Here is a 104,340-nt window from a genome sequence, read left to right as displayed (position 1 = left end):
ACCGTTTGGAAAAAGCTTAATTAGTTTAGAGTTTGACTATCAGTATTCAGATATTTAAGGAGTGTTCAGACCTGAATACAAATGCTAAGGTCTGGACTTTAAACAGTAGTTTTAATCACACTTTTTTTTACTGAGAAAATATATTACACTTATACTGCAGGCTAGGTCGACCCCTTGACTAAAAATGCACTCAGACAAAAGTCCACAAATCCAACAGCCCAACAATGCATGTGTTCCTTAGTGCCAGATGCATGATTCAATTTTGCTTCTACTAATTACCCGCAACTAACAAAAAGAAATACAAGTAACAGTTAAACATTTTACACGTTTTATCATAAAGAGTTAGCAAGTGTCAGTATTCTAATCTTTAAATTGAACCTTAACTGATACGCAAAAATATGTATATAGGGCAAGATAATCGGTTGTTGAGCCAAATTTTAACATTATTTGTATATAGCCATCTTCTGGTCTTACATTGTAAAATATCTTGTAAAAAGTTTGTACATATTTTGTTAAAATCATTCATTATTTAGCATAAGGTTAAAGGTGTTCATGTTTATTGTTAAAAAGAGTTAAGACTGATGTATGTGATGCATTAGTTAGTCTGAAGTGAAAATATTATCACCTTTTATTAAGAATACTTCAACATTAAAATATTGTTTAATTTTTGCAATAAATTATTTTCTGCATTGCCGCACCTGATGCATAAGTGACTTGCTTCTTGTAATTAAAGGTAAAACCCTAATTTTTGCGTTAACTAAACTCATTAAATCTCTAAAGTTACTACATTTCAAGTACAAATTGTGTGTTCATAAAGAAAACATTTAATATATATAACACATCAGTCATGACATAATTACAATAGACATGAACAGTCTTACGTAAGAGGACGTAACCTAGCTTCTAGAGGTCCCTATGTTAATCTTCCAGCCTTACCTATAGAGCTTCTAGAGGTCCCTTTGTTAGTCTTAAAGCCTTATCTATAGATGATCCCTTGCACTGACGGAACGTCGGGAGCCACACGACGCTGCATTCCTGACTATAGCACCAGACGTGAATAATGAGTGTCACTGGCGGATCTAACTTTAAGGACCCAGTTCCTATAGAAAATTTTATTTTGTGATGTGACTCAATTGTCATTTGCATACTATTATTCACATAGTGATGCGTACATCTACATAATGATGCATACGATTATTTACATGATGCATACAATTATTTACATGATGCATACAATTATTTACATAATGATGCATACCATATCTCACATATGAAGTTGTAAATAAAAGATGAATACAGCGTCGTCTGACTCTCCCATGTGGTCGCTTTGTGTCACGTGCAAGGAGTCAACATTGCCTGGCCACATGTTATGTGCAGAAAGTATTAAAACTCTTTTGATATTAATGTGAACAACATATGGAAGTAGTTTATGAATTATGGCGCAGCTTACAAGAGGTACAACATTGTTGTGTGTCTATGTGTGTATTAACACGATGTACTGAACGGGGTGAAAATAGCTTGAGCTACCTCATCCCTTTGTGTGTATTTGACCTTAATAAACTTATTTCAATTTCAATTACAACATTGTGGCCAGCTGGAAGGCTGGGGAAGATGCACTAGGGGTAATTGGAAGATTAGGCCCTCCCAGCCTTGCTGTAGCCAAGACTATATTTACAAATTATTTGTTAACATAATTAAAAAACAAAGACTTGTAATGGCCTTTAGATAACAACAGCAAGTGTTTTATGGCGAGGTGCAACCTACAGCATGGCTGAGAGGGCACAATGGCGGCCATGGCAGAGATGTGTGCGCGTTCGTCGTCCTGTGGAAATTTGTTACTGCTAAAATTGCGTTCTTTGCTCTTATTTGAAAATTTAAAGATTACATTTTTGTTTTTGTTCACTGCAAAATGCCTTGTTTTCTTTTGTAATCGTAAGAGGCAGTATGTTTCCGTATTGAGTTAAGAGAGGTTGGCCGCACGCGCACACATCCTGACGCGGAGGGAGGTTATGTGCGCGAGTAGTGTTGACGGGTAGTGGTGTTGCAGCGCCACTGGGCAGCATGTTTCACCACATGAGACACTCGCTCAGCACGGGGCTCTACACCTTGGGTGCCACACTGGACCGACACGTCGTGCCTGGAGTACGGTACGCCGCCGAGCGCATCACAGAGGACGTCGCCCCCAGCATCGGCAAGGCCATCATGAAAGCTAGCAACCGGGTGGTTTTAAAGACCGCGGAGAGCCTGCAAGCCACGGCACAGGTGGTGAACACCCGCATAGTGCCGGCTATCGAGGACCGGTTGGTGGAGATGGGTAACGCAGCTGTTCCTTACATCAACCGTGGCATCGATGCCCTGGAGGCCGGCATCCAGCGTGGCGCTCAAGTGGTCTCCAGGTCGACGGCTAAAGGCATCGACAAGCTAGGGTCGAGGGTGCTGGGGGAGCAACGTCACAAGCGCGTCAAGAACATTGCTCACAACATCCAGGGCGGCATCAGTAGTAGTCTTAACACACTAGCTAGTGCTATTAGCAGCTTCAACTCACCCCAACACGCTGACACAGACCAACACACTAACAACGACGACTACCATGACTATGTAGTGTCCCAATACGACTATAACCAGGACCAGTACGGCGACCCTGTATACTCCCCGGACTCCTACGTATCCTACTCCCAGAACACCCAGGTGCCATACTCCTCCCCAGTGCGCACGGTGGGGGAGGCGCTCACTCGGATGGTCGTTAACACCACCTACGCACTCTCGACACGCTTCCTTGGACATAACCTGACGAGGGCAGTTGCACCGCTGGCTCAGTCTGTCTCTAACACAGTGGGACAAACTTTACCTGCAGTCTCCTTCGGCGATGGTCGTATTGTAATCGACCTTCCGGGGTCTGACACGGAGGAGAAAGTGGACACGGCGAGGGGGTGCACCACGCCAGCGGGTGAAGAGGGGTACTGCAAGGACCTCAGCGACTGTCCTGACCTCATCCTTGACCTTACCAACCTCCGCAAGTCTGTCTGCTTCAAGAGCCTCTTCGTTCCCGGCGTCTGCTGTCCTGCTTCTGTTTTAGAGTAAGTCAATACCTCGAATTTTTCTGTTAACTTCACACCTGTTATCTGATTCATAACTTAATTGGCTCATTTGTAGTAATAATTTAATCATTTCAGTCTAAATTTATATATACTGATATTGTGATATTTTTGTCACTTTTTGACAATAAGTGTTATTGTGTCCACAAAGTCATTCTTTCTTATATTATAGATATGCGTGTGGGGTGGAGGGAGGATCCATACTGGGATTAGGTTATTAAAACTTGTTTACTTGAATAAGAAAATATATCAGTAGGTTTAAAAATCACACTGGATTGACGGTTCATGGATTCTAGAACGGTGTCGAGAACAATGGCCCATGAAAATCAGACATAACTGTCTCTCGACCACTGATTTTGTTTAATAATATACATGTTTTTTCCTTTGTTATTGTTATCAGTGATGTAGCGAGCAGCCAGCGACCGGAGAGCTCGTCGTCTAAGCCAACCATACCTCCTATAGCACACACCACCCATCGCCCACCGCCCGTAAGTACCTTGCTACACTCTTGGGGTTACCTTGGTTAAATGGACCACTATTACGGTGTTTTTGGTTGTCATCCAAAAATTATAGTGTCTATAGTTACTGTAGAGCTGTATACAAAATATGGAGTGTTGTAACCAAAAGAAGTGCATGTTTTGTACTATTAATTTTGTAGCGGGGCCCGAGAAAGAAGGCAGCAACAAACCGTATTTTTTCTAAGTCTGATATAATAAACGTAGGTACAAGTATAAAAAAAAGTACTAAAATATATCAATATTGCCTTTGTTAAGCCTAGCATTGCTGATTTAGGCGTACGCCACATTAAGTTTATGTAACTCTTTCGATTTTTGTAATGCATTTTAGAATTTCAATAGTACCTGTCCATTTATGAAAGACGGGATAGTTTACGGTTCTAAACGGAACTAACTCCCTTCCCCCCTAAACAAGGTGTTACTTTGGCCACATAATGATATTTGAGGGAGAAAGGTGTCTATTGCTTGATATAATAGTATATCACACGCCATTGTAAGAAAATATATGCATAAATTATATTATTATAAATTTAACCAAATCTTACTTGGGATTCAAGTTGTGTGAATCTACATGAGAAAATATTATGGCAGTAAGTGGGATTGAACTCTAACCTCCGGACACACACAAACCCATTGTACCATGATTGACTTAAATGTTTCTCACCCAGCAGTTCCACTAGACTTATACACACACACATCACGCGATTGTAATTTTCTTGTGCGTAAATTGCGGTGGTTTAGGAAAATTATAACCCCTTTATACAATCACGCTTTTATGTAGTAACGAGTGATCAACCCGTTCTCTCGGAAAGTACATCGCATTTTGACATATAAATCCCCTAAGACCAAAAACTGATGTACTAAAAATCGTAGTGGCTAGCAAAAATTGACGTGGTCCAGTTTTCTATTCATAGATCCTCGGGTAGGTTAGGTTCGGGCAGTTAAGTACGTCAGTTTAATGACTGTAAACGCTCGAAAAGATAGGCTGGAGTATTAGCTCTGGTAGGTTAGATAGGTAGCCTAGGATTTGACGTTTCTAGTTAGGCTAATCCACAGCATTTTTTTTTTACGGAGTGGAAGTCGAGAAAACTGGGTACATCAACATCCTATAATATACTTAGTATTGACTACGCCTATCAGTAACATCCTAGCCACTTAGCGACAGTTAATTGTGCACCCCATACTCATTCTGTGAGTGTATTGTGAACCCCATACTTATCCTGTGAACGGTAGTTTATTGTGCACCCCATACAAATCCTGTGAGCCGTAGTTTATTGTGCACCCAATACAAATCCTGTGAGCCGTAGTTTAAAACAAATACAAATCCTGTGAGCCGTAGTTTATTGTGCACCCAATACAAATCCTGTGAGCCGTAGTTTAAACAAAATACAAATTCTGTGAGCCGTAGTTTATTCTGCACCCAATGCAAAACCTGTGAGCCGTAGTTTATTGTGCACCCAATACAAATCCTGTGAGCCGTAGTTTATTCTGCACCCAATACAAATCCTGTGAGCCGTAGTTTATTGTGCGCCCAATACAAATCCTGTGAACGGTAGTTTATTGTGCACCCAATACAAATCCTATGAGCCGTAGTTTATTGTGCACCCAATACAAATCCTGTGAACGGTAGTTTATTGTGCACCCAATACAAATCCTGTGAGCCGTAGTTTATTGTGCACCCAATACAAATCCTGTGAACGGTAGTTTATTGTGCACCCAATACAAATCCTGTGAGCCGTAGTTTATTGTGCACCCAATACAAATCCTGTGAGCCGTATAGTTTATTGTGCACCCAATACAAATCCTGTGAACGGTAGTTTATTGTGCACCCAATACAAATCCTGTGAGCCGTAGTTTATTGTGCACCCAATACAAATCCTGTGAGCCGTATAGTTTATTGTGCACCCAATACAAATCCTGTGAACGGTAGTTTATTGTGCACCCAATACAAATCCTGTGAACGGTAGTTTATTGTGCACCCAATACAAATCCTGTGAACGGTAGTTTATTGTGCGCCCAATACAAATCCTGTGAACGGTAGTTTATTGTGCACCCAATACAAATCCTGTGAACGGTAGTTTATTGTGCACCCAATACAAATCCTGTGAGCCGTATAGTTTATTGTGCACCCAATACAAATCCTGTGAACGGTAGTTTATTGTGCACCCAATACAAATCCTGTGAACGGTAGTTTATTGTGCACCCAATACAAATCCTGTGAACGGTAGTTTATTGTGCACCCAATACAAATCCTGTGAACGGTAGTTTATTGTGCACCCAATACAAATCCTGTGAACGGTAGTTTATTGTGCACCCAATACAAATCCTGTGAACGGTAGTTTATTGTGCACCCAATACAAATCGTGAGCCGTAATTTATTGTGCACCCAATACAAATCCTGTGAGCCGTATAGTTTATTCTGCACCCCCATGCTCATCCTGTGAGCGGCATAGGCGCCCCATATTCAACACGAGTGTAATTTATTGTGCACCCCATACTCATCCAGGGGGGCGGTATCGTGAAAGGTTTACAGAGGACGCAGACTGTTTTATTCCGACCCGAATTGTTAACATTTCCATGCACACTGCATCAAGTTTTTGCAAGTATTTACCTACTTAAAAATTTTCTTAGAATAAGGACCTGCCCGAAACGTTGCGCGTACTAGTGGCTTTACAAAAATGTAATTACTAAGCTATGTATCCTCACAATCCCAATGTACCTTCTTGTATATATATAAATAAATAAATAAATAAATATTAGTGATGTTTTGTTGATGTTTAACAGATCGCGGCGACTACCACGAGGCCCCGACCCGTGGAGCCAGGAACCCAGGCCCCCACACCAGACCCGACAACCTTCCGTAAGTACTGTGCTGCTGCTCCTGGCCCCGGCTCTCTTATTTACAACTGTACACATCCTCATTCTGGACTTTATATGAAGTCAATACTGGTTATTTGCAGTCAAATTGTAACTAAGCATTAAATTCTAATCATCTCGAGACATTTATGCAAGCGTCAGAGGCAAATATAAAGACTGTGTGTTTTGAATATTTTAAATGGCGGCGCTCTTCCAGGAGGTTATAGAGGTATGGAAATAACAAGACTCACCTTGAGTCTGCAGTCATCCGAGGTAGAGGTAGAACCAATCCTATACTTCAGAGGTAGATGAGGGATGGAACGGAAAACTGCGAGGGCCCAATGTACCGTAATTAGGTTGATCGTAAAGGCCGAAGTCTAGAGGATAGAGATCTTTGTGTCTGCTCAGCGAGGTGTGGTTGTCTTCTGTGCTGGAGGCGCGCTGCCCCGGGTGGTGCAGCCAATCACCGCCGGGTATAACCTGGAGGCGCGCTGCCCCGGGTGGTGCAGCCAATCACCGCCGGGTATAACCTGGAGGCGCGCTGCCCCGGGTGGTGCAGCCAATCACCGCCGGGTATAACCTGGAGGCGGGAAATACTCCCGCCGGTGGCAAATTTAAATGTGACTCCCGCCACAATATGTATACATAGTTGTATGGTTACATGATCATTAAAATACGTTACATTTACAAGATAAATATTTCATTGCTAATCGTTAATGTGATTTATTATGAAACTCTAATTTGTTTACCAAGTGGAATCATACTTAGTCCAGAGGTTGATGTGCATTATGCCCAACGCCACTCTAAACTATATCGTATTATTCTTTTCAAATATTTTAATTGGTGTTGTTGCTACTCAATATCTTTTTATTATTTCTATCTATACATAAAATATATTCCGCAATATATAAGAAAGTAGCATAATATATTGCTTACCTGAAATTCACTCTTAAAGTTTTTACCAAATAGTACCTACATAATTTCCCATTGACTATTCCCAATTTCCTCTATATCACTCAGATCATATATAAAAAGGATTCGAGGATTCGAACCTAGGGAGTCAACCACAACAACAGTCCTATACCCACTGCTAGCAATAACGGTCACTCTTTTAGCGATAACGGTCACTGTCAGCGACAACGGTCACTGTCAGCGACAACGTTCACTGTCAACGACAACGGTCACTGTCAGTGAACACGTTACAAGCGTCGGAAGGGGCTGGTGAACCACATACATCCTATACCCCGCTACACGTTGTTTATCAGTTATTTCATCAATTTCGTGAACATGTTAGGACCGCGCCGAGTATCGCACATCTCTGTGTTCAATTTGAATGCTTCCCAACCATCGGTTTTTAACGCTTTCGGTATAGGGTCAAATCCTTGAGTGATCATTAGAATACTATTGAAGAACTGGAATCATTACATGATGTTCAGTTCACTGAACTGAGCGTTATTAAAAACTATTGATAAAAATAGTCAAATAAAGTCCTTAGCGACTTTCAAACGTATGAACACATCCTGCCTCATGGGGCTCATGCCTACAAGATTTCATGGAAGCATCCTTCTGAAACATCTTCTCTCATGGTACAGAGTGCGGCTCGCCCAAGATCCCGACCTTCAGGGTAGTTGGTGGGGAGGAGTCGAGACGGGGCCAGTGGCCCTGGATGGCCGCCATCTGGCTCCACGGGCCCAAGAAGACGGAGTTCTGGTGCGGTGGTTCCCTCGTCTCCCGTCAGTACGTCCTCACTGCTGCCCATTGTACCAAGGACTCCAGGGGCAAGACGTGAGTATCTGATGGGTATGGTGAGAATACCTGGGGCATGATGTGAGTACCAGAGCCATGGTGTGAGTACCAAAGGCATGGTGTGAGTATCATAGTTACTGTGTGAGTACCAGGGGCATGGGGGCCCTGACAGCTGGGTGGACAGCGCTTCGGATTCGTAGTCCTGAGGTTCTGGGTTTAATCCCCGGTGGAGGCGGAAACAAATGGGCAGAGTTTCTTTCACCCTGATGCCCCTGTTAAATAGCAATAAATAGGTACCTGGGAGTTAGACAGCTGCTACGGACTGCTTCCTGCGGATTTGTGTAACAAAAAGGAGGCCTGGTCGAGGACCGGCACGCTATAAGCCCCGAAATCATCTCAAGATAACCTCAAGAAGATGGTGTGAGTAGGATGGCTACTGTGTGAGTAGGATGGCTACTGTGTGAGTATGATGGCTACTGTGTGAGTATGATGGCTACTGTGTGAGTAGGATGGCTACTGTGTGAGTATGATGGCTACTGTGTGAGTATGATGGCTACTGTGTGAGTAGGATGGCTACTGTGTGAGTAGGATGGCTACTGTGTGAGTATGATGGCTACTGTGTGAGTAGGATGGCTACTGTGTGAGTATGATGGCTACTGTGTGAGTATGATGGCTACTGTGTGAGTAGGATGGCTACTGTGTGAGTATGATGGCTACTGTGTGAGTAGGATGGCTACTGTGTGAGTATGATGGCTACTGTGTGAGTATGATGGCTACTGTGTGAGTAGGATGGCTACTGTGTGAGTATGATGGCTACTGTGTGAGTAGGATGGCTACTGTGCGAGTATCATGGCTACTGTGTGAGTATCATGGCTATTGTGTGAGTATGATGGCTACTGTGTGAGTAGGATGGCTACTGTGTGAGTATGATGGCTACTGTGTGAGTAGGATGGCTACTGTGTGAGTATGATGGCTACTGTGTGAGTAATATGGCTACTGTGCGAGTATCATGGCTACTGTGTGAGTATCATGGCTACTGTGTGAGTATCATGGCTACTGTGTGAGTATCATGGCTACTGTGTGAGTATCATGGCTACTGTGTGAGTATCATGGCTACTGTGTGAGTATCATGGCTACTGTGTGAGTATGATTGCTACTATGTGAGTATGATGGCTACTGTGTGAGTATCCTGGCTACTGTGTGAGTATGATGGCTACTGTGTGAGTATCATGGCTACTGTGTGAGTATCATGGCTACTGTGTGAGTATCATGGCTACTGTGAGTATGATGGCTACTGTGTGAGTATCATGGCTACTGTGTGAGTATCATGGCTACTGTGTGAGTATCATGGCTACTGTGTGAGTATCATGGCTACTGTGAGAGTATGATTGCTACTGTATGAGTATCATGGCTACTGTGTGAGTATGATGGCTACTGTGTGAGCATCATGGCTACTGTGTGAGTACCAGCTGGGGTATTGTGCGAGTAGAGAGGAGTTGAGTAGCGTAGTGACGCGAGAAACTTACTCGAGGAGCAGAATTTTCAGAATCAGAAGCCTAATTCGTAATACCTGGTACAAAATAATCTATTAATTCGCTGTTGTTCCCCACATTGGGGAACAGAAAGCCTGTACTTCGGCTGAATGAGGTGACCCTTAGGCCAATCAACTACTGACCTTCCCCATGGAGCAACCCACAACAGTTAATAACAATAATAATAATAATAATAATAATAATAATAATAATAATAATAATAATAATAATTTATTTAGGAAAAGTACATACATAGTTGCAGAGTTACAGTACAAACATTCTGTTTGATTTAAAGATAGAGGTAGTACATACAAAATCCCGGGTACCCTATTGCACTTCTAGGTAAACAGAGTCATCAGGTGAAAGAAAACTTGCCTAGCCGTTTTTGTCCTGCCCGAGAATTGAACATGGGTCCCTCTGGGTTGTGAACCAAGGACGTAGACCACAGGAAGGAACACGGGCACAGCAGTATAAACCAAACTTAATATTTGTAAACCAATTATAATTCATTTAGTTTACAATTTAAGTTGTGACGCACATTAGCAAAACGTTGTGTAGCAGTCATGACAGGAGTAGTGGTGATAGAAGTAACATAATTCACATGATAAAGAGGGTTGAGGTGGCCTTTACTCGCAGGTTCAACGCTCAGCAGTTTACAGTCCGTCTTGGTGACCACAACATCTTCAGCCAGAGTGACGACTTCATCTCAAACCCTCAGACATACAGGTCAGTCTCGGCATGTATATTATATATGTACATAATGTGCGATTGTATGTATAAGATATACATCCTTCCAAGTTCAAGTTCAAGTATGTTTATTGAGACAATAAAAAAATACATCTCAAAGGGATAGAGTAGCTTAGGCTATTTCTACCCCCCCTCCCCCCCTATATCGTCCTTCTACGTCCTTCCTAAATCATAACAAAGAGAATTCACATTTGTTTACGACAACAGAGTGGCAGAGATCCGGCCCCATCCGGATTTCAAGTCCCACGGATTCTACAACGACGTGGCGCTGATCCGTCTTGAGCGACCCGTAGACTTCACCGAGTACATAATACCTGTGTGTCTCCCGTCAGAGGAGTTCTCCCGGCAGCCCCTCGATCACATGGTGGGGCAGACTCCTTCAGTCATCGGCTGGGGATCCACCCATTACGGTAGGTCCCCCACTCTCTGAATTTACCTGGGGCCAGATTCACGAAGTAGTTCCTCAAGTACTTACGAACGTGTACATCTTTCCTCATTCCTTGATGGCTTTGGTTACATTTATTAAACAGTTTACAAACATGAAAACTTCCCAATCAACTGTTGTTATTGTTATAAACAGCCTCCTGGTGCTTCGGAACTCATTAACTGTTTAATAATTGGAAACAAAGCCGCCAAAGATTGAGAAAAGATGGACAGGTTCGTAAAAGTGCTTGCGTAACTCCTTCGTGAATCTGGCCCTTGAGCTCCGCCATCTCTGGTGACCTTGATGGAGATAAAGGTTCTTTCATTATTGCTGAGGATTTTTTTCCAGCGGATTTTTCACATGTTCCTCTTGTCAGCGTTATTAATTTTATATCGTAAGAGCAACTTATAAATTAATTATTTATTGTAATTGTTCTGCTCAAGTATACATTGATGTATATATATATGTATATATATATGTATATATATATGTATATATATATGTATATATATATATATATATATATAATATATATATATATATATATATATATATATATATTATTAAATATGACCGAAAAAGTAAGATTAATAATTCTAACACGAATTTTCTCAATCTTTCGTACATTACGCTTCACTGTTGGAGGTAAATCAAAAATCACTTCTCCAAAATTCATTTTTATTTCTAGTCTGACGCGACACGGGCGCGTTTCGTAAAACTTATTACATTTTCAAAGACTTCACAAATACACAACTGATTAGAACTTGCGTTTCCCTGATTTTATATCTACATTTGAGTGAGGTGGGAAGGGTGATGTGGCATTACATTTGAGTGAGGTGGGAAGGGTGATGTGGCATTAACATAAGACAGAACACTAGGGGATATTAATAGGGTATTAAAAGTATCAACACAAGACAGAACAGAAACAATGGGTATTTGAATAGAAGTGTTTGTAGAAAGCCTATTGGTCCATATTTCTTGATGCTTCTATATTGGAGCGGAGTCTTGAGGTGGGTAGAATATAGTTGTGCAATAATTGGCTGTTGATTGCTGGTGTTGACTTCTTGATGTGTAGTGCCTCGCAAACGTCAAGCCGCCTGCTATCGCTGTATCTATCGATGATTTCTGTGTTGTTTACTAGGATTTCTCTGGCGATGGTTTGGTTATGGGAAGAGATTATATGTTCCTTAATGGAGCCCTGTTGTTTATGCATCGTTAAACGCCTAGAAAGAGATGTTGTTGTCTTGCCTATATACTATAGGCAAGCCTATAGTATATAGGCCTATATACTATAGACAACAACATCTCTTTCTAGGCGTTTAACGATGCATAAACAACAGGGCTCCATTAAGGAACATATAATCTCTTCCCATAACCAAACCATCGCCAGAGAAATCCTAGTAAACAACACAGAAATCATCGATAGATACAGCGATAGCAGGCGGCTTGACGTTTGCGAGGCACTACACATCAAGAAGTCAACACCAGCAATCAACAGCCAATTATTGCACAACTATATTCTACCCACCTCAAGACTCCGCTCCAATATAGAAGCATCAAGAAATATGGACCAATAGGCTTTCTACAAACACTTCTATTCAAATACCCATTGTTTCTGTTCTGTCTTGTGTTGATACTTTTAATACCCTATTAATATCCCCTAGTGTTCTGTCTTGTGTTAATGCCACATCACCCTTCCCACCTCACTCAAATGTAATGCCACATCACCCTTCCCACCTCACTCAAATGTAGATATAAAATCAGGGAAACGCAAGTTCTAATCAGTTGTGTATTTGTGAAGTCTTTGAAAATGTAATAAGTTTTACGAAACGCGCCCGTGTCGCGTCAGACTAGAAATAAAAATGAATTTTGGAGAAGTGATTTTTGATTTACCTCCAACAGTGAAGCGTAATGTACGAAAGATTGAGAAAATTCGTGTTAGAATTATTAATCTTACTTTTTCGGTCATATTTAATAATATATGTCTACAGGAAAGACTGCTACCAAAATATACTAATATATATATATGTATATAGTATATATATATACATATATATATATATATATATATATATATATATATATATATATATATATATATATATATATATATATATATATATATATCACTTTACACGGGGGCCGTATGACGCACAAGGACATAATATTTACAAGGTGTCATGTGTGACAGGTCATCAATTAATATTGTACTCATTTGTTTTGTTCTTTCTCTATTTTGTTAGCTTCTCTTTTAGTATTAAGTGCTTACCCCTTCACTCCTTTAAATAATTTTTGTATCTAAATTTTGGTTCAATTTTGCCTGTTACGCCTTGCGTAATAGTGTCTTCATTACTATGCGTAACTCCTGTCCATACAATAGTATTTTACTCTTATGTTCTTTGTTCACACATTCTTCTGAATAAACATTATGATTATTTACTATATATGTGTGTGATACTCAGGAGGCCACGAGACAGCGACGCTGAGAGAGGCCAAGCTGCCAATATGGCGGAACAGTGACTGTGACGACGCCTACTTCCAGCCCATCACTGAGATCTTCCTGTGTGCCGGCTTCGTCGAGGGCGGCCGCGATGCTTGCCAGGTATATACCGTCCTTCTTGCCTCACTAACGCCCGCAGTTTGCCTTCTTCCTCCTCCTAACATCTGTGCTAGGTATTATGTAAATATTTAACACCTGTTCTGAGATCTTCCTGTGTGCCGACTTCGTAGGAGGCGGCCGCGATGCTTGGCGGGTTAGAATGTGAATGCCCCCAAAGTGTGTGAGGGTCGTGGTGACTTAGTGGAGGTGTCCTGGAGCCTGATTGTTCAGGTATGGCAACCCTACTCTGTCCACCATGAGAGTGAGAGCAAAACCAGGACGGGTAGAGGCCATGATGACGTCAAAGGCCCACTACGGTCATCTGAGTTCTAATCACCTGGCTTATCTTTGTATGTTTAGTTTATTGACTTATTACCTTACTTTACCTTTACTCCTTGTTGACCAGACCACACACTAGAAAGTGAAGGGACGACGGCGTTTCGGTCCGTCCTGGACCATTCTCAAGTCTTTATTCCTTATTTTCGCCTTTCTCCTCACTTAATTCTGTATGTACCTGGCCTCCCAGTGGTATAAATCATCTTTACGGGCTCACCATAGCTCTTCACGGGAGACATCTCCCATCACGCAGGGTGCAGTCGCACCTCCACAGATCTCCAGTATCATCTATTGATACTGGAAATGGCTCAAAAGGGCCACCACTTATGGGCTATTCATGCCCAAACCACCTTTTGGGTGGCTTAATCTTCTCTCTCTCTCACCATAGCCCGTGCTACATGGACACTTCGTCCTGAGTAGCTAAATCTTTAACAACACAACAACAACATGGTATAAATCCGATGTTCCCTACTATTCCTCCCCCCCCCCCCCCCCCCCCCACAGTTACAGCCCCGCTCCTGTGCCAGGTAAGTCCACTACGGGCTCAACATAGTCCGTACTACTTTTAACTTTTTGTTCCGAGTAGCTGAATCTAAAACAACAAGTATCTCCACATTGGGGTTATTCATGCCCGTGCCACCTCTTGGTTGGCTTAGTCTTCATCAACCTATCTCAACCAATCAAGGCTGCGCTGCGCGTACTAGTGGCTTTACAAGATTGTAAATACCATGCTATGTATTCTCACAAACCCAATGTACCTTCTTGTATGTAAATAAATAAATAAATAAATAAATAAATAAATAATAAATCTCCTCACTTGAGAATGAACTTAGTAAGTTCGAAACGTTGTGTAAATTATAATAAATATAATACATTCTACATTATTCTACAGTTTATTGTTATTCTTTTAGTCAACCTTGAACAAATATGACATTTACAGAAAACCTCTTCCAGTTAAACTAAGATGCAAGAGCACTAGCCAGAGGGACAGAAGCTCTAAACAAGAAAATAACAAATATGCAATCATATTCAATGAAAAATACACATATATAGATATAAAATTTCAAGAGTTCTTTTCATTATATTTGGTATTTCCCCGCAGGGCGACAGTGGAGGGCCTCTGCAGCTGTATACTGAAGGACGCTGGATTCAAATCGGACTCGTATCTTTCGGCAACAGATGCGCGGAACCTGGCTATCCTGGAGTGTACACAAGAATCTCCCACTTCATGCCCTGGATCAGAAACAACATAATCTGAGCTCGGTTATCCTGGAGTGTACATGAAGTTTATCACACTTCATGCCCTCGATCAGTGACAATACATCCTAAGGCTTGCAACCTCAGTAAAGTCATTTCCAAGTTTGGTAAACCACTCTGAATTTGGGGATAAAAGTTCTGAACGCGTGTGGAACCCTGAGATGGATATAAACACTGGTTCTATTGGTGTGGAGCTCTTTAATTCCTGTGAATGGTGTTTCAATTGACTTGAATCCTTTGTTTCTACATGGAACCCCTACATCTTTCATAGATGATGGTTTTTAGGACAAAGAGCCTCACACATATTATGTATATACACTCTTGTGTCGACTAATCACCTAATTATTATGCTAATTATTATACATTTATTGAACTGATTTACCCTCAAACAAAGATCAATTTCAATACATTTTAGTGTCAAGATTTTGTTGTAAGTGAGTATGAATGTTTGTATGTAAGAACATAATATTTCAGTTAATGCTCTGAAGCATTTTTATTTTCATAACTTTTGGGCCTTAAAGTATATTTTGTAAGAAACTTGTGCTGATCCTCCGAGCCCTCTTACATATATTTTCACGCCTTCAAGAGCATACTGTGTATCAACATGTAATAGACGATCAAAGATTTTCCTTATGGACCAGTTTGTGCTCCCAATTTCAGAATATTTTCATGTCATAAGACACAAGCAGTTGCCATTAATTGTGTTTAGATTATTGATTTTACGTCCGCTGCTAGGATTGTAGGAATGTGTTGGGAATTCTTTGGACTAGGTTGAGACATGTCAGGAATTTTGGACTGAGAAATTTACTGCAATGTACAGATGCAGATTTGATATGCAGGTTGATTTGCAGATTTGATAATGTACAGATACTGCAATGTGATCTCAATTAACGGGATTACAGTAATGTGTTTATAATTATTTAACTAAACTTGGTTTATATTTAAGGTAACTATATTTCAAAATATAGTTCAAGCCTAGCAAGAACAGTCTGATAACTATGGATTACATTGCGACAGCATAATTACGTATTCATAATTGTTTACTAATTGTGTCTGGTTTGAGAAGGATCGTTTAGCTTTATAGTATAAGGGTTCCTGTTGTTGGAGACATGAAGTCTATTATGCTTATCGAGGTCCTCCTTGGCCAGGAACTGACTTTCCCAGGACACCTTCCACAACAGTTGCGTGTAACTATTTACTGCTAGGTGAACAGCGACATCAGATGCAAGGAAATGTAACCAACTGCCTCGTCCTCGCCGGAAATCGATCCCGGAAGCCTCGGTTGTGAACAGAATGCTATTCTCTGTGTGCATAATTCTAAGGAATATCAGTGATGTTAATTACCCTCAACTCCATTCTGGACTGAATTTTAAGGAGATTTAATTCTTGTATGGACCGAACTTTAAGAAACCTCAACTCTTATATGACCTGAATTTTAAGGAACTTTAACTCTTACCTTGAATCAATTCTCGGAACTTTCAGAAACATCAATTCTTGTTGTACGAAAACTTAAGGAATATCAGCGTCATCCTGTATGTAATTATTAGGAACTTTTAAAGCTTGTACGAAACTTAACGGAATCTGAGCGTTATTCTGTCTGGAACTTAAGGCAACTTACACACTGTGGGATCACTCCAAACTGAGCTGGGAGCCGCGAACTGACTTCCTAGTTGTAGGCTGTTGTATAGTTCCGACAATGTAAACAAATCAGAGTTGTTGGATAAACTGACGATGTTGGAGGCCTTCTGAGTGTTTAGCTAGTGGAGCCTTTTGATAGCAGTGTAGACCTATTATTCTGCCCGGGTTTTGATGTCACTTTTGCTTTGTAAGTGGGAAACAATTTAATAATGACCGGTAAACTACAACTCCGATAAACTTCGTTTATCGGAGTTGTCCGATACCAGTGTAGACCTACTGAACATCACAACGTTAGTCCTTGAATGTGTAATGTAGGTGTGATTTGCATAATATGAGCAAATGTAAAGGCAATTATTAATGTACAAATGTTAGCTACGAAGCCTACCAAGATGTTTTACGGTAAATCTAAACTGCTTCTACGTGAAGCAAATTACAATACGATGCTTGATCCAGTCTTCTAATGTCAGTGAATTTAATTTATGAAGCTAGTTAATTTGTACAGTGGTTCTCCAATGTAACTATTATTATTGTAATAATAGTAGAACTACTTCTAAGAGTAATTGGTCATGTTGCTGTTCTTGTATGTTTAATCTATAACTTAAAAACAATATAAGCATTGCTATCACATCATCATTGACAATCTTATTTATTTTCACTTGCTGCATAATATATTTGTATTCTTTCAAAGTCTTTTTTTTGTGGATGATTATAAGTGAACGTTTGCAGTAATGCGAGGCTCCGTCAGTCTTGCTCTAGCGAGAGGCCAGCTTTTGTAAATTGATGTAAATATTTCATTATATAACTTTGTCAATTTTAGTTTTATTTATCCTTTGGTTTATCGTGAATATTTTTCAGCCCGTTCCCCGCGAGCGTTCCCAACGTCAAAAATCTATCGTACTAAAGTGCGTTATCCTAACCTACCAAAGGATCCACGAACAGAAAACGAACATTATGTCAATTTCGCGAGCCGCTGCTGTTTTCAAATACGACAGTTTTTGACCTTGGGTAAAGTATACGTCAAAATGCGACGTGCTACTAAGAGGTGCGTCATACAGCATCCTAGCTCTTGTTCACATAGTTTACAATTGGAATGTTTACCACTGGGGTGAGGGGGGGGGGGGATTCAGTGCCTGCGGCCACCTGCCATAGATATCGATACCACCAGCCCAATTCTAGCAAATACAATATCACACTGTCTTACCGCTCCAGTATACTGGGGCCCCTCACGAGCATATAAACAAAGAATGGAATAATTAATCAGAAATCAATTCAACCTCGAAATACCGGCAGTTAAAATGTGTGGGTACATATAAAATTTGTAACTCACTAACAGCGGCGTCTCTAGTGGGGGAATAACGGGGCTTACTGATAAGTAAGGGCTTACTCCTGGCCCAAGGGCTGGTGAGAGCGCCCTGGTGCTCCGGCCCCACATGTGGTGCAGGAAGACCTCCCTGCAAGACGCCACTTCAGCTCACTATCTGAAGATAATTAAAGATAATTATCTTTAATTATAACTCACTATCTTAAAGATAATTTTGACAGTTTGCCAAAAGATGAAGCTGGACGTCATTTCAGGGCAACTCGGTACAATAAACAAGTTAAAAGTGGATGTGAAGTGGAGAGGCACTGTTGGTTGGTACGTGTTGTTGGTTGATGGTGAGGACGATCGAGGGATGGGATGCGTCCCCGGCTGTCCGATCCCTAGAAATATCAAAGGGATGGGATCCCTACACACGGGAGACATCTCCCGACACGCAGGGTGCAGTCGCACCTCCACAGATCTCCAGTATCATCTATTGATACTGGTAATGGCTCAAAAGGGCCACCACTTACGGGCTATTCATGCCCGTGCCACCTTTTGGGTGGCTTATTCTTCATCAGTCGATCCCTACAGTCTGTTCAGGGCCACAGACATTCATTTATTATTGAGTGATGCCAATGCAACAGATCTCAGCCCCGCCATTGAAAGTGACCCGATGCAGTCCTTATCAGCCCAAGTTTCCTCAGAAATAACAAAGGGACTCAAGGGGACTAATTACTTTGCAATAATTGTTGACTACTATTGACATCAGGAGAACTTGTAAACTGTCTTTATCCTTGCGGCATTTACCTGAATTTACTTAAGGACCACCAACACTAATGGCCTCGATGAGGACAAGACGCCGGCGGCTTGTCAAAGGTCCCCCCCATTTGCCCTGAAGATTTTTTTCTAGATGGATTTTAAAAATTCAACAGTTTTGGTATTTACGGCTTCGGCGGGTAGGCGGTTCCATAGGTTTATAACCCTGTGGGTGTAAAAAAAAAAACTCCTTTTTCAGCCCAACATTGTGGCTTGTTGAGCTTGACGCCATTGCTCCTTGTTTGTGTTACATCTGATCTTTTGAAGAAATTGTCCGGATCAACATCCTCCAAACTGTTCAGTATTTTAAAGGTTTCGACGAGATCCGCCCTGTCATGCCTGGCTGGCAATCACGGCCTCAACCATTCCTGGTGCGAGAGTTGTCGGAATGATATTTGTGGTCCGGTGATGATTGATTGATGAAGATTAAGCCATCCAAAAGGTGGCACGGGCATGAATAGCCCGTAAGTGGTGGCCCTTTTGAGCCATCACCAGTATCAATAGATGATACTGGAGATCTGTGGAGGTGCGACTGCACCCTGCTTGACGGGAGATGTCTCCCGTTGTGGTCCGGTGTTGTACTGTCTCTAAAGTAGCTCTGTCCTTCTGAAGATGACCTGCGCGTGCTGCTGGCTTTGTGAGACTGTACTTCTTACCCGCCACCATGTGCCCTCTTAGCAACCAGTTATATCTTCTTCAATATTAATAAATAAAACTGCAATAAATACATAAAATAAATTACAATGCCAGTAAACTCTGCTTGCGTCGAGGAGATGTACTTCTCAATCCGCGCACTTTCTTATTTTTCTTTTTGTCAGGCATTATTTCTCACTACAGTCTCTGCTGCACCAGCCCTGCCAATAATAGGATTAGCAGGTTCACCAGTTTATTAGCTAATTCATTTCCTTCTTCTCTATTAATTTCCTAGAGATATATATATGTCTCATTTCTTGAGATAACATGTTGGACTTCTTCGTTGGTATCTCATATATACGAATCCTATATGGGACTTTTGAAGTGAAATTCCTACAGGCATCATCATGCTTGCTCCAGCAGGAGGAGTTTTCGAGAAAGCATACTAATCGACCTGAACACTTTCATATGTTTCTCTTTCCTTCTATAATTAGTGCAGAACACAGGGTCTCTTGACAATGTTATTGTAGTGGGGGTCTCTTGACAATTTTAATAACTATTCAGTACGTATTCCTATTTTTAATACTAGAGAGACTTAGTTCATGACGTAGATTCTAAATTTTTATTTTTTTGATACTCTAAGAATTATTCTCATGGCTTCATTGTGTATGCTTTCGACGTTTTTTTTGTCATTTGGAGGGTAGATGCATGTCACTGGCGCGGCAGAGTTTATGACATCGAACATATGGTGTGTACATCATTTTAAGTATAGCAATAGAACCTCCATGACCATTCTAGAATATAGATTTAAGGACGTTGAGGCGATGTTTACATGTTCCAATGAGTTGATCACGCTCTTTTCTCTCGTGCCAATACTAGAGCAGACAATAACTGCAAGGTATCAATAGAGATCAACCCATTTACAAACGTTACCATTAATTTGCAGTTCTTCGTTTTCCTTCTCTTGTGATGGAAGGACGTTTTTGTCTTATTTGTGGAGACAATGAAGCCAAGTTTTGTACATTTTCTTCCGAGTAGTTTAATAGTGCTTCATCTTTACAAGGGTGGAGGCTTGTATCAGGATATCTTCGTACCCTACTTGTTGTACTTCTTCTGGCAACTCTATATTAAAATGACATTGATTAATATGTTGAATAATGAAGGGGATTAAGACCCCTCCTTGAGGGGTTCCAAGCTCAATTTATTTGTGTTTGAAACTGCTACGTCGAAGGTAACTGGCTTTCCTTCCTATAAGGTAATGTTCAGTCCATTTCAGGAGTCTACCCTTGACACCCATGCAATATACTACGAGCTCGTCCGGGACTACAATCCCTTGTGCCTTATTAAAAGCTTCTTTGATGTCTACAAGCACAGAAAACTTGGCTGTGTTATTGGCTAAATAATTTGCTAAGCAATTAGTTGTGCCCCACCCTTCAATATGAGTGTATAAAGTATTTACCAGAATTTACCTGAGGGGGCCACTATCTCGCTAGTGACCTCGACGGGGACAGGAGGCCGGCGGCTTGTCAAAATTACCTACGATGGCGGCTTGTCAATAATTACCTAATTACTTTTTTACCTAAAAAATTTGCCGAGACGCTAAGTATGATTAATTATAACAAATATAACCACATAAAATCAAGGTAATCCATATCATATGTAATAAAAAAATTTAAATCAATTATTATTATTATTATAAATAGTAGTTGTAGTAGTATTATATTTATAATCTCTGCGGCCAGAGCCGCCAGACTGGGGTCCCTATAAGAACCGCTCGTCAGTGTCAACAAACAATGGAGGACGACAAGAGTACGAAGCAGGAGTCCGATCACGACGACACCCACCACGACACCCACCACGACACCCACCACGACACCAAAGCTACACCCAGCAAGAAGAGTGTGTAGGATGTATTAGTTGAAATACAACCATGTTAATGTTGTTCCACAGGTCATGCCCGAGAAGCTCTTTCTTTCTCTAGTTTAACTAATTTTGTTCCTTTAACTCCCGGGAGAATTACGCAAAGAAATTCCAGATTCCGGAAGTATTAGGCACCCAAACAAAATGTTTAAAATATTTTAATATATTATATTTCTACTGCATTAAAGAGCAATCAATGGGGATGTATTTTGGGGAGAAATCCGAAATAATATAATAATAATAATAATGTTTATTCAGGTAAAGTACATACATACAAAATAAGTTACAAACAGAATGTTCGATTTCTAGGTAGATCTAGTATATGCTATGCCTAAAGCCACTAATACACACAGTGTTTCGGGCAAAAACGATTGGCACCCGGTCAATCCTCCCCTCCCAGGATATGAACCCAGGCCAAAGGGCTTGCGAGGCGAGTGCTTTTCCACTATGCCACGGGGACTGGGTGTATAACCCTGTGGGTGAAAAAGCATATCCTGTTCTCAGTCCTACATTGTGACTTTAATTAATTAGTTGAGTTTGAGACCATTGTGACTTGATGTGTTACATCTGACCTTTTAAAGAAATTGTCCAGATCAACATCTTTCAAATTGTTCAGTATTTTAAAGCTAAATAAAATAAGTAAAGATCATTCCTAAAAAATAATATCTAAGGGCAGGCTTCAGATGAGCTGAGGCAGGATAAGAGCTCTTGCTTGCAGTTTCACTAGGTACTTCAGTTGACAACAATAATGAACTCTATCTTAGTTAAAAAAAATTGGGTGAAATTTAGTTAATGATTGTAAATTTGTTTTGAGTGAGAGAGGAGTATAATACAGTATAGGATGTAGTATGACATCAAAATTGTATTTAATGTAATATGCTATGTCCACAAAATTCATCATATTAATTTTCTAATAAAAAATTACAGTTGATGTATTGTTAAAAGCAACTGGTGATGCTCCAATCATGAAGAAGAAAAAATGGGCGGTAGAAGGAGAAAAACCAGTAGGATGGGTTGCAGAGTTTATTCGTAAATACCTCAAGATGGAGCCCTCCGACACTTTGGTAAGTTGCTCGTCCAAAATTTTACTCAAAACCTCCTTTAAAGAGTAGAGTACAGTATTTTGTAATGTATCATTACTTCTTGCCATTTAGCTAACAGAATTACTTAGATACTTTTTATGATCTTTTAATTATAGTGTATAGCTTCAAATAAAACATTATTTTCTCTTGTGTTTCTGTCAGTCAATTAACTTATTTCCCAGTTACAAAGGATGGCAAATTGGCATCAAGCATTAATTAATTTTGTCAGGGACAGGCAGCCTGTGAATATATACTTTAAGCTTGTATGGAGGTCTCAAGCTTTAACTACTTACCCTCCCCAGGATGCAATGCCACAACAAGCTAACTAACTCCTAGGGTATTTATTTACTGCTAGGTAAACAGAGGCATTAGGTGATAAGAAACTTGCCAACCATTTCTGTCCCACCTGTGGTTCAAACCCAAGATTCCCAAGTATGAGTTAAGAATGAACAAAACTGTACTACCGAGACCTCATTGTAAGAAAAAAGTGTAATACTGTACTGCATTGCCAACCAATGTCAACCTAATGTAACATCATTCACTCCACATAATAATTATTCATATCTATAAATATCCCATTACCTGTATTTGTATTTATTGTAATTTAATTATTCATTTGAAATTCTTGTTTTTGTTTAAGAAGATCACAAGGAGCTTGGAAGCTGTTCATTCAAATCTTATTCTTTAACTTTTTTGATATACCTTTCCTACATAAGGGGGTTTCCAGTGATATATTTTTGTACCAGGTATTGTGATGAAATAAGAAAGACTGAAGCCAGGATATGGTACTAGAGTAAATGGGATAGAAGTGAATTAGTTTTGTGGTGTTATATGTATTGAAACAAATTAACGGCACTCCTGATTTTCACATATAATAATTGTTTATCTCGATACCTATATTCTAGCACTTCTTTTCAGCCAGGGTTCTCTGAAACCCTGAAATTCCTCAAAATATATTTAGCAAACTGAAAAAAATTTATTACAAAATAAATAAATATATTTGTAATGAAATTTTGTTTTCTATATGCTAAATATTTTTTGGAGAACTCTAGGATTTCTTTGGAGAACTCTAGGACTTCTGAATATCCTAGTTCCTAGGATATTCAGTACTTAGGAACCCTTCCAGGTTAAGGAAGGATTCTAGGTATATAGAAAAATGTTTTGGGGGGGGTTCTGCCAAGGTAATAAGGCTGAGAATCACGACTAACAATAGTAACAAACTATAGATTGCTTTTCCAAGTATAAAAAGGATGAATAAAGTTAAATAACCTGAAGAATATTAAGATTATACAGTGTATAATTATGAATCATTTTCTGCTTCCTGAATAGTTTGTGTACGTAAACCAAAGCTTTGCACCGGCGCCTGACCACATCATCAGGAACTTATACGAGTGCTTCGGGTCTGATGGCAAGCTGGTCCTACACTACTGCAAGACACAAGCTTGGGGATAATACTTGTACTTGTATGCCCATTTTTTCATTAATTGTAAATACTGTACTGTATATTGATCGAGTTAATTTTTTATAAGATATACATTTTTCCTCTAGTATTGTAAATCTAAAGACAAACTATAGATTGCTCCAGTTCCATTCTGAAAAAGTTCATTTGTATGTATGTATAAAGTATGTTTTAATATGCTTCTCCTTTTAATGTCAAGTCTTTATTACCCATTTAATTTTGTCAGATGTACAAAGTATGAATTATGGTTTTGCATTTCTACAACCAATAATATTTTGATAGGCTTTTTAGGAAATTAGTCATATAATTAATGATAATGTTGATATTGCATTATTGTTATTTAGTAGAGGTTTTTCAAGTATAATTCATATGCCAGTTACTGAACAAAAAGAGGATTTTATATCCAATTTAGTAATGCATGTATTTAGCATCTCACTGACTTGGTGAAGAGTAATGTTTTCTTGCATAATTTTATTATTATCCTTATACTGTATGAAGAAACCTTGCTATACTTATTACTGTAACAAATTAATTACCAACAGTTATGTAAAATGAATGATGTGTATAATACGTGGAAGTTATTTTTTTTACTGTGTGATATTTCTGTTACTAAATAAATAGCATAAAGATATTGTATAGTTTTGTGTATATATTTTCCTTTTTAAAATTCTATCTTGGAGAAGAAATAGGTGGCCAGATGCTTGGGCTCATGCCACCCAACTTTCTCTCTTGATACTTGTGGATTATGTGAGTGTCATAGGTTAGTCGGAGTCAGACTCTGCCATGCTTTAACCACTGTACTGCGCAGAGTGCCCTAATGCACTTGGAGACTTGTGCTTTTTTTTTTTGGCTATATTTTAATGTTTTTTAATGTTTTCATCGGTCTTTGTGTTTTGAAATGAAAATGGTTGAGTTTGGAAACATTTTGACATTAACTTTATCTGAACATTTATGAAAACACAAAAATGTCTTTTAACAATTGCACTATGAAGTTTTGCCGAAACCAGGTGTACAGTGTTGTGGTTAAGAAATATTGGCATTTTATAGACCAATAATCACACATTAAAAATCTTTGAAAAGAGTACTGAGGAGTAAGATTATAAAATTCATGGAATCATGGTGTCAATATGTATAACCCTGGACAACATGGGTTCAGAACAGGGGGCCCTCCTGCCTCTCACAATTGCTAGATCATTATTGATGGGCTTAGATTCCATCAAAGACAAAATGCCGATGTAATATACACAAATTTTGTGACAGCTTTCGAAAAATGTGACCATAGTGTTATCGCACACAAAAAGTGCTCTAAAAGAATTACTGGCAAATAAGGAAGATAGATTTATCTATCTATCTATAATAAGAAGATATTAATTAACTAAAAAAAAGTAATAGTAAAGTAAAATCCCTATCGTCCATGAAAAGCTCAGTCCCCCATGGTACTGTGCTTGCTCCAGTACTTTTCTGCAGGCCAGATAACTTTTATTGCACAAGTTAAATCAGTAATAGAGATGACTACAGTATTATGAATATACTTTTGTTCAATCCTAAATCAAAATTTTATATCCCCTAAAACTACTGGCGCTATTTATAGATTTCCGAATTGTACCAGTACAACTGCATTCTCAATGAGGAAATGTAATCATAAGTAACAAACTCAACAAAAATCACATCAATTTAGGTGGTGACTACAACATTGTCCTCTGTCAACAATTTGTAAGATACAAAACAGATACAAAAACAGATACAGGAGATAAAGGATACAGAAAACACAAAATACAGGAATTCTTACATTCTTGTACATTTTATTATGAGAATCCCAGGAACGTATAAAACACCAATAAAACACATATAATGCCTGATGCTATTCTGCTGCACCACTTGTATTTCGAGAGTTAGCGACTTAAAAGGTAAATCCCGGTAAATGACTGGGAGAAGCCAGAACAAGTTCAAATTACACGATTACGAACCATATAACACTCTAACGCAAAGACAAAAATCCCATGACCTCCCGCACCTGTCGCTGTCACTCCAACATTCACACCTGAACCAAATAATTTTAAACACATTGTATAATTGTTGCAGGGGATATATTAATAATTATGAGGTGTTACGGAAGATGGGAAAAATAGTTTTATTTGTCGTAAGGGGTTAGAAAGGGGTCAAAAAGGGGGGTTTTTAGCGTTGTTGTTGGTGTGTTTTGGGGACATGTTTTGTCAAGAGATGGCGCTGGTGGTGGAGGAGGAGGAGCCTGGTGGTCGTGGCCGGCGGTGGGTGAGACAGACGATTTTCACCACCACTACCACCTCCTGGCTGGTCTCTGCCCTCCCTACCACGCCTCTCCCGCCCTCACCCACACCTCCAACATGACCTCCACCACCTGAGGTGAGCCCCAGCGGCGCCGCGGGGTATAACCCCTGCCGCTTACTGCTTCATTACTTGTGCTGTAAACTAACCTCTCTCTCTCTCTCTCTTTCTCAGTTTACATTATAAACTTTTGGGGATCTTTTGTCTTATTCGACGAGTTGCTTGTTGTATAAAGTTGTATAGATAAACCAGCTTGCTTGGACCAGTATTACTTTTGAGTTGTATAAACAAAATTCTGGAATGCAATGTCTTTTGAGTTTACCTTAAGACACTTTAAAGTTTACTTTTACTGATGTATTGTAGTTCAACCTCATTAGGGATCGGTCTGAATTTATCTGGATTTACCAGAGAGCCACTAACACACTAGTGGGTTCGACGAGGACAGGTAGCCAGCGGCTTGTCAAATGCCGCCTCCTCTCACCATTTGCCCTGATGATTGTTTCCCTAGAAGTGACTCTCGGAACTGGCACACACACTAGTGTAAACTAGTTTACTAGGGTAAACTAGTATGCGCGTGAGCCTCGATACGCTCCTTCACCAAGACCTCGCTGGATAAGTTTACTTCGGTCACTGGAGCCAGTGTTACTTTTATAGTTGCAGGCGATGAGTCACAATAACGTGGCTAAAGTATGTTGACCAGACCACACACTAGAAGGTGAAGGGACGACGACATTTCGGTCCGTCCTGGACCATTCTCAAGTCGATTATTTGGTCCAAGACGGACCAAAACGTCGTCGTCCCTTCACCTTCTAGTGTGTGGCCTGGTCAACTTTTATAGTTTTTTTTTATTTAGTTTACCTGTAGATAACTTTTTTTTTTTTACCTTAAAAATGTTAAGAACTCTTGGACCAGGTATTGATTATTTTTGTATGTATATATGTGTGTGTAGATTATTGTAAAGCATTGGGGTTAGGTTATAGACTTCACAAATCTCTCTTGTCACACATTTTTATCCTCTACACTTAACTAATGTCTAAAAGTTCTTGCGTGTTAGGATCATCTTTGTGTGTGTGTGTGTGTGTGTGTGTATGTATAAGTGTGTGTTTAAGTGTAAGTGCACCCTCAAATGTGAACCTGTGTGTGGCGGTACTATACGTTTGCCTACCAGATCTTCCCTACAAAATTTAGATTAGTTGGGAGCAAATACGGATTCTGAAGTGGATTTGGTGGAAGCCGGATGGTTGGTCCATTGGGTAAAAAAAAAAAAATTCCATAAAGTTGTATCTTTTTTGTTTTTGCCATCGTGCTGCTTTGTTTGTGTTGTATGAAATATGGCTTTTATATTTTAGAAAGGTTTTGATAAGCTTGAATTGTTCTATAAAGTGTACAAATGTTTGAGAACAAAATTCAGTAGGATCCATTGCAGTTCCATTGGCGCGGTGGTAAAGCACTCGGCCGGCTCTTTGCGAGTGCTTTGGCCTGGGTTGGTATCCTGGCCGGGGAGGATTGACTGGGCACCAATCCTTAATGGTATCCTCTGTTCACCCAGCAGTGAATGGGTACCTGGTTGTTAATCGATTTGGCGGGTCGTATTCCAGGGAAAATTAGGATTCAGGACCTGACTGAAACGCTATACGTACTAGTGGCTGTACAAGAATGTATGAACTCGTGTATGTATAAAATAAAAATATAGTTGGTGTGAGGGAATACATAGTGACTACATATGTGGTTTTCTTGTGTGAGAACGGGGTTTGACTTGTACTCATTTCTCTTACCATAGATAAGAAGGCAAAGGTATTAGAGAAACATGATCAGGGGTGGGAAGGCAGCCTGCTAGCAGAGGAATGTGTCATTTGTACTAATATTGGTTTTTATGTAACACACAGAAACAAATCATGGTATTTGAGAGTTAAAGGGAGAATAGCTGTTGTAAGAGTAGTGACAAAACCATTATAACTTTTTATTTATTTATTTTATTTATTTATATACAAGAAGGTACATTGGGTTTATTAGGGTATAGAGACTTGAAGTTTTACATTCTTGTACAGCCACTAGCACGCTAGCGTTTCAGGCAGAAACGTAAGTAAGAGATTTTATATGATGGTGACAGTTACTGACATTTTGCTGTCTGTTGGTACTCGCCTAGTTGTACTCACCTAGTTGTTTGCGCTGGTTGAGCTCTGGCTCTTTGGTCCCGCCTCTCAACTGTCAATCAACTGGTTTACAGATTTCTGAGCCTATTGGGCTCCATCATATCTATATTTGAAACTGTGTATGGAGTCAGCCTCCACCACATCACTACTTAATGCATTCCATTTGTTAACTACCTTGACACTGAAAAAATTCTTTCTAATGTCTCTGTGCAGTTGGTGTGTGTGAAAGAATGCCATAAACACTGGAAACTGAGAACTTCATGGCCAGTTCAGAGTGGCTGCAGAAGTTTTAACAGATGACACAACATGCCATTATAACTGCTTATTTCTATCTCGTAAGTTAACAAATCTAGCCTCTGCTACTTAAAAAGCAAGTATAAAATTGTTTTGCATTTGTTTTTATGCATATTAATTATTTATATTCACACAGATCATTGTTGTTTGTGTGTAAATATGCCAAAACATGTCACAACCTATATGAGAAACCAAGATAATTTGATGATAGCCATAAAAGACAGTTATATTATTCAGAATTCAAATTTAGCACCAAGCTGGATGGTGTCTGAAAAGATGAGATTTTTGGAGGGTGCACTGCATATGAAGATTCTTGTCATCTCTATATTAACACTTTCGCGCTATCTGGACGCGCCGGCGCGTCCCGTTTCGTCTAACGCTAACGCATAGTGGACATAAAGTTGAGTCCTCTTTTAAAATATTTGTATAAAATTCAATTTTTATCCGATTTACTTTGGGTTTGTTTCAAACTGCGCGCTATGAGGCTCTCTTTCTCACCACTAGGCTGCATGGTACAATAAGTTCATGAAAGGTGTGGATAACTTCGATCAAATGGTATTTTGTCCCAAACGGGTTGCAGGTGGGTGACTTTAGCCGTTTATACTGGTAATGCTTCCCCCATATCATGTATTATATGCATATGTCTGTTTAGGGAATTTTATTCCGATCAATATACAACCAAAAATAACTGTGTGCAACAAGTATAAACTTGACAAACATAACAAAAGTAAAAACATTTCGTGTGTGTTTGACGCTCACTGATATGTTCCAGCGTTGTTTTATATTTGGCGCTATTCTAACTTACGCTTTGTTGATATTTTTTACCTATGGGCACATAGAACATTCTATTGCGAACACATTGACACAAAAATGAATGACGTACATAGAAAATTAATGTCATGAGAGTGAAATAAGTATAAACTTTCAAAGCGCCGTGCGTCGTCCCGTCACCGATACCGGGTAACAATTTCACCACTTCCCACACTCTTGCGGGCGGGCCGCATCATTATTCTACGCTTATATTCATATCACCGTGTTGGGAATTTCATTGCGAGTCCATTGATACCAAAATTAACGCTGTAGAATAAGTGTGGAGGTGATTACAATCCCAAGAGTAAAAACATTTTGTTGCTGATGGGCGCTCACGGCGAGTCATCTTCGTAGTTATTTATTTGGTGCTGGTATCCCTATACATTTCGTGACTTTTTTTACTGATGTTCTTCTAGAGAATTTTATTGCGAACACGTTGGTACCAAAATGAAATACGTAGCATGAGAACTAAGGTCAGAAGAGTAAAAAGAGTATACACATTTTTGTTTTTACGCTTAAGCGATAAAAACGCAGCGCGCACATTCGGTTGGCTGAGTGACCTTTGCGGAGAGCGCGAAAGTGTTAAACTTGGCCAGGATTAGTCTGCATTTATTAATACTTTTCATCTGGAATGTTTTCTCTTTCCTTGCATTATGTTTACCCAATTTATTTACCAAATTATTTTTGCATTGTGCCCAAAATGCTCTGTACATTAGTGGCTTTATATATTTTACGTTGTTTCATCTATGAATTCTTTTCTATTATTATTTTTTGTTACATATTGCATAAAGAAATCACATTAATTTAATTCATTGTCTGGGTACAGGAAGTCACTGTATTCATACACAGTAGACTTCTACTGAGGGTTAAAGGCCCAACTACTGACCCCGCCCAGGATGCAACCCCACAACTAGCTGACTTAACTCCCAAGTACCTGCTTGCTGCTAGGTGAACAGAGGCATTACTAGATACCAATAAATGTTGTAGCTACCAAAATTATAAAATCATTTGTTGTGGCAAGTCACAGAAGCCCTTACTATAATTTTTTATTTTTTTTTGTAATAGTTACAAGAAATCACGTACCTTATCTGGTTTTTGGATGCGCCTATTAAGTCTGTGAGGTTTATCCACTATTATTAAGACCAAATTTTTATTATATTTGCAGACTATTGAATGAGGAAGAATGCCACGAATACCCACAGGTAGTGGTGGTGTCTCGCGGGGAGCTGTGGGAACGGGAGGAAACTCCCTCAACTGGCGGGAAGTACACCAACGCGTTCGTGAACTCAGGAGAACTTTCCTCCATCTATCTGTCAAGACACCCACTGATGTTACCTTTCGACGCCTTGGACCCTCACAGTTGCGATGTTATTTTCTCCTATCTCCGGGTCAGGGTAGAGAATCTACGCTGTTTTATGCCGACATTAATCTCGACAAGGTGAGCTGAGGATTGGATGGTTATATCTGATATAATGTTCATGTTGGCTCTTTACCTTACTCTGACAATGTTTGGTACAATGAAAATTATTAGTAAATTAAAATTAATTTATTCTCAGTTTAACCCCTACTCTGTGTAAGCATTTCAAGAGGCATTATTTGTGTGCTCGAGAAGAAAAAGTAAAAAAAAAATAGTTAAAATGTAATGTTCCCCCTAATCACTGGAAAATAAAAATAGAATTTGATTCATTTACTTTGGCTGTAAGAAGCAATGAAATCTGAATGGCAGCATCAAATCTATATCACTCAAATCTATAATTGCATGGTTGTAGTTTCAAAGCGTTATATGACAGAGTGCTAGGAAGATGGGACACCACGAGCATAGCTCTCATCCTGTAATTACTCTTAGGTATTTACTCTAGGAGCATTCTCTGGGGTGTGGTTGCTCCTGGAGGTTGGGGCAGGGGGGCAGCCATGTGCCCCCCTGTAGTAGCACTTACAATAGTAATGTAGTGCCCAATACAGTAGCACTTAAATAATTTAAGGGGAGTTAAAAGCAGAGAATTTCAGTGAAAATTGCTTGAAGCCTTGCCAAATGCTATTTTACTGCGAATTTGTTCATAAATAGTTATCTTAAGATCTTGTTTTGTTAATGAGTATTATTTTCTGTATATACTGTATACTGTAGTTGAAAGTTAAATGATTTTGTGTATAATATTGCCAGTATAATATTGCATGGTTGTAAACTGAGAAATGACAATTAGCAGACTCGAGGTGTGTGTGTCAACTTAGCTATGATAACCTGAACAACATAGATGTAAGATATACAACTAGCCAGTTGTATGATAAAGCTGAAACAACCAATCCCAAGCAGCTAATACCTGAAGGTGACAGAACAGCTGTGAGAAGTGTATCCAGCCTGCACTCTTGTATTGAGAAAAGGGGAGGACAACCATGGGCTAAACTAAAATAAAAAATTATTGTAATGTATATAATTTTGAGCCACAACACTCGAAGACTATTGTGGCTTTTTATTTTATATAGACTTGGTTAAAGGAGTTGGATATTGGAAATGAAATGACATGTCATGATAGCCGAGATGAGTGCTTGTGCATAGTCTGGAGCCGAGAACTTAAACGGGGCTGTGGGTAGGGAGCTTGTAGGAGGGCAAGAGCTCTACACTCTTGCCCTCCTTCAAGCAAGCTCTAAGCAAGCGCTCCAATCCTGCCTATGTAGACAGGATTGGTGAGCTCGAATGTCGGGTGAAATGAGTAGCTCAAATGTGGCTGGGATAAGCTGTCTGCTCTGTAGCGAGGCTATAGCATTTTGTGAGATGGAACTAGGCTTGTCAAGTGTTACAACTTTGGTGGTGAATGTTGTTGGTGCTGGATATCCACAGTATATCCGGACATTTTTCACTGAACTACTCTTGTAGTTAGACTATCGATTCTGTGTTCCTGATGGCCTGTATTACAAGCTTCACCTGACTTGGCAAGTTGATCATCATTCTGCATGAAGGGGAAACTTTGGTCACATTTTGCTTTCCCAAGAGATTCTAGGCATGTTGGGAACATGTATTAGTTGTAATTAGAGATGTCATTAATGTAATTACTGATGTCATTAATAGTGAATATGATTGCAAGTGTCATAAGTGGTTAGTAGCTGACACATTACTTAACAAGAAACCTGGAAAAAATGTTTGGCTCGGTTTCACCTGAGCAAGTCTTTGTGGCTGAATCCATGAATGGTGTAGCAATATACTGTATCAACAGTCAATATCAACTTTCCACAAGAGAATAGGCTAGAAGGCAGTGACTATTAGTGAGCTCTTTATACCCTTTATTTAGCTCTATATACCTTTTAATTAACCCTTTATACCCTTTCTAATAGCCATGTTTGTACTAGGTGTTTATTTTAATATGCAATCACATAATGCTTAATAAACTACTTTCCATATTGCCTCACAGACTTGGGGTAGCAGAATTGTATATCAAGAAGTGTTGGATTCAGGCCATTCCTTCCTGTGGCGGCGGATATCGCGTGAAGAGCAGTTACTGAGTGAACGCAGACGCATCTCCACCTGGGGCATCACAAACTATGAACTTCATCCCACATCTGGTACTCTGGTCTTCCCAGCATCCTCCACCATTTTCCAATGTGTACATGCAGAACGGCCGGTAGGTTTTGCGTTGGTAAAAATGCATTTTAAGTGTGCATTTGATATTATTTTCTACATAATGGCTTGTGTGCACAATGAATCCTCTACGCATATTAAATATAACCAATCACGATGCATTTAATGCTGCGACAATTTTTTATACAGTATAGGAAGTACTGTAGTGCCTGGTATAATGCGTAACTGATGTGGTATTAACCCTTAGGCTGCAGTTTTTGTCAGTTGTTGATTCACATGGTAATGCAGTTATCATATGATGGTTTAAACAATTATTGTCTTAAGTTTTAAATGGATATAATAGTTCTGTGTGGATGTAATGGCGTTTACCTTGCCCCATAAAAAGAATCCTGCTACCATTTTTATGGTACGAATGTGGTTGTCGTCGTGAATGTTACTAAGGGAATGTGGTCAACGTCATATGATGATTTTAAACAATTATTGTCTGGGCTTTACATGTTTGATGCAGATATGGATATAATAGCACACTGTGGATGTAAATAAAGAAAACAAGTGATGAAACAATCAGTAAAACATCCGACGATAAAACGGGAAGCATCAGGCAAGTGGAGCACCAGGTGTTAAGTGCCAGACACAGCCTTGCAGAACACCTCCATCCCACTGAGACAATAAATATTCACTTATTTTTTATTCACTTTTTATTTACTTTTAAAGATTCAGTTTTTCTTACATTTTACATACAAATTAATAATTCTATAATTAAGATGTTTATTTTTAATTTGCTACTTTTGGTGCGTAGGCAGGAATGACCATTTCCCCATTGCTTCTGTCTAAGGGTGATATTGTGTCAGGGCTGTGTGATGTTGCCTTGCTTCAGTGTATATATGGAGTGGGCCCACTAAGTCTGGTGCAGAAAGTGTATTGTAGGATAGGAAGAGTACAACATATTAGAGAAATTGATCATTGATTAATAAGGTAGGTTACATGGTAGAAAATTGCTTATGTATACAGTATCTGGTATGTCTATAGTGACAGTATTATAGAGAATGCATGAAAGAAAACTTAGTCTGCATGATATTATGGTCAGTTGATAAAATATTTGATATTGTGGGAAGGCTTCTATGTTGGCTCCTTGGTGCTTGTTGCCTGGCAAGCTCCACCCAATTTAATCCAATTCATCCCCTTGTCATATATAAGCCCAGGTTTTGGTCTCTGATCCTCTCAAAAGATGCAAAAGAATCGGGGAATTATAGATTACCCTGACAAAAAGTTGTATGGAAAATTTTTGAATTTTTTAAAGCGATTGACTATTACACAAGGATACACGGTATTTACTGCTAGGTGAACAGATATCAGGTGAAAGGAAATGTGCCTAACTGTTTCTACCATCCAGGGCTTAGACCAGGGTCTAATGTCACCTTAGATTGTGAGCCGAGGATGTAGAGCTCTGTGGCCTCAGCCTGACCGTAAATCAGTGTAACGACTACGATTACGTGACAGAAGCACCTTGGCAGTGTGGATATATGCTTTTACTCATCATAAATACATTGATACACTTTGATTCAACCCTTTATATGACTATATAGATTATACAGCCAGATTGTGAAGCATTGTACCAAGAGAAGAATATTCTTTGATTTTTTAGTTAGTTCAAATATTGTATGTCAATTTGTCTGCAGTGTGTGGTGTAAAATAATTTTGTAGCAGTTTAGGTACAATTTTATGAGAGAGAGAGAGAGCACTTGGAGGCTGCATTCTACTTGGAGTAACATTAAAAGTACCTGTATTGACTTGGTGAAAAAACTACATCTGCTCCTAGCCAACTACTTGGCATACTAAGCCATACAGTAAAGTTCACCTACATCAGTACTGAGAATCTACCAGCACAGTGGGGGGGCCCCTGCCATCAACCCATGGTTAATTAGTAATGACTGGGCCTGCAGCTAATTACCTCATACTGATCGTAATACTGGCCACGATCAGTAAGGACAGGGAGTCCCCCGGGGACAACCATACAAGACAACATTCAACTCAAAATGATATCATTAGTATTATAATATTATAATAATTTATACTGTAATTATTATTTTAATATATTATATAATTATAATATATTATTATTTTATATACTGTATATTACAATATTATAATATTGCTATTATAATATTATTATAATATTTGAGTTTTGTTGTGTGTGTGTGTGGTAATCCCCGAAAGACTCACAGTCCTCCTCTGGGAGGTTCTGCAGGGCCCTCAGCAAGGCTGCCAGCCTGCTGCGGGAATAATACCAGGGGCCTTCGTATGATACGAAGACCTTCAGGTCCTCCTCCTCCTCCTCGTGCATGAGCTCATGCCCCTGGTGCCTTACAACCAGACTCGACAGTCTGGGAAGGCAGCTCGTCTAGGGAAGGAAATCCCTGATCTCAAACCTCCGCTGCCTCGCGGCCGTACCCACTTTTGGAACGGGCTTCAGGAACCTAGAGGAAAATTCCAGAGCTGGAGCCCCTATGGCAGTTCGTTGTTGACCTCGACCTCGTTCTGGCAGCTTCTGCGATGGTGCTGGAACCAAGCGTGTTGGCATTTGCCTTTCCATTGGACAATTTCAGCAATGTGGAGAGAAAATACCTGCTGCATGAGTAACAGCTTCTCTTCATATCTACCTACCCAGGCTTTGCGTCCTGGAGAGGACACTGCAGCCTCGACAACCAGAGCCCAACTCTTTAGTCTCCCGAGACTGCAGGATGCCTACTACAAGTACTACTACTACTACTACTGGCCATATTTGGAGGCCTACTGGCTAGAAATATGGATCTTCACACTTCAACAAAAGGAAATCACTCCTCTCCTTGGGAGTGCTTCTCATCTTAATTGACACTAGATTCCAGCACTTGCTTCTTGGCCAGCTGTGTACCGAGTCTGGCAATGGGCTTTGTAGTGTCTAGTAGGTCATTTGCACCTAAAACTTAAGTCTTTATTATAAAACCTGTGTTAAATTACCTGTGAATGCTGTATTCTACGAATCTTTAAATAACATAATGTTAACAATTTGCAAACTTCTTTTCAGACTGGGCCCATTAGCCCAAGAGAATTGCCGAGTGTCCAGGTCAGACTAAACCCTCAAATATGCCCCGCAAACCCCAACCTCATAGCCTTTGCAGCTCGATACGACATTTATCTTTATAATACTAAAACAGGTATTTATTTACTTATTTATTTTTTCTTAAAACTTGCTCTTTTTATGTGAAAATTAGTGAAATGGTCACTGGGGATAATTGATAAAACATTATGGTTAATTCTGCATGTATAGCTTTATCACCTATATTCTGTATTTTAACACTACTATATTAATGCAAATTATTAAAATCAAAAGTTTGTGTAAATTTCTCATACCGAAGAATATTTAATACCGGTAATTCCTACTATATTATGTTTTAAATTTAATATTATTTTAAGTTCAGTATTCTTTTGTTCCACTGATGTACAACTGATTTATAGTATTGGGAAAAAATACCACATTTTAACATTTTTGACATAATGTTTAGGATAGCCACTAGCAAGGGTATTTAGGTGTCAACATTGTGGGAGAGGCAGACAAGTTGCCAAGAGACCAGACAAAACAATGTATATCGTGGGATGTAACGGGTGGGGGAGGGTTGGGGGAGAACAGGTGGGGGTGGGGGAGGGTTGGGGCAGGAGAACAGGTGGTGGTGGGGGGGGGAGGGTTGAGGCAGGAGAACAGGTGGTGGTGGGGGGGGGGAGGGTTTGGGCAGGAGAACAGGTGGTGGTGGAGGGGGGAGGGTTCGGGCAGGAGAACAGGTGGTGGTGGAGGGGGGAGGGTTGGGGCAGGAGAACAGGTGGTGGTGGAGGGGGGAGGGTTTGGGCAGGAGAACAGGTGGTGGTGGAGGGGGGAGGGTTGGGGCAGGAGAACAGGTGGTGGTGGAGGGGGGAGGGTTTGGGCAGGAGAACAGGTGGTGGTGGAGGGGGAAGGGTTGGGGCAGGAGAACAGGTGGTGGTGGAGGGGGGAGGGTTGGGGCAGGAGAACAGGTGGTGGTGGAGGGGGGAGGGTTTGGGCAGGAGAACAGGTGGTGGTGGAGGGGGGAGGGTTGGGGCAGGAGAACAGGTGGTGGTGGAGGGGGGAGGGTTGGCTCAGGAGAACAGACTACAGGTGAGGGAACAGGTGGCTCATGAAGGGAAGAGATGGTAGATCTATATCTGGATGGGTGGCGTGCCTGAGAGGCAGCATGAGAAGTGTGGGAGTGTGGCCATCTTGGCCATGTAAGAGAAGTGTTTAGTGTAATTGTACTGTAAACATCACAGCATTATTTTCAATCATAATTTTGTACAGTATAGTACTATAAAATCCTATAAAATGAATGATTTGTTATAAACATTTTCATGTTAATATTTGCAATGCTGTATTTTCTTTCATAAGATTACCATATTACAATGTAATAAGATTACCATATTACAATGTAACAAGATTACCATATCATTACTCTTATTTGCAATGGAAATTCCATTAAATATGTTTATCTTCGTGCAGGAGAGGAAAAAAGAGTGACCCATGTACATAGTGGTAGTGGCCGACTAGAATACGATCCCAAGAGTGCGGGGATGCCCTCATATGTAATGCAGGAAGAATTTTCCCGTTATCAGGGCTACTGGTGGCAACCTGTTTCTCCTGGTATGTCATATTTTCTTTATTTTCCTAAATTTACAGCCTCCGTAACATTTGGTGCTAGCTAACAGATCCTTTTGGTCTTCTACATGTTTATCTTGCTTTTAATTTTTAACCCTTGGGCTACAATTAGTGGTAACACTAGCTTCATGAAAAAGCCATTTATGGTATTATACTAGTTTTATCATAGTTTCTACATCCTGTAATGTTTGTTCAGACAGCTTGCCTGCAGAACTGGAGAGTTAATCTGGTAACTGCTGCAGTCTGGTGGTATAATGAGTGACTGTTACCCCATGTAGTAGATCTAAAACCATCATGAAGAACTTGTTCTGTTCAAGGCGCGGTCACGATTATGCTTGCCTCCAAAATTTTGATTCATAGTGTCATGCCTTGTTGAAGAGTTTAACAGCTACTTTAGATAAGTACTTTGAAGGTGCTTCTACGTCTTTTCAGAGTACCTTTTTGGTCTTGATATGGCTTGGGTCTATGGCTGTAGTTGATGCTTTTGGAGTTGCCATGGAAGAGTCCTTTTGTTCTAGGTTCTTTGACATTGGAAGAGTTTTCTTACCTGACTAGTGGGTATTGGTTTCCAATCCAGTTTTTTCAGTGCTGCCTATGCACATTCTGGTACAGTGGTACCTCGGAATGCGATTGTCCCTGTATGCGAGGTTTTCGGAAGGCGAGGTGTATTTACTCCAAAAATTTGTCTCGGAAGGTGATGGTTACTTCGGGAGGCGAGTTTGGACGCGAGTTTGTTGATACGCGTACAGCCGACCTAGCGTGCGGTGGTTCGGCGATCGTCGGCCCTCTGCCCTGCCACCCCTCAGTTTACCATTGTCTCGCGCTCAGTGACTACCCCCACATCAATTCTTCTCTCGGATTTTCAGTGTTTTGTTGGATTTTTGGTGATTTGTCTATACAATTTGTTATTATATATCTCACCATGGGTCCCAAGAAAGCCAGTGGTAAGGATAAAGGCCAGAAAGCTCATGTGAGGATGACAATAGAGGAGAAACAAGAGATCATTCGGAAGCATGAGAACGGTACACGTGTTGTTGAACTTTGTAGGCAGTACAACAAAGCCACATCAACAATATGCACTATACTTAAGAAGAAAAATAAGATTATGGGTGCTAAAGTGGCAAAAGGAGTAAGAACATTAACGGCACAAAGACCACAAATACTTGAAGAAGTGGAAAAGTTGTTATTAATTTGGATACACGACAAGGAGTTGAGGGGTGATAGTGTTTCGGAGGCCATTATTTGTGAGAAAGCCAGGGTGCTGCACGAAGACCTTCTAAAGAATACCCCTGCAACGAGTGATGCAGATAAGAAAGAGTTTAAGGCAAGCAGGGGCTGGTTTGAAAAATTTAGAAAGAGAAGTGGTATCCATAGTGTTACAAGGCATGGGGTTATGTGATGTGATTATGGAAGGGGACTCCCCTTCCAAACAGTAACTCCTCTCCTCCTCCCCCCTCCTCACCATCTTCCATACGCCTACAGCACTCGACAGCAAGGTAAGTAATAACTGGAACACAGTTTTGTAGGTTTATTTAGATGAATTAGGTAAATTACGTATAAAAATTTAGTTTGATGTGGGGTTTTTGGGGTAGTCAGGAACGGATTAATTCATTTCCCTTTATTTCTTATGGGGAAATTAACTTCGGAATGCGAGTTTTCGGAAGGCGAGGCGTCTCCAGGAACGGATTAAACTCTTATTCTGAGGTATGCCTGTAGTTCGCTGTTCTGTGTTTGCAATGTTTTTTAGGCCACTTCTGCCTTCAGTCTTCTAGGTGCTGGAATTTGCCTTTTTCCTGGCCACTTTTTTTCATCTCGTTTAGGTTTTCTTTGTGTTTTTTTGTTCTCTTAGTGTGTTTGCCTTTGAATGCAGCATTGGCTTTTCAATTAAGGTGGTTTTCCCATCATGTCACTGGTTGGCTGCATCCTTCTTGTATTGCAGTTCTCTGCATATATCGTGCTCTGTTCCATCGTTTGTTCCTCCTTCCCACCTCATCCTCCTGCTGTCTCGTGGTTGGAGGCGGCAGGCATTGGTGCCCCTCATGATATATCTTTCCATTGGTGCAGCAGACTAACAGTTTCCTTTCTGATACTGAAATGTTACTATCACTTGTTTCTAAGAATCACTTAAAAATGTTAAGGTGATGCTCTTCATAAGGATCTGTTTATAGTATGTAAGAAACAATGGTATTACACCTTAGTAATATATTTTGGTAATACTGTATTTGCTGCACACTCTAGCCTCCAGATAGCCTCACAATAGTCCAGGCATGTTATGACAGCTTATCCCAACCTTAACCCTGGTCAGTGTTGCACAACTAATGGGCACTAGTGCCAGTGCTGTTTAATGCTGACCTCATTAGAGGGGAAAACCACTGTAGTCAAGAATGCCTCTTTAATGAATCATACATGCATCGATATGAATTGGTATTTTGCATTGAAATGTTTATTCCTTGACTTTTTTCAATGTTATTTCAAAACTTAGTTTTGTGACTTTTGTGTTCTGAAGACTTGTGGGTGCATCAAAATGAAAATAATGTTTCACACACTGTTGTTTATGTTCTTTATGAGGATGTTGCTGATGCACCCAACACTAGCTATTCATTATTGATATAATATTCTTGTCCTTTTATTTTTAAATATTTTGTTACCAAAATCAATGTTTTAAGCCTATAAAGTTTTCAGTAAAAATGAATGTCAAATTATTTCATACTGACCTGTGAACCATCAATGGTTTTGAATATGAAATAGACTTCCCTATCAAAAGCTATTTAATAAGCTGTATTACTTGATTTTTTAATCATTAATTTAAGCTCATTTTCCTATTAAAAAGGGATTTATGAGCATACACTTTTGTTAACTCAGCAGTACCTTGCACACCCAACATTGTTTATCCAACTTAATTTGTGCTTATACTTTTGAACATTTATTTCTTGACGTTTTGATACCCAAGTTATTGAGCTAACCCTACACATAGGTTCACACACTGAATTAAATGCAATTTAGACATTAAACACGTTGCTGAGCAAGCAGCTGTAAGCAGCTGCAATTCACTTAATTAATACATGAAAATTGGCCCCCCTGCCCCCCCTGGAATGGAAAACTGTTAATAATGATTGCAGCTGAAATTGCTTTAAATTATTCTGCATCGATTGGGAATTATCCTAATTATTTCTGGTATTATCAGATGGTGTTTACCGATTACTGTTCGAGGAAGTTGACGAAAGTGAAGTTCCCATCGTGCAGTTTATCCTTCCTGATGATTCAGCTGGCATGCTTGATGAGTTTAGGTAAGTTGGAGACTGTTTTTAGGATTACTGTTAAATTTTTCTACAATATTATTTGGTAGTAACATTACATTGAAAGCTACTTCTGACAATCGGTGCAGTATATATGAAGAATGGGGACCACATTTGTACCATACTCAGCTCCACAATTGTAATGTCTCTTGATTTTCTGTTCTGAAAATTGCTAATGATGAAATGGATTGTTTAGAGTCTGGGAGCTGGCACTGGCATAGGCCATACACCACTGCATTGACACTGGCCTAGTTTGTATCCATGAATGAATGCACTGACAGGAATGTTAGTTTTAAATACAAAATTGTATTTCTACGTAGAGTACTGTGTGTCCCATTAAAACAAATTTAACACAGATTATTGGGAATGTGAGGAGTATGGTAATAACAAATGGTTATATACGATATACATGATCTGAAATGTTACAGCAAATTTGGAAGTTGCTAAGTGAGTACCTGCATTGACCATTGCACTGCAACTGGTACCTATGAGCACAACAATTGTTATGAGTGCCCTTCCTTTCTGTTCTAGTTGGGTGAGAATTTTTTTGGGGGTGACTTGTGAATGCAGCTGTTGGGTAGCAAGGACCCTGGGGGACCTGATGGCATTCAAGCACTGTGGCTTGGGTGTTCACCATGCAGCAATGATTGTTTGCCTTCTTTTGTCCCAAGTTATGAATTTTTTCAAGCATTTCATTGTTTTAATGCACTTATACTTTCTGGTGGGCTTTTTCTTGGCTTTGAAATCTAAGCTGCACTTACCTCAGAGCCAAATTTTTTTCCTGGCTCCTGGTAGGCTTGGGTGGGTCTTGGATGCTGGGTGCAGTTCTCTGAGACTTGGCATTCTGTACTATGGCTGTTGCTACCGGTTTACCTCGCCAACAATCAGATTTGTATGAGGAAATACGAATTCTGGAAAGGTCATGATGAAATCTAGATTGTTTGAACTGTATACAGTGAAATGATTTTCTGCAATCTTAGTTTTTGCTCAAATTATTCTATTGTGCTTTTCTTATTCAGTGGAAGTTACAGTTTGGCTCAGAGGTGGTGCCAGAAATGTTATTAAAATTGTTAGGAAACCTCCTTAATGATTAATTGGAATGGTGCTCCATAATATATCAAAGAAAATCTTGAGCAATAGAAAGTTTTGGGCATGGGACAGTAGATATCTATAATATGACAGGTTAAAATGACCTATGACTGTGTGGGAAAATGGAGCATATGAATGTTATTTTACTTAATTTGGCTTGGCATTAATTTTGACACAAATTAGTTTCTTTAGGAAAAACATCTGAAAAATTGTCCAAAAATGGCAGTTGCAGTAATGAAGGCTGTAATCAAATATTTGTGATTTCAGATCTGGTCTGGATTTTGGAGGGCATACTTTAATATATGCCCTACAATTTATATATTTAATATTTATTTAATATATCCCATCATGGTAGGCCATAAAGTGGCCTACCAGGATGGGATGTTTCGTTACATTTAGTGCATGAATGTTATTGTTTTCAAGTTCCTGCCATTGCTTCTAGGGTAATGGCCTCTCCATTTAAAGTTAAAAATGCTAATGATGTTAGAAAAATATGTAAAGTATTTGTGAAATGTATTCAGTGGAAGTTAAGAGTTTGGCTCGGAGGAAGTGCCAGAAATGTTATTAATGAGGTGTATTAGGATTGCACCTCTTTCCATTTTTATTTCAGTGGTGATGGGGTTTTCATTGCTTGAATACTGTGAGTAAGATTACCAAGTGGCTGCATGATATAATTTTTTTAGGTTTACAAAAACGTATGTGTAAATAATAGAGAGGGAACCCTGCTGTGTTGTGTACATGAAGAGCCAGTTAATTTAATTTGTACACTTGTTGCCTTCTTGATTTTATGATGAAAATTGACAAGATTGCTGACAAATAGTGTAATTACCCAGGTGTAATTACCCAAGTGTAGTTACGGGATGGAGAGCTACGCTCGTCGTGTCCTATCACCATGATATCGTGGTGATGGCATCAATTTCAATACACGTGTGTATTGAAAGAGAAGCATGTGTTAGGGAGAGTGCTATATAATGGCATTAGTCCAGTCACCAGCGTTCTCCATGACAGCCTCTGCTTAGGAAAAATGTTCTGTACTTTTTGTACTACAGTGAAGAAGCTTTAACTCTGGCCATGAAATTGTATCTTTATTTTTCTCTTCAAATTTCATGATTAAATAAGTTTAGGTTCATAAACTGATTTGTTATTTGGTAATGTTTCAGATTTCCTCGAGCGGGTATGTCTAATGCAGAATCTACATTAAGGTTGCTAGAGGTTGAAGTAGGTCCAGCGGAAGAGTTAAGGGTGACGACTCGACACTTGCGTCATGACCTCAAACAGCTAGCTCCTTGGCATGAGTACTTAGTTCGTGTTGGCTGGGTTCCTGATGGCACACAGTTAGTACTTTTATTATATTTATAGCAAAGATGAGTGTGATATCAATTATAGCTAATAATTTTCAGGCCTGTAAGAACTTGACAAATTATATAAATTTATTTGTTTACATTTAACCCTTTTGCTGCAGCACTTTCAATTTCAAGCTTTTCATAGGATTTTATATGCATTATTATAATGAATCTATATAAAAATATAATTTTTAATAATTTTTTAATGGAGTAAAATTTATATTTTTCCTATACAGTATTAAAAAGGCAACATAATGTAGCATCAGTTTGATAGGTAGTTTACCAGGAGAAAACAATATAAAGAGGGAGCTATCCACCACCTGAAGCATAATTAGGAGCATAAAAGTACCATCCTGACTAATGCTGCACCTCGGGCATATGAAGTTCCCCTAAAAACAATTTATTGTTAACTTCGAATCCATGAGATAGAGCAATTATTGGCGCACATTTCTGGACAAAAATGTTAAATATACAATTGCCTTAGTCGGTCTTTTAACAGTATTGTAAATCTTCACGTTGTCCATACTTGCACCATGTACCTGCCCCTCTGCACCCAACAACTCTTCTCCCGCCGCCTGACCTGTACCCGTTTACTCGCTAGCCTCTGTTTTTTGAAGGCCTAAACTAAAATAGAGAAACCTCGGGTGACGAGCAGCCCCTTCTACGAGCATTTCGGGTAACGAGCGAGTCACTCGCAGAAAACTTCTAGATTGACTAGCTTCTGCTCGGTTAACGAGAAAACCACATGGTGCTTCCTAGTGTTCCCGCTAGTTCTCAGACGCCTCCGAGGACAGGTTGTTGTTATTTAGCAAGATTGGCGTTTCACATGACGAACTCGGTGCCCTAATCGATTAAATTCGTTAACTGAGGCACCATTGAACCATATATCAATTTTGGCCATCTTGTGGATTGCTTTAAATACTGGTATTGTTTTAATACAATACATATCAGAGTTTGGCATATTATAAGTTTGAAAATTGTAACTAATTGTTTCGGTTTGATTATAATTAACAGAGGTGTCACAACGGCCATGTCGGGTGAATAGTTGTAGCTTCAACATGCAAATTCTTGTGACTGAAGAGATTGTTATAATGAGACATTTATTAGATTAGACTATGCAGATTTTACAGAAATTTGTTATAATGAAGTTTGTTCTAGCAAGATCCCACTGTATACTGTAATATATTGCCTTTACACACATCATGGCATATAAGCAATTGTAACATTCGCTTATTGTGTAGACAAATTTGTAGAAAATGAATGTGTGTGGGAGGGAGAAGGCATTTATGGTGTGTTTGGTACTACTGCTGAAGATGAGATTTGATTCCATAGTTGACAGATTGAGTCTTGTGGTTGAACAGTTTTCGATTTGGAAACTTCTGGCATTTGGAAAAGTCGATTAACCCAGGGAATAAACAATTTTCTTTTATTGGCTGTTATCAACAATTGCAGCAAAAGGGTTAAATACTAAACATTGGTTAGATGGACACCCCCCCTCCCCAAAAATGTAATTTGAGAAATTTTATATAAAAAAACATTTAATTGGAATTTACAAGTGTCAATGGCTTACATATTATCTTCATGATGGCAGGATTTGGTGTCAACTCCTTGACAGACGACAGCAGCGGCTTGAACTGATTTTACTGTCTTTGTCATCATTCACTGGCCAGAAGAGTCCAGCCGCACCATCTGCTCCATCACCACCACTTCTCTCCCCTCATGTGATAGTTTCCGAGCACTCGAATACATGGATAGATGTAAGCATGGGTCTTTCAGTAATTTATTAGGCATTATAACAAAAAAAAAAGGCTGCATATTTTATTATTCAAAAGTATAAATTATTTGCTTGTGGTTGTTAATGTAAGCTTTGTATGTTAAAAGTAATTGTACTGCCTTTCCCTCTCTGGTAATTAAATATTTAGGATTTTAGGGTATGGATTTGTCTTCATTACCATCAGGGAGATGTGTCATTTGCAACACCTCAGGATGGAGCAAGAATAAGAGCTGTAAACGATTCTGGTTCAACATTATTTATTTATGTGTATATTTACCCATTAAAATACAAATTATTGCTATTTTTTAAAAGTAAGTTACAAGACTTGGTCATAAGATAATCATTTAGGCTGTACCATTGTGGCATATAGCTGAGAAAGTTCATGTACTTTAAACCTTGTCCATATTTATTCATATGTTTTTGCCAAGTAATCAAAGCAATAATATTTGCTATAATATTTGCTATGATACATTTGTGCAGATTAATTCAGTAATGATACGACACTAGAAATATGATGAATGAGTGTGTGTGCTTTGGCAGGTTCACGATCTGGTGGCAAAAAAAATGTACCACTATCGTATTTGAGAAAATCCATAGGAGCTGCGACGAGGGTTTGAACCTATGCAGTGAGTGTTCCCTCGTTACTCGCCCTAGTCAACTAGGCCATGACATGCTCATTTAGGTTAAAACCTCATCACTGCTCCTATGGATTTTCTCGTTTGACACATCACGTTAGTGTGATTACTCTGTCGTATTTGTTGTACAAGCCTATCATTTTGTCACCTTTATTCAAGTTTTAACCTTTGTACTGTTATACATTCTAACCTTGCATATCCTTGTTGAATGTCCTGACTTCCAGGATTAACGTGAGTCTTGCTTCCCGACCGTCCCTTCCAGTCACTTGTCCCTCGATAGAATTCTTAGTGAATCGGATACCTTCGATATCGTTTGCCTTATGCTTTTGTTCTCGTATTGGCATCCTTGGTGATATTTAGCGCCCTATGATTATTCCACACATTTGATGGTGCTACGTAGCCTTCTTGGCTTGGTGCCTTCTTTTGATAATTACAGTACTTTACATTCTAACCTTTGTACCATGTTACACATTCTAATCTTTGTAGTATGTTGTACATTCTCATGTGTTATATTAATGCCAAGTCATATCTGCATGGGTCATTCTGAAGCATTCTAATACAAAATAGGCCAGTGACAGTAATTAGGATTTGATGTCTGGAGTTCGAATGATACGCTGAAAAAAAAAAAATAATTTCTTCGGTACAAATATAACTAGTAAATAATGTGTTAAAATGCAAAAAGTGATGGTCTGAATGCAGTTGTTCCCAGAGTCACAAATCTATATCTTACTAAGTACACTGGAAAGTTTGTTGGGTTCTTTCAACCTGTGCCTCACAAGGACAAGTTCCTTTCTTTTTAATCATCTTGACCTTCCAGTTAGTCTGAAGACAGGGGAGATTAAGATTAGTTAACGATCAACACAAATGTTTGCTATGAAAAGTGCAGAATTAAAGTCCACCCCACCAAGAGCTAATGGAAAACCACAAGGAATGTCGGTCAAATCTCGGCTACCGTCTCTAAAGTTTACATTCCCCACTACCTGCACCACCACTCCCAGGTCAAGAGAGACGGGAAGAGATTTTTAGCCATTTTTTTTCCCTTGTTATTAGATGAAAATGTCTGCTAGCAGAAGTTGTCAGGCTATGGGGAGCCGGTCGGCTGAGCGGGCAGCACGCTGGACTTGTGATCCTGTGGTCCCGGGTTCGATCCCGGGCGAGAAACAATGGGCAGAGTTTCTTTCACCCTATGCCCCTGTTACCTAGCAGTAAAATAGGTACCTGGGTGTTAGTCAGCTGTCACGGGCTGCTTCCTGGGGGTGGAGGCCTGGTCGAGGACCGGGCCGCGGGGACACTAAAAAAGCCCCGAAATCATCTCAAAATAACCTCAAGATAAACAGGATGAAGAGGTATCTTAGCATGGAGGGGAGGGGAAAAAACAAGTAGATTGAGAAAAGTTAGCAAGCTTGGAAATAATCCAAGCTTACTGATTTTCTGGTGGAACCATTACCACCAGAAAACTGGTGGTAATGGTTCAGTGAAAATTGCTCAAAAGATCAAAGCTTAATCCTTAACATTTAATCGTTAGGTGGCTATTATCGTCTATCGATATATATCGGCCTTGGTAAAGCGATTATCATAAAACACTTTTTAAAAAAGTATTGTTTGTGTTTTTACATGTATGATGCAAATATGGATATAATAGTTTTGTGGATGTAAGGAAGTTTACCTTGGCCCATGAAAAAATTCCTGCAACCATTTCATGGTTATGAATGGGGTTATTATTGTGAATGTTACTAGGGTAATGCGGTCAGTCAAATGACAATTTAAACAATTATTGCCTTTTGGTTTTACATGCATGGTGCAAATATGGATATAATAGCACTTTATTTACATCCACAAAGAAAACGAGGGATAAAACATTCATTGAAACATCAGAGGATAAAACAGGAAGCGTCAGCAAAGTCGAGCACCAGATGTTGACAAGTTCCAGACGCAGCTTTGCAGAGCACCTCCGCCAAGTTAAACAATAAATATTCACTTATTTTTGTGTTTTTTCTTTTTATTTATTTATTTATATATACATACTGTATATACAAGAGTTCTTGCATTCTTGTACAGCCTCTAGCATGCATAGCATTTCAGGCAAGTCCTTAATCCTATGTTCCCAGGAATACGACACCAAATCATTTAACAACTAGGTACCCATTTTACTGTTGAGTAAACAGAGGCTACAGTTAAGGATTGGTGCCTCGATAAATCCTCGCTAGCCAGGATTCGAACCCAGGCCAAAGCGCTCTCGAAACGCCAGGCAAGCGTCTTACCGCTACGCCATGGGGACTTTAAATATTTTACATACAAATTAATAATTCTATAATGAAAAAATATATTTTAAATTTTATATGCATTGGTGGGTATGACCATTTCTCCATGGCCATTGTCCAAGGGTTAAAGTGCAGTTATTGTCATTCGTTGATGCAGGGGGTAATGCAGTGATCGTATATTAATTTAAACTATTGTTTGGGTTTTACATGACTGATGATAATAGGGATATAATAGATCTGTATGGATGTAGTGGAGTTTACCTTGACACTTGGAACAAATCCTGCTTGCTTTTTCACGATTCCTTACTGTGCACGTGAGGTTATTGTCGGATATTGCTATGCCAATGCAGTAATAATCTTTGTATAAAATTCTATTATAATTAAATATGTATACTGATTATGTTCATATACGGTTTTCATAACTACTGTGTATGGTTCTAATGATGTATACCAGGTCGCCTAATCATCACTTCTACATAATACATATATATGTGTATAGATGTATATACATATATACAGTACATGCAACAATGATCACAAAAACACTGATCCAAGTATGGAGAAAAACCACATGTGAAAATTGAGAATGCTATTCTCTATTTTAGAGAATAGCGTTTATTTTAGATTATTATTCTCTATCTTTAGCATTCTGTTTTTCACATGTGGTTTTTCTGCACATATATACATATATATGAGAACAGTATCTCCAAGATAACTAAACAAAGGAAAAAATCACCAGAAAGGCAAACCAAAATTAATTGGCATAGAATAACAAAAAAGTAGAGAAAACAGGCAACCCAGCAGGCCACGCACATCTAGTATCAGCAGATTGCCACCAGGTGGCTTCTTACCCAGCTGTGAGAGGCTTTGGTGCAGAATGTCACCACGACCCAACTGTGAAATGCTTTGGTGCAGAATGTCGCCACGACCCAACTGTGAAATGCTTTGGTGCAGAGTGTCGCCACGACCCAACCGTGAAATGCTTTGGTGCAAAATGTCACCACGACCCAACCGTGAAATGCTCTGGTAGAGTGTGCTGCTAATACCTGACTGCGAGATCCTAGCCACGAGTTGTTGGGATCTTGCCTTATGAAGTAACAGTGTATGACAAAAAAAAGGTCCATATATAAAGTACAGTACAGTGTATAGTACTCAAATGCTCGTGAGAAAATCGGTAGCAGTGACTACGATTCGAACCTATCCTATGGGTACTCCCAAACAAACACCTTAGGCTACTAGGCCATGACATGGTCAAAAGGATTGCGACATGGTTGCAATCAAATCCAAAAGATTGCAACAAATCAATGAGACTGATTTTCTCATTGATTCACCATGTTAATGTAATTTCTCTGGGCACACAAATGCTTATTTTTTTAATTTTTGATAAATATTATTAGTATGCTACAGTATATTTTATTCAAATATAAAAATAATTGCTTTGATAAATTTTTGGTAGGCATTAGAGCATTGTTGTCGTCATCCTGGTAATTCAGTTTTGCCCGATTTCAGGAATCTTTATAATGTACTGGAACATCTCGATAATAAATTGACGGCCAGAAGATTTTGTGCATGTTTATAGTGTACCGCCTCATCCTGTACAGTACTATGAAATATTAGGTAAACTTGTAGGTCAAGGAAGTTTCGTTCTTGACACTTTAGCGTTCTGGTGGTGCTAAAACTCGTCATCAATACCCTGATGAGACTCTTGAAACACACGAGTACAGTGTGGGCAGAGGTTATCGGGGGACCAGCCTTGGATCACTTCAACCAACCAACCCATAACATTATATAATTGCTCAGCTCTCGTGTATTTTCTCTGCTTTAGAAATTACATAATGGAAAAGTATTGGGTATTTAGTTTATTTGTATAGCTATATAAATCAATCATTTGCACACACTTCCATATTTTTTCTTTTAATTTTTCATTTGGTAACATTTCAACTTTTTTTTTTATTAGAATTTGTTTATTCAGTGTAGTCACACAATTTATCAATATACTGTACCTTTCCTATTGCATCTATACTATAGTGCATTCATTTGTGTACTAATGTATAGTTATAATCCAAAAAAATAACATTGTAAACATAAAAAGAATGCTGTGTAAACATTTTAGGCGTCGCCGAGAGGGGCCCCGAGAGGTCCGGAACGTTTACAGTTGGGCGCGCGGCGAGGGACCGGAACGCTAAAGTGTCAAGTGAGATTTCCATGATTTGAAAGTTTCTCACAGTTGAAGATTCTGTGCCTGGAAGTTACTTTGAGAAATATAAACTAAATTATTATTTGCAACTCGTGTATCTTAATTAACTATTTATGTCCTCTTGTTTTAATTTAAAGACTTTGGGCAGTAACCTCTCCATTGTAAATCTCTTGCTTCCTGTAAGCCTCCCCTGTATAACAAAGTTGTGCTTTTGTAATGAAACCTTAAGACACACTTGATATTCCTGCTGAAGCTCCAAAGGTTAAATATAGTGTAGCTATATTTAGGTATAGCATATATGGTATAGCTATACTGTATCTTATAATTTCTAGATTGAGCATTATTTGATCATTTTTTCCTTGTGACAGTTTTGGGGGATAGGTTGGCTTTAAATTGTTAGGAATTCAATATTGTTAAAAATGCCCTGGCTAATTTTGTTTAGTTTGAAGCTTTGTGTTTCTTGGCATCACCATGTTTGTGGAGTGGATTTTATGGAGTAAGGACTGGCCTACAGGTGTATTCTCATCTATGTAGAGTATTCCAGAAGCTCTGGGAGTTACAGAAAATAAAAAATGTAGTTTTGAATTCCTTTGAAAAATTATATTCTGCAATTAAACTTTCTCATGTATGCTTTTTTTAATGTCTTAATTTTAATCAGAAATGACAAATATTGTAGCTAATATAGAAATATATTTAGGTTCATAATCTGCTGTATTGGTGGACAAGTCACGGAGACTCCAGTCAGAGAATGTTGATATGGGCCAGCGAAGAGACAGGTCATCGTCACCTTTATCTTGTGCTGTGTCAATTGTCCCCTCCATCCAGCACTGAAGACCAACCTTCTCACGAGGATCAAGGTATGACCAGAGTAATATTAAGAGTTGTAGTTAATGTAATACCATTCATGCATCATATTGTTACTGGTATTGTAATGGATTGTCTAGATTGTCTTCATTGTTGTAGTACTGGGAGAGGTACCTGGCTGTGCCCCTTTTCTTCTTTCCCTATCCCCCCCCCCCCTTCTCTCCCTAACTGCCCCCCCCTCCCCCCTTCTCCTCTATCCCTGTTTTCCCATGTCCTCTTTCCGTGTAAAGAAACAACTGACACAGGACATAAGGGTTAGTACCTTACATGTGCTGGGATTGAACTCTGAGAGCCGTGTGTCTGGCTACTCCTGTAGTTTGTCAAAATGTTCCTGTAATAGTTTGCATGTTATCATTATCTCTGCAGTGTCTGGAAACATTGACATGTATGAGCTCACTCCACTGGCTAGGTCAATTATATGAATTAGGACCGTATGTTGTCCTAGGACCATTCCTCGGGTGACTCCACTTCTCTCATTCTCCAACTTGACACTTTTCTGAATATGAGCTTTTGCTTTCTGTTCAAGTATTTCCTTAACCTATTTCAGTGTTCTAGTTATTGTAGCATCAGATATTTTCACCAGTCGAGGAAGATGTAGTCTACCAAGCTTTTTCTCTGTAGTGCCTATTCTTTATGTCCTTGTGTGAAGTACTGACTTGCGGCAAGTGTATGCAAAAGTTGTATATGATTATTGTGAAGGTATACTTTTGTCCACTGTTCAGCAGTGATAGATATATATATGTTGTACCTAGTGTGCCAGAACGTCGTACTCGGCCTGCTATGCAAGGCCCGATTTGCCTAATAAGCCAAGTTTTCCTGAATTAATATATTTTCTCTAATTTTTTTCTTATGAAATGATAAAGCTACCCATTTCATTATATATGAGATCAATTTTTTTTATTGGAGTTAAAATTAACATAGATATATGACCAAACCTAACCAACCCTCCCTAACCTAACCTAACCTAACCTATCTTTATAGGTTAGGTTAGGTTAGGTAGCAGAAAAAGTTAGGTTAGGTTAGGTTAGGTAGGTTAGGTAGTCGAAAAACAATTAATTCATGAAAACTTGGCTTATTAGGCAAATCGGGCCATGCATAGTAGGCTGAGAAGTGCGTTCTGGCTACTAGGTATGACATATATATATATATGTATATATATATATATATAATATATATATATATATATGTATATATATATGTATATATATATGTATATATATGTGTATATATGTATATATTTATATATATATATATATATATAATATATATATATATATATATATATATATACATACATACATACATACATACATATATATATATATATATATATATATATATATATATATATATATATATATATATATGTATATATATATGTGTATATATGTATATATATATGTGTATATATGTATATATATATGTGTATATATGTATATATGTGTATATATGTGTATATATGTGTATATATGTGTATATATGTATATATATATGTGTGTATATATGTATATATATATATGTGTGTATATATATTATATATATATATATGTATATATATATATGTGTATATATATGTGTATATATGTATATATATATGTATATATGTATATATATGTGTATATATGTATATGTATATATGTGTATATATGTATATATATATGTGTGTATATATGTATATATATATGTGTGTATATATATATATATGTCGTACCTAGTAGCCAGAACTCACTTCTGAGCCTACTATGCAAGGCCCGATTTGACTAATAAGCCAAGTTTTCATGAATTAATTGCTTTTCGACTACCTAACCTACCTAACCTAACCTAACCTAACTTTTTCGGCTACCTAACCAAACCTAACCTATAAAGATAGGTTAGGTTAGGTTAGGTAGGGTTGGTTAGGTTCGGTCATATATCTACGTTAATTTTAACTCCAATAAAAAAAAATTGACCTCATACATAATGAAATGGGTAGCTTTATCATTTCATAAGAAAAAAATTAGAGAAAATATATTAATTCATGAAAACTTGGCTTATTAGGCAAATCGGGCCTTGCATTGTAGGCTGAAAAGTGAGTTCTGGCTACTAGGTACGACATATATATATATATATATATATATACATACATATATATATATATATATATATATATATATATATATATATATATATATATATATATATATATATATATATATATATATATACATACATACATACATATATATATATATATATATATATATATATATATATATATATATATATACATACATACATACATACATACATACATATATATATATATATATATATATATATATATATATATGTATGTATGTATGTATGTATGTATGTATATATATATATATATATATATATATATATATATATATATATATATGTATGTATGTATGTATGTATGTATGTATGTATGTATATATATATATATATATATATATATATATATATATATATATATATATATATATATATATGTATGTATGTATGTATGTATGTATGTATGTATGTATATATATATATATATATATATATATATATATATATATATATATATATATATATATATATATATATATATATGTATGTATATATATATATATATATGTATGTATATATATATATATATATATATATGTCGTACCTAGTAGCCAGAACTCACTTTTCAGCCTACAATGCAAGGCCCGATTTGCCTAATAAGCCAAGTTTTCATGAATTAATATATTTTCTCTAATTTTTTTCTTATGAAATGATAAAGCTACCCATTTCATTATGTATGAGGTCAATTTTTTTTTATTGGAGTTAAAATTAACGTAGATATATGACCGAACCTAACCAACCCTACCTAACCTAACCTAACCTATCTTTATAGGTTAGGTTAGGTTAGGTAGCCGAAAAAGTTAGGTTAGGTTAGGTTAGGTAGGTTAGGTAGTCGAAAAGCAATTAATTCACGAAAACTTGGCTTATTAGGCAAATCGGGCCTTGCATAGTAGGCTCAGAAGTGAGTTCTGGCTACTAGGTACGACATATATATATATATATATATATATATATATATATATATATATATATATATATATATATATATATATATATATATATATATATATATATATATATATATATATATATATATATAATCTGATTATATCCAAGAGTTGACTGTTAGTACAATTAATTAATTTGATCTTGGACAGGTATGGTGGCTGCACAGCTAGTTCAGAAGATTGCCCTCACCCGAGGTGAATGGTCGGTGACCGGCAATGGTTTATGGGTTGACGAGTCCCGAGGCTTAGTGTACTTCACAGGGCTGCTGGACTCTCCTCTGGAACAGCACCTCTATGTCACTTCAATATCACATCCAGGAACCATTCAAAGACTAACAGAACCGGGGTTCTCGCATCATGTTGCTCTAAATGAGGTGAGAATTGATATTTCAGTATTTTAACTTTGTGTTAGGAAAACTAGTTGGCTCTTAATAAAAATTTATTATTAATCTGTATTATGAGTTATGATTAATTCCTGTTACTTGGGACAGGAGGCCTGGGTATGTATTGTGTGTATATGTACTTATCTAAGTGTAGTTACAGGATGAAAACTATGCCCGTGGTGTCCCAGTACTCTCCATCAAATAAAACTTTGAAACTACTGACAGTTTTGGCCTCCACCACCACCTCACCTCACTTGTTCCAACCGTCTACCACTGCAAAAGAAAACTTTCTAATATTTTTTGGCACTTTTGTTTCCTTAGCTTGAATCTGTGTCCTCTTGTTTGAGAGTTGCTGATTTCAGGAATTCCTCTTTGTCAATTTGGTTGATTCCTGTTGTTATTGTGTAAGTGGTGATCATATCACCATGTGTGTACTCACCTAGTTGTGCTTGTAGGGTTGAGCTCTGGCTCCTTGGGCCCCATCTCTCGACTATCAATCAACTGGTGTACAGATTCCTGAGCCTACTGGGCTCTATCATATCTACATTTGAAACTGTGTATGGAGTCAGCCTCCACCACATCACTGCCTAATGCATTCCATCCATTAACTACTCTGACACTGAAATAGTTCTTCCTACTGTCCCTGTGGCTCATTTGGGTACTCAGTCTCCACCTGTGTCCCTTTGTTTGTATACCACCAGTGTTAAATTCTTTATCTACCCTGTCAATTCCTCTGAGAATTTTGTAGGTAGTGATCATGTCTCCCTGAGCTCTCCTGTCTTCCAGCGACATGAGGTGCATTTCACACAGTCTTTCCTCGTAACTCGTGCCTCTTAGTTCTGGGACTAGCCTAGTGGCATACCTCTGAACTTTTTTCAGCTTCGTCTCGTGCTTGACAAGGTACGGGCTCCATGCTGGGGCCGCATACTCCAGGATTGGTCTTACATATGTGGTATACAAGGTTCTGAAGGATTCCTTACACAGGTTCCTGAAGGCAGTCCTAATGTTAGCCAACCTTGCATACACCGCTGATGTTATTCTTTTGATACGGGCTTCAAGAGACAGGTTTGGCATGATATCGACTCCTAGATCTTTATCTCTGTCCTTTTCATGAAGGACTTCAACTCCCATTCGGTATCTTGTGTCTGGCCTCCTGTTTCCACCGCCTAGTTTCATTACCTTACATTTACTTGGGTTGAACTTTAGTAGCCATATGTTGGACCAATCATTCAGTTTGTCTAGGTCATCTTGTAGCCTCATACTATCTTCCTTTGACTTGGTCCTCCTCAGATTTGTGTGTGTGTGTGTGTGTAAGTGTAATTTATATATTTATATTTTAGGCTTGTATTGAGGTTTCCCCAAGGTCAAACTACTAACCCTCCTCAGGATGCAAGCCCACGGCTGTTGCACAACTCCCAGATGCTGCTACATGAACTGAGACGTTATTAAGTGAAAGGAAACATGCCCAACCATTTTTATGCTGCCCAGCAACTGAACCTGGGATACCCAATCATGAGTTGAGACTGTAGCCACTGAATTTAAGGGGCTTCATGATCATTTTTACACTTGCCAGTTTATTCACTATAGTGAATATGTATGTATGAATGAATGAATGTGTGAATCAGTAAAGATATGTACCAAACTAAGGAAATGACAGAAGGTGTGTTAGCCCATATGAGGCAATTTCTCTTTACATCCATGATATAAATGGAGCTACCTTGTATATGGACCAATAGGCCTTATAAAGTTCCCTGGCTCCTATGTTCTTATTAATGGACTGATACTGTACATACATTTGATACTGATTGATTCATTGATACATACCCAGCAGAAGGAAGAGTAAAAATTATTTATTTTATTATAATAATTAATAATTATTAATTACAACAGTTATTATAATTATTATAATAATAAAAATAATTAATTAATAATTATTACTCTTCCTTCTGATGGGTCAAGCAGGTCTTCAGGAGGCTGGGGTCGTTCTTGCCCTTGCTGGGGTGGTTCTTCTCCAGCCATGACCACGGCGGTCTCCGGGTTTGGAGTCCCTCATGCCTTCTTTTACCAACTTCGAGGTAAACTCCGGAGCTGGAGCCTCTAGGGCAGTTCGTTGTTGCCTTCAACCTCGTTCTGACAGTTCCTGCAACGGTGCTGAAACCAATCGTGTTGGCGTTTGCCTTTCCATTGAAGACTTTCGGCACCTTGGAGAGGGGCAATCTGCTGCATGGGTAACAGCTTCTCCCCTGTATCAATGTACCCTGGCTTTGTGCCCTGGAGAGGCCACTCCAGACCGACAACCAAATCACAACTCCATAGTCTCCTGAGACTGATGGCTGCCTACTACTACTATACTTCATTTCATTCATTCATTGATACATTTGTATGGATTAATGCATGTATCAGTAAGAACACAAGAACTAAGGAAACTGCATAGGGTCTGTTGGCCCATACAAGGCAGCTCGTATTTATATCATGGATGTAAATAGGAACTGCCTTGTATAGGTCAATAGGCCTTGTAATTTCTTAAGTTTGATACATATATTCATTGATGCATTCATTCATTGATGCATTCATTGATATACAGTATTTATTGTTAATATTCACTGTAGGCCTAAATACATTACCTTTATAAATTAGTGAGTGAAGGTATGCTGATGAGAAGGATGGTGAGGAAGAAGGTGAGTTAACGTAGTGTGAACAACACGTGAGATATGACAAGGGACAAGGCTGGGTGGATGCGATGTGTAAGAATGGAATGAATATAGTTTTCGTGACAATTCACAAGAAACACTGCACCTTTGTTTTGTGAAGTTTGGCTTGCTGTTAAGGATGACCACTGCAGTATGGTAGTTTGTTTTTTATTATGCATTATTTTGTTATAATAAATGGTCGAGTGATATTTGTAATGTTATTAAATATGTTACCTACTTTTACTCTATTTGCCTTGTTATTCTCTAGTTGATATCTTCCGGCCACAAGAAAATGGGAAATAATGTTAAAATGTGTAAACACTCTCCACAGTGCAAGGTTTTTATATTTGAAATATTATACTCTGTAGGATTGCAGTGTATTCACGACCGTGTACAGTAGTGTGGAGACCCCTTCACAGAGCCAAGTTCTGAGGATAACCCCGCACGATGCACAAAACAGTAGTGACAACCTAGTCTGGGTGTCTGTGTTGGGTGACCTTGTCAATGAAACACGTAAGTATACTCAATTTCTTAATGGGCCTTTCCTCCTCTTGGTCATCTACATGTGTGCTTATTATTCCTTTCAAGAGTTTAATATTTGTAGGCTCGGCTTACATTTTATACTTTCTCTAATGAGTAAATTTTGCTTTTTGTAGCCTCTGGATTTTGTGTTCGATAATATTTTTTTACTTAAGCGGTGTGAATTCTTGAAAATGTAGAGATATCACTGCGCTTAGATTTGTCACAACTAGGGAATGCAGGGAACACATGCAGCATCACTATTAGGGAAGAGGTGCAGGGTCATAACTGGAGGAATTCAAGGAGCAGAGATTGGTGTCCAAGTAGAGCTGACATGTTGACCAGAAACACTTGACAGAATTGAAGTTAACATAGAAGAGGTAAAAAAACACTTTGAGGAACTGAACCTAGCAAAAGCAGGAGGTCCAGACCAAATGTCACTTTGGTTAATGAAGGAAGTTGCAAGGATCTTGTTACCCATTAACTGTAGTGTTCAACATTATTAAGATGGGAGAGCTACCAGAAATCTAGAAAAAGGCAAATGTATTTTCAGTATTTAAGAAAGGGAACAGACATGAAGTACTAAACTATAGACCAGTGTCATTAACGTGCATTTCATACAAGATTCTGGAAAACTAATCAGAAAAAGGATTGTCGAATATTCAGGGAGTGAATTTTATACGAGTTACAACACGGCTTCAGATAGGAAAATCATGCTTAACAAAACTAATTGGATTCAATGATAGGGTAACCAGTATAAGATAAGGTAGGATTGGAAGACGGCATCTTCCTAGGACTGCCAAAAAGCTTTCGATATAATTCCTCATGAAAGACTAATAAACAAGATGGAGAGACAGGCGGGGGATCGCATGGAAAGGCACTAGACTAGGTACAGTAGTACTTGATGGACAGGAAACAGAGGGTCATAACCAGAGAGGATTTCAGGCTGGAGAGAAGTGGAATGTCATGTTCCACAGGGCTCTGTCCTGAGACCATTGCTGTTTTTAATTTATGTAAATGACCTCGCAGAAGGAATGAGCTTGTACCTATCGATGTTTGCAGATACCTACCTACCTACTTTGTGGCTACCATGTGGTGATTCCAGGGATCAACGTCCCTGCTGCCCGGTCTCTGACCAGGCCTCCTGGTTGGTGGTCTGGTCAACCCAGACTGTTGGACATGACTGCTCCCAGCCTGATGTATGAATAACAACCTGGTTGATCAGGTATCCTTTGAAGGTGCTTATTGAGTTCTCTCTCGAACATAGTGAGAGGCTGACCAGTTATGCCCCTTATGTGTGGGGTGAGCGTTGAAGAATTCCTTGGCCCTTTGATGTTCTTGACCTATTGCACCTTTGCATTTTAATAGGGCTATTTTGCACATCGTGTCAGGCCTACTGGTTTCATGTGATATGTCCGTGTGCAGATTCGGAACCAGTCCCTCTAATACTTCCCAGGTGTTATTATGTATCTCTCGTCTGTACTCTAGAGAATGCAAATTTAGAACGTCTAATCGGTCCCAATAATTTAAATGTCTTAAGAGTGGATTCTAGCAGTAAAGGATCTTTGCATGCCTTCCAGGTTAGCAATTTCTCCGGCTTTGAATGGGGCTGTTAGTGTGCAACAATATTCCACCACAATGCCAAGTTAATGAGGAGAGTAAGAATTGAAAGGGACTGTTGGATGCTGCAAGAAGAACTTGGCAAACTGAGGAGTAGATAGATAAATGACTGCTGGAATTCAATTTAGATAAGTGTTAATGAATGAATATGGGTAAGGAAGATGGGGAACATGTATTTACCTACACAATATTGGGAAGGCAATTATAAGAAACAAGAGAAATTGACCTGGGAGTAGACATAATCCCAAGATTAACACCAGAAGCTCATGTGAACAGGATAACAGCAGCAGCAGCACATGGGGAAAATTAGCAAACAGCCATTTAAAATTCTAAACAAGGATGCATTCAAGTCTCTACTCACTACCTACGTGAAAGCATTACTTGACTATGCAGCACCAGGATAGAACCCACACCTTGTGAAGCATAAACAAATGTAAGAAAGTTCAGAGGTTTCCAACTAAATAGTACCAGAAGTGAGAGGCCTCGGCTGTGAGGACGGGTTGAGAAAACTCGCCTTACAACCTTGGTGGAGAGAAGAGAGGAGATATGGTAACTGTGTCCAAGATTTTGAGTGGGATAAATAATGGACAAAGGAAGTCCATTTAATTTGAAGAGGTAGGACAAAGGGACATAAGCTGGACACACATTTGAGTTGGACACATAAGGAAACTCTCATTCCCTGTACTGGTGATCTTTAAGTGGAATGTATTGGAGGAAGAGGTTGTTGAAACTGATTCCATCCCCAACTTTTAAGAAAAAGTTATGAAAATATTAATGTTGAGAGAGAGGTAATTAGCATGTCAGGTATAAACAAGTAGGAGTTGCATCATAAAGAGCTAACTCTCACTCCCCCTCAGTCACTGGTAGGTAAGCACTAATAGTTAAGGGTTGTAACTGGGGAATGTGGGAACTATACAGCATCACAATGCTCCCCATATTCACTAACCCACAGGTTGGGAACCTTCTTATGTTTGAATGCCACATTGAAATTAACTGCTTTCCAGTAAAGCTGCATTCAAGAAATTTATATTTGATATACTGTACTGCAAAATGCCAATCTTTTTTGAAAAATGTAATTGATGTTTGAACTTAAAAACAAGGAAGGTAATTTTAACAAATTAAGAACTTTACTACCCTTTTAATAAGTTTTTAAGATTGTTTTTTGTAAGAAAGCATTGGGATGTGGTGCCAACATGGAGGTACATAGCTTAAGCTGGTTCTTTAGGTGTATAACAGTCATTTGGGACCTTAAGGGAGTCTTTAATTTGAGAATCCACATTCTCATGTAAATCCACATGAGAATGTGGATTCACAATGATAAGTTGTGGAGAAATAAGATAGGATTCGTTGTGCATGTTACTAGAGGTGAGGATATTCTACTTTATTTCTTCATATTTAAATGGGATCCTTCTTGATATAAACAGTATTCAACGTACTGTTATTATCTTCGGAGGTTATCTTGAGACGATTTCGGGGCTTTTTAGTGTCCCCGCGGCCCGGTCCTCGACCAGGCCTCCACCCCCAGGAAGCAGCCCATGACAGCTGACTAACACCCAGGTACCTATTTTACTGCTAGGTAACAGGGGCATAGGGTGAAAGAAACTCTGCCCATTGTTTCTCGCCAGCGCCCGGGATCGAACCCGGGACCACAGGATCACAAGTCCAGTGTGCTGTCTGCTCGGCCGACCGGCTCCCTTGAGCGCTCAATTAACTCCACCTGCAGCATTTCTGGTGTTTTGGAATCATTAACTAGATGAGGTTGGAAAGCTAATATCAGTGTGAGATAATGTTTCTCAAAATCAATGAACCTATCACTGTATCTTTCGATAAATGAGTCTATAACTGACTTATATATTAATGAGTTTGTATAGGCCTGAGTTTAATGGAGGAATACATTCATTGGTTTTGTATAAATCCTAATAGTGGAAAAAATTTCTGTACCACATGTGCCGTATCTTAATGTGAAAATTAAATAAAAGTAGGTATTTATTATGTGAAGGAATTTTTGCTTTATTTTTACAATTAGTAATACGAGTGAAAATGGGAATATTCAAGAGATATAAAAATGTGTTTTTAAGAAAGTGTTTTTATGCATAATTTGGACTTATTTGAAAAGACTGCACAGGACCTCAAAGGCCCAGAGGCTGCTGGTTCTCCACCCTTGCACTAACCCGTCTCTCATGTCTTGACACAACGCTCCTCTACACTGTTGTTGCACAACTCTTCCTATATACTCATGTCCTGATACAGAGCACACAACCCTGCAAACACACACAAACACACCGGGGCGACGGTGGCTGAGTGGACAGTGCGCTGGCCACGTAATCCTGTCGTCTGGGGATCGATTCCTGGCAATAGCGGAAACAAATGGGCAATTTCTTTTGCCCTGATGCTCCTGTTCACCTAGCAGTAAATAGGTACCTGGGATTTAGACAGCTGTCCTGGGGGTGTGTGTGGGGGGGTGGGGGCTCAACTTTAGTGATTGACAGTTGAGAGGAAGGTCGAAAGAGCCAGAATTCCCCCCCCCTTCCCTGCAAGCACAACTAGGTGAATATAGGCATCAGGTGAAAGGAAACGTACCCAACCATGTCTGTCCCGTCTGGAAATTGTGCCAGTGTCCCTCAGTTGTGAGCCTTGAACACAAGCTACTGTGCTACAGGTAATAGTTATTAATAACAACAATCTAGAAACACGTTGGAACACAACCAGCAGGGTTGAGCTTCTATTCTGAGCTTGACACTCGTCTTCATTAGATTATCCGACCGTCATTTCTTCTTGATCATGATCTTGGACTCCCCCAAAAATGCAGTAAATGTTTTATAACATGTCCTTCATAAGCTTATTTTGTTGACCAGATACTCAAGTTGACTCAAGTTCATGTTGGGTACATTGTGTATAAGAGCCGATTCTACAAGACGGCGTCTGTGTAGAGTAGAGGCAGGAAAGATTATTTTGGAGGAAGACCAATCAATGGGATGATTAGAATCCCTCACGTGGCAGAAGAGAGCATTGTTAGTGTCTGCAGACTTAACACTTCTCTTGTGTTCTTTAAGTCTGTCATTCAGTGTACGGCCAGTTTCGCCAAAGTATTGGAGAGGACAAGATGAACAGGAAATAGAGTAGACACCAGCAGCATTAGAAATAATCTTTCCTGCCTCTACTCTACACAGACGCCGTCTTGTAGAATCGGCTCTTATACACAATGTACCCAACATGAACTTGAGTCCTGGCTTTGTTGCTGTGGACTCTTCCCTTTCACAGTATATACTCAAATGCTCTAATCTTTCTAACAAACGTGACTTAACATAAGCTTACCCCTTCCATTTATCTTTCTTTCTCTTTCCTTTTCTTTCTCTCTCCTCCCTTTTTCTGTTCATTGTCTTCTCCTACGCTCCCTTGCTATCCTCTTCTTATTCCTATTACTATCTCCTTCGGTGGTTATAATAGGAGCTGCCTCGTATGGGCCAATAGGCTTTCTGCAGTTCTCATTATTACTACTATCCCCTACACCTTACTTTCCTCCTCAGCTCTCTCTTGCCTATTTATTGCCTGTCCCTACCTCATCACAATCGACTTAAGAATGGTCCAGGACGGACCGAAACGTCGTCGTCCCTTCAACTTCTAGTGTGTGGTCTGGTCAACATACTTCAGCCACGTTATTGTGACTCATCGCCTTCATAAGCTTAGTTAATATTCAAGCCACAAGTAATGAAGATTATAATGAATGTCATGGTATGTTAAAATTAAAGGCACTATTAACCCAGACGAGGTCAGTTCAAACTTTCCACAATTGTGAATGTGCATTGTTAAAATATTTCACCTCAGGCATAACCAGTTTTGTATATACAGTATATTGCAATCATTAAACCCTTTTAATAACTACTGTACCTTCAACATTTAATGATATTGTGAGCAAAATAAGGCGATTAGAATTCCTTATAATGGTTGCCAGGTGCCAAAGCTTTTGTGCTTCCCATCCAAAAATTTCATATCGTCAAAGACAGACAGGTATACCAAAGAAGAACTTCATTATTACTTTTCTATCAGGAGTTACTGATGTTTACCGATTTATAAACCAGCATAATGTAAGTGTTTCCTACACCCTGGCACCTCCTAACATTTAAATTGGCCAGTTTTCCTGATGAAGTACGAATGACATTTGAAAGATCGGTAAAAGCCTGCATCCCCAGGGCCAGTTACTTCTTCATATGCCAAAGACTCGGGGCACATGGTCTACTAGCAGTGCAGATGCATAGTATAAAGATGCTATGCATCTTAGTGTCATATCTAAGGCTGTAGAATCCTGATAAGCCAAAGTGCTTAAACTGTGGACAGTCCTATGCAGTTTCAGATGGTGACTGTATCAAATACATATTAGATATACCACCTATATTGACATGTATCATAATTCCTGAAAGTAAGAAAGAGCATATGGACTCGATGCTAAGAGAATTAATTGCTCTTTGACCTTGCAGGGTGTAACATAACACCTGGAGTTCAGAGAGAGTAAGAGGCCCCATCAATGACAAGACCCCTTGAGAGAGAAGCTCAATTACAAATGAGAATTTCCTGGCTTGGTACCTTCTTTTGATAATTAAATTAAGTAATTAGAAATGAGAATAAGATCAAGTTATAGAAGAGCTGAACTTTGATGAGTGTAGATGTAATAATTAATCAAAATATAAATGATAATCAAATCAACTTATAAGCTTTATTCATAAATGGTTATACATTTAAAATTGGAAAAGTTTATACAAAATTTGCTGTACATTAATTATACAAGTGTGTCGCATCGGCAGCATAACACGTTGACATTATCGTCCAAAACAATATCGGAAACTTTATTCACAACAACAAACTCGACTCGTTAAATAATAGCTAAACTAAATAGGTGTACTGCAATCTAAGTCAAACTTAGGTTTTTCTGCATAAAGAGAGTGACTTTTAGCTTAAAATTTGATAGGTGATGTATACTGGAAAAACTGCATTTTACAATTTGGGCAATAAGACAGATATTGGCACAAATTTGTATCACAAATTTTTGATGATGAGAAAAATAATTACAAGTAGAACTAATATAAACTAATTATACCAAGAAATTATGGCAGCTAATATCCAAAAGTAAATAAAAGAAGGTTTATTCCAGCCATGCAAGATTAATTTAGGCAAGACTAATTCATCTTGCCAAGGGAATGCACTCTGTTACAACTTACTAGTAATGGCCAAAGAGCCAGTGTGCAGGAGCTCCTGACTGGGTCAGGTTCATTCCCCTCCACCCAGAATTTTGTAAAATTGGAATTCATTTGATGTGAGCCGCACCATATCTAATTACCGTGTTACTATTGCTATACAGTTCAACATTGATTATCGGTATTGATGCACTCTGCCCAATGTTTGGTAATGTACATTTATGATAGAGGGTTCTTGAATAGGCCGACAGGGAGTGTTTGTCATCCGTCCACTCTCTCTGATGGAAATGAAAAGTGGTTTTTTTTTTTTACAAAGCTTTTCAATAATGAACATTAGTGCTCAATTTTTTTTATATAATGGGATAGCTTATCCTATTTATTTGGTGCAGAAAAATGATGAAAAGATTATATATATGGCTTACTGGTATATTGACAGCTCACTGGTTATCGATAGCTAACGGTATTATAAAAACTTTATATTTATGATTTGTGTTTATTATGATAATCACCACTCCACATTTTGTGTAAATACAGTAGTGAAGGAAGGTTAAGTGAGAGCTGAACAGCTTAGGTGGCAATAAGGCAGGCAATCGGTCCCACAAGATAGTCCCTGCAGCGTTATTCTTCTACTTCATACAAGCCATAGACAGGGAGTACAACCTACAGTTTTGTCATCCTTCACTGACAACATCAAAATGAGTACAGAATGAGAATTGGTTTTCAATGGTCAGTTGTCTGAAAAGAAGTGAGCCCAAATGGTCCCTTTCTCTGTGGCAGGGGCAGACTCTACAGATATTCTCATTTCAGGATTTTTGGTGCTTAGGACTTGGCATAGTCCACATTTGGAGTATCTTGAATGTTCTTTGCAAATAACCTTTCCAGTCAGATTTCAATTGAGTGGGAGGTGGATATGGCCTTTTTTTGCTAGATAGGCAAAATGTTTGGCTGTCTACAAGTGGAACTTTTTGCATGAGCATTAAATCGTCTACTATCTGTTGCTTAATTTCCCAATTACAAAGCTTATGCAGCAAAATTGTTTTGTCAGGATTAAAATCAAAGGGATTCCTTTACCTCATCCCTCCAGACCAGCCGCTTCTTCCCCATGTTGTCCAGGTTGGAGATCTTTGTTTGCTGTATCGTTCTTCGTGCTCTCATATGGCTGGTTCATTTCTGGTTCCTGTCCTTTCAATCTTGCTTCTCCCATTGCCCCCTTTGAGGCTCTGCCTCTTGTGTATAGAGGTCTATACACAAGATCCTGGTCTGGATTGCTCATGACTCCATCAAGTTACATTCTAAGATTGCTTATCTGGATTATATGGGAAGGATCCTTCACCGGATAAGCCAGACATCCAGATAAGCAGAATTCTTAGAGACAAGTCCAAAAATTACCATATTTGCAATTTTTTGTACCACAGCCAACATCATTTGAATTTCCACACACTAAATCAAAAGTATAATTTAAAAGTGAAACTTGAGCTTACCTTGTTGCAGTGTCTTCTTATTTGATACTGTACATCTTGAAATGTGGAGTTCTTGAAAATTTTCAGAAACTAATCTCTGGTTATCTGGATTTCTGTCCAGATTAAGTTTGGCAGAATTATCTGGATGCAATTTTGGCCAGAGAATACAAATACTGTATCTTGTTAAGTGGAATTCAGATACTCAAACAGTATGAGTTTTCAAGCCTTTTGTTCTGATGCTTGTTTGGGAGTCTAGTATCTCCTCGAGGGGGCAGTTTGCGATGGCTTGAAGTTTCTGCCATGTTTTCTTTCCCTTTTGTCACTTGTGCTGTTTCAATGGCTGTGGTTGTCTGATGCTCAATACAGTACATGTACTGTCACCTATTGCCTGCTTGCATTTGAGGTAGATGTATCTTCTTCACCCTTAAGCTCTAAAGCAGTTTTCCACACCTGGTTGACTCGTGTTCCTCCTGAACCAATTTGGTTGGTGGATAGAGTTCTGACATTTTTGTCTTTCATTCAGTTTTGTGCATCTCCTGTTGGTGGGTTTCGAGGTTCATCTGAACGTTTAACTCGCGGTGCCTTCCTGGGGTTCTCTGCCGACACTATCAGAGTGTTGCCTTTAGCAGGCTCTCCTCCTGATGGCTGTCTTCTCCTCAGGCAGTGTTGGGTGCCAGGGGATGAGACGGCTGCTGTTCCTCCTCCTGCAGCTCCTTACATCACTCTCCAACCCAGGTGAGCTTTTATCCTTCCCACAGTATGGATAGCTTCTGCCTTGACTTAGGGAGTGATGGAGTTGGATAGCTCAGAAATATAGTTTTGAGTTTTTGAAGCACTTTTTAACAAAACACTCGGTCGCTCCCACTCTGACCCGTCCTTCTCTTCCCTGTACTCGGCACAGTATGTTTTTGTTTCCTTTTGCCTATGGCTGCAGAAGGAAGTCAAAATTGGTTGTGGGAAGACAATATTGGAGTGAGGTGATGTCATTTGGTGGTGGTCAGTGGTAGTGATCTAGTGGTAGTTTGGGACTGTAGTTTGATAGTTTACCAGGGCACAAGTTGTGATCTTTGTGTCAACAAGTTGCACCTGCACTGTACTGTACTTAGTAGTGCTAGAGTGGTTTGACCTTTTGACTTTTTGGTTCTGTCTCTCGAGATTCAATCGATTGGTTTGCAGGTTCCCAAGCCTATGGATTCTGTCATATCTATACTTGAAGCTGGAGTGTTTTTTCTGCCATGTTGTCCTGAGCCACCAATCACGGTTTCAAATTGTCTTCAACTAAGAACTGTGCTATTACTTTTACTCAGAAGCAGGTCATTCTTCGTCCTTCCCCCTTTGTTGCTCTATGGTACTGTAGTTCCCTTCTGTATAAAGATTCTGCTAAGCTTTTTGGGTTAATCTTTGACATTTGTCGAGGTCACCCCATATCTCTTACCTTTGAGTTAAATGCTCTAAGGCCCTTACCTTACTTAGTCTTGTCCTATACTTCCTTGGGAACTGATAGATGCACGCTCCTCTATTTGCACTCTTCTCTCGTGCTGTCTAAATTCGATTATGGCTGTCTTGGCTGCTCCTCTGCCTCTCCTTCGACTTTTTCGTCATCTTGATGCTCTGCACCATACTGGATTATGCTTCAGCTCTGGCACCTTTCGTTCGTCCTCTATCCTGAGTCAGGATGTTGAAACCAACGTCCTGTCTTTACAGGATAGTCATAATCGTTACTGCCTTCACTACCTTGTTAGATCCCTGCAACATCTTCCCTCTTTCTTATGCCGTGCTTTGAATATTACCCCTCGTGTGGGCCTTGTTCCCTTTCACCATCTACCTTTTTCTGTACAATTGTCTCACTTGCAAGATTCCCTCTCAGTTTGTGTAACCAATGTTTCTCTTCATGTTGTTCCATCCTTGCCTCCATGGGAGGGTCCTACTTGCTAAGTTTTGCAAGACTTTGATGCATATGGTAAAGCCTTCTATCCTTCCGATGGCTCTAAAAAGCCTTTTCCTTGACTACTTTTCTTTACACTCCCGTTCCATTGCCCTCTTCACAGGTGGGTCCAAGTCTGCCGATGGTGTAGGCTGCTCCATAGTCTTTCCCAACCAAACTTAAATGTGCCGCCTGCCCTCGGAGACTAGCATCATCACGGTGGAGCTTCATGCAATCTTGTATGCACTTCAACTGCTTCCTCAGTATTAACGTTAATCTGTCAATGTGGTTGACTCTTGCAGTGCACTCTTGGCTCTGGAGTCATTTAATCCTATGCATCCTTTGGTGGTTGAAATTCTACATTGGCTGTTCCTTATCTCTAGCAGATTTAATTAAGCCAGTCGAGTTTTGCTGAGTTCCCAGCCAAATTGGTGTTGCCTTAATAAATGTGCGGACACTGCCGCTGAGATGGTTATCTGTCCTTGTCCTACTGTCTAAGTGCACTTAGCCAAATTGTGGGATGGACCCCCAGCTGGATAAGCCAGACATGTGGATAAACAGAACATATACCAGGGAAGTCCAAAAGTGAATACATTCACAATTTTTTGTACCACAACCAGCATACAGCAATTTGAATTTCCACACACACTATAATTAAAAAATATCCCATTACAGTGTTGCAATATGAAAAAAAAATCATGTTACCTTGTTGTAGTTTGTCTTTTGATTGATGCTGTATACAGTACTGTACAGTATCTTGAAATCAGTAATTCTTGAAAATTTACATAATCTAACTTGACACTAAAATTACTGTACAGTACATAACATTAGTAGCGCCTATACAGTACCAAATTTCTTGGCAACCCTCACAGCCAACTGACCATTTTGACAGAGTTCTATAACACATAATTTATCTTTAATGGTTAGCACAATCTTCTTCTTCACATCTCCAGAATGATTACGGTTGTTACCAGACACAGTTTTGGCAAAAAGTTTTTAAAATGACAATGAAAACAAAAAAATTATTAAAGAAACTTTCACTAATGGAGCGGCACTATGACATAACACGAGGGTCGAGAGCACATGGCCTTTCTAGTTTAACCTGACATGATCGGGTCCACTTGGGGCAGTTGGGCACTCGAACTTCACACCTAATTAAGGTTTTTGGAAGAGTGATTGAGAGTTGAATCTTCAGTTTTATGGAGAACAATGAACGTCACAACCCAGGTCAGCCTATATTTAAAGCAGGAAGATCCTGTATTTCACATATATTGAAACACTTTTGACAGAATCAGAAGCATTAGAAATGCAATAGATATTAAATTTCCTGTCAAACAGTGACAGCAGCACAGTAACTCTGTACCCCAGAGCACAGTAACTCTGTACCCCAGAGCACAGTAACTCTGTACCCCAGAGCACAGTAACTCTGTACCCCAGAGCACAGTAACTCTGTACCCCAGAGCACAGTAACTCTGTACCCCAGAGCACAGTAACTCTGTACCCCAGAGCACAGTAACTCTGTACCCCAGAGCACAGTAACTCTGTACCCCAGAGCACAGTAACTCTGTACCCCAGAGCACAGTAACTCTGTACCCCAGGGCACAGTAACTCTGTACCCCAGGGCACAGTAACTCTGTACCCCAGGGCACAGTAACTCTGTACCCCAGGGCACAGTAACTCTGTACCCCAGGGCACAGTAACTCTGTACCCCAGGGCACAGTAACTCTGTACCCCAGGGCACAGTAACTCTGTACCCCAGGGCACAGTAACTCTGTACCCCAGGGCACAGTAACTCTGTACCCCAGGGCACAGTAACTCTGTACCCCAGGGCACAGTAATGCTGTACCCCAGGGCACAGTCCTTGCACTACTCACAATCAGACCTCATAGACTATCTCAATATTGTAGTGGATATAGCGCCTGTGAGCTGCTCCAAGTAACAGCCTGTTGGACTCTTGTCACAAATCAAGCCTAGCCCCGGGCTGGGCATGGAATAGTGAAAGTCCCAGAACCCACTTCAGATATACTGAACATCCATGGAAAATATTACACAACCCTGGTGTGTGTTATTATACAGTACACGAACATCAACCCAGTGACTCGTTACATCATTCTCACTTTATCTCCAGCAGATTTAACCTGGTTGAGTTCCCAGCCATATTGGTATTTCCTTAGATGAGCATGCGGACACTGTTGCTAAGGAGGCTATCCACACTTGTCCTGTTTCCCAAAAAGGTGTTCCTTATTTCAATTTCTACCCAGTCATTCATTCCTCGATCTGTGACCATTGGCAGGGTCATTGGTCATCTGTTACTGATAATAAACTGCGTGCTCCTAAGAGTAGCCTGTCCCCTTGGCTTTCCTCCTACCACCAAAACCAACGACTGGGAAACGACTCTGGCGAGATTACGCATTGCTCATACGTGTTTAACTCCTGGGCACTTAATGGGGAGCGCTGCCCTGCTCCTTAATGTTTGAACTACATTGTCCCTCTTACGGTTGCCCATATCCATGTTGAATGTCCTGACTTCCAGGACGTGCGTGTCTTGCTTTCCAACTGTCCCTCGCGGTCATTTGTCTCCCGATAAAATCCTTGAATCAGATACCTTTGATATCACTCGCCTTATGCACTTTCTCGTATTGGCATCCTTGGTGATATATAGCACCTTTTGAACATCGTGCAACTTTGAGGGTGCTACATAGTCTCCTTGCCTTGGCATCGTCTTTGGATAATTACTTACCACCATAACCGGCGGTGGGGTAACGGCTATCTTGAGAGATCTTGAGGTTATCTTGAGATGATTTCGGGGCTTTTTAGTGTCCCCGCAGCTCGGTCCTCAACCAGGCCTCCACCCCCAGGAAGCAGCCCGTGACAGCTGACTAACACCCAGGTACCTATTTTACTGCTAGGTAACAGGGGCATAGGGTGAAAGACACTCTGCCCATTGTTTCTCGCCGCCGCCTGGGATCGAACCCAGGACCACAGGATCACAAGTCCAGCGTACTGTCCGCTCGGCGACCGGCTCTGGCAAGATTACGTATTGGCCATACATGTTTAACTCACGGGCACTTAAAGGAGCGTTGCCCTGCTTCTTATTGTCTGGACTACATTTCCCTCTTAGTCGTGCATATCCTTGTTGAATGTTCCGACTTTCAGGACATGCACACGTCTTACTTTATTCTCATGTGCACATATTCGACTTCCAAAAGATAAGTTTCACAATGTTAAGAGTATTCTACTAAATCCACAAATGCTCATTTGTTGGCAGTCACTATTAATTGTCTGTAATCTTTCTCAAACCATCTGTAGATATCTCAATGCAAATACCTGCTCCACAGAATCTACTTTTTACTAATTTTAGTTATTTGTTCTGTATTGAGGGCTTGTACTGCCTATACTATTAATCTTTATACCACAACATAGTACACTAATGCCTCTAATTCTTAATTGTGGCTTATTTCTTTATGCAATCACTCTTTCTATTATCTGGCACAGTACAACTTCCCCATATTGTCTGTCAAATTCTACACTCATTGTCTGTTACTCTTGTGGGCTGTGTTGTTCATGCATGCATGTTACCTCGTCCATTCCTGCAGTTCTCTCACATTTCGGCTTCAGCATTGATGAACTTGACTGTAACATGTACAGCCCATATTTACCTTTCATTATTTTATCACACATTTTTCTTGGCAGCAGAATTAATCATGGTGAAGTTTACACTTACGCCACCAATCCCACCCATTAGACTTTCCTAGTACTTTTGGCTCCTATTTCTAATTTTGTATTTCATTAGTTTGCAGATTTTTGCATATTTGTAATACTGTACCTGTAGTCCCATTGGTATTTATTCTAGTCTTGCTGCACTTCCTTACTTGTCATAAATTATTTCAGTGCCTTAGCATTTGACATTTAGGGCTAGCTAAATTTCATCATCCATCTTTAATTCTTGCTACAAAAGTTTTCTGCTTTAAATGTGTTGTAATTTTTTCTCTCCTGCTTCTGTTATACACATCTGCTTGATCAATATTTTCAGATACCATATTTTTTAATTTTTTTTACATCATAATCTTGTTTGCTTGGCCGTCTTCCCTCCACTTTAAGGGATGAACAATTATTCTCTATCATCAGTTTTTGTCACTTCCTCATCCCCCAACATTAAATACTGTTCTAACACATTTCAGTGTGTTGCACACTTGCTTGGCGTCCTTTGACAAACATTCCTAGTACACAACCCCACGTCAGCAAAATTCATTTGTCATTAACCTGTGAACTGCTATTTAAATCCTATTTTGTCCAAGGAAGAAATAGTATGGGATATCCCATAGGATCAATCACACATGATTAGTGGAGCAGTGTAAAGGCTAATGTGATCAAATCTTGTTACCTAATTTCTTGTGATGCGAGTATATCCAGCTTTGAAATGAGCCTTTTTATTCCAGTGTCGGAAGGGTTGAGAGAAATAAAGTCTCTCGTTGTACCCGAAGTCTTCACAACAAGAATAAACAGCGGGGATTCAATATACTCCATGGTGTTTAAGCCACATAACTTCTCACCGGGAAGAAAATATCCTACTGTTCTATGTATATATGGTGGACCGCAGGTTCAGCTCGTCACAAACACATTTAAGGTTAGTATAGTTAATTGACAAAAAATGTTTACTAGCTTGTATCCCATGTGTTTTGTCTCAAGTGTTCTGCATGCTCCCAATCCAATATATATAAAATGTCAGATCTCGGAAGGGAAATAAGGAAAATGAAGGTACAGTGAATTAGTAAATTAAATAGACAGTACTGTGTAATTCTGCAAAAAAATCATTAGTGTCAAAAGAAAAAATTAAAATTTTTAGAATTTTAAATTTAGAGACATTATTCGTAACAACGTAGACAAATATTACAGTAATGGATGGAGCAAACAAGTGTACAGCATTCTAAATCTTACTTATATTTTGTCATAAATTGAGTAACATTTAACTTACAATTTGCAGGATGATCTATATTTAAAATAATGTGTAGTTAACCATAGAGCTGTAAGAAAATGCTGTATTGGCAAATAAACAAAATTAGGAAGAAAAGCCAATTTGAAGGAGAATTAATACATACATAAGTGAAAGTTTGTTTTTGCATATTCACTATTGTGAAAACTGTAATACTGTACTCGTTTGTGTTGCAGCTAACAGACATAAAGCCGAATTAAAGTAGAGAAGTATATTTCAAGAGCAAAGACGTGACGGTTATCAGAATAAAGCTTTGATGTATGAGCATTGTGCCGTAGTGGAATTTGAACACTGCTGATGTAGCTTCTTGATGACCCTTGCTATTGTAAGTCTTATCGGTAATTGTCTTAGTTACTTCATAAACAACGCGGTCACCTTCCCTCGATAGAATTCTTGGTGACTCGGATACTTTTTATATCGTTCGCCTTATGCGTTTTTGTTCTCGTATTGGCATCCTTGGTGATATTTAGCGCCCTCTGATTATTCCGCACATTTGATGGTGCTACATAGCCTTCCCGGTTTGGTGCCTTCTTTTGAGAATTACTTACTTACTTCATAAACAAGTAGTTCTGCCATGTTATATTACTCTGGGAATGTTGATCACAAGCTCAAAGTTCGATTCTTGGCATAGATATGCACAAGAATCAGGCTGTGAAGCTGGTACGTGGGTAGAGGTTTCAGGGCGTGTTGTCCACTGTATGCTTACAGTGCCAGTTGAGACAGATTAATCCTCTCTCCTCTAAATGGAAGTGTAATTTTCTGCACACAATTATGTGAATACACAATTTAATTATAAATAAATATTTAAAAATGTTTTATGTACTATGAAAAGTAAATTATTTTTTTTATTTACACCATAGCTTCACATTTATTATCTAATCCATTGGATAATTACTTTGTGTATAGTGTTTTAGTTTTATTGTTTTACATGTATTATTTTGTCTACAGGGTTTTAGACACATGCGAACTCACATGCTCGCTGCTCATGGCTTCTGCGTGGTTAGCATTGACTCCCGCGGCTCTGATAACAGAGGCGTTGGTTTTCAAGCACACCTCATGAACAGAATGGTATGTGTCTATCTTGTATACTAATCAGGTAACGTATGAATGTTCGACCACTTGCTTCCTGGTTAATTTTTGTCTCCGTCGTCGTGATGGCGAGCTTTGTGAGGTTGGAGATAGTGAAAAGATTTATCTTTTATCTTTTCACTGTTACCAAGTAAAAAGATAAAAGTGCATAAATTTATTGGTTGCAATCTGGTGCTGCTTTGCATCATGCAGAGCAGATTTTTACATAAATGGTATTATGGTGTATCAAAAACTTTCTGGCAGTCTTGAAAGATTGTTTTCCCAGCCTCCTTTTGGATGGGAAACATTAAAACACTAAAACGTCATTTTAGTGATCCTGTCATAAAAGTCGATCAAATTTAAGCATAATTTTTCCCTTTGGAGCCATGTTGTGCTTCTACACTCCTTTTCCTGCACTTTCAAGTATTTTACATGGAATGCATGTTAATGATACTTGTCTGTAGTTTAGTGCTTCGTGTCCCTCCACTTTCTTGAATATTGGGACTACATTTTTTTTTTTTTGTCTCCAGATTTCTCGAAAAACCTCTCTTGTTTCATGTGTAATGGCGAGCACTATTGTTAATGGGTAACTCTCGATCCCTGCAGCTTCATTTTGTAACAAGGTGATATCTGGTATTTTGTTATATCCAGTTCCTCCAGAGGTCTGTTTACTGGTTCTACATTAACTTCAATTCTGTCTAGTTCTGTCTGTGGTCATGTGTCGTCACCCCCTACTTAAACACCAGTCTGGTTCTAGTTTGTAGACCTGGAACCTCTTGAGTTCTTCACACAATTTATTCTCAAAGTATTCCTGCCTTTCCCTGCAGTCTGATCACATCGTCTTGTACCATTGTTTTCCTCCATATACTGTATAGCAGTGCAAAAGTTTAGGTTCCCTCCTTGCTTTTGCTGCAAAATAATTTTTAAACTGCTGCTCTATTGATTTAAGTACACCTGATTTTGGTGTACTGGTTTCTGGTTGCCTTAAATGCCTCCTTATGCTTTTTTCCAAATTTGTTTGTCTTCTCTTTTTTTTCTCCCTTTTTTTTCTTCTCATAAATCTTTCCCTCCATGTTTCATCTCCTCCATGAGGATCCTCTGTTGACGAGTTAATTTCTTGTGGTTGAAGTTGTCGGCTGTCGATCTGTATCCCTGTGGTTGAAATCCCAATGTATTAGGATCATTGCTTTTGCTCTCCTTGCCACTATGGCCACTTTTTCTTCAGGCAAGTTTCATTGCATTTATCATATTCCTCCCTTGACCTTCCTGCAGTTAATAAAGGGTTGTAAATAACACCTATCATTATCTTCATGCTCCTCACTGTTATCATCCCAAGTATTAAGCCCTGATGCTTGGTTACCCCCACTGCTTCCTCCCCCCATCCTAGTTAAGACATATTATCTGGTATCCTCTTGGAAGTATCACCTCCATTATTACTTTTGTCAGTTTCGTCTTCGTAACTGCGATGAGAGGGTGCAGTTCTGCTACCCGTTCTTGCAGCTCTACTCCATTTGTCGTAATTCCATCTGCATTTGTGTACCAAATTTTTATGCTAAATTCTACTGAACTACTTAGTTTCTTCTCAAGGAGTGTGTTGGAAATGGTTATTGTGGCAGACAAGTGTTTTTGTAGTGAAACAAATTGCATTGTCTCTGGGGTTCTCTCTCCTACAATATTTGAATGCAATTATGTGACAATAGTGTATCTTTAGTTATAGCCTTGTTTACTGGAAAACTGTTGCTCAATTTGCATGGCTCTGTCACCTTGTCTTATGTATTTGCCCATACTGTGTTAATTCTAAACCAAATAATCATTTTACTTGGAATAGATTACACATCGGCTTCATTGTTGAATCCTGTTTATCATTTACTGTATGTATTTTGCTAACACTTTTGTAAAAATTGAAATAATTGTGCTTGAACAAAACTATAGCGTTCCACAAATGCAATGAGCCAATTTGTTACAGGGCACTGTAGAAATAGACGACCAAGTAGAAGTGTTGCAGTTACTGGCTGGTCAGTGTGATTATATGGACCTTTCACGCCTGGCCGTTACTGGCTGGTCTTATGGTGGCTATCTCTCTCTGATGGCTCTGGCGCAGAGACCTGATGTATTTAAGTGAGTTCCTTGTGGATTGCTCTCCAGTTTTGTCCATTTATTAACTCTATAAATTCCATTTTAAAGTGCATTTTTGCAATATCTGTCTATTTTATTTGTGAAAGTTACTTCTGAATCAAATCAGAGATGATAGTTTAATTTAAAGAACACCATTTATTTGCATGCAGAATTACATACACAGTACAGTAGTACATGCATACCTCATTTAACCCCAGTATTGAGCAGCCTTCACATCCCTCTCCTATGAAGCTCAAGAAAAACATTTTTTGAACGTATTGTATTTTCTTAACATTGTAAATGTTTTTACCTTCTTTTTTTTTTTTTTTTGTAAGTATAATTTTTCCCCCAAAATTTTTTTCCTTTCTGATGTAATAAAAATGTGTTTTCTGATCACGAGAAAGTAAACAAACATATTGTATGTGACATACATCAGTCATGATTGAGCAGAGAAGTTGAGGGATTTGTAAGCTTTGAGTGAGTTGTCGCTCTCACACACCAGCCTCACTGGCCCCGTGGGGGTGGCAGTTGTCGCTCTCACACACCAGCCTCACTGGCCCCGTGGGGGTGACAGTTGTCGCTCACACACACACCAGCCTCACTGGTCACGTGGGGGTGACAGTTGTCGCTCACACACACACCAGCCTCACTGGTCACGTGGGGGTGACAGTTGTCGCTCACACACACACTAGCCTCACTGGCCCCGTGGGGGTGACAGTTGTCGCTCACACACACACCAGCCTCACTGGCCCCGTGGGGGTGACAGTTGTCGCTCACACACACACCAGCCTCACTGGCCCCGTGGGGGTGACAGTTGTCGCTCACACACACACCAGCCTCACTGGTCACGTGGGGGTGGCAGTTGTCGCTCACACACACACCAGCCTCACTGGTCACGTGGGGGTGACAGTTGTCGCTCACACACACACCAGCCTCACTGGTCACGTGGGGGTGGCAGTTGTCGCTCACACACACACACCAGCCTCACTGGCCCCGTGGGGGTGACAGTTGTCGCTCACACACACACCAGCCTCACTGGCCCCGTGGGGGTGACAGTTGTCGCTCACACACACACCAGCCTCACTGGCCCCGAGGGGGGTGACAGTTGTCGCTCACACACACACACCAGCCTCACTGGCCCCGTGGGGGTGACAGTTGTCGCTCACACACATCAGCCTCACTGGCCCCGTGGGGGTGACAGTTGTCGCTCTCACACACCAGCCTCACTGGTCACGTGGGGGTGACAGTTGTCGCTCACACACACACCAGCCTCACTGGCCCCGTGGGGGTGACAGTTGTCGCTCACACACACACCAGCCTCACTGGCCCCGTGGGGGTGACAGTTGTCGCTCACACACACACCAGCCTCACTGGCCCCGTGGGGGTGACAGTTGTCGCTCACACACACACCAGCCTCACTGGTCACGTGGGGGTGGCAGTTGTCGCTGACACACACACCAGCCTCACTGGTCACGTGGGGGTGACAGTTGTCGCTGACACACACACCAGCCTCACTGGCCCCGTGGGGGTGACAGTTGTCGCTGACACACACACCAGCCTCACTGGTCACGTGGGGGTGACAGTTGTCGCTGACACACACCAGCCTCACTGGTCACGTGGGGGTGACAGTTGTCGCTCACACACACACCAGCCTCACTGGCCCCGTGGGGGTGACAGTTGTCGCTGACACACACACCAGCCTCACTGGCCCCGTGGGGGTGACAGTGTCGTGTGTGTGTCGCTGACACACACACCAGCCTCACTGACCCTGTGGGGGGAGGGGGGGAAGTTGTCGCAAATATAGTTTTTCATAATTATTCAAATGAATCAATTTTTTTCCAGTTGTTTTCTCTAATTCAAAAGTGTGTAATTTGAGAAATTTATATAATGAAATATGTGGAACATCAATGTGCTGGAAAATATGGTGTGCATATTAGTCACATATATAGCAGTGTGTTAGGTCAATAAAAGTGTGTGTTTGCTGTGATTACAGTATACAGTACACACGTTATATATAACTACATTTTTATACACCTTTATGAATCATTAAGCATTACTGGTGAGTGTATTAACCTTATAACTGGTTATCAGAGTTCAGCAAGTCCTTCATTAGTTATGTGAAATTGTAAGAGCGTATTGAACGTATTGTATTTTCTTAACATTGTAAATGTTTTTACCTTTTTTTTTTTTTTTTTTTTGTAAGTATAATAATGCATTGAGCTGTTGGTAATCTTTCACTTGATTGAGCTATCAGTTTGTCAATTGAGCTATCAATTCAATCAATTGAACTGTTAGTACAAATATCGTTTGTATCACATAATGTGTAAAATATTGGTACTAACAGATGTATAGTATTAGTGTCACGTAGCAATACGAGTACTAGAATTATATTGCTTGAACAATAAAAAAATAAAAATTTTGCTATTTTACAACATACACACATCATATATATCTGTCAACACTTTAATGCCTCGTAAAGGACCAATAAGCAGTTCTGGTGGGTGTGGTGACAATATCAAAACATAACACGGAGCACACGGTACGAGCAGATGACACCTCTGCAAACGTTGCCTGAAGAAAATTCCTCCAATATCACATTCCTGTCACTAAATTCTAAATATGAATCCATTTCCACAAGGATATATTTTAAAGGAGCATGAGGTCGTCTCATGTTGTGTACGTGCATGAAAGAATGGCTTAGAGCTGTGGTTGTCTACCTCACTCTGTGGACATCATAACTAGCATTGTGTTCACTGATCTCTGAATGTTGTACATCTCCCTCACAGTTAAGATCATTCGTGACACTGATATCAAAGCAAAATAATAGCCTTTAGTTATGTTTTTTTATCATTATTACATGGTGCTTTGGCTCCCTAGCTGCACAGCATTGCTGTGAGCTTGTGCTCATGTGCCAGCCTTAGTCAATCTCTCATTACTGAGGCTCTCCCAGCCAATCTCCCAGCCAATCTCCCAGCCACGAAAGATGCAGACGATTTTTTTTTTCCAAGATGTCATCTGTTTGTTGGAGCCCTGAAGAATATGATGTGAGCCCCAACCACCTGTGGGAGTTTTAAATCTTACGCTATACCTAAAAAAAGCCTGGTTGCAGTGCGTAGTTCAAGGGTTAATGCTGGTATTGTACTTGCCTAGTTGTGCTTGCAGGGGTTGAGCTCTGGCTCTTTGGTCCCACCTCTCAATGATCAATCTACTGGTGTAGATTGATCATGAGAAAGTAAACAAAAATAGTTGTTTACTGTTTACAAAAAAGTTTACAAAAAAGCTCTCCTTGGAACATCGAATAATGGACACTTATCGACGGAGAAGAGTGCTCCTTGCAGCATTCTTCGATATCAAGAGTGCATTTGACTCTGCTTCTCATTCTGCTGTCCTTCAGAGTCTGGCTCGACTAGGTCTCTCGGGTCCAGCGTTAATGTGGTTCCAAAACTATCTACAGGGCCGCTCATTCAAAGTGGCAGTTGGTGGAGTCGTCTCTACGTCCCGCCCTGTCTCGCGTGGTGTCCCTCAGGGAGCGATTCTGAGCCCACTACTATTCTCTATTCTTCTGTCTGATCTCCCTGTATTCCGGGGGGTCCAGGTTTTAGCCTATGCCGATGATGTAACCCTCGTGGCGGATGGTGACACTCTCCTAGAGGCACAAGGCTCCCTGCAAAATGCCGTGACTGTGTTCTCAGCAATTGTGCTGGGGAAGGGGCTCTCCATTAACCCTGTGAAAAGTTGCGTCATGAGCTTCACCTGGACCCGCTTACCAGACCAGCCAGTGGTGACCCTCGGGGGCTGTCGTCTCCCGATCGCTACCGAACACAGGTGGCTGGGGGTCGTTCTAGATAGCCCTCGGCTGACGTGGAGGCACCATGTCGACTACCTTCGGGCCTCATGCCTTCGTCGCGTGAACATCATGAAACGGGTCTCTGGTGCGGCTTGGGGGGCTTCACGGGAGTCGCTCCTAGCTCTCTACAAGGCCTTCATTCGTAGCAAGATCATGTATGCGAGTGAAGTCTATGGCTCAGCAGCAGCATCTGTCTTGGCAAGGCTGGATCCCATTCAAAATGGTGCCCTTCGCTCAGCGTTAGGAGCTATGCCCTCCTCGCCAGTTCTTTCTCTTCATGCCGAGTCGGGGCTATGGCCCCTGAGCTTTCAACGTCTTCTCGCCCACTGCCGCCAACTTCAACGGATAGTGCGTCTCCCTGCTACCCATCCACTTACTCGCCTCCAGCTCGAGGCTAACTGGTGGTATGTGCCGGCTGGACACTCCAGACGCCGTCAATTGCCTTTCGTCGTCCGGGCCTTGGATGCATATTCACAGTTTTCCCTTCCTGTCCCTATACTCACCCCCGGCCCGATCATCTCACCGGTGCCTCCGTGGGCAGAAGAGATCATTCGAGTTTCTGTCGACTTTTCCAAGCCTCCTCGTCGGAAGAGAGATTTAGAGGGTTTGGCCCCTTTAATTTTTGCAGACCTGCGAGCCTCCTTATACTCTGGATACTTAGAGGTTTACACGGATGGGTCCCGCAAAGATCAGCCACCATCTACATCTGCGGCAGCATACTTTGCTCCTTTTTCTTTCTGTCAGACGTGGAAACTCTCCCCTGCTCATTCGTGCCTGGCCGGGGAATTGTTTGCAATCTTACTAGCCTTACGACTCCTTCGACAAGTTTCAGGGCCCTCTGCAGTGGTTTTCTACGTGGACTCAATCACAGCCCTACATCTGATATCATCTCGGCGTCCACGAGTCCATCGTCATACTGTGTCACAGATCCGTGGAGAACTGCTGTCATACTCTGTTACTCCAGGTTGGTCCATCTATCTCCAATGGGTTCCGTCACATGTCGGTATTAAAGGCAATGAGGTAGCCGACGCAGCAGCAGGGATGGCGCATGCTCTCCATGACTCTACAAATGTGCCTCTAGACCTTTCCGAAATTCTCCCGCAACTCCGGGCGGCTTGCCTCGTGAGTTGGGAGGCAATGATGGAGCCAGCACTCAGGTCCTCCTCTTTGGCGGGTCTACGGGAGGATTCCTCCCCGCGTCCATGGACTCGTCATCATTCTCGACTCCTCGACACTGCCATCACTCGTCTCCGGATTGGGCACACTTGCCTGGCCGCACATCTCCATCGTCTACGGCTGGTAGATTCCCCATATTGCCAGTGGTGTCCGACCCAGGAGGATACAGTGGAGCACCTTCTACTTCACTGCCCTCGATTTCATAGCGCTCGCGTCAGACTACAGAGTTCCGTTCGTAGGCTGAATATTCCCCGCCTCACAGTTCCCGTTCTCCTTGACGGGGCAGGTGCGAGAGACGAAGACGTCCGTCATGACATCCTTCGCCATACCTTCCGCTTCATCCGTCATGTCCGCGCCCTGAAGAGACTGTAAAATTTGTCGCCTGAGGAGATTGTAGGGTCTATGGCCTGAAGAGACTATAGGGACCCCATCCCTTCGCTATTTCCCGGTATCGGGCAGCCGGGGCGCATCCGATCCCATGATCGTCATCGCCCCTAAATCAACACAACAACAACAACAACAAAAAAGTTTTGCATTAGCTGACTGGCTAATGCCAGTCAGCTATTGCAAAACATTTCACTAACATGCTAGATATCTCATCTTGTTCATTTGTTACAGAAAGAACCTATAAAGACCTGTATTTTTTGTTTCTATATTTAACATTACATCTTGGGTGCAGAACACTTAGAAGTACAGTATTCCGGTCATGATGTGACATTTTGGCACGTAACTGAACCGAGAAGTTTGTGGGTGTTGATATGATGCTCAGATGTTTTTTGCTCTGCAAGTGACATGTGCCTCACACCTAAACAACAGCTCACACAATAAACCTTCTATCAATTTATTTACAGATACTTCCATCACAACATACAGGCATCATGAAATGTGAAGAAACCTAAAAGGGTGGATGTTAATAATTAAACATGAACAAAGATCAAAAGATTTAACTGAAAAAGCAGTGTAAAGGCAGAGGAAGTGGGACAGGCAGTGAGAGGGGGGGGGGGGACCAGTGAGGAGCTGGAGGAATCGGTGAACCTCTTTCTTCAGTTGTATTTTTATTTGAATTAATATTGTGAATGATCTGACAGAGTGGCTATTGCTGGGGCTCCTGTTGTGTCGTGGAGTTTGTACGACACCGGCTACACCGAGCGCTACATGGACCTGCCCAGTGTCAACCCTGAGGGATATCGTAATGGTTCCGTCCTCTCCTATGTCAATAACTTGCCCGATGAGTAAGTAGATGCATTGCTGCCTTCATTAATCTCTCTCTGAAGGAAAACCGTCTAATATTTGCTGTGCTAAGCTTCATATTTTTTTAAGCAATTGTGGGGACAGTTCTGTAGTAAAAGTTTAGTCCACTCATAGCTTATCTGCATTTCATAAATTTTCAAAATGTATACAAATCTAGCAAAACTCTAGAATTAAAGATTATTGATTAAATTATTAGAATTGTGTAAATAGTAAGCATTTAGCTTATAAGCAGTCTTGAAGTGAAGAAAAAAGACATTAAATGAAATCTGCTATTGTGAGAATTGAAGTACAGTACTCTTGGTCGCAGGTAGGGAGCTGCTTTCAAGGCCTAAAATTGAATAATTATTTGCGGCATTAAGCCACTGATAGGTGTGTCGGTAATTTGACATGGAAGGACACCTTAGAATTATAAGATTATAAAGTAAATGTCTACAACACTGCTTATCTACTCTGGTTTTGTTATCATACACCTTAACCGAGGATCACAGTTCACTGTCAAAACCAATCATAAATAATTTGATGTCAAATTAAAACAGACTAGATATATCCTCAACTGAACAGGATGCTGATGATTCCCAGAAGTGCATCTTGAGTAGTGAGACACAAGACTAGTCCAGGTAGTATCTAATGGTCACTAATATTTTGGGTGATGGCAGAGAGAGCAGCAGCAGGTAATGACTTGTCGATGCTCTGTGGGAGATGAATTCTAGTGGTTCTGTCGCACTATCATAAGTCCCCATGGATCAGCAATCTTTTGATGAATGTAATGGGAACCACAGATGATCTTGGTCCAAAAAAGGCTCTGTAAAGGGAAGTACAAATGACCAAAACTCAAAAGCTGGAGTAGGTATCATGAGTACAAGGGATGATTGCTCTCAGAGGGACTCCTTGACTAGCGATGTGCTCACTCGCAGGGTGAGCCACTCACCCTGTAGGTGAGTGGCTCGCGCCATCCATCACAAGAGAGTTGCCACTCCTGCAGTATTTACTATTAAACATTTATGACTAGCATTACTAATTCTACTGTGTCCTTGTTTGTAAATTATAACTTTGTTTATTTATTAACCCTCAAGGTATGGTTGTCATGCGTTGATTCCCGGGGTAATGCGGTTATCAACATACATTGATTTAAGCTGTTATTGTCTGGGTTTTATACTTATGATGCTAATATATATTATATAGCTCTGTATGGATGTAATGGAATTGACCTTTGCACATAAAAAGTACTGCTATCATTTTATGATTGCTTATTATGCATATGCAGTTACTGTATATATATATATATATATATATATATATATATATATATATATATATATATATATATAATACCTGTGCTGTAGCTGAGCTCTTGGTCTCTTATTGGCATTTTTCATCATAGCAGCAGTTTGAGGTTTCCTGAGGCTCTTGTCATCTCAGTGTTTCTCCTGGTCATCTGTTGATTGGCATCTTAAGCCGGACACTGTTGCCTGTTATTGTATGGTATTGGTGGGATAATTTTTGTCGACTCGAGACCAATTTACCCTTGGTGCTGTTTCATAAGTTGTGCTTTTTTTTTCACCCCCCTGGCTTGCTCATTACGCCTCTCGAGTTATCTTGGTCTTTGGATCAGGTGCTGGTTTCTATTTCATCTGCTCAGTTCTCATTTGCCCCTTCGGTCCATGATTCCCCCCCCCCCCCCTTTTTTTTTTTTTACCCTCGCTTCCAATTGTGCAGTTGGGAAGCTTCTTGCTCGCCTCTGGAAACATGGGTTTTGTTTGGCCCTGGTGAGTAGTTTCTTCATCTGTGGCATTCTTCTTGTCTGGGTACTTTTGACTCTTGGTTCTTGGTTTGTTCAGCCAGGATGAATCATTTGTTGTATCTGTTTGTAGCAGTCCATGGTGGTGGTCCATGTAGCCAGCCTGTGGTTTGCCCTCGAACCCATGTTTGAAAATTCTCGGCTTTGGCTGCTGTATTTTCTATTTTTTCTTGGCCTGTTGTCCAGGCTTCAAGGGATTTTGGAGGTGTGGTGGAGTCCTGGGGCCTTGTTAATTGATCAGATTCCTGGTCCACTGTTCAGCTTGAATTGCTCTGGGTAGTGTTCCCTCCTGATCTTGTCCCTTTGAAGATTTGATTTTTGCTCTCCTTCCCTAGTGTGTGTGCCATTTTTTTTCTTCTCTGTCAAGCTACAGGAAACCACCATTCGGCCCTATAAAAAAAAAACGGCGGTGATGTAATAAAATGCCTATTTCTGTGGTGGGTTTTTTTTTTATTTGGTGCCCTCTTGGACCCATACTGATTAGCATTGTAATTGTATGGTCATGTCTGTGATAGAAAATAATAATAATTAATAATTTTTTTTATTGGCAACTACTTTGGTACATTTTTTTGCATTAAATTAATGACTTTATTCATATTTTAGGGAAAACCGGTTACTAATTGTTCAAGGAATGATCGATGAGAATGTACACTTCTCACATACGAATCAATTAATTCAGGCCCTTATTAAGGCAGGAAAGCCATACCAACTTCAGGTAAGTGTGTTGCTCATATAAGAAATTTATGATACTGTATACAAAATTTTGCACAAGTGCTTTTATGTAGTAGTAATGTTTTCTTTGTCCTATATAATTAATGTTCACATCATTTCTTTGTTGATTAGATTTGCTTCATATGACTTACGATAAACCAGCCAACTATTTTTCTTAAGTTCATTCACATTTCTTTCCCCCAAAATGTAATGCGTTATTTGTAATTTCCCTACAGATATACCCCCACGAGCGCCACTGCTTACGTCAGCTGGACTCCAACGAACACTACGAGACTAAGCTACTCTCCTTTTTGTTGAATAATCTATGATGGAAATGGAAGCTAGACTTTGAAATCTTTGTGTTATATCACCAAATTTTTTGACAGCATTCTGGTTTGTTGATTGTTTTGGTGTTTATTAACTATGTAACTAGTGCTTGATGCTTTCTAGAAACAGGTGTGCCAACCAGTGCTAGTGATGGTTTCACCCAAGTGTCGAATGCATGGAATTCTGCATTAAAAAAATCATTTTTACATTAACGAAGCACAAGACTGTGTGGAAATGGCTGTTGTGAATAGCGGTTAAATGTTATTCGTGTGAGTTAACTTGGTAACCAAGAGTACTAGAACAGTGTGGAAGTGTCCTTGTTATGACTGATGCTGAAATAAAAGGCAAACTAAGCCAAAATGTAGGTTTTAAGGGAGGACTAATGAACATTTCTTCATTGCCCTAGAAATTCACCAAGGTATTGTCCTGTTTAATGCCTCTCTTGTTATTTGTTTTCTCACCTTTTTTTTTTTTTATGTATGATGAAGCTTGGACAGATACCAGTGTTTGATGGATCTGATTGTATAATGCTAATATTGTAATGTTAGCTCTACGATGATGGTGTTTCTCATGTTTTAATTTTTTTATCAAAAAATGTTACGGAATGATTAAATTGTCAAGTGCTGTATTTTGATTAGACTTGGAAGAAAGCTGTGGGCTGTAGGTGGTGATTACACTCGGTAAAGATCTACACCACATACGCTAGCGCAGCTTTTTGCAGTTATGTTGGTAGTTGGTCTTGCAGTCACTGAGGATTCTGAGTACCGATAGACAAAATTTGATTTTACTGTCTCACTTTATCCTAACTTTATTTATTTATTTTTTTTTTGTCAAGATATACTGTAATTTGACCAAATCACAATGCCGATAGTTATTTTCGCCTGTAAGTTATGTTAATTATCTGGTAGTGTGTTAGGCAGTGGATAATGGTAGCTTGCAGGTACAGCATGGACTGTTGTGGAGACGTGTCCAAGTGACTTGGAATTTGTAGCCTCATTCAAAATTGAACAGTTAGTCATATGGTGATACAATGAACTACCCAAGTTATTTTGAGACTACATAAATCTTGTGGTTCTGGCAGACCCCAAAACAACAGCTGCTTGCATTGTCTAGGTACGAATCACAGTGATGCATTTAGGAAACACAGGATAGGGCTTAGGAACCACGTGTTCTCAAGATGATGTAGGCTCTCCGTAATATTTCGTACCTGTTACCTGCTGTGTACATGTACAAAACTACTACAAAATCTAACCAGGTCAACACTATAAATTGTCATTTTTGTTCATATAACTTACGCTATAAAATTATAATGTTAGGAGTGATGCTAGCAAGGTATATGTATTGTATGATTTAGATTCAATTGGTTTTACTTAATTGTAAATGGGAATGGATGAAGGAGACAGTTTTGTTTAATATTATGTACATATTTTTGACTAATTGTGTTGGGTAGAGTACCCATTCCTGTAAAGTAATTACAAAATACTCTCAATCAAATGAGTTTTTAATTGGTGCTAAGTAAAATGTTGCTCTCTGGTAGTTGTACCGACACAGGAGGGATAAAAGTTGACTGACATGCATTACGGATTCTAACATTTTCGGGAACTGTAAATATGCATGGTAACTGTTTAAAACTGCAAATAAAGTGGCATTCACATATCGATATACTTTAAAAATTTGAGAGATTCCATAACTGCAAGTTGTGATTTGAACTAGCCATCATTTAGTGTAGTGGTGAGTATGTAACTTTGGATTTCACGTGTTGGTAAATTTGATCCTAGATCCTCTTGTGTTGAAATGACAATCATATAGGTTTTCAAAATCTTGTCGAATTTTGAGAGCAGCGTTCACCGTATATTGCAATTGGATAGGCATTGTCTGGGTACATACTTCAAAAGTTTCATGCAGTCTTGCATCGCTGCCTTTTGCATAGTATTCAAAGTAAAGATTTTTAACTGTAAAAGTTTGTTTTTTTATATGCATTTTTATTTACCTCTATACTAGGGTATAAAGTGTGACAAAAATTTGGGTAAATTAAAAATTTTGGGCGATTTGGTTTTTATCTGTAACCAAGGTTAAAAAACTGCTATGAGAAATAATCGATAAAATTATTTTGCAGCTTTTGCTGCCCAGTAGCTCTTGAGGCAATTAGTTACTACTGCTATAAATTTTTCATGGCTTAAGATACTTGTTTTACCACTGTATAACTTTTCAAAAGTTTTTATTTTGGTAATGCTATACAATTCTATATTAATAATTTTTGTTTTATAGGATAATGTATTCTTACCTATATTCACTGTACATATTGTTCTGCTTTCTCCCTATTTCTTAATTTATTCTTCCTCATTTTTGTTAGTTTTCATAATATGACAGTCATTTCATACCATCCTTTCATCAACTTTAGGGAACCATATATAATTTTTATTGTTGCAATGTTTTTAAGAGTAGTTTTCATGTTGCTCATTCTTCAGTCATTTTTATCTCCATATTTTGCATTCTGTACCACCGTTTTTAACGCAGCATGATGTTAGTGCGAGCCACATTCATGATTCATGATTTCATGAAATCATGATTCTGGTTCATGATTTCATGAACCAGAAGACAGCTGCTGCCGTCTGGTTCTGTCAACCAGAAGACAGCTGCTGCCTTCTGGTTCTGTCAACCAGAAGACAGCTGCTGCCTTCTGGTTCTGTCAACCAGAAGACAGCTGCTGCCTTCTGATTCTGTCAACCAGAAGACAGCTGCTGCCTTCTGGTTCTGTCAACCAGAAGACAGCTGCTGCATATTGTAGTCCAGACCCACAATACTACCAATGGGTTTTATTTTCCCAGCACTGCCAGAGGGTTCTAAATTGTTTTATATCAAATTACAAATGACCGAATAGTGTCTGCACGAGAACTGGTTTCCTTATACAACTTGACACCAGCATTTTGAGGATGTGGACGAGTCACATTGTTCACAAGATGGGTCATCTTATAACCTACCTTGCCCAACCCAGCCCATGTATAAAATTGACTTGTGTGATATTCGACCACACTCCGAGTGTCTAGATAAATATTTGGAAGGCTGTGCTTATGTGCAGCTGCTTATGGCTCATTATCATTAATGTCATTAGACTAATCATCAATGTCATTAGACTAATCATCAGTGTCATTAGAATAATCATCTCGGCATTGTTAACCCAACATTGTTATGTTTGTGTCATTTCATAGTCATAATTTAGCATCATTGTTATATTGCTACACTTTTGTTAAGCCCATAATCATTATTAGTACTGCTTCACTATAATCACATCGTTTTCATACTTAACATCACACTATCATTATTTTTCTATTCCAATTTGCTATCGATGCTTGACTAGCAGCTGCAGCCACAAGAGAAATATTGACTACCTGTTTTAACTTAAATTTCATAAGATAATCATAAAATCTTTTTGTTTTATTGAAATTGGGTATTTTTTAACCTAAATATTCCACAAAACGTATCATTCCTTTCCCATCTTGCCATCCAAGAAAGAAATACAAATGTCATAAGACCTGGTGGTAATCTTTTTGATATTGTCTTTAAAGAAAGCTTGTAAGACTGGCAATTGTCATACATAATAGTTTCAGTAGTTACAACATGGAGAGAAAGAGAATAAAAGTATAAGCCATCCATTTTCAAACGGTATTTATTCGTACCCCCACATAATTTGTGCTCCACTCGGATGAATGGGCATGTTGAACATAGAGGTAAAGTATGTTCAGCATACTTTATCTGTATGTTGAACTGAACTTTACCTTCACTTACTATCTACCGAGGTACAGTATTCTATTATCTGATTACTCGACGTTTCATTTTCGTACGATATAATAAGAATATTTGAGGGAAAACCGCTATATATGGGGCAAGCATTTATTGTAGAGAATTTTGCACTTGAACATTTTCAAGTTCTCATGTTCAATATACAATTTTAATAATTGATACTACAGGGATGCATATTATTGCAGGATAGTTTGTCTTCAATTTTTGTGTGTGTACAGTTGTCAGTGGTATAGCCACATCTTCATTCCAAGAAATCTCTTCCATAATGTTCAGTTTTCCCTAAATAGCAGAAAATTAAAAAAAATAGCACAGTATATGCCAGAGTGTAAGTTGATGCAGGAGTACTGGGTATTGGATTGAATTTAAGAAGATTTATTATATTTGTATTAATGCACTATTTTCCCATTACAGTATTTTGATTATAATACAATTGGTTGGATAGTTTGGCATGCAGGTGTATCTTTAAAAGAGAACAACTGTGTGTAAGGTTGGAAGCCAGATGCTTGGGGCTATCGTCACCCAACTTCTGTAGACAACACACGGGAGAGTTGGGCGTGCCATAGGCTAGTTGGGGTCAGCCTAGTGTCACATTTTAAGAAATCTGAGAATCTGCAGTGAAACTTTGTGTTGATATTGAAGTCTGAAATAAAGGTTGTGTGTTCTGTAGTTATTTAGTAGTTTCAGTGGTTTGCAATAAATTTTCCGATATTTGAGAGGTAGGAAAAAGTCGAAGAGGTACGAGATTAGGAGAGAAGGGTAGGGGGATAAGGGGTCAGAGATGAGAAAGGGAAGAGATTGAGAGGCAGGCATAGCTGGGTATCCCATTTAGTATATATAAAAGATAATCTGTGTCTGTCAGAGGTTGAAGGACAGATGCTTGCCATTAGCTTCATACAAAAAAAAACTTCACTTGGTGATTTGTGATTGTCATGGGGGTTTCATAGTTGACCCCACCATAACCCTCTTAAGTATGATTGGTTCCTTTTTCAACAACCTACTGTATTCCTACAAAGTACAAAATAAGGGTTTTTGTTGTCAACAGATTTTCAGCTGTTTATCACATGTGGTTACATTGTGTGTGTTGGGCATGTATATTTCATGTTCTGAAAGAGAGTGGGAGGAAAAGATGCAGACACAGACCGGGGCACTGCCAGTTACCTCATCTGGTATACAACAAATAAAGCGTACAATACCTTGCACTGCATACAGTACTATGTGCATAGTGTGCTGTATATACATTTGACTACACACACACACACACACATTGTATTAAGTAAACCCATCCTAGTTTTTTTCAGTAAAGAAAGAAATAGAAGAAATGCAAAGGTTATTGCAAGAGAATCTCTAGCTTGCAGCTTGATGCAAAGTTGTGATGTCGGTGCTGGCGCCGCGTCGGTGATTGCTCCATGCCCCAGTCAAAGCAGTCAACCCTCTCACACAAACTCTATTATGCACACACATGAGCTATTTCATTATTAACAAATACAAAGATAAATGGCTAATGTGCAGGACTAGTAACATAGGGGTGGTGTCTGCTGCTCACTAGTATCAAGTCAGTGGTCCCTTCCCTACACACCCAATCTAGGCAGTAGAGACTCCTTGCATACAGTACAGTACTCCCATAGCTATTTAGGTCTATTCTTCAGTAATTTTTACACATTCTCATTTTAACATCTTCTCAAAGGGTTTGGCAACATATGAATAACTAATTACACTATTGGATTTTTTTTCAGTTTTCTACAATAAAACTTCATGCAGCCACCAAAACAAACACTGCTGCCTCTGTGCCCTTCAGTACACTACGTTCTTTGCACCCAAGGATATCTGATAAAGAAAACCTTTTCCCTCTTGATCATGCTGATACTGGATAACTTCCTCACACACTAATTATCCAGATAACTTTTATTATGGCACGGCTTGGTGCCTCCTTTTGATAATCATTTACTTTAATTATGACAGATTGTGCCAAGATGTGATTATTTTTTCAGTTAGCATGAGAAAGTTGGCAGGACATAACTTATGTTCACAGTTAATGTAGTTTAGAGCATTTCAAAGAAATTAAGGTCTGTATAAAGATTTCACCTTTGCTCTTGGATTAGAGATAGAAGTTAAAATTAAAAATGATCTAAATTGTATAATCAGACAAACTTTGCAGAGCACAGCTGCTTTCATAGTTTTAGGCAGGTAGGGCTGGGCGTTATGCAGCTGTATGATCTGGATTGTATGCCCAATTATTATTTGTCATTATACCTTGATTGTTATTTGCCATAACTATCAAGGTTTTTTCTCCTAAAGTCGCCAACACATCACAAGGAGCAGTGTGGTCACAACCCAAACATCTTTTTATGCCATTCATAAAACTATATTGGAAGGGAGTACCACCTGTGGCTGGAAGAAGGGAGACCCATAGCCTCGGGAAAAATTAAAATACAAATTATGTTTGTACTGTATTTAAATTTTTGAATACAGTATATAGTATGTACTTATGTATGTACTTGTATGTACCTATAGTATGTACCTATAGCTATGTACCTATAGTATGTACTACTGTATATTATGTATAGTACTGTATGTATGTACTGCAATACCCTTGTGTGAAGAGAAATTAACATCATAAATGTCTACTCATCATTCAGCTATAGCTTACCTAGTGTGATGAAATAATGAGCTGGGAACTGGTTATCATTACCAGTAATAGGTTTTCACCTGCACGCAATGCTGCTACTTCAAGATTGTTTTTGTAGTTAATTAAGGGCTTGTATTAATTAAGAATTTTAATACTGTATGAGGGTTTTAGTCATTAAATATGTTTTGAATCCATTTGAAACATAGAATACTCAAAAAATGATTTAATGATTGCAGTCACTCTACAACTTGATATGCATGTGAAGAATAACACTGATTTGCACAGAGGCAAGTCATGGTGATACCATCTTGATAGTCACTCATGAGCTGCCTCTTGTCCCATGTATGTTCCATACTATTTACTTGATAAGGAGCCTCTTCTTTGCCCAAGTATGTTGAGTATTACACAAATCACAATAGCGTGATGCATCATATGAACAAATCCACAAAGATTTGTTCATATGATGCATCACGCTATTGTGATTTCTGTGTGTAATGAAGTTAGGGCGAAGAGGTAGAGCAGCTTGTTGGCAGAGCCCGAGTGCATGGGGGAATTGTGTAAAACCCTTTGTGTCTTGGAGAGGCTGCAGGATCCGTGTGAATTCAGTGGAATTCCCTTGTGCAATTCTTTTACCATGTCGTGGCCTAGTCGACTAAGGCAGCGTCTGGGATCATCCTGGGCGTAAGTTCAAACCCCTCATCATGGCCCTTGTGGATTTGTTCATATGTTGAGTACAGTATGTTACAATAACTTGGTTTGAACCATAGCATGTTAGTGTTTCTTGCTTGTTTGATCACAAATTATGAGTGAATATCCACTGACTATATTATGTTATGACCCACTAGGTCATATTTAAGTATGGGTTTTGCCCATTATCCTAGAACATAATTGGCTGGTTGGGGTACTCTTGTGAAGCGTCTCAATGTTGGCATGTACACATTTCGTGACATTACCTGCATCCTACTGTACATGCTTTGTGTGTCCTACATTTATTATTACAAAGATTTGTTAAACAACAATTTATTCATACTGTATGGCGAGTTTGGTTGTATATTTATTTTTGTTTAAATATTCTTAACTTTCAATTGACATTATACATGTATGTCTTTCATTAGTGCATCAGGAAAGTGTAATTATTGTACTATAATGACAGGGTTTTGGAACATTTGCAGAAATGTTAAATTGTTTTCAATGCTAGGTAAACTTGTGATAATTTCATAAATAAAGTCTAAAATAACAATGAATATTCATTATAAGCATAGAGTATTTACTCTGCCTGTATGTATGTATGAATGTATATATGGTATGCAATATAATATATATACATGTTTATGTGCACATGCATTGGGTGAAAATAAGTGGGAGAATGTAGAATGAAGAAGAATTGTTCACATGAGCAGACAGGGCAGTGCCTTCATCTGTGTATGTGGTATCTTATTTGTGGTATGGGCTACACTCACATTGGTCAGTCTTCCAGCACTGTCTGATAATCCCTTGAAACTACTCGTGTTTTTTGACATCCACCGCCTTTCCACTTCAACCAACCATCCATCTAGTACTCGGTTTACATAAGAGATCTAATTTTGGGGGGCATCTCTGTTTTCTTAGCTTAAATCTATAACCACTTGCTCTTGAAGCTGTGGGTTTCAAGAATTCCTCTTTGTCACTTTTGTCAATTCCTGTTACCCATTTTCAATGTAGTGAGGATTTTACCTCTTTGTTTTTTCTTCTGTCTTCTAGCTTTGGCACATTTAATGCCTCTAGCTTCTCCCTGTACCTCTTTGTTTTTCAGTTCTGGAAACCATTTAATAGCATACCTGGTTGATGGGGTTCTGGGAGTTTACTCCCCAAGCCCGGCCCGAGGCCAGGCTTGACTTGTGAGAGTTTGGTCCACCAGGCTGTTGCTTGGAGCGACCCGTAGGCCCACATACCCACCACAGCCCGGTTGGTCCGGCACTCCTTGAAGGAAACAATCTAGTTTCCTCTTGAAGATGTCCACGGTTGTTCCTGTAATATTTCTGATGCTCGCTGGTAGGACGTTAAACAACCGAGGCATGTTGTTGCACCTTTTCCAGTTTATTGATGTACTTTTTGAGATATGCACATATAATTGTGCTGGTGTGGATTAAGCTTTGCTCATTGGTCCCCCCCTCATCCTCCCCCATCCTTTGACAGGCTAGTGTATTGTTCTCAATTATATCTAAATTTGAAGCTGTGTATCGAGTCTGTCTGCATCACTTCTCTCCTTAGTATATTTCAATTCTTCATTACTTTGGTATTTTGGCACTGACAAAATTATTTGATATCTAACTCATTTAGGTATCTCCTTGTTTATTACCCATTCCAAATAATCTGGCCTTATCTGTTCTCTCTTTTTAACTTAAATTTTGTTCTTGATGATCATTTCGCCTCTGATTCTCCTCTCCCCCAGTTGACATGGAATTCAGCATTCCAAATAATTTCTTATTCAGTTTTCTGAAACGCAGTTCTTATGTTGACCAACCTACATATACAGGTACTTACCCATCAGTGACTTTGGGGGGAGTGTGATCTAGTGCTTTATGCCCCACTACATAGGCATTTATACTTGATGAGCTAATTAGCACTCAAAATGTTTTCATCATATTATTTCTTAAAGTTGTGGATGGAATTGGTTTTTATCATCCTCTTCTTTCAATGCATTCCACTTGCTGAGAACTTCCTTACATCTCTCTGACTCAGTGGCATATCCAGCTTCCACTGATGTTCCCTTGTCCTACCTTTTCTTAATTTATAAGGTTCCTTTGTACACTTGTCTTTTCCCCACAAAATCTTGAATGTAGTTATCATTATCGCAACTGTTTATTCTGAGGCATCTCAATTGTGATGCCTCCTTTTTTCCAATTACAGTGAATACAGTATAGTAGTTGGAAACAGAACTTTCTCAAGTTTCTGCTTATGCTTCACAAGGTGGTGTTCCATGCTGGTGCTGCATACTCAAGTAATGGTCTCACATGGCAGTAATGGTCTCACATGGACTTGAAAGCCTCCTTGTTTAGATACTTAAATGATGTTCTTGTGTGTGCTAGCTACCCATATGCTGCTGATGTTATCTTGTTTACATGGACTTCTGATGTTAATGTTGAGATTATATCTACTATCAAGTCTTTATTCTTATTCTTGTCATAACTGCCTTTTATTTAAAGTATAGTTATACAGTATACAGGCCTACTATCTCACTTATCCATTTTCATTACTTTATACTTAGATTGAATTACAACAAACCTTTATCTGCCCACTCCTGTACTTTGTCAAGGTCTTCCTGCATCACCCTACAGTCCTCTTCAGTTCTTACTCTCCTCGTTAACTTTGCAAACAACACGTACAAGCTCACTTCCTCTGCAAGATCATTTGCATAAATTCAAAAGAGCAATAGTCCTAGGTCTCAGTACTATGGAACACCACTTTCTACTCCTCTCCAGCCTTCCCTATGTTTCTTGTTAGTCAAGTACCTTTGTACCCACTCAGTGCCTTTTTTGTTATCTCAGCTTGTCTCATCTTGTGTATTAGTCTTTTGTGAGGAATTGCATCAAAACCATTTTAGCATTCAACGAAGATGCAGTCTACCCATTCTTCTCCTGTCTTAGTTTGATGACTGGCATAGAATTCAATCACATTTATTAAGCATGATTTTCCCTCCCTGAAGCCATAATGTGCCTCTTATAACATTTATTCTGCCCAAATGTTCTACAATCTTTTTTTTTTCTAATTTTTTTTGTTTAATCTTACATGGAATGCATGTTAATGACACTGGTCTATAGTTTAAGGCATCATATATGTCACCTTTCTTCAATATTGGAACTACATTTTCCTTTTTACAGATTACCAGTAGCTCTCCCATCTGTATTGTAATGTTGAACACTATAGTTAATGGGTAACATAAGATCCCCGCAGCTTCCTTCAGTAACCATGGTGATATCCAGTCAGGCCATCCAGTTTTTGTTGCATCTATTTTTTTTTTTTTTTTACCACTTCTACATCTTCTAAGATGTAGAAGAAGACATCTTCTGTCTACCATTTCTAAGACAGAACTCCAGTTCTGGCTTAGTGTTGTTTCTGGTCATTTGCTCTTAAACCTACTTGAACACCAATCTGGTTTCAGTTTGTAGATGACTTTGAACTTCTGAAGTTCTTCATACATCTTTGTCATTTTCAAAGTCTTTCTTCCTGGCCCCGCAGTCTGATCACGTGATCTCATACCATCATTTGCCTTTGTATTTGGCTGTGCAACAACTAGGCCTGGTCGAGAACCGGGGCGTTCTTTTTGACATTTATGCGACACATTTGTGTTATTAGTTTCTTTTTTAAGATCCCTTATTCTGCTGTTTCTAACTTTGACCAACACACTCCTTCCTTCCTTCTCTTTCTAGGTGTGTGTATGTGTATGTGTGTGTGTCGGGGGGGGGGGGGGGGTGCCGATAAGGGTAGGTGGGGGGGGGGGGTCAGCAAACACACAACGTAACGTAATCATAGTTTTTCACTTTTTGCCTTAAAATTGCACTGTATCTATTGCTACCCAATCTCCCAACCTTTATGTTCCTAATTTGAACATCTTTACCATTGTGATCATTGCTGTCTTCTTATATGTGCTGCCAATCTGTTGTATGGTGTTTATAAATCTTGTTTATCTGTATCTTTTGCTACCCAGTCTCCCAATCTTTATGTACCCAATCTGAACATCTTTACCATTGTGATCATTGCTGTCTTATATGTGCTGTCAATCTGCTGTATGGTGTCTATTAATCTTGTTTAAATTACTAATCAAGCTGTCAATGTAATCAATCAGAGCTTTAATATAACAATGTGCTTTAATATACTTACTAAGCTCTCTCATCTCATTTTTCTCTTGCAATGTATCTTTATCATTTATCAATTCTGATAGGAATTACCTACTTTATCTGCTAGATTAAGGACCTGCCCGAAACGCTGCGCGTACTAGTGGCTTTACAAGAATGTAAATACTGTACTATCCAATGTATTCTCACAAACCCAATGTACCTTCTTGTATATATATAAATAAATAAAATAAATAAATGAATAAATGTCTGATCTCGGTTGTCAGATCCTGGAACTTTATCGTTTGTGAGGTCAGGTTTACTGCCCTGAATACATGCTAGTAATATTATAAATGCTATTCTCTATGCATGTTCTACTACCCTCTTCATTTAGGTGCACCTGTATTTGATCACCTTGCATGTATACATGCATAGATGTGATTGCAATTTTGAACATTGGTTCCTAACCCTACCTTCAGAATACTGTATTGTAGTTTTATGCAATACCTTGGTTCCATTATTTTCATATCATACATTTAAAATTGTGTATTGAGTTAGCTTCAACCACTTCTTTGGCTAACCTATTCCACTTATTGATAACTGAAGTTCTTTTTGACATTTATGCGACACATCTGTGTTATTAGTTTCTTTTTTAAGATCCCTTATTCTGCTGTTTCTAACTTTGACCAACACACTCCTTCCTTCCTTCTCTTTCTAGGTGTGTGTATGTGTATGTATGTGTGTGTATGTGTGGGGGGGGGGTGCCGAGAAGGGTAGGTAAGTGGGGGGGGGGGTTTCTGCAAACACACAACGTAACGGTCCCTATGTTTCCCTTGTTACAATTTGTAATAAAGTTGTTACATCTTGTTACAACGTTTTTATGATGTATTAGAACGTTGTCACAATTTGCTATATTGGTTGTTACAATTGTTAGAAGGTGTTAAACTGCGTTCGAACGTTGTAGCAATGTCGTAGTTTCGTTGTGGTTAAATGTTAACATCTGGAATGTATTCTTCTGATAATAACATTTTAATGAATGATTCAAAAGTTTGAGATGATTATTAAGAGGTTTCAAGAAAAAATGTAACAACTTATCTTTTGTTATGGGTGGGTATTTGAGAGAGAAATGATATGAATATATGCTTTGTGGGTATGTATTTATTAAAAGAAAGAACTCTGGCACTACTTTCCATCAGTATGAGAACCCAATTAAGAAGGTCTGGGAAAGCTCTGGTGTTGGCAGACCTGCTCTCCTCCATCTTCCAGGCTTGATGCCTTCTTTTGATAATCAATACTGTACTTATCTTATCATTTTGCACACTATTAGCTTGTCACCTTATCAGGAGACTAGTTTACTTAATTTCTTTTTTGATAATTAGTAGATTTGAGTACAAAGGTTTATTTTTTATCAAGTACAGTGTGTCAAAGTACTGTGTCTTTGGTGCATGTACAGTATGGAACCTCCCACAGAAAATGGGAGACGGGGAGGTACCTCAAAATGTTTACTAAAAAATGTGTAGTGGGAGGTACTCCCACTTTATATGACTAGGGGTAATGAAAGATTCCAAATTAGTTTTAAGGTCTTCAAGTTTTCATCACTTGAATGACTGGGTCAGGGTATATATAGAGTTGAATGACTCATGGTTACATATAGCTATACCAACTTGCCTCTCCAAGTTTGTACATATCATGTCTTCATATTTATTGAAGTAAAGTTAAGTTTGTAATATCAGACATGGCTGATGTATTTTCTGATGTTTTGATAAGTGTGGAATTTGTTGCATCTATTGTATATTAAGCTTGTTGTAAACAGGTAGTTTTCCTGTTTTTAAAGTTTGCTTATTTAAGTTACCTTTGGTGCCATATTGTGTGTTTATTTTGAAGTCATAGTTATTTGCATTAGATGAGCATAAAACAATATGATGAATTTTTCATCATGTTCCTGTCTCCCAAGATTTTATACCATAGATGAAAGGTCATCCGTTGAACCACATATATTTATGTTTTGGCCAATATCATCCCCCCCAAATTGCAGGGTAATTCAGGTCCAGTACTGTACAATAACTCCAGTTTGATAAAAGCAGTCATATAGACCTTGTTTCTTTCACAAGGGCTGTTTTAGACAGCAGTTTTAAAATGTGGTGATGCACTGACACTAATATATGTTCTTAAGGTTTAAAAGTTATTCTAAATATGGATTACAAGAATTTGGAAAGCTATAATTGCATTATATGCCTTATCCCCCCTTGAGACCTTTTCTTTCCCGAGAAAGGCTGCCTCTTGCAGCTGTGCGATGATAGGCTTCAGATATTTGACGGAGCACCCAACACCTGTGCTGAAGAATTCCATATACAATACTGTATTCATTTGCTTAATATGAATGAATCTTGTGCTTGATGATACGTAAGAAACTAGATTGTATGAAGACACTTTCCCTTGGCAACACATACAGGTTGGAAAATGAATAGGAAAAGACAGAATTATACAGTACAAACAGGGAATATAGTATTCAATTAAAGGATATGATTCAGTTCAAAGAAACTGGAGCAGATTTTGTATTTAAAGTTGTGGTGCTAGCTAGAAGTAGTTTAGTGTATTTCTCGTGTATTTTGTGTTCATAGTAATACAGTACAGTTTTTTTATAATCAGCTTAATATTCCATTTGATTAGCACCAGGTGCTGCTACAATCTGAGTAATCATAGTTTGGTGTGCCTTTCTCTTCATCCACTAGCATATGTCGTGTTTGTATTACAGTTTTTTCCCAGGGATATTCCTGCGCGGGCCCTAAGCCTCTGGCTGGCTCACTAAGTGTTGCTTGTTTCTATTTTACTTGTGCGGAGTATGAGTATTTATGACTCGTATGGTCGCTTCAGTAACATTTTGCCATATGTGTTTAACAACTTCTTCTGCTCTGTTGAATCTAAGTTGAAATCTTAATGGGTTTGTAACTGTGCACTGGTATTGCAGTTGAAGTTATTATTGTCATAAGTGTCACAATATTTTGAGTTCTCAAATGTTTAGATAATTTTGGATTTACGTTTATACTATCACATATTTGCACTGCTCAAAACATTTTGCATAATAGTGGCTTCATTAGCATGTATAACTTCCGTTCCTACAATTGTACATTACTCTTATGTTCTGCGTAAACACAATATTGTGAATAGAGATTATTATAGATTATTATTATTTGTATGGTCGTGGTTTTATCACTTATTTGTTGACATCGCTTTAGTGCATACATGATTATTATTCCCTTAAATGTTATCTTCAAGCTTTTTCTATATACTTTACTCAACAGGCCAACATTTCCGCCTCACACATTTGTTAACTCTGCCTTGTATGTAGAACACCATGAGATATTAATTTCTTTACAACATGGTACAAGTGCACTTCGCTCCAGTATGACATACTGTACTGGTTTTGTTGTGTATAAGCGGGACATACACTAGTAGTGTGTGTGTGTTCATACACGTATATGCTTGTGGTGTACATATGTGCATATGCATGCATTATAGTTAAGTCTGGTCTATCCCTATGTCTTAGTTACAGTTTCTTGTTATAAGTCAGTCTGAACTGTATATGTTATAGATATGTTACAGTAGCTGGTTTTAGTTGCTGGCTTGTGTGTGTGTGTGTGTGCCTTTTCTGGTTTTATGGCTGCTTTTGTCAGCTCATCCATTCATTCATTCATTCTACCAGCCTATCCAATCACTTGGGCTGGACGGTAGAGCGACAGTCTCACTTCACACAGGTTGGCATTCAATCCCCGACCATATAAGTGGTTGGGCACCTTTCCTTCCCCTATCCCATCCCAAATCCTTCTCCTGATCGCTTCCAAGTGCTCTATAGTGATGGGAAATTGTCATTTCTCACAAGTGAGAAAGTTTGGAGCTTTCTCCAGATAGCTGTCATCCCTTCTACCAACCTATCTACCTGCTTGACTAGTAGGCTAGGGAAGTGTCTGCCTTGATATCTGAGGCTAGGGAAGTGTCTGCCTTGATATCTGAGGCTAGGGAAGTGTCTGCCTTGATATCTGAGGCTAGGGAAGTGTCTGCCTTGATATCTGAGGCTAGGGAAGTGTCTGCCTTGATATCTGAGGCTAGGGAAGTGTCTGCCTTGATATCTGAGGCTAGGGAAGTGTCTGCCTTGATATCTGAGGCTAGGGAAGTGTCTGCCTTGATATCTGAGGCTAGGGAAGTGTCTGCCTTGATATCTGTGGCAGCTTGGCTTGCTGGTCTGTCTGTTAGAAGTACATCCTACAGTAGTTCCAATTTTTTTGTGTGGGGAACTCACACTACTTATGTTAATTTTATCTTTGATAATCATATTTCTTCCACTATTTGCTTTTTTCTGGTGCATATTAGTTTTTGTATAGCAATACCTGCAAGATGAATCTTGGTTATCTTATATTTTGCTTTGGTAACAAATTATGTCGTATTTTCACTGATTGCTGTATTATTTTACCAAAGCTACATACATTTACTGGTGTTACTTGACATTAGTTGTGTAATAAGGTTTTGTATTTGAATTTTAAAAGTATTCTCCAAATGCTATAATTAATAAATATATATTTTTATTTTCCTACCTCTTTATTGAAGTGGGTCAACAGAAAAAAAACTAAATCATTTATTGGCAAGTAAATGTATATGGTTCTTGTTCAAATATTGAAGGTTAATGAGTCACCACTTGTATTTCTTGTAAGATATGTCTGACTGAACCTGTTAACAGAAATAACAGTCTGCTTGCCTAAGTATGCTTAACTCCTTCAGTATTGGATATTTGTTAATTGTGATTTTTTATTGAATTTGGTCTGTATAGTATTAATAAAACTATCATTTAATATACAAAACTGCTGTTTTTATAAGTGTCATCTAGTTCCTGTACTGAGTGTTTTGGAGTCTGGCAGATAAATGCTTCAGTCCGCTTGGTGCTGCTATCACTACAATCAGTAGTGAGGCGGGACCAAAGAGCCAAAGCTCAATCCCCACAAGCACAACTAGGTGAGTACTAACATAACGCTTTTCTCCCATATGAAAGGGGATTGTCTTACCTTCAAATGGCTCAGCTATTTAAAGGTTCTGCATGACAAGTACATGACAAAAATCAGTTTATAAATCAAATGTAACAAATATTTCATGGCAATTGGAATACAAGAGATTATTGCAGATAACAATTAAGGGGTTAATTAAGTGGGTGTACTTTCATTTCATTGCAACTGTTTAATCTCCTTCCATGTAATTTTGTGATTAAACTTGACATTTGCCACCTTCGAACTTCAGACAAAATATTTACACGAAGGATATAAGACTTTTAAGCGAGTCACCAATGACGGTGGTTTTGAACAAGTAAATTTTACAATAAATCTATGGAATTTATTAAATGATTGGCAGAAGTGTGCCACGTTGACTTGGTCACACAGTTGCAACTCAAAGGTACAGCTCCAACAGAGACAAAGTGGCTATTTCATTAAAATTTGTATACAAGTGCAATTATTTTTTATCAAAAAGTTCAACACCAAGTTTCAGCTGTGAGACTGACAACCTGGATGTTTACAAATCGGTTAATGAAATACAGTATGTTTATACCGTACTTCAGAAAATCAGTTGATAACAAACTAGATATTTAATAATAATGCCCGAAACGCTATGCGTACTAGGGGCTTTAGGCATTGTATGTAGTAGCTCTATCTTCAAGTCCAACATTATGTTTGTAACTCATCTTCAATATATGTACCTGAATAAAAACTCTAAATCTAAAATCTAAAAATGCTCCAGACTGAGATGTATAATGACAAATCCTTCAACTTTCCTATTATTTTCAAGTGGTTTTCCAGGAACATTCCAGTACACATTCTTGTTCTCTTGACATTTTTACTGACAACTCAAAATCTTTGGGTGGTGTTGATTTTTTTTTCTTCCCTGAGACACCTTCTATGTGTCATTTTTGCTAAAAAAAAAAACAAGAATATTTACTATTGAACAATTTTATGTTTTTTTAGAAGTTTTTTATTAGTAAATTAGTTGTTTTTATTGTAGAGTATGATTGCTCTATTGCAGATGTTTTAGACCTATAAACTTAGTTATGGTAATCCAGTGTTGGTTATATTTAATTAAAAATAAGAATTTACCTGAGGCCAACCATCTGTCAAGTTGCCTCATTGAGGACAAGACGCTGGCAGTTTGTTAACGGTCCCCCATTTTTTCCTGATGATTTTATCCAGCTGGATTTTGAATTGCAACATTGGTTTGGCATTTATACTTTGGAGGGTAGGCAGTTCCATGCGTTCGTAAACGTATGGAGGGAAACGTACTTTTTTATGTCCCATATGGTTTCTTGTTGAGCATGAAACCATTGTTCCTTGTATGTATTACATTGGATCTAATTTGAAAATGAAAATAGGTGCAGAGAGTCAGAATACAGCTCAAAAATCACGCTTACGAGTCAAATTTCCAACATTTCAGATATTTTGAAAACTGCAGGGGGGTTTGGGCAAAATATGACCCATCGCCGTTTTCAGTAATTGGCATATTTTCGGTATAAAAAGTCGTAATTTGAAAATGAAAATAGGTACAGAGAGTCGGAATTCGGCTCAAAAATCACGCTCAGGAGTCATATTTCCGACATTTCAGATATTATGAAAACTGCAGGGGGGTTTGGGCAAAATATGACCCATCGCCGTTTTCAGTAATTGGTATATTTTGGGTATAAAAAGTCGTAATTTAAAAATAAAAATAGGTGCAGAGAGTCAGAATTCGGCTCAAAAATCACGACCAGGAGTCAAATTTCGGACATTTCAGATATTTTGAAAACTGCAGGGGGGTTTCGGCAAAATATGATCCATCGCCGTTTTCAGTAATTGGCATATTTACGGGATAAAAAGTCGTAATTTAAAAATGAAAATAGGTGCAGAGAGTCAGAATTCGGCTAAAAAATCACACTCAGGAATCAAATTTCGGACATTTCAGAAATTGTGAAAACTGCAGGGGGGTTTGGTCAAAATACGACCCATCGCCGTTTTCAGTAATTGGCATATTTTCGGTTTAAAAAGTCGTAATTTGAAACTGAAAATAGGTGCAGAGAGTCAGAATTCGGATAAAAAATCACGCTCAGGAGTCAAATTTCCGACATTTCAGACATTTTGAAAACTGCAGGGGGGTTTGGGCAAAATATGACCCATCGCTGTTTACAGTAATTGGCATATTTTCGGTATGAAACGTCGTAATTTGAAACTGAAAATAGGTGCAGAGAGTCAGAATTCGGCTCAAAAATCACGCTCAGGAGTCAAATTTTCGACATTTCAGACATTTTAAAAACTGCAGGGGGGGTTGGGCAAAATATGACCCATCGCCGTTTTCAGTAATTGGCATATTTTCGGTATGAAACGTCGTAATTTGAAACTGAAAATAGGTGCAGAGAGTCAGAATTCGGCTCAAAAATCACGCTCATGAGTCAAATTTCCGACATATCAGACATTTTGAAAACTGCAGGGGGGTTTGGGCAAAATATGACCCATCGCCGTTTTCAGTAATTGGCATATTTTCGGTATAAAAAGTCGTAATTTGAAACTGAAAATAGGTGCAGAGAGTCAGAATTCGGCTAAAAAATCACGCTTAGGAGTCAAATTTCGGACATTTCAGATATTTTGAAAACTGCAGGGGGGTTTGGGCAAAATATGACCCATCGCTGTTTTCAGTAATTGGGAAATTATTGG

At 39.2% G+C, this 104,340-nt stretch overlaps 2 protein-coding genes and 1 pseudogene across 8 annotated transcripts; all 3 read left to right on the top strand.

Moving 5' to 3' along the window:
* The window catches only part of LOC123772400 (phenoloxidase-activating enzyme-like), a 22,185-nt pseudogene extending 4,629 nt beyond the window's left edge, over positions 1-17,556 (top strand).
* A 3,684-nt stretch (positions 17,557-21,240) lies between these two features.
* Positions 21,241-24,596, top strand: Atg12 (Autophagy-related 12). Its single transcript, XM_045765525.2, has 3 exons — positions 21,241-21,396; positions 22,345-22,481; positions 23,829-24,596. Exons 1-3 carry the CDS (start codon positions 21,291-21,293, stop codon positions 23,949-23,951), a joined length of 366 nt encoding a protein of 121 aa, XP_045621481.2. The 5' UTR covers positions 21,241-21,290; the 3' UTR covers positions 23,952-24,596.
* A 1,577-nt stretch (positions 24,597-26,173) lies between these two features.
* Positions 26,174-89,045, top strand: LOC123772412 (dipeptidyl peptidase 8). Of its 7 annotated transcripts, XM_045765548.2 has the most exons (20): positions 26,205-26,340; positions 28,629-28,750; positions 30,685-30,957; positions 32,924-33,133; positions 36,155-36,284; positions 37,634-37,774; positions 40,974-41,076; positions 43,335-43,508; positions 45,109-45,274; positions 50,301-50,381; positions 51,082-51,241; positions 54,464-54,687; positions 57,755-57,899; positions 66,835-66,909; positions 72,538-72,725; positions 74,040-74,159; positions 76,126-76,277; positions 82,386-82,529; positions 84,950-85,061; positions 85,294-89,045. In XM_045765548.2, exons 3-20 carry the CDS (start codon positions 30,703-30,705, stop codon positions 85,384-85,386), a joined length of 2,673 nt encoding a protein of 890 aa, XP_045621504.1. In that variant the 5' UTR covers positions 26,205-26,340; positions 28,629-28,750; positions 30,685-30,702; the 3' UTR covers positions 85,387-89,045. The 7 variants fall into 7 exon arrangements, with proteins under 7 accessions (XP_045621526.1, XP_045621512.1, XP_045621519.1 ...); XM_045765539.2 differs by lacking the exon at positions 28,629-28,750 and having other exon boundaries at positions 26,193-26,340; XM_069324268.1 differs by lacking the exon at positions 66,835-66,909 and having other exon boundaries at positions 26,199-26,340.
* Positions 89,046-104,340: the final 15,295 nt, after the last annotated feature.

Source organism: Procambarus clarkii, chromosome 14 (assembly GCF_040958095.1).
Source record: "Procambarus clarkii isolate CNS0578487 chromosome 14, FALCON_Pclarkii_2.0, whole genome shotgun sequence".
NCBI classification, from domain to species: Eukaryota; Metazoa; Arthropoda; class Malacostraca; order Decapoda; family Cambaridae; genus Procambarus; species Procambarus clarkii.
This window is presented reverse-complemented; position numbering and strand designations above follow the sequence as displayed.

Bases quoted from the DNA above. Each gene is read 5' to 3' on its own strand.
- LOC123772412 (XM_045765539.2), top strand. From the start codon at position 30,703: ATGCCACGAATACCCACAGGTAGTGGTGGTGTCTCGCGGGGAGCTGTG. The intron at 66,910-72,537 runs GTGAGCTTTTAT...TTTTTATTCCAG, and splicing joins TACATCACTCTCCAACCCAG to TGTCGGAAGGGTTGAGAGAA. The intron at 74,160-76,125 runs GTATGTGTCTAT...AATTTGTTACAG, and splicing joins CACACCTCATGAACAGAATG to GGCACTGTAGAAATAGACGA.
- Atg12 (XM_045765525.2), top strand. From the start codon at position 21,291: ATGGAGGACGACAAGAGTACGAAGCAGGAGTCCGATCACGACGACACC. The intron at 21,397-22,344 runs GTGTGTAGGATG...AAAAAATTACAG, and splicing joins AGCTACACCCAGCAAGAAGA to TTGATGTATTGTTAAAAGCA. The intron at 22,482-23,828 runs GTAAGTTGCTCG...CTTCCTGAATAG, and splicing joins TGGAGCCCTCCGACACTTTG to TTTGTGTACGTAAACCAAAG.